This window comes from Phasianus colchicus, chromosome 1, assembly GCF_987193195.1.
Source record: "Phasianus colchicus chromosome 1, bPhaCol1.hap1.1, whole genome shotgun sequence".
Lineage (NCBI taxonomy): Eukaryota > Metazoa > Chordata > Aves > Galliformes > Phasianidae > Phasianus > Phasianus colchicus.
Genome location: NC_143436.1, coordinates 36,959,629 through 37,071,558, shown reverse-complemented (window position 1 = coordinate 37,071,558; position 111,930 = coordinate 36,959,629). Strand labels below are relative to the sequence as shown.

General features: G+C 38.3%; 1 protein-coding gene and 1 long non-coding RNA gene across 3 annotated transcripts; one reads left to right on the top strand and one right to left on the bottom strand.

Moving 5' to 3' along the window:
- Positions 1 to 3,589: 3,589 nt before the first annotated feature.
- Positions 3,590 to 88,435, bottom strand: LGR5 (leucine rich repeat containing G protein-coupled receptor 5). Of its 2 annotated transcripts, none has more exons than XM_031589712.2 (18): positions 88,221 to 88,435; positions 55,439 to 55,510; positions 40,446 to 40,517; positions 38,768 to 38,839; positions 29,063 to 29,278; positions 25,898 to 25,969; positions 23,719 to 23,787; positions 20,822 to 20,893; positions 19,894 to 19,965; positions 19,725 to 19,793; positions 19,530 to 19,601; positions 17,611 to 17,676; positions 17,331 to 17,402; positions 15,839 to 15,910; positions 14,183 to 14,308; positions 8,841 to 8,986; positions 7,757 to 7,840; positions 3,590 to 5,302 (listed from the first exon to the last, which is right to left on the bottom strand). In XM_031589712.2, exons 1-18 carry the CDS (start codon positions 88,433 to 88,435, stop codon positions 4,212 to 4,214), a joined length of 2,730 nt encoding a protein of 909 aa, XP_031445572.1. In that variant the 3' UTR covers positions 3,590 to 4,211. The 2 variants fall into 2 exon arrangements, with proteins under 2 accessions (XP_031445572.1, XP_031445571.1); XM_031589711.2 differs by lacking the exon at positions 88,221 to 88,435 and adding an exon at positions 87,875 to 87,955.
- Positions 88,007 to 99,240, top strand: LOC149919506 (uncharacterized). Its single transcript, XR_016465843.1, has 3 exons — positions 88,007 to 88,222; positions 90,131 to 90,177; positions 98,327 to 99,240. It is a non-coding gene; the product is annotated as an uncharacterized LOC149919506 (long non-coding RNA).
- Positions 99,241 to 111,930: the final 12,690 nt, after the last annotated feature.

Below are 111,930 nucleotides of genomic sequence, written 5' to 3'. Positions count from 1 at the left end.
CTCCCTTGTGCTCTGCCATGTGCCTTTTTTTTCCTCCTATGGGTAATTAATGCCCTCTCATCACCACTCACTGCTGGTTCTGCCCCATCTTAGCACGAGTGTCCCCAAACTCACCCATCAGAAATACTTATTTTTAACTGCCCTTTCTGTCTGGATGACCCCATACACTCTGATTTTCTTATTCATTCTGAGAACTTGTGCACTCCCTGCTGAAATCTACCTGCAACTGAAATAGTTTTAATTTTATTTTTTGTCTTTGTAGTTTGTTACATCCCATGTGGACTGAATTACAGAATCACAGAATTGCCAGGGTTGGAAGGGACCTCACAGATCATGAATCTCCAACCCTCCTGCCACATGCAGGACCACCAACCATCCCACCTAATGCTAGACCAGGCTGCCCAGGGCCCCATCCAACCTGGCCTTGAACACCTCCAGGGACGGGGCATCCACAACCTCTCTGGGCAGCCTGTTCCAGTACCTCACCACTCTCTCTGTAAAGAACTTCCCCCTGACGTCCAATTCCTGTCTGAATGGTTGTTTGCTTTCACAGTACTTCACTGGTACATTATCTCTTTCAGGTTCTTCCCAGAAAGGACCCACACTCACAATCTCTGAAACAATAAGCACATAGCACTGTTCTGCACTGCAATCCCTTCCAACAAGAATGCATCTGCCACCACCTTTTCTTGATACCTAAAGGATGACTTGAGCCTTCAGCTGCACTCTGCCTTTACTCTAGCAGGGCTGCCACCCCTGGTGCAGCTGAGCTGTGTGACTCTTGCTAAGTCCTACATTTTGTCCCCCACCATCCACTTATCCTGAACATCTTCACCCTGTGCTTCCTGTATGTGATGCTGCTACTGCCCTTCTGCTGTGTATCGGATGAGCTTTGCCAGATGAATGACCAGCTCTGCCTGCCACATATGGCATTGGAGAGAAAATGAAGATGTATATAGGAGAACTTGCTGTCCTGCACACACCAGCAGTAAGTGCAGCAGCCCCTCATGTCCCGTGTGGCCCACAGAGGTCTGAAGTCTGCTAGGCAACCCCTTCATTGTGTGACGTGGTGCATGCCTGTGTCACACGGTCTGAGCTGAGATGGCAGCCATGTGTGGTTGTCACTGAGATACAGACAGCAGGGAGCAGAACCTGTTTTTTTGTAGAAGATTCAGTTCGTGCTGAAACGAAACACTGTTTTTCAATATTTTTTGCTCCCCAGGGCACATAATGAGAGCACACAACCTGCAAGTTATACTTGGCCAAGAATTCTGGACATCTGGAGATGTTTGTGGAAATATTAGAGTAACTTGGGAAGGATTAATTGAAGATGCACACAGTTGTGAGGTGTTAAGCCCTGATTAAATGCTCTTTACTGTGTAGTCACATTTTATTACAACTGACATATGTTTGGAACACCAGTAAAAAAGAAAGCACATCATCTATTTACAATCACTACACATTTACATTATATTATTTACAGATAATGAATTTAGTAATATATTTGAGCAGAAAATATAGCAAATATCAATACGAAACTGTACAGGGCTTAATCTCATGTCTTATAGTGGAGTTGCATTTCACTGTAATAATAAATACAGTTCTATATTTACAAATTTTACTTTAAAATCTATTAAATGAATTTTAACAATTTCAAGTTTAAAATATTTGATCAAAATATTTCAAACATGCTTATAAAAATAAGACACGGAGCCTTTAGGACTTTCTCAAGCTAAAAAAGTTTTGATAAAAGAAGCTTTCTTTAACTAGTCTTTAGAATTATAACATTACTTTGATTCTCAAATCACTTTACAAACTTCTTAAATATAGCGAGCTGAAAGGAATTTCACTGACATTAAGCAGTGCAGCACAGACAGACCCCAGTTAAATTAAAGCTAAGTAAACATGATAATAGGCATTGTGCAATGGTTGACTGATCCTCTGTTTAATTCAAAGTGGTTTCAGGCATCATTTCCCAGCTGTATGCTGCACTGCTTCAAAACCCACAAGAGATATAGGATTCAGATAAGTACTCAGCTGACTTTATCATACATAATTTCAGCATTGGTTCATTTTATTTTTTTTTTTCCCTGAAGGATGAACATGTTAGCCAAAGTCAACTGATGCCATCTGTAACTGCAAAACTGCAAATATGCCAGTTTGAGTAGACAAGAAAGCCAAGGCATATCCATTGTTGGCAATAGAGTCTTCACTGTGAAAATCCATCCTGTGAGCCCCAGAAAGTTGCATATACAGTAACAGATGAACAACAGTGACCATCTGTAACTGATTATCTTAATTACTGGGCTAGCCTAACTGTGGTAACGTTCAAAAATTAGTCTCATTCACCTAGAAGTTGAGTGGCCATTAACTGCGAAGTGATTACTGGGCTATTAAAGGTTACTCCTCAGGGAGCTATTTTTAACAAATCTGTGCATTTCCGTGTCATAAATGATCAGCTCACTTGAGCAAAAATACGCCAGCTCTAAGAAAAGATGATTGGAAGGTCCTCTGATGGCTTGGCCAAGGTCAAAGACTGCTTGCCTTCTGGGGAAAGGAAGGGAGCTCTGTACACTTGGAAAAGGTCTGAAGTCTTCTCACCTAATTGCATGATGTGTAAATGTACACATCATGATTCAGCAAAGTATTAACAGATTACAATCAAGAGAGGTACTCTATGTTAATCTAATCTAACCAGCTCCTAAACTAATGCCATCAGGCATCCCTGAATTCCAATAGCTGCTCCAAAATCTTTTTTGGCAATGTATCCAATTTGAACTTACTTGGTGACAGAGTTTTCATTTGAAGCCATGGCAAATTGTTCTACTTGGCAGTGACCATTAATGTCAGCAATTCACACCTTTATTTTTATGCTGTGTATATATACCTAGCATCAACCTCCATGGGATCTTATCAGATTCTTCTCCTCCTGACTCAGTCTTTTCTCTTAAACTTCTGTTTTCCAGAAGTAGCTACTTACAAACTGTGGTCAAGCTGCTTATTTGATAAGCTTTTTTTAAAAAAAAAACATATTTGTGACATTGAAATGTTTTATTTCCCCAATGTTCTTTACAGCATGTGAATACAAAAACTGTCTGAATACTCCCATAGTGCTTGCACCCGTGCTAAGAACACAGATCATAAAACCTTCACTCTCTGTATTCCCATATCTATCATTAGCCAAAAAGACACAGTGACCTCCACATCTTCAACTAATGACCTTGAGAGGCTTTCTAGAAATGCATGGAGCAGGACTATCATTTTCATTGCTAGACAAATGACCTTACATCAGTGTTTTTGTGTGAGTGCCTTTCATGTCACTTGCTTGTACTCAACACACCAGTCTGCCTGTATTCATGACCTTCCATGTAGTATTTCTCACCCTCAAATTCTATGAGTCTCTCATCTGTCACTTTTATCATTAGCAGTTCTATTGGCATGCTGGTAATTCATGACCAGATTGCACAGAAACCTTAGGAAAAAAATATTCATGTAGCAATGGCTTGCTGTGATTCCATTTTAAGTGCTTAGCAGGATTTTGATTAACTACTTCTATACTATATCATAATTCTGTGGATTTTTCTGGCAATTAAAATACTTTGTCATGTCAGACAACTTCTGAAAAACCAAAGCAGGTAAACTATTAAATGAACTTTATCTGTTGCACAAGAAGCTTAATTGAAGTATATTCTGCAGAAACCTTTAGGTTTTCCAACAGGACTACTCTTTCACTTAGCTTGCTGAATGAGGGCCATATGCAGATGTTTATAAAAACAGACTTGGCAATGAATATCTATTATTAAGACCAAATTATATTAAACAGGAAAAAATAACAAAAACCCAACCCATGAAACAAACTGTGCCATGTTTGTGTTGAAGATGTGTTGAAGAAAAAGCTCACCAATTCAGCACAATATTTTTGCTCTCGACCAACTGCCTTTTCCAAGTGGTGCTACTTTGAAAGGGAACTGCCAATACAACTGCAGAAACTGCTGCAGTTTCAGATTTTCTCTTCGTTCCAGCAGCTCTGAAACTGGCTGAGAAGGCTAAACTACTGGATTTTCAGCTTGCTGCAAGTTTTGTTGTCATCTGTTTTGTGATGCATGTAACAGTAATTCAGAGGCAATCTATAGCTTGAAAACACACACCCACACTTACTTTTGGGTTAAAAAAATTTGTAAACATACATATTTTCTGCACTGCCACTGAAACTAGCGACATGGAACAAATGCTACGGATGAAATATTGCAGCTTTCTGTCATTTGATAAGACGATGGCATGAGTGAGTTGCTGGTAGGCATGTCATATGATATGCTAGCACTTGTGAAGGTTACCAGTGCTTGTGTTGAGTCACAAGATTGTTTTTCTATGTCTTCTGAATTCACAGAGATCAGACTAGCATGTTTTGACCTCCTCCATAACAAAGTTTGCTTTCGCAAACTTCCCAAGTCCTCCTTGAAGTGTGGATTGAACAATATATAAAGGAGTGGGTTTAGACACGCAGGCAGTGGGACAATCACCAGCAGTATGGACTTTATCACTTCTGGGCTGATAAAGGTAAGATTTAGTAAGGAGGAAAAAGATAAGAAGGCCACAGGGCAATAAAGAATGCAATTAGTAAAAAGCAGCAAGGCTATATGTTTGACCATAGAGCAATCCCAAATATTGTCTAGTTCTCCCTTTTCTAAACTGCAATAGAGCTTTGTATAAGCAATAGTCATTACCAGGAAACAAAGTGAGTTCAGCAATACGAGTGCTACCATGTAGCCCATAGCAGTGGGTTCTCCAAATGGTAATGGCAAACAAAGTGGAGAAACCCCATACTCACTCCCAGTGAGGAGAGGTATCACTGCAATGACTAGTGCCAGCATAAAGCAAAAGAAAATGGCAATTTTTACACTAGCAACAGAGGATTTTGTTTCAAACTTTGTAGCATGCTTTATAGAGAACGCACGCTCAAGCGCAGCTAAGGTAAGGAGGAAAATGGAAGCTTCTGAAGCAAAAATGGAGAGAAGACCAGTCATTTGGCAACCAATTCCACTTTCCCACTGTGCTCCGTACTGAGCAAAGCTCCCAAAAGTTGATGCATCCACACTAGCCAGTACTCCACTGGAAAGACCCATCAAGGCATTTACAATACCTATTAGGCCAATCAAAAGCTTTATGGAGGACATATACAGCAGAGATCTGAAAACTGTAGCTGTCACCAGTGCATTGCAAACAAAGGTCAAACCGACGATGGTCCATACTCCAATTCTGATAAGCCAGCTACCAAACAGATGATCACATGGTTTGAAGGGACCTGAAAAGACAAGAAAAAAATAAAAGGAGAAAGGAAAATTCATGTAAAGTAAAATTTAATTTTTCACTTTTTTCTTAACATAGCCAAGCAGTGAATTTCACTCCAAAAGGAGATCTGGATATTTCATCTTTCTTCTGGGTAATAAGAGATCTCAATAGTGCACTGCTCATATGCATGTTGCATGTGTCTGTCCCTCCACCTGAACATTCTAGGCTTTTTTCTTTTTATGTTTGTTTTTAATCTATAAGCGCAGTGTAATTGCCATGAAAAATTCTTCAAGAAAGAAAAGGACAGCTGTACTTTCCTCTTGCACCAACTATGGGCTCATATATGTGCAGAGCACCATGTGGGGAAACAGGAAGCTTACCATTAGTTACTGGATACATATTTTACTGTTGTTAAACTAGTAGCTGGAGGTCAAACTTTCATGGGAAACTACTGACTAGATTTCTTACTTACTAAACAGAATGTCCAGTTCATAGTTTCAATGAATGCTGTCATGAGAAGCTGAAAAAGATCCCTTGCTAAACCAGAACAAGTTGCTAATGAGTCCTGGTGAAGTTTGATGTAATGGATATGGACAGATACACTCTGGCTGCCTAACAGCATGTCATTACACAGTTCAAGACCTCTCTGCAGTGTCTTTTCAGAGGAGTGCTTTGCTCTTCATTTTCTCATCCTTACTGATTCTACGAGGTGACTCAAATGGCTTTGACCTTTGAAAAGCTAAAGGCCAGACCTACTTTTCAACTTCCAACACAAGAGGAAGAAAACTTTAATTCATGAAGCATTGGAAAGAATAGGAGATCTCTTTTTGAACAAATAAATTCTGAATAGATTCGGGATGAATTTTTAATCCTTTCTGCCAAGAATCTGGAATGGATCCTAAAAGGCAAGTTATTGAGACAGAAAAATGTAGGTACCATCTTTAAGTCTGTCATCATCTCCAGCATTCCCAGTAAAGTAATGGACACTAAATATCCCATCTTCAAAAGACAAATGCACTGTAATCTACTAGTTTGGATTGAGATCCAGTGAGATCTGAGAGGATTCCATTTAGATTCCGATGATAAATCTGACCTTTTAGAGTTCTTAGAAGAATTAGAGGGTTCTTGAAGAATTTTCATGATGGAAGATTTGACATATTTTATTTTGGCTGTAGAGATTTCCTGAGACCATTCCATTTGAGAAATATCCCCAGAGTGGAATCCTTAAATCTCTGACTTAAAATTCAGATATACTTTTCTGCATAAGTTGACTATCAAGCTAAACTGTAAGTAAGGAAATAACACTGCAGAAAGTGAAAAGTATTATTTAGTAGACTGTTTGAGATAGCAGTTCCAGAATGACACACTGTCGAGATGTGAAGATAAATAATAGAATAGCTTAGGTTGGAAGGGGCATTAAAGATCACCTAGTTTGAATCCCGTTTGCCACCCACTAGATCAGGTTGCCCAGTGTGTGATTGAAGCTGAATGCATAAGAAACATCACTTGTCTTGGTACCAGTCAGCTATGCTTCCTCAAAGCAAGTCATCTACCTTCTCCATGAAGACACAACCCCTGCTGCTAAGCTGTACTCCATACAACTACAACTATTGCCATTGAGTAGGCAGCACCATCCATTGTGTCAGTTTGCAGGTGTCTGGTGACAACTTATCATGAAGACAATGATGTTTTTGTGAACTCAATAACAAAGGAGGCAGTAGAGAAATATGGGGATCTTGGCTTGGAGTGAGTCTTGAAGTACTATCTGATTTTTGTTCATGCTTCACAATGGAAGAACAACTGGGGAGAATCTTTGTTGAACAGGATGCTAAAACTAAAAGTTACATTCCAAATACTTTCCTCATCTTCAGGTAAAATTTAAGTGTAGCAGGTGGCAGGTGTAGCTTTTCAATTTAATCACATTTTATTTTTTAAGCCTTAAAACCTTTCCATCATACTGCAAAGCCAGGGATGTACTACTCTCTGAAAGAAATGACTGTGCTGAGTGTGTTCCTTTTGATGGACTGCATGTATTTCAATATTGTAGTGTTTTGTATGTCCTAGACATTAAACTGTTACTCAAAAAGTTCAAGTGTAGAATAACTCAATGAAGAATTACTTCAGTTTTGCAAAGGAAAGAGCAAGCAAAGATTCTGTTCTATTATTATCAGTTTATTGGCAGAAGAGAACCTTTGCTTCCTTGTCCCCCTGATAAGGGGACCAATTCCTCTGAAAAGGGAAAAGAGCGAGGATCTGCCAGAGGACTGTGTGAAATTTCTGGTACGTTCATAGATGAATTCAGTGTTTGCAGAATTTTCTGGAGGACTGTGCAGAATTTCATATTGTTGTACAACATATTATTGCAAATATATTGTTCCCATCCTAGTTTCAGATTCAGAGCTTGTTATTGCATCTAAAATACCCAGTAACATTGCTCTTAAATTCCCATCTATTGGCAGTTCTATACCTGGAGAAGGTGAACACTGCACTGAATGATGAGCTTTCAAATCTTCTTCAAAGTCGAGAAGAAAATCTTCAAAGTCACGCTCATCTGTGGGGGAGAAAATACTCAGATTTGATACTGCATTTTTCAGGAAAATTTCTTTTTGCACAAGCTGCAAAAAAGTCCTAGGTATCTAAGGCCTATTCTCATCTCTCTGCCTGCCAAACTGTAAGCAGAAGCAGATGTATGCTTTCTTGGTTCTAAGTCACTGTACTCAGGATTATTTAAAAAGTTGGCATTATCACTTCTCTGAAAACAATCACTTTCAGAAAGGTGCTTTCTCCATTACCTCATTTGCAGTGTGAAAACTGTGTAGGAAGGAGTTAAAAATACGAATTCCACTGTTGTGCCCCTCTATTAAGATTTAACCCAGGCTCTTCTGTTTTTTTGTGTGTCATTGATCAAACATGTATTCTTGGCTCTCCTCTTGCTGGAACTAGCCCCGAACTTAGAGACCTACTAGTCTTCAGGACTGGAGACAGTGATGAAAGCAGAAGATTGGTATAACATGTATGTATGCACTTACATGGCAGGTCAAATAACAGAACTTCTGCTGAAGGGGGAGAAAAACAAATTTCTGCTCTGCAGAACAGATGCACTCATGGTGCCCAGGAAGTGCCAGGAAAAAAATCCAGCAGCTACACCTTAGTAACCACACAAGCTCTGTGATATCCTGAAGCACGGGTGCAGCAGGACAGAGAAGGCAGTACTGCTACTTCCAAGGCTGGCAAGATACTAAGTCCTTGCTGCTTGATTATTTTATAGAGTTACATACGAGCACCACTTCCTTGTCTCTCAGATAAAGGGAAGATTTCATTTCCCACATTAATACTTGGACAGAAAAACGAGTGAGTGAGTTTTTTGAAAGGCAAACCTGACAAAATGATTCCCTAAGCATAGGAATGCTTGAATAATATATTGCCAGGCAAGAGAGGGAGAGGCTGTCTCTGTGACTGTGAAAGAGTATTGGATAAGATTAACATCACAGGCTGCTCACTTGAAAAATCACAACCTTCAGGGAGATTTAAAAATGAAAGGTGACAATTACCTTGAATTTGTAACAACCCAATATCCTTTCTGGAAAAATCATCAGTGCTGCTATTGTCATCTTTGTGCCATTGGCTGGAAATTTTGTAGTGGCTCTCGCAAGCTCCAAAGGCACAGCATTGATAAGCATATGGCATTTCCATGACCCTGTAGAAGAACATTGAAATATACCATGATAACGGCGTAGAGCACCAGCTACTTCATTGTACTGCTCTCTAATGTTAGTGCAAATGAACTTGGTTAAATAGCCAGATTTGAAAGTAAAAATATTTATGGGTAAAAAACAATCATGATGGTACAAACTGAAGATTCACAGATAGAATCCTCTACCAGAAATGTGGATGATTTCTAGGGTACTTGTAGTAAAGGCCCAGTGAGATTTTCTTACACGTTTTCATGGGAGATAGGAAGTAGAAGACATGACTTGCTCTTGAGTGAATGTTACTCTGAGAGTTCCATTTCTATTTTGTCTTTTAATAGTTTTTCAGTGTAACTCAGAGGTTTCTCCATGTTACTTTCTTAATGGTTTCTTTTAAAAAACTGAAAGATCGCAACTGTGCCAAACCTGCCTAACAGGCAAAACAAAAATCTTATTTCCCAAAAGGAATTTCTGCAGTTTTAGGAAATAAGATCTATTTTTGGATTCAAATTTCATCTATATCTCTTTCCACATCAAACATTTTTCACAGTAAAATGGCAACAAGGAGATATTGCCTTTTGTATATAGACCAAGAAAGTAGTATTCTAAACTAAAAGGTGAATGAATCACTAATGCAGCATATGTGAAAATATGTCACTGAAGAAAAGGTTTTTAGTTTATTAATTGTCACAGGAATGGGCATTGAAGGACTCTGGATGGTTGTTCCTAACTCCTTTAGTAAAGTTGGAATTCCTAACACAAAATTGAGTACCGATCAGTGATGTTCAAAGATTCTGAGGCTTCTATTGCCAGAAAATTACTGATTTCCAGTATGTTTTCAACTCCATTTCTCTGTGGATGTGCAAATTCTGGGATAGTACAGAAGAATTACATATATACAACTTCTAAGGGCTACTTCTTCTGTTCCTGAAAAATACTTTATGCACTGGAAATAGAGATATTTAGTTTGCACATCCCCAGTAACAACATAGTGAAACCTAACAATTCACCTTAATTTCAACAGACCAATAAACCTTCAGAGGTAAAGATGTGACTACTACCAGGTTACTTTCAACAAATTAGTCATGTAAATTAATATAATAAATGTTCTGAGCAACACTTAATGCCCTGAAAAGTCTACAAGAGAATCAGTTTGTGAATTGCGCCCAATGCCAACAGGACTTAAGCTTGCATGCTAGCAAGTTTAGAGAGGAAACCAAACCCTAAGCTCTAAAGTGAATTTTAAATTAGTGCATTTGGAGCACTTAGACTCCTTACACTTATATTTCTGTTGGGAATTCGCAACAATAATCTGTACTCTTGTAACCAGTACAAAATTGCGTAAGCTACTTTTTCAGTACTCCAGTAAAAGTTCAAGAAATCTAAGTTCTATCATGCAACTTCGTGCCATCTGACTGACTTAAACATTCAACTTCTAACTCACTTCTCTAACATGTGATCTTTTAAAATATGAAGATTATCCTGATTAAACATTTCTGTAAACTTTTCCCAGAAGCTCTTCTTAAATAAACTATTACTGTATCCACACATTACAAAACTGACCAACAGTTAGTTGCCTGGGCTGACAAAAACAAATAAAAACCAATACAAAACACTTTAAAAAAGGAAACACTGAAATTTCTATAAGGTGATCACTGCAACTTGTGATGTTAAACCTTCTGAAGCGTTTAATATTGCTGAGGAAATAGCTAGTGGGTATTTTAGGTTCAAGAAATGAAAGCAAATATGTTTTGGAAAGGAATAATTCAGTTGTAAAAAACTTTCACCTAGTCCAACTGCCTGAGCACTTCAGGGCTGACCAGAACTTAAAGCACATTACTGAGGGCAGTGTCCAAATGCCTCTTGAGCACTAACAGGCATCTACCACCTCACTAGAAATGCTGTCCCAGTGTCTGACCACCCTCACAGCACAGAATTGTTTCCAACTGACCGACCCTCCCCTTGCAGCTCTGTGCTGTTCCCATTCTGCCATTGATTCCCAGGAGCAGAGCCCAGCACCTCCCTCTGCTTCCCCTCCTCAGGAGCTGCAGAGAGCACTGAGGTTGCCTCTCAACTTCCTCTCCTCCAGGCTGGGCAGCACAGTGCCCTCAGCCTCTCCTCACAGGAAATGCCTTCCATCCCCGTTACCTGCTTTGTTACTCTCTTCTGGATATTTCCACTTCTGACCAGTTGGCTGTGCTGTGTTTAATGCATGGCTAACAAGAACAGATTTTCAGATTCTTTTGGGCTTTTACCCACTGGCCTGTCATGGAGTTGAAATGTGGACCTCTCACATGGTGCTGTTCCACAGCTTCCTCAAAGTCGCCAGAAAAATTATTTTTGGTTAAAGACTAAGACTCCAATTTCTTATCCTCTCTTTAAGACTTTTAAGAACCTTTTGATAAACCCAAACAGCTGAATTTGGTTTTTTATTTTTTATTTTTTAGTAACTAGGTCATACATACAGGTCTAAATCCTGCAAATACTTCTGAATTTCTGTGCAAAGCATATTTGAACAGATGGAATGGGACCCAGAACACAATGGATAAAGTATACTTTGCAATGGAAAGAAATTAGTGCCAGTTCTTGGTGACAGAGGAATTCCTTTCTTTTAAAAGCAACTTTTAACATGAAAAAAAAAAGGCAACTCTCAGCCATGCAGTGCCAGAAACAGTCCTTTTTATACCTGGTGCTTATGTGATACTGGTGATTAGATTTGGAGTTTGTCAAATTATAGTCCCATAGAAAGGCTGTCTGAATTTATTTTTATATATTGCTTATCTTACTGATGGTATCTGTACCCCTGACATTCTTTTCCTGCTTCAAGGAATATCTTTTTTCCTGATTTTAGATCAAACATCAGAGAACACAAGATTGTTTTCCACCTCACAAAGGTGCAGGGTTGGTTGATGGTGAATGGAAATGCACAGTTATGACGGATGGAGCTAGTCACTGAGTTCTTTACAGCACTGAATCAAAGCATCAGATAAAGAGGGAAGGAGTGGTTGGCAGCCTGACTTTACTTCCTCATAGCTTGCTATAGCAAGCTGGGCTCGGCTCTTTGAGCATTCTTGTGCCATTGCTGAAGGTGGGGCAGAGGATGCTCAGCTCTTTGATGTGTTTGTGTATTGAACAGCAATGACCCATTTAGATGAGCAGGAAGTTTTTATACAGGAATTTGTCTTTAATGTTGTAACCAATGTCTAGTTCCAACAATTAGAAAGGGTGAAATTTCATTTCGTTTCAGATCTCTGTTCAAGTTGGAGCTTCATGCACTGTCTGCAGTGATCCTGCATGAAATCCTGGCCTCATTTTAATTTATGGTACAAATCCTACAGAATCTAGGATAGGATTTTATCCCAGTCTCTCCTGAATGGATATAATTTGCTTTTACAGATGTTAATCAGCTCTAAATATATCAGTCATAGTTTTTATATCTTTTTAAATAATTAAGCCATTGTTTGGCACATCCTTTTTAATTACTCATTCCAACTAAATACATTATAGTTGCATTTTAGCAATATATATAATTTATCTTGTGAAAAAAACACCACATAAAGTATAATATTGATAAAAGAATTCAAAAAATCTTAGCTGTACGCAATTCAGTTAAACAGTAAATTGTTCTAGGACTACTGGAGGTATACACATGGTATATGTATTACTGTATTTTTTCTATTTTGGAGTGATCAATTTTCTTGTGTTTAGATTCTTTTTAAGAGGCTTTGGGCATTTTAGAATTATCCCCTGCCTCAACATGTTGGCAAAGTCAGTGAGAGAAGAAAAACAGGCAGAAGCTCAGGCTCAGATATTCACAACTTTTTATGATACTTGATTCTTGACCTCTGAGACTCATCTGAAGACTTATCTAAGGCCTCTAGTACTTTGAACATTTATGTTACAAAGTAGTTTTACACGCTGCGATTGAGTCACTACCCAGTCTCCTCTGTGACAAACTACAAATACTGGGTTTATTGAGTCTTTTAAGGCACTGCTTCATGGCCCTCGAATCATTTTTGCAGCTCTTCTCTCCGTTTAATATAACATAGCATCATAGAAGTACTCCAGTATGGTTCTATCCAGCGCTTTATTCAAACATTTTATCATCTCCCTACTTCTACTTATCACACCTTTATTTGTAACTACAAAAACTCCAGTCCTTTCCATCAGTAGCACATCTCCTTGAGTTGTCAGCATATAATGCCTTATGGAACTCTTCCAGTGCAAAATGCAGATTCTAGTGAGGACATAAGTATGGAGTCTTCCTTGCAGACTTTCAAATCTGTATAGACATAGGCCTGGGCAACTGGCTCCAGGTGGCTCTGCTTGAGCAGGAAGTTGGGCTAGATGACCTCCAGAGGTCCCTTCCCCTCTACCACTCTGTAATTCTGTAATTATGTCCATACAGTTTAACTGTTTTGAATTTTATGGTATCAAAAATTTTACATTAAAGTGAGGAAAAAAAATATTTTTCAGTTTGCATCCTCTAATTAAAACATGAAAATCAAGGGAAAGTTAAGGAACACTCCCCAGTATCCTGAAATCAGAGGCAAAATTATTTACTGTGTCATGCAGTGACTGGCAGAGCTGCAAATAATCTCTAGATAACAGTTCCTTCTTCTGTATCACAGAACATACAGCAGAAAATTATTAGCATCAAAATATTATAGTAATAATGGAAAAGTTTTGGGGGGTTCAATGATCTCTTGAGGTCCCTTCTAACCCCTGCAATTTCGTAATTCCATGGCTTTGTGTTATCTGAATCTTAAACCAAATATTACAGAAAAAAAAAAAACAACATTCATTTTTACTCGAAACAAAAATGGCCATATATCTTAAAACTTCAGTAGTATATTTTTGATATTTACTGAGTTCTCTCTAAACATAAGGGAAATTCTGTAAGCACAGACCAGTAGAAAGACATATCATATCATATTGTTTTAACAGCTTTTGAAATATATCACCAGGAAGCAGATGTGGCTCATATTAACCAAGTACTGGGGTTAATATTTCAAAACACTTCACAGTTTCTTCAGTTAAAAGTGAACATAATAAAATAAGTCTATCATTTTTATCATATTTGCTTTGGTTTTAAGAGCACAGATCAAAGACTGACAATATGAAACAACATGCATTACACACTGACACACCTTCCACTGCACATGAACACAAATGTAGCTTATTAGTTTTAATGATATACTCACTTGAGTTCAGGAAAATTGTCAGATGATATCAAACTTTGTAGTGCATGATTTCCTGTTAATTTTAAATGAGTTAGACCATGTAGCCCCGTCACAGGAAAAGAGGACAAAAGGTTGGATGACACATCCCTGCATAACAGCAAATAAAAATCAGCTTACAGGTTCTGTTTTATTTTAATTCAGTAATAGAAATGTCATATTGCAAAAGCAGGCTATAGTTTTCCAAACTGATAAACATTGACTGTGTTATACACACGTCTCAATCAACAGAACGAAACTGCAACAGCACTCAGGAATATACACCTATATTTTCAGCAGAAAGCTAACAGTGATCAAGGGGAAATGGTAAAGTAAGCAAAGGCAGATGTTCAGATGCATTCTGTTTTCTATTACTCCCCCTCCCTTCCATTTATTCAGTAAGCTGTTTCAGTCCTTTTCATGATAATCTACACTTAAGATGGTCAATGCTCAAGAAGAAAAAAGGAGAGTCTGATGCTACTGGAATGTTTTTATGGTGGACTATAAAGTTCTTGTCCCTTGGACATCTAAATCAAAAGGGCTAGTCATAAAATAACAGATTTGTTGATGTACTGCTCTTCTACCTTTTCATGTTTAATGTGCACATACTTGTGCATGTGTATGTCCTACTGCTCACAAGATAGTTAATTACCAAAGGTGAAATTTTGGTCCTACTGAACTGGTGAAGCCTACCATGACTTCATTCAGATGAGGGCTACAGAGTGGCATTTCAGGTAACACTCAGTACAATGGTTTATGTGTGTGTTCAAAGGGTTTTCTACTGATCAAGGGCAGAATTTTTTGCTGGCAGCACAATGTTCCTGTACTCTTTCTTCTGCAAGAAAGCACTAAGGAGGATCCCCCAAAAAGGATGCCATAGGCAATATTCTCCTCATAGACATTTTTCAGTCCACCATTCAGAGGGTGGCTTAGTTCATCAAAAGAAATTAATGCCTCTTTTCAAATTTTTGTTTCCTGTAACTCCCAAATCAAACTACAGGATTATCTGTGATCAGATACCTGTCAGCATGCATTTGTGAACAACTGCAGAGCAAGATAACTCCAGAGGAATTTTCTTTCATGTTGTCCCCAGGGATACACCCCAGGGATTCACCTTATAGAGTTATTGCAATTATAGTGCGAAGAATGAAAAAGAAAAGACAGAAGTGCTTGTAAGTAAGACCTGCAAAATTGGATTTTTGGTGTTTTATCCATTAAATATTCTGACTGAAGTTACTTAAGAAGAAAAACTATTCCATGCAATGAGAAACAATGTTTGTAATTTGATTTTGAATCAATTTCCTTAGTTTTGATACACAACTAACAAGGTATCCACCCCACTGTTAAAAGACAGTAAATGACGAACAAATTGAAAGAAGAATGGCAGATACACTGATATGTTTAATGGAGCCCTAATCACCCTGATTACACTCTGGTATATGCAGCTTTGCCATAATACCTACAGGAGTTCGTGAAGTACGAGAAAGCAGACATTTAGATACAGATCTGACAGACCAGAAGATTAGAACAGAGACAGCCTCTATTTCTGCTGAGTGGGGCAATTAACAAGTTACCAGTGCTTTGTAGGCTCTTGCAAGAAAAATGTTAAAATTTAAATGTAAAAGATATACAAATACTTACAGTTTGATCAGAGATGGTAAAGAGGAGAAGGCATTGGGGTGAATAATTTTAATTTTGTTCCAAGCTAAATCCCTACAAGAAAAGTGAGTGGAAAATTACATACCCACTGAGTGAATATGGAAGTTTTCATACACTTGATTAGGGTGCCTAAATATAAAAAAGGTATTAATTACATGCAAATATTTTCAATAAACTTCTGCAAATCTCATGCTGCAAAATCTTATTGAAATTTTTTAAATTATGTTAGTCAGTTAATGGAGTTAGTTACTAAAGTGGCAACATTCTCTAAAACTTCTTAATGCATTTTGCAGTCTAACTCAGTTGTTTTCAGTCTTCAGTTTCCCAAGGCAGCATACAGAGGAGTGGGATATACAGACTACTTCTAAGAGGCCCTTATGATATGACTAGAAACAGCAAATCCATTGTTAATAAACTTAACTTCTTAGTCACAAACCAGGAAAAACTGAAATAAGTAAAAGTAGCTACATAATACATTATATATAAAGGCTTGATCCTGCAAATACTCATAAGTAATTTATCTACAAAATTATTCTGCTTTGTCTGTATGAAAACTAGAAACATAATATGTTTGAAATTTATGATGGCTGCTCTGAAATTAATGCCTTCTATTTTATTACGTTGGCCCATGACATCAGAAGCAGATGTTGGTAGTATGGCAGTAGAGGGTGAAACTTCCCTCCAGTATTCCATTACATTTTGCTGCTGTGTGACAGATGGCAGCAGAGGAGCGGTCTGATAAAATGGTGGTGCATATGAAGCAAAGGAACATCACCAAATTCCTCCATGCAGAAAAAATGACACACATTGACATTTGCTGAATGTTTATAGAGACCAAAGAGTAGATGTGAGCACAGTCAGGCAGTGGGTAGTGCATTTCAACAGTGGCAACAGTGATGTGAAAGACAAGCCACCTTCCAGATAGCCATGCACAGCTGTCACACCATGAAATGAAGAGCATCTTAACCAGCTCATCCACGTGCAAATCGGCTAAGTTTGACCACGATAAAAAGTTATGCTTTGAAGCTGAGAATTTGTTCTATCAAATAATGTTATTATGCTCCTTGTATCTGTTGTCATTTTCATGGGAAGAATTACTTTTGGAACGACCTACGTATTTCTTATTATTCTTCATAGAGAACACTTACCTCTATAAAGATTTCATGCTCCTCAGAGCTGATTCTGCCAATAGAGACAGTATCTTTCTCCACCTCTATCATAAATATTTAGAAGTAACAGCTTCTATATCTGTAAGTTTACATATCTGAGTTCATTGTTCAGATACTAAACTTAACAATGTTTATTCTGCTTTCAAAATCACAACTTGATGAAAGATCAAAGTTGAGGAGAAATAGAAAGTAGAATTAGACTTGTGGCAGACAGTGGACAGACAGTGAATAGACAGTGAATAAATAGAAAATATACCCCCATGTGTTTGAGCACCAACGTGAACCACCAATAGTGCTGTACTCACAGAGAACGAAGAGAAGCCAGCTGCCGGAATGTGTCTGCTTTGATTTCATCAATTTCATTATGATGCAAGTCACTGAAACAGTAATAAAAATTCTCTCAGTTTCAAAGGTACCCAGAAGACACTAGGCAGTACTATAGACCATTTGTGATCCACTTCAGTACATTGTAAGGATACGTATTTGAGTACGTGAAATTGATCAGTAGTAACTGAATTAATGATGCTCAAGCAAATTCTATCTAGATGTCTCTTTTTAGGCATTCTAGGATAGTTTGAAGCTTACATTTTTTGTAGCTTTTTACATGCAGTAAAACAGGGTAAATCTTCCAGCAGATTATAAGACAGATCTCTGTAATATACAAGAAAAGAAAAGATTAACATTCAATGTAATGCTAAAAGATTTGCTTTCTTGTCTCTCTTCATGCTCAATTAAAAATAACTTATTTTACAGGAGAGTAGAAATGTGCAGACTCAGTTATTATCTTTCATCTGACAGCTTTTAATTTCTAACTGAGGGGAAAAGAAAAGATATATTAACTCCAGATACTGCTTTTGCAAATTCCTTGCATTGTCTGACAATTTCCTGCTGAAGTGCAGACTTCTAAGTGTTTTACAGTAACAATATTGGCAGTCTGCTTATAGAGAGCATTGGCTTTGCATCACAGACTTCATATTCATCACATTAAACTTCTGATAAATATTTAAACCACTTAAAATGCACTAATAAGTATCTATTTACAAATATGTTAAATGTATATGTACATTTTGTCTGAGAATATCCTTTATTTTTCTGGCAACAATCACAATGAACTCTAATTAGCTTTCAGTTTTACACTTCTGATTAAGCAGTATTGCCTCTGATCCTTAGAACTGTTACATCTTATAACTGAGCACTGTGGTTAAAGATATGGGAACTAACTTTGAAATCAATCACTACATGAGGGAAAAAAGCTCTTGAAAAGACTTGAGCCAAAACTCAACAAATTACAGAATAACTGAAACATCTGGACTGATTTATAGTATAATCTAACTAATCAAAAACAAGCCCAGGCAATTTGCAGAAATTGGAGGGGAAAAAAAAAAGAAGGAAAAGAACCAAACACCCCTCTCCTACCCACTCTCAACAGTCTCTATATATGTATACATATATATACATCTTGTTTGGGGAAAACTGAATGTGAATTTTGCTGGTGGAAAGAATACAGAATAAAACTTACACGTATAATTACCAAAAATGTCCTTTTCCCATAGTTATTTAATATTATCAAGTAAAAGAGTTATCTACTTTCATCCCCGCTTCTAGTCCTTTAAAAACTGAATCATATCTACCCACTTGCTTTCCTGGAGAAAATTATCTTTGCCATTACTATTCTGACAGGGTCATTTTGTAGATTCTATGTTTGACTTGTGAAAATAGTGCAAGTAATGACAGTGTAGGATTCAACTGAGTCCATCAACTAAAACTTAATTTTTCTGGAAATGTTAATGACATCCACACTGGTATTCAAATCATGTGCTATAATTAGTCCTATTTCAATGTTGGCCAGAGAAGCAATACAAAATACATTCCAAGTGATGTAATACATAGAGGAAAGCATTGGCTGATTCTCAAAGAAGCAGACACAGTGATTACTTTCGTTAGTGATTAAGCAAACCCCAAGGACATTTCCAAGCCAAAATAATATTGGATATTTAGTGTAAGAACTATGCCCCAACAATGCCAAGTAATAGTCTATCAAAATTTCAGTCAACTACTTAAGTCTGTCTGGAGAAAAATCTAAAAGAGAAGCATGAAAAGCGCTCAAAGCTAAACTCCTTATGCAGATAAATTTTCCATTCACTTCACTGAGTTATCTGCCTCAGAAGAAAAGAAAAGTGCTACAGGAGAGACAGAATAATGTCAGTGAAAGTAGCTCTGATTTTTTTAAACAAAATCACGAACCATTTTAGCATTTCCTAAAAAGATGAAAATTAATGATCTTTTTCAGCAATGCATGGGAAATACTGACAGGTATGTGGAATACAAACTGTTGGAGGATGGTATTTTTCAGTAACATTTGAAACTTGCTCCCTGCTCTGATTTCTATGCAGTAATGTGATACACAAAAATAGCAGCAAGGGGTAATTTTGAAATCATAATGATTTCATTTGCTCATTAATCTTTTTTATTAATGTGAAGTTATTAATCATACTGAAACGTACAGCACTTGGAGATTAGGCAACTGGTCACAAGCTGATCTGGGGAGAGAGGTGATCTGTGCTCCTGTGAGTGTCCTATTGAGAGAATTTATAAATAAATAAATAAATGATTGCAAAACAAACACTTATTTTTGGGACATTCTTTAGAATAAATGTCAAAAAATATAAACCAAAGGAAAATACTCCTGTACTACTTACAAACTCTCCAGACTTGTAGTCCCAGTCAGATCAGGAAACTCTGTTATCTGTGAGGCACCATTTAAAGTCCTAGAATTTAAAACATCGTTTCAATACAATTGCAATGAGGGATTTGAGGCACACCTCTAACATTGCAACTAAAGACAATTTAAAGAAATGAAGCACATACAGAGTTCTGAGTTCTGGTAAGTTTTGAAAAGCAGATTTTCCAACAAGCTGGATGGGGTTATCATAAAAGTGTCTGCAAAAAGAGAGCAAAAAAGGCATTTTATACACAATGTTATACACAATGTTATACAAATAACACATACACAAAATATTATGTGGAATATTTTAAAAGATTCAAAACACATTACATGATTATAATATATACAAATGAGTAATCTCTGTATGCTCACAGACATTTTGTGTACCTGTGGGCCTTTTCTCACCTGCTAGCCTATGTGCATCAAGTACATAGGCTAATTTAATACTGAAATATCCATTTTCCCTGGATTTAAAACCAGAAGCCTTCCATTTCCTCTTTCTCCCAGAAAGATTAAAATTCAAAGATGAAGAACTTTATTATGACATAAGGCAAAGTTGATGGATGAAGAAATCAGAACTTCACATTCTTGGAGGATGTTGTCCATCCATAGCAGTTGAGTACCACTGTACTTGTGAAGGAGTCCTGCTTTTGCTCATAAAAAAAATGCTACTCAAAACTTGTGGCTATTTCTCTTACATTTATTTTACAATTTCTTACGTTGAGGATTTCCAGTTAAATGTATTCTCATGTAAAATAATGAGAATTGAGACTGGAATCTATCATGAGTGATTTTTCTATCTTCTACATTGCCAGCAATACTAAGAGACCTATAAAGAGTAGTTCAACTGAAAGGTCAATGATGAAGTAGTGGTACTCACTCCCTTTAAACAGGGCATGCAAATTGCCACACTTTTCATAAGGCTAGAAAGATATAAGCTTGTTCACTTGCATTACTGTGTGCTACACAGTGCATTCACAAGAAGATATATCAGACAAATAACAACAAACATGGTACTTAATACCATATTCTCTTACACAAAGTGTCACTGAATAAACTGTTATCACTTACATTGTAATAAGTGATGGATTACCTACAAATGCACGCTCAGGTATCGACTTGATGTTGTTGCTATGAAATCCTCTACGAAACAAAAAAATGGTTTACACAGTAAAGAAAAGGAATGAGAAGGCACAGTTTGTATTCACCATACACAACAATTTCTTTGATTGTAGTAAGGAAAATGTCTGTGTGTAAAGATATGTTTTTGCTTTCAGGGGTAAGACAACTGGTAAATGCAAGAGCAAAAGAAAAAGTGAAGAAATGTCTGGAATTCAGCACTCTTCTACACGAGAAATGCTATGCAGGTGAAGTAAACAGCAAAGTAGCATTTTAAAATTCAGATGCTCACAACAGGAAACTGTTTCATAGCTGTATGTCATGTAGGTCATGTATATGTAATGTAAATATAGACATTGAATAGTACATATGTACATGTATATATGTATCCTCCCCGTATTTGTTAATTTGCATTCCATTTATTGTGATAATAATGAGTTACACAAATTTATAAGGTAAATGATTTTATACATTATATTGCTGAGTCTCCCACAACCACATTGTTGTTGACATATTTTACATGTAGAAATGAACAAGCTATCCAATGTGCCTGCTGGATAGGGGGCCAAAACTCCAAAACTTGGTCTCATCATTAATTACTGGATTTTATTCATATGAGTACTTCTCCATTGTAAAATACAAAAGAAACAACTAAGGTTTCAAAAGAACAATGATGATTTGTGTGGGAAACTCCCATTAGTTCAGTCGGGTATGAAAAGGGCTTCCCAGATTAAATTTATACATTTAGAAAGCCTCAAATTGTTCACTGATGCAAGCACACTTGGTCATTACTTCAAGAGGTTCCACATTACTGGTTTCACTTGTTTAGTCACCGTGCTACTGCTGATGAGACAGAACAAGGCTCTAAATCCCTTGTTCTTCTGCACGCCATAAAAACTGCATCCATGCAGACACAGATTCCAAGCAATATGAGGATCCCATTTCATCTAGAACCAGTGAACAGACTGGTTTTGTGGATTCATTGAATGGGATTCCTTGTACAGAGAAAGGCAAAAGAAATGGCATGACTGCTTCCCAGGGCAGTGTCTGGCCCCTCATCACCACTGACACAGTCAGAGTGTGGGAGCAGCCCCATCAGCAGCCAAAAGGAAACTGCAGTGCATTTTGTAAAACAGAGTCTACGGCACTTCTGAGGTGACTGGGAGAGAGTGATCATGGCTGTAGCTCAAACCCTGTGTGCTGCACCTCAGCAATATACCTCATCTGAAACAAAGGTAAATTACTGCTTGTCAGTTCACGTACTGAGCAAAACAGCTTAAATCTATCTGCACTCCTGGATAAGGACACTATAGTAAGGCCACACTGGGAAAAATGTTTCACAGGCATCTTCAAAACCTAACTGCTATACCCACTCTGGAGAGAGAACTGCCCCTACAGCTGAGATCACCAAGGGCAGAGCATCTGGGACTGGTTTAGCTCTGCCTTGATGACTTGCTGTTTCCAAGACAAGAAAAAAAAAAGCCATATTCAGCGTTCTCAGTCCAAGCACAAATTCTGAGACAAAGAAGAGGCCTGACCCAGAAACACCTTAGTAATGTAGCCCTGCAATAAACTGAATCTTTGTGGCCCTGGGTTCCTCTTGGTGAGAACAGAAGGAAGCCTGTGGGAGTCACCTCATGTTTTTAAGATCAGCTTCTAGAGCCCAAGCAAAACACTGATGTACATGGTCAGATTCTGTGCTGGACTTGGGAATTCAGGTTACAATTTCACACTCCAAAGATTTCCTGTGCAGAGAAGCTCAGCTGCCACAAGCAGTTTGATACCTAGATGTGAGATCCTATGGGGTCGAGAAATCTCAAACGCATCAGGCAATTTGCTGGACTGGACAAGGTGCATTTACTGCAAACCTAGGTTATCCATGTTTGGCTACTGACTCCAGAGGTCAGCAGAAAGGCAGTTCTTCGAGTCCATTGGATTTCACACCAATTCTTTTAGGCCTCAGGAGACAGAACAGCAGCTGAGAGTAGCTGGACTGAGAAACTCACAGCCTCACAGAGCCACTCTCTTGGGCAGCACAGGAGGCACTGAGCTGGAGTCAACACTGCTTGGGGGTTCCCTGCTTCCAAAAAAATCCCAGCCACATAAAGTGGCGTTATTACGTGTGGTGCAGTAATACTACAACTGATACCACAACTGTGTCAACTGTGTCCAGCTGATATATGATTACCTAGTTTTTGTAAGATCTATGCTGATGGTACATGTAGAGTGGCAATTACTTCAAACTGAAAGACCTCTGGACATACACACTGTTGTACACATCATGTTTGAAATGTGTGAATATTTCATTCATTCTTTTATAACTCAGCTGTTTCTTACAATAAACTTGGCTGGCTTCATTTCAGTGTTGACATTATTTTAGAGAAACTATGTCTGTGTGTCCACAAGTGTTTTGTTTACAACGTTACAAAGGACTATTTAAGTTGAAAAGAGAATGCTTTAATTTAATGGGGGAGGAGGGATGGAAGAAAACATTTAAACTTGATTAGCCAGTAAGAGGGCCATGTTTTTTCCTTAGTCTAGCAGATTGTGATATTTTGGATTGCTTGGAAAGAACAATTGTTGTGTTTGGGACTCAAAATAAATTAGCTGTGTTCCAAGGATGAAGTTCTTGAAGAAAATTCACTGCACAATGCAGTATAAAAGTTGTCAGAGCTTGAATGCTCTAAACTGCATGTTGAAAATTATCTTTTATGCATGTTGGCACATTTATTAGCTTTTCCTAGGATATCAGTTTTTAGGGATTACTGACAAAATCACCAGCATTAAGAAAATAATCAGTCATACACTAGACAAAACATCCTACATCCTAATACAATTGCTCTACTTACAGTTCTTTTAGGTTTGTTAGTGTCCTGATAGCAGTGGGGAACTCGTCCAGACTGTTGTAATTTAAATCTCTGTGTGAAAATAGATTGTGTTATTTAGGTTTTGTGTTACGTCAGGAATAACAGAATTGTTGGCATTTGTAATGAAATACCATTTTTCATGCATCGAATGAGAAACGTATAGCCCAAATCCAGGAAATCTTTAAAGTGCACGGATGTTCTGTAAAAAATCTGTTTAGGGCACATTCTCATTCCTATTTTTTTTATCAAGTGGGAAAACATACAATAAGCCCAACTTCATCATTAACCATATTGTTCAATTTAAGCTTTGGCAGTACTCACATGGAGAATGTCTCTAACCATACAAATTGTAAAAACAGTAGTTTAGCTGGGGTAGTGACCTTTGCTTTAAGAACTGCTCATGCTGCAGTGGCAATTAGACTTCATTATGGTAAAGTGAAAGAACTATACACATACTTCTGCCTTGAACAAGACATGTGCATCCTTTAGTATTCATGAGACACCTGAAACTAAAATTGAGATGCGCCTGTGTGGTGCTCCCTGAGCACTGCTTTGTGAAGAATATAGTCTGAAAAATTTGAGAAATAGCCTTATGGAATGGGCAAAACAGAAATCACAGTTTACAATAGATGGAAATTGAAACAGTATCAGGCTGAAGTAATTCAGGCAGGAAACTGCTGTCTGAACTCAAGAAGGCTTTCCTTCCTGCTTGTAAATCTCTCTCTCCCGCTTATTGACAGAAAGAGATTACAGGCAAGCACAGTTTTGCTTTGCCCTCCAGTGATATGTGATTTCCAGACCTATGCATCAATGAAAAGAAATGATCTTAAAGCTGACCTCCGTCGTTTACACTGAGACCTCTTTAGATTGTCTTGAAACTACCTTGAAACTGGTCTATATAGTACGCAAGCAGCGAGCTTGAGGCAAGTGCTACACTCTCCTACTGCAGTGAAGAGACTGCACCTATATCCATTCCCAGGTTCATGACTGTCCTCTGAGTTTTCATCTCTTTCATACCAGGTGGCTGGGACTGGGTTTGCAATTACTTATTCCATTGTTCTTTTTTTTTCCCTACTTTTGACCAAGTGCCATGTGAATCTCACTTAAAAAAACACAACAAACTATTACATTTTCCCTCTCTCTTTCCTGTCCCCCTTTCCGGTGCTACATTAAGGGACTTCCTTTCAACTCACAGCAGACTAAAAGTCAAAATTGTAAAACTGCACTTCAGTTTGAAGGGATCAGTGCAACTGAAACGAAGGAATGAAAAGAAAAAGAGGTCAAAATTTCTGGGTTTCTGATGTTACTGAAACATGAAAGTGAGCAGTACGTACTTCTGTGGATGAGAAAGAAAATAGTTACCTTTAGACTAGCATTATTCAGATTTGATATTTTGTCTATTTGCTCCTCAAATCTTCATCCTCTGGCCTGCTTAGGTGAAATCTCTAAAATCTCTGAGAAGGATTTAGCTGATTGTGGCAGGTGGTAAGGAGAAGATATGCAAGCTTTTACTGTTCCTGCAGCATTTTGGATTTCTGTTACCTACTCTAGCAGATAGATATGAACAGAACTTTGACAGAAACTTGAGGCAGTTTGAACCCTTATTAGTGCTATTCTTTAGCAAAGTTCTTTAAAGGCATGATCTTGGACACAACTGAGATATCTCTTTCCTTGTAAAACATACATGATTTGCGTATTTGGCACTTTCTCTTTTTCCAGGGATAAAAAAATAAAATTATGTGATTTCATAACCCTCTTCTATGGCAAGACAGTTTCTTGGTGGTAAATCTTTTCACTGTGACAGTTTCCCAATCTAGCCATTAAATTTATTGTTTAAACAAGACAAATAAATAGTACTAAACTAGGCAAACACAACTGCTTATGAATAGCCACTTCTTTTTCAATGCCCAATACAGTTCTCAAATGTCCTTTAAACAATTTATCAACTGATGATGCTTATTAAAAAGGCAAGCTAATTTTATTGTCAAAAATAGTATCTGCCACATAGAGTCATTGTAAACCATCACTTAGATCCTGTAGCGATTAGGCAAGCCAAAAAACACACTTAGTTCTTAGGCTATTTTTATTCTTTCAGAATATTAATGAAAACACTGAGGAAAAGAAAAAAAAAAAAAAGGAAACAAATAAGAGGTCAACTCACAAAGTCTCTAGGCTGTGGAGCCCATCAAAGCATTTCTTTCCCAGGGAGTAGATTCTATTGTTATGGAGATGTCTGCAGGGGAACATTAAGCACACAGTCAGGAAAGCACATTGCCCACAGTGGACTCAAGCAAAACATTTTGATGCTTAAATCAAAATAAACTTATTTTCAGGCATGCACCAATTAAATGCAAGTTATGCTTTTGCAAGAGCGTGTAGAGGAGGCACTTTCACTGCCCTCCCTGCTTTCTCCTGACATCACTCCACCCATGCGGCATTCAATTTGGTTCCATAGAAGGGATTTGTTTTACAACCATCTACATGGCTTAAAAAGGGCATAACCTGGAATTTTAGAGTGGGTTTTGCACATTAAATGTTGTGAAATTGTATACGTATTCCCACAGATTATTAATTAACATGTTGCCTTTAGAACTGTGGGTGGTGTTCGTTTGGAAAACGTATACTCAGAGGCTGTTAGAGGGGATGGCACAGAATAGCAGGTGAGCAGAAGGATAATAAGGCAGAAACAGCCATTAGCCTTGCAGAATGAAAGAAGACACAAAGCCATAGGATCATGGAGTCATAGCTTCACTGAGATGAATGAACTAATCAATTTTTAGAGCTTTAATTTGCTCTTCTTTGAAACTGTAAACATCCGTAGGTCAACACTTACTTCTCAAATGTTCAGCCCCTGAGAATAACTGCTGCATGTTTCATTCCAGACAAACCCTCCCATGTGAAGGATCAGAATGCTGCCTACTTCTAAGATTTTGATACTGACATGGAAAAAATCAATCTGTGTTAAGCTCATTAATGGGAGCGTGTACAACTTAGTGCTATTTAAGCTGGCTTTTGAAGAGGATGAATTTTTCGCAGCAAACTTCTACTTTATTCTTCACATTTCACTCTCATAGTGGAGGAAAACTATGGGAGTAACACTTCAAAAGAAAAGATGGATTGTGATTGAGGAGCTGCTGGTTACACACCCTTTCATGCTTCATTCTGCTCTGAAAGTAATTTAAAAGATCACAGAACCTAGTGACATTGAGTATCTCTGCCCATAAAAAGCAGGGTTCCCGATGGCAAACTACAAATGTTTTGTAGGTTTCCCCCTTCCTAGGAAAAAAAATTAACCGTTTTTTAAAATGACTACACTGAGCTGTAACGTTTGAGTTAGCATGAAGAACGTCTACAAATTCCACTTCAGTTTGGATTGCTAGTGATGGAGCTTCAAACCTGTGCCAGACAAACATGCATATTCACACACAGCTGGAAATTTGCCAGACTGAGCAGAGTAGCAAACAAAAGAAAACATAACTGCACACGAATATTTTGATGAGCCAAAAATCAGAGAGTCATAGAATCACAGAAACCTTAGAATTGGAAGGGACCTTTAAAGGCCATCATCTAGTCCAACTCCCCATCAATGAATAGGAAACCACAGCTGGATCAGGTTGCATAGAGCCTGATCCAGCCTCTCCTTGAAAGTCTCCAGTGATGGGGCATCAACCACCCCTCTGGATAACCTGTTCCAGTGCCTCACCACTCTCACTGTAAGAGATTTTTTCCTTTTGTCTAACCTAAATCTACCCTATTTGAGCTTGAAACCATTTCCCCTTTTCTCTCACTGCAGACCCTGCTAAAAAGTCTGTGCCCTCCTTTCCTGTAGCTCCCCTTTAAATACTGAAAGGCCACTATCAGGTCACCTCACAGCCTTCTCTTCTCCAGGCTGAAGAGCCCAAGATTAGTATCAGATGTTGCAGATAATGAGGAATAATTTAATTATCAGTCAGTATGAAACCCAGGAGACCAGAAGTAAGCAGGTCAGATCTAAAATATGGGAACCTAAGTGAGAGAAGCAATCAAGGAATGAAGGGAATAAAAATTTTCTCCTGGCTTTCTTATATGTCCTCCTATCTCCGCATTTCTGGTAGGGATCTAGAGAATGACATTCAAGACATTCTCTACCTTCTCAGCAGTACTGAAATGTCTAGGAGCTTGGTTAAATAACAAGCCAATCCACTCCTCTATCCACTTTAAATGGAATGGGACTGATACTCAATGTAAACATAGGGCAAGGATTGTGTATTACAAGGCAGATATTGCACACCTGTATTGGTGCTCTACACATTTAAATGAATATATTAAGCATTAGGCAGAGACAGTGAATACAGTATGCAATAAAGAACCCTGAAATGTGCCAGGTTCAATGATTGCAGTGGGGTTAGAATATGCCAAAATAGGCTAAGTCTCTTACAGACTATAGTTTCAGACATGTTGTAATTCTTGACTATATTATTTTCTCCTTAATAATACTGACATTTTCCAAAGTATTCTGAAATAACTTCTCCTCCTCAGTTTCCTCCTTAGTTTCTCCAGCCTTCTCCAGTCTAGCATTTATTCCACTTGGTGCATTCCCAGAAGATAAAAAAACTGGGTTCCAGAGTATTCCTTCCAGATTTTGGAGATGGTTTTGCATCTGATTCATTTAGCTGTACTGGTATGCAAATATATTAAAATATAAAGCTACATATACTATCTGTGAAGTAGAACTATACATAATTTCTACCGGGCAGCATTCTTTCCAAGTCACCCAGAAAGCTTTCAGTTCATTTCTTTTTTCTAATCTTTCTCCATTCAGTACTGCCTTAGAAAGCATACAATTCATCTATTCCTGTTAATTTTGCTGACCAGATATGGTGATTTTTTAAAAATTCCCTTATACAGTTTTTTACTGGAGACAAAACTTTTAAGTTAGATCAATCAAGTACTTTAGCAAATGTGACTTTAAGATGATGTGGAAGTTCTGTTTCTCTAAGATAATTAAAAAACCATTTACAGTACTTACACAAACAAAAAATTATTTTGTATTTAAAAAATAACATTTTCCATAGCAGAAAGGACTGCACACATAAAGAGTATCATCATTAGGCCTAGTGCAAAAGTAGAAGGGAACTACAGCTTTATAATCAAAGATAATGTAAGTTTAATATTAACACTGAATGAAAAAAAAATAGAGGCTTAGCTAACCCAGGTATACAGCCATTTAGGTTGTCTCAAGAAACACCTAAATTAAGCATTGTATCTTCAAGTAATTAATCACAAGGAGGTCAAAGCCCTTCAAAGAAGCAGAGATTCTGGCCAAAAAGCAATTGATAAAACTTACAGAACTACCAAACTGGAGAGGTTTCCAAAAGCATAGTCCGGTATGTAATGAATTTTATTCAGTGCCAGTGTCATTGCCTGAAGTGCTGGTAAGCTTCTAAAAGCTTGGATGGGTATTTCTGTCAAGGAATTATCGTCTAGCCACAGGTGTCTAAGGGAGACCAAGCCATTGAAGCAGTTGGGGGGCACATAGTTGATGTGGTTGGCATCCAGGCGTCTAGGAGAAAAAGAAATAAAGAAAATTGATTCTGAGAAAAGAACAGTGGACTTTCACAAGAAACTATCATCAAGAACACAACAAGGATAGGCAGCATTTGTCACATCAAATTTTCATTTCCCACAGATTCTGTATTTCTATCTTGTTTGCAACATTATCTCTGGAACCTCACATGGTGTCCACAAATCTCCTAGGCAGCTGGCTCACTTCTCACAGCTTTCCATTGGGGTCATTGGTTCACTGAGAGCATAGACTAACCACTTTTGAACAGAGCCTTTCTATGGACCAGTCACAAAGTTGTTTACTTTACCAATTATTTGAAAATATGGAATAAAAAACTATAAGAAACTCAGCATGACGGTCTCTTTCAGAATCTATAAATCACTGAGTTGTAGTGCTGAAAGCTGTTTTGGGTTTCCAGATGCTCTCTGTCACTTTTAAAAGCTAAAAATAAAAATTATTTCTGGGTTTCTGCTCATGTTTTACTACTTCTTAAAAGTTGTGTAGCTCAATTATTCTAATGAGCAACGAACGTAACATAGTAGAGCAAAATGGTTTCAAACAGAGATCGGCGTTGCTAATGCAGTTGATTCCTTTGAAGTTACTTGATGTACTTCAGCTGCTGCAGAGCCAACAGAGGGAGCTCAACTACGTGTTGCACCTTTCCTGAGCTGCAGGTGATATCTTGCTTTCACGCTTCTGCAAGTAGGGATTAAATTTACTTAACTTTTTGCAGATAAGGCACTAGAAATACTATGTCACAGAAGCCAATCTCTGAAACTTTTCTTGAAGATGTTCAGAAGAGTACAGAGATGAAATAAAAACAAATTTGAATATAAGTTTTGAAAACACTATAAAAAAAAAAACAAAAACAAAACCACACACACCAAGGTACAAATAAGTAATTCTGTACAACCTAAATTTGTTCTGTTTGAGAGAAGTGCTATAGTCTCTGTGATGGGCATGATAATCTCTTTAGTTAAAGCTGCTTCCTCATTTACAGTCATGTAAAATGTCAGGTCCATTCTATCTCCTGCTCTGTGCTCCTTCTACCTTCTGCATGAGAACAAATAATGAATGCGAAGCCTTCGTGCCAGGCTGGCAAATAACTGAGACAAGGTCAGTTGGAACAAATTTATAAAGTTCAGTGTCAAAGCCCCTGTACAATTAAATTTTCAATATAATAACTGACATGGCAGGCAGCAGAGACAGAGCTTTCAAAATAATTCAAGGGTCGGTCAACAAATGGGTGAGGCTGGAAGTGTTTAGAAACAGTCATGCTGTACCTCCCCCATTCCCCAAGCAACAACCGTGCCATGCCTGTGTTTTCAAATAAGGTATAATTTGAATGAGTAGATGAGGTTTCTTTGTGTTTGGTTAGACGTAAATTTCTTCCCTGTGTGATGCTGGTATGTAAACTAAGAACTTACAGTTGCATTAGTTTGACAGTTACACTGATTAAAGAATGGAGGCTTTATTCAGCCTAAATGTGTCACTGTGTGACAGTCAGCTTCTTGCTCAGTGCCAAGGCTGACTGTGCAGCTCCGACCTCCCAGAGGAGGACAGACTCCAGAGGAGTTACTCACAGAAGTCCTGCTCGCGTGGCAAAGCCAGAAGTCAGCTGTTTGTGTGATCCTGTGGCTGCAGAGGCAGTACTTCTGCTGTCCTCAGAGAGGTCAGGGTTTCTACCTTCCCAACATTCAGCAGCAAATTGAGGAACCGATTTTATTACTGAAGTTTCCAAATATAAACCCACTACTACTATGTAAGCAAAACAGACAACATAGGACTGCTGTAATGTAAATGAGATTCTAAATAGCTTATTCCTAAAATAAACTTTGTAAGAAAATTTGAAACTACAATGATATGTATTGCATGTCCTATTGCTGGATTATACACTCTACCAGTGCTCATAAGCACTGCCTCAAGTGCTCTTTTGTTATCTAATCTTTTTAGAATTTCCAAGTACCATTTTTCCCTCTTGCAGATAATAAAACATTTCAGTAGTGATTACGTTTCCTGTCATACTGTAGGTAATGCACACTGATGTATTAAGCATTGATCAAAATCATTGCTTTCAGCCAATTGTTTCACATACGTTGATCAAAGTTTTGGCACTTTCAAAACTAAACCCATTAACTCACAAACATGACCCTATTTATAATTGAAAATATATAGATAACGTGGTGAGTTTGAAAGCTGCTATTATATTCCAGAGAGAGCCAACTTAGGGAAACAGAAAAGCTTGATCTCTTCTGATAGGCGACATGTAAATAAAGCAGACAGTATGAAATTCACCATGAGCTCACTTAAAATGTCCAAACCTTTCAAAGAAAATGCTTGAGCTATGTGGACTGTATCCCACTGGTGTTTCCTGTGGCATGCTGTGAATGCTAGGACCATATGCGTTATAAACGATGAAAAGATATTATTCATATAGAACTGAAAGCATGACTAATTCGCTGTTACTCTGAAAAGGGTGAAGGTAGGTTTTTTAAAAAAAGTTTTGATTCATATTTTTGGATCAATTCAATATGGACACCTAGCTTTATGCCACTGGTACGTCTCCACATGAATACGTATATTTTTCCTTTCTCTAAGTCTTATCCCAAGAGTAAGCACAGGTACAACCTAGTGAAATACCTAGTGCTCAGGAAGATCCTTAAAGCCTTGTTGGTGAGTGTTTCTCCTTCATTCAAGTTTAAGTCAAATGCTAGGTATGGGAACAGGAAGGAAACTTCTCACAGGTCATTTTTCCCTCTGAGATAAACATCTATCACATGGCTTGCCTCTTTTTGCAAGGGATAAGGGACTGAACGTAATGAAGGGACTGGACAAGAGGAAAGTTACAACTGTAGATAAAGAAGTCAAGAATACAATGCCGACAAAACCGAATGTTAAGGTCCTTCATGCAGAAGGCAGGTTAGGCAAGGAACTGAGAGCACATGAGGATTGATAACAGGCACACAGACGGCAGAAGGGCATGCTCCTCCCTCTCCTACCACTTTCTTCCTCCCCACGTTCTACAGGACACAGGCGTTGCTGAAAGCATGGAGCAATTATGAACAAGGACTGGGGAGAGGGCATGTCTGGAGTGGGTATTGCAGGAAGGAGGGTGTCGGATTGTGGTGACGTGGACCCTCTCAAGGGTTTGTTCATAGGAGTTAGGCTAAAGCCACATGTAAGGAATGGCAAGTGACATCAGTACTGGCTTTCAAAAGTGAATGTAAGGAAAATAAAGTTGGCTGCTGTAAGCATGGTTTCTCCAACATGTCCCTTTAAGCAGGATACCCCCTTCAATCCTCAGGGGAAAATGTTAGTAGTATTGTGAAAGCTTAATTACAACATGCCAGCACAGCAGTTCCCACACATTTCAGCCCTTGTATGAGCTTGTACAATACTGATACAAGAAACCCTGCGCAGCAACAGCAAGATTGAAAGAGGAAAAAAAAAGTCACAAGTCATAGTTTAGGAACATTTGTTTCTGCCCTGCTGTTTAGTTAAACTCCATCTGCATGTAATAGATGAGAAGATCTCAACACCTCTGAGAGTTCTGATCCTTAGCATTTCTCTTTATATCCAAATACATTGTTCAGGTGTATCCTGGATGGTGTGCCAGGACACTAGCATGTTGTATAACACACAAATATCCAGTTCCACAGCTATTTTCATACTGAAACTAGCCTCAAAGCCCCAAAAGCGGGAAAAAGTGAGGCCAGCAGGAATTGTTGGGTCATGCTAGGAACCTGGCTGCAGAACACAGGTCCAAGACCAGACATCTTGTGTGTCTGGGAATGTTGCCAGTAACCTCCGCTGGCCTCCCAAAGCAGGTGGCTGCATGCAGGGTGCTGACAGGATGGCCCAGGCCTGTACGAGCTGCCAAGTGGCCCCAGGTAATCACTCAGCCAAACCCCATCTGGCAGCACTCAGAAGTGTGCCAAGGACCCTTCTCACAAGGCAGCAGGGCAGATGGTCATAACCAGTGCTTTGGAGCACTCCTATGCCCTGTTTGCCCTACTAGACTGACTGTGGTAATACTGTTTCATCAGACGATGCTCACGTGGACCTTCTTGCATATCTGATTTGAACCTCACATGGCTGATCATTTCAGCACTTGGCCCTCTTGTCCTCCTCCCACATGCAGCGTATGTCCTGGTGGGATTCAGCCACACAGAAAGATTTCTCATTAGCAGTTCTGAGGTTGAGAAATGTATGTCTTTACAGGTATGATTAAAAAAAAAACAAAAAAGCAATGCTCATTTATGAGATTGCTCAGCAGACAGAAAGGAGTCAGACACTGAGTAGCTTCTACTGGATGCAAGAAAACATCACTCAGCGGCCTGGAACTGCTGACCCAGTTTGGATAATTGTACCCCACTTTGAAAGCAATCTGACCCTACAGCTGGTTGTGTAGGGACTGGACTCAAATATTTAGTGGTAGTACAAACAGATTGGGGATTCTTGCATGTCTGTCCTCCTCCTACCTGTTTATCAAGCTGGAAAAATGTGTGACTGAGAAGGGTGCTCTGACACTGTCTTGGTAATCCACGATTGAGTCCCTTTTCTGCTATCTAGTGTGCCCTACGGCTCTAGAAGCTCACGTAGATAAAACATGAAATAAAATGAGACTGTAGCCATGAGTTTTGAGACATTTTTGTGTATGTGTACAGTTGTACACATGAGAACACACAACCTTGATTCAAACTGTGGGAAATTCCTCCTTAGGGAGCTTGAGGGTAACTGTTGAGGTACTGGGTTTCCTAAGAAGGATAAAGCCTTCTGTGGGCTTCATTATCGTGGGGTGTGACATGAAAAACCACAACTGAAGCTCCTGTCTTTTCATGAAAACAATTCTCCTGGGAGAATGTGATTTCATCAAAGTTGGTTGGTCTTTTAACTAAAAATCAGGATTATTAACATGAAAAAAACCCTGTTTATAATGCTAACGCTTTCGAAAAAAGGCATTTTAGTTTTAAGACTGAACTGGAGGCATCTCAGAACTCTGTGTTATCAAAGTCTTCAACTCCTTTTTCAGATTAAGAATTTCTTTTAAAAAGCCAAGTATTTAGAGAAGCAGAGAGAAGGAGATGAAAAATCCATTTTCTGGCCTGTTCCAGACAAGCAAACAATTAAGAACAGTCGAGATTATTTCTAGCTCAACTTCCATGTAAAAATGCATCATCATAAAGTGCACATAGCAACATATCTTAAAAATAAAACTGAAGTGATATATAAATTCTGTCAGAAAGTTAAACTTACTTATACTATTTTTTTTTATATTTGTAAAGACAAATCCATATGCTACACTAAACTCCAACTTTTCAGTTTTTCAGTGGAGAAAAAATGGTTTATTTTTTCCTCTACAATTGTTCCCAGTGCTTTGGAAGAGGTACTGTCTTGTATTCTGCTCTGCTTTCTACTACTAAAGTAGAAAACTAAACTAACTAAAGTTTTCTACTACTAAAACTTCTAAGTTTTACAGGAATTAAAGCAAGTGGCATGTCTTTTTGTAAATAATGCTTGTTTTTAAATATCCTTGATGACTAGTTTAGCATGGATAGTGACATAATCTATTCTTGATTATCATTTCTCTCTAAAAATGAAATAGGAAAAGCTTCTTACTAACAAACAATGATTTCTAAACAAGAAAGTTACTAAAATTTACGAATGAAGATCTCCAATTTATCAGTTGCTAATAGCATAAAATTTGCTTTAACATGCTCAGGGAAGAGATCTTTAAAAATAATTTGTGCATCACTGCCTGCTTTATCAATCTCTTCTTGTTCAAAAAATACTGAAATGCCAATTCTGGTACACAAGTAATCTCACTAGAATTAAAAATATCTATTTAAATAAATACTTAAATTCAGTGGAAACAGTTGGTCAGAAAGCAAGTTGATGATTAATAGGTATATTTCAAAAATAAATCAGTAAACGTACATAAAAGGCTTTTGGATTAAACAGATATATTCAAAATCATTAAAAGCCTTCTTGATTTAAAAGCAGAGTGGAGATATTTGAGCTTTGGGAAACATAAAATCCAGAGACCATCTGCTTACAGTCAGTTCTACAGAAAAGTGAATAATAAAGGAGACAGCATTCAAGTGACACTTCAAACCCCGCTGCCAAGATCTAAGTTGTGACACCAGTCATTGTGTGTTGGCTGTTTTCAGTCATGGAATTTGAGAACTTACTTTCCTCTTCTTGGCTTAACAGAAGCAAACATCATTTGAATTGTTTGGGCTAGTAAACCAGATTAATCTGTATTCATGACAAATTTCAAAAGGAAATTATAGCCCACATAAAATGCTGAACATGGAGATAAACACAGCTGTGGCCAGCATAATAAAATGGGAGGCATTACTTTCAGAGCAGCCCTTGCATACATCTAATGTGTGTACACACAAAATTACATACATATTTATATAAAAATGGTTTTAACGTAATCCTTTTCACATTCATTAAGGTATCAAGGTGGTTAGTATGGATTGTCTCTTTACATGACCGCCCTTCTTCGGTGAAAATACAAAAGGCAGTTCTAAGCCCTGTCATCAGTTTTCAGTTTTTTGCAGCTATGCTAACCTAAAGAAAAGGGTTAATGAAGCTTTCGAAAACCATGCCACCTGTTTAGTTAAACATAATAAACACAAGAAGTTGTTATCTTATAGAACTTGCCTTTGTGTAGGCTTTTAACCTCTTAATTACACCCTTGAAAAGACTGCTGCTATTTCAAAGGTTTCAAGAAATACTTCCTATTGTAAATCAGAAGCCAATGCAAGAACCACCTTGTGAGCAGAAAATTCCTAGACTGTAAGAAACAAGAAATTGAATCTATGCACACCTTTATCTGACAAGCACAACCCAGTTTAAGCAAACAAAAGAATAATAGTTTTCTTTCCCTCAAAGAGGTCTCTTTTGCCAGTGATCATCTTTCAGCTGATAGTAGCTTTTCTGTACAAACCCATATCGTTCCATCTTAGGACTGCTAAACAGCTGTCTAAAAGTTTCTGCTGATCACCCCTATTCTCTGTCTGTCTCAATTTTGTCACAAAATATCAGCTCTTCACACAGACTACACACTGCAACTACGTTTGGTTCACTTCTTCAGCTTCTTCACCTATGGAAAAGAATATCTGCAGAAAAGACTGAGCGAGACTGTCATTTTGTTTGGAAACTGTACTGGAAATTCAACAGTCTCTTTCAGAGCAACAAAGGAACCCTTGTTTGCTTGGCTTATCATGTTTTGGTCCAGAATGTGTATAGAATGATGTGATCTCAGCAAGATTTTTTTTTTGTTTGTTTAGCAGAAAGAAAATCTAATATAGTCAGTAGACCAGCATTTTCTCATGACTTTTTAAAAAGATCAAAGGAAAGAACTGCAACCTCAAAAGTATACGGCTAAGATATTTCAGTCTGTCTGGTCAATAAAGAAAAAAAGGTAGAGACCAAATAACAATTTATAAGATAATTAATTCTTAAGGCTCTTTCACCTTTACAAACCTTAACGAATGCTTTGTATATTAAGGAGGTAAGTATTGTTTGAGACAGACATAAGAACCTGAGAGCTAAAGTAGTATAATGTGTGCCTGTGTATGGGTAAGTTATACACCGACAACTAGTTTGCTAGAAATTGATTCATTATTTGGATTTCATCTGAATTAAATGTGTGCAAAAGATGCGAACTCTCTGGTAGAACTTCTTTACACACACAAAAATAAGAGAACATGTTTAGCACAGTATGCTTCCCAATCAGTAGATCTGAGCTAATGTTTGTCTATATGTCCAAAGAACATGCCTATTTTCAATCATCTAAAGATTTCATGCTGCTCATTCAAAGTTACTTTAGAAAATTTAGCCATCTTTTCTTCTTGTATCAAGTGACGGCAAAATTCTGTGCATAATTCAGAAACAGAATTTATTCTGCATCCTATAGAGACAGCAACAGTGGCCTCGTAATTGCAAAATGTGAACTCCAGGTGCAGCAGAAGGAACTAATGATAATCAATTGACTGAAAAACAACATGGCAGATGGATTTCAGTACAGGTAGATATAAAGTTAGGCCTATGAGGTGAAGGAAATTCCCACCTGACAAGACAAAATCCTGAATAACTCTTAACATGCTAAGAAAATCATGTCTTAAAGTTGCAGTAACTGTAAAAATTAAAGCTCAGTGTTCAGTAACAGTTAAAACAATTAAACAAAATGATGTTTGGGAGTTAGCAGGAAAACAAGTAAGAAAAAAACCTCCATAATTTCCCTCTGTAAATCCACGCTGTGCAAACACTTTCAGTATTCTATGCAGTCTGATTCCTCCTTGACTCATCTCAAACAAAATATAGAAAAAAGCTGGAAAAAAGTTTAGTAAAGAATAACAAGGATGACTGGATGAAGGGAATAGCTTCCACATGAGAAACAATTCAACAGTTGTAACCATTGGATATAGGACAGAGGTATGCAAAATCTAGGATACCTCAATAAGGAACAGCTGTTTATACCTTCTAGAGTCTGCACCTATTAGCATCTACTACCATCAAATGTGATAGTAAACTCCAAGCAAATAAAAAAAGGTACCTCATCACAGAGTTAGCTGATCAGCAAATATGCTGCTATGGAAAATAATGGGTGTTACATTAGCTCAAACAGCAATTGTACAAGCTCACAGAAGAAAATCCTCTAAGAGCTATCAAGTTCAAAGAAGCCGCTCAGCAAGTCCTTGAGCGCCAAGCTTTGGCAGTTGGGACAGTTTACCAAGGGAGTATTATTTTATTTTTCACCTGACCTTTTAGTTTTCCTTCAGTATCTGCTATTAAAGGTCTAATAGGGCTAGATCAGCTTTTAGCATGATGGGTATAACCATTGTTAAATTATGAGGCAGAAGCACAACTAAATAATGTCATTCATACCATGAAGCACCCAATCCTCACTCCTAGTCTAGGAAATCTGGCAGGAGTTCTGTTAAAACTGGAGCTTGTGGACTGAGTCAGCATGACCCAGTCAAGAACTATAAATATGGAGATCTGCCTGTAGCACAGAATATAATTAAGCGTCCTCCAGTACACTTTGTTTCATGAGCTAATAGTATTTTCCATATTGCTTAAAAAGAAAAAAATTAAATGAAAAAAAAAATCAAGGGTGTTATTTGGGATTCTTTCTTTTCCCTTGTAAAGAAATCATGGGAAAGACCGATGCTCCATTGATCATGTTCTTCTTGACAGACAGAACGTATGCAGAGCAAGGAATGTCTTCTCAGGTGGTGAACCAGTTTATAACACTGCAAGGAAGCTGCCAGTGTCACTAAATTACTGGAATGAAATCAGTCACTTTTGATTTTTAACTGAGAGTACAATTCTCTTGAAAAGCATTTCAAAGAGATTTAAAAGAAGAAATAGGTTCAAGACGTTGCTGAGCGATATAACAGGTAATTAATAGGTAATCTTATATGTTATTGTTAATACAAGCTCACATGTTGATTTACCAAATATACTTACAGAGACTGCAGGCTGCGCAAGTTCTGGAGTGCTTCAGTAGGAACCTGGCGTAGTTGGTTATTCTGCAGCATTCTACATTTTGAGTAGCACAAAAAAACAAAACAAAACAAAAAACAACAGAATCAACACGGTAAAGGTATTTTTTTTTCTACTGCAAATTTTCTTCTAAGCTTACCTCCTTTGTACTGGTTTTAGTTCAAGAATACAAGCACAGAAACAATCTACACAAATGCTCCGTTCCCCTCGCTCCTTTCAAAATGCTCATTCTCTCTCTTCAGAGCAAATGATTACATGCAGTACATTAGCTCTGTTAACACCAGCTTTAAGCAGGATTTTCAAAGTAGGCAAGGAACAGATGAAACCTTACTTGCTTTTGATAGAGCTTGAGCTCCAAATTGCCTCCAGTGATTATGAAATTGTCATCCGCATGTACTGATTTCTTTTTCCTTCTGCAGTACTTCTGTTTCTTATTCTGATAAAGTTCCAACGGACCAACTCTTGAAATTCTCACTTAAGAAAAAACTACTATGGCCAACACCATTCTTAACTTTATGAGCAGTTTATGATTTAGTTTGTATAAACTTGTCTCAGTAAGATCTGCTGAAAATTTCCCAATGGAATCAGTTTTCTCAGAAGGAAGTTTGTTAGCAATGAGCTGATAAATTTATTTTCTGAGGCTGTCACATGATTTAGCTTGCAAAGACAGAAGAATCTTTTTAAATTCCAGGAGAAACTTTTCTTACCTTCGAATACATTTTCACTCAAACTGCCTGACATCCTTGTTTAGACCAACTCCTCCATTTATAAAAGGATTCTATCTGGGTAACACTGGAATAGTACATGTCTTCTAAACAAAGTATACTCAGTGGGACACTGTAAATGAAATCCTTTTTGGCAGGCTTGAAGCTCTGTAGGCCAACAAGAGCTACAGCTGCCCAACTTAAGAGTAGATGGAATGGGTAGTTCTTTGTACTTCCATCTAATATCTTTGAAGTAAAGCTTAGTATGCTTTTATAGTAGCATCTGGCTTGGCTTGACACTGCCTAAGAGGTTGGCGTTTTTGCAAATAAAAGAATTCCTCTGAACTGAAGGAAAAGATCCCCTTTTACAGATATACAGTGACTTTTGGCCTGCTAATAGTTTTAGTAACTGTATATGTCATCTCACTACTTCATTTTAGTCATTTTCTTAATAACTTATCTTAATTAGATTACAAAGAACAAGATACAAAATGAGAACTAGATTGTAAATTGCGGCATGTTCTACAATAATGATTTTCCTCCCATCTCTCAAGAAAAGGAAAAGGCAATATACCCCCACTTCTGTGTGATCATGAAAAGTCCAAAGGTTTTTAGGCCTGAACACAGAATTTTTGAGACAACTAAAGAAACTATGAACTGAACCAATTTTTACCTTTGATATTGTACAGAGACATCTACTTGATGAGCAAGTTGTTTTTAGAATGCGATTAATGCTTTCCAATTTTTGTGTTTAGGATATTTTCTATACGAAAAAACAAAGATTTAATGATGTTCATATGTATCTTCACTTCAACTGAACTGTTCAAAATGAGCTGATCAAAATATATAATTTACTTGATCAAAACTTCACTGGTTAATTAGTTCCCTGGAGCATTTAGGAAATCAGAAATATATCAAACAACACACAGTTTACTTACAGCACTTTAAGACTGAAAAGGCCAGCAAATGCTCCCTTAGGAATGTATGTCAAGCCATTTCCTGCAAGACGTCTGCAAAGTTTGAAAAAGGGAAAGAAAAAAGGAGTGAATAGTTTTTCCCTTCATGTGGAATTAATTTGGTTGCTAAAAAGTGTAACACAGCTATGTTTGAAAGACTGATGCCAGAGGTAGTAGTAAAAGAGCCTTGTTTTGTCATTAATATACTTTTAAAAGCAAAATATCAAGAGGAGCTCTTAACTGTATAGTTGATTTACTGACAGCTGGACTGCAGAGACAAAATGCAAGTTCATTATAAATCAAGATTATGGCTAAAAATGGACAATTAATTCTTTGTAGTCCTCTTTTTAAGCACTAGAACAACCTCAGTAACTAAAATACAGATACACTAACAATAATTAGCATCAGGAGACTTACAGGCATACGCTTTTGGAATTACGTATATAGGATGTCTGTGCACATTTAACTCAGCTGCAATAACTCATTTCCACATAATATCAAAATATATCCACATAGTAAAGAATAAAGTTCATTTTACAATAACAATACCCCAAACTTCTCTGCTGGTGGCATGATAGTGTATTTGCTAAAATATGTAGGGTTTTTTTTCCCTAATTCTGTTGTACTCTTCTTCTCAGAATGCCTCAAAATACTTTACAGACCGAGGAAAGTACAACAAATATCTCTGTAAAGTATGGTACTCTGATAAAAAGAAATTAAAACATAGAAGAAAGTATTATGTAGGATTTGTTCCTGTGGAAGAAAGTCTTCATAGGCTGCACTGAAAGTAATGCGTCCTATTTATTTACACTGACAGTACTACAGAGAGCACAATAGAACTATTTGATAGAGTGAATTCTCAGCTACGAAACATTATTTTTCCACACAGTTACGACCATTAGCCGTGCATTTTTACCAGTGATGAATAAGAGCCTGCATGCCGTACTTGTAACAATCTGCACCAGCAGAGGTGCCCCGCTGTCACTGTTGCCACTGCTGAAATGCAGCACCCGCCATCTCACTCTGCTCACAACAGCTGCTTCATCTCCATAAATGTTCAGCAAGTGGCGACGAATGTCAGTGGGTACCATTCTTTCTGCGTGGAGGGATTCACTGACACCCCTTTGCTTCATATGTACTTCCATATCAGATGCCATTGTGTCAGACTGCTGCTCTGCTGCCATCTGTTGCACGGCAACAAAATGTAATGGAATATTGGTGGGAAGATTCAGCCAGTACTGCCATACCACCAATGTGCACCTCTGATGTCGTGGGCCAATATAATAAAATAGGAGGCACTGCCTTTGGGAGCAGCCCTCATATTTTTGATGTGAAGTGCCATTAGTATGTTCCTCAGCAGTGGAACTGCAGAGCATCTTGCATTTACCCTCCTGACATTGCAGTGAGTGGTTGGGGTGAGAATGAAGTTACTGTGTGACAGTAGAGCCCTGCTCTACATCCATGCTCTTGGATGGCCACAACTGTGGGTTGATATGATTTCATCACCCTATTTACATACCAAGTGAAGCCAAGTAGAATTATTTGAAATTTCTCATCAGTTAAGATATTGTACATCAAAATTGCAGTTAGCACATGTGGTGACAGAGCTGACATTTGATTTGGCATTTGACCCCTTAGGAAAGACCAGAGGATTTATTCCATCAAAAGCCTTGAGCTGCCAGAGGGGAACCTATAGCACTGAAGTAGGCACCAGAGTTGCTAATCCTGTTCGTGGAAAGTGCCAGGTGCTTGGAACTGTAATCCCAAAGACCCAGCACTGATTGTTCTTAAACTTCATCTTCCTTTGAAGCTTATTTGCCCCAAGATAATTACAGAGTCCTGGGCACACTTACTCTTTAGACTTCTCTTCCACACAGAAAAATACTGGTCACAGTGGAAGAAAACTTGACTCTAGATGCCAACTCCAATGACTTTTCATGCATTTTAAATTTGGGGAAAGCATCTTCCCTGTGCGCACAAAATTGCTGACTGGTGTGACCTTGCTCAGAGAGTGAAGTTCTCTTCTGCAGAGCTCACTAAGATAGAGCCACTGAGCTCATTGCTCACATGAGATGCACCAGGCTCTGAGGTTCAGGCATCTGAGACCTGCGTATGTGCACCTGCACTCCAGCAGGAAGATCAGCGAGCAGAACTGCACAAAGACAAAGAGGCACTCAGCAGCCAAGCTGACTTTATTTTAATGCATGAAGGGCTCCTGCAGCTTCATCGTTCATTCTGGATGGAAAGGAATGGCAATGACTGTTGGGTTGCTACTGGATAAATCAGGCGTGTACTAGAGAAGGCACTGGTTCTATGAAAACAAATGCTGTTTGTGAATCACAGACCAGCAGAAGTTAGAGATCTCTCTAATGCTGATCTCAATTTACTATATAGAGTTTTGGAAGGACTACAAAATGTTTAACCCCCTCAGTCTTTTGCACTGTTATTTTACTGATATGACTGAACTCTAGCCTTAGACATGAATCAGAAGAGGCTGCAAAATTTTACTGAAAAAAAGAGTAGGCACAGGTGGGAAGGAAGGGACAAGGGGAAATGGTTTTAAGCTGAGGGAGAGAAGATTTAGTTTGGATGTCAGGGGGAAGTTCTTTACTGTGAGAGTGGTGAGGTGCTGGAACAGGCTGCCCAGAGAGGCTGTGGATGCCCCGTCCCTGGAGGTGTTCAAGGCCAGATTGGATGGGGCCCTGGGCAGCCTGGTCTAGTATTAAATGGGGAGGTTGGTGGCCCTGCATGTATTAAATGGGGGGTTGGAGCTTGATGATCTTTGAGGTCCCTTCCAATCCTGGCCATTCTGTGCTGAGGTTTCCACTTACTATAAGTGTCTCACTGAGTATCATGGAGAGTTCAATAAAAAACAGATAACTCATATCTCCAAAGACTCAAGCTGGCACTGTCAGGGCACCATTGTGTCTTAAAGAGTGGCTGTGTTGCAATAAATTTCATAGCTGTTGCAAAGCAAACTACCAGACACACTACATGTTCATACTGCTTCTCGGATCTGAAATATTCTTTATTTAAAAAAGGTTAGCTAAGAAAATTAGACCTCTTTAAGCACTCTGGTATGGTAAGGATGCTCCTCCCTGCTTTAAATGCAGCACTGTGGTAATGTAATTGGGACACTAACCCAATTTAGCTTTTTTTTTTTTGTTTCAATGTGTAATACTGCCTCTTTCTAGATTAACAAGAAGTCTTTCTGTGGTAAGCCTTAATGCTTGGCCGTTTTTTTTTGAAAATGGACAGTCATAATTTTTAAAATGGTTTTATGGTACCTGTAATATATAACTAACAGTCAGAAAGAAATACCTATGCACAGAGATATTCATATACATATGGCTACTTGGCTCATGGGCATTCAGCACAGTTTTAATGAGACTGTACTGCAGAAAGTTATATTTACTTTTCCATGTATCTTTTTTTCCCTGTTTCCTTCTGCTGTCAGTTTTTGTGAACAAAATTCTGTCTCTAGGAGAAAATTTCCTAAACTGTTTTTATTGTAATGCCCATTTGAATTATCCAGCCACCCACAACCACTGTTAGAGCATTACCCACCTGCATGGCCCCAGTTTCACCGTTCAGAGGAATATCTGAAGTTGACAAACAGCTATAAGCAAAGGATGCTGATCCTGAGCTATTTGAATGATAGTTATCTGCACGATTAAAGTGAGATGTAATTCCTCCCACTTTTTTTTTTTTTTTTGCCTTTTTTTCAGATTCCAAATCTCATTTTGTATTCTGTTTCTTTTCCTGTTAGATCACAACTTCTCAATTAGAAAATATCTTGTCAATTAAATGTCTTTTCATTTATTAAAAGTCCACTTTAGACAGAGGAAACCACATGTTAATCTTCTATTTCGTAAGCAGAGCTTCTGTGTTTACGCCTTATGAGTTTTTCAAGCCCCAGGTCATTCTTTTAGCTCTGCTTTGATTATTTTTCAGTTTGGGAAGAGCTCTAACTGATTTTGTAGACAGTGATTACTATCCTTTTAGATTACACTCCTTTGCTTATGTAGCAGAGAATCATGTTTATCACGTAAGCCCATCATATTTCAGCGGAGGACTAAATTAAATATATCACACATGCCAAAACAGATGTATGTCTGTGCAGCTCTCTTATCAAGCAAACTGACAACATCAGAACAGGTAGACTTTTGGCAACATTTATTTTCTATATAATGATGATGTCTGACCTCCAGTTACCAAAGTAAATTCTTTCTCATGACATCCTTTTCATGATTTTCCATTGGATGCAAGTCAGGCAAACCACCTATCCATTCCCAGGATGCTCCATAAGACCACTTCTGAACACTGGCACAATAGCAGCATCTTCCCAGCCCTTTGGAATTCCCCAGCATTGTGGGATTTGGAAAAAATCAGCAATAATGATTCATTGGGCTCATTGTTTAATTCTTTCAATATTCTTGGATGGAAGTTAGCACACCAGTTATTTAAGACATACTGCAAAGCTCATTAAATTTGGCTTATTTGTTCCCAACCATTTTAATGCCTTCCTTCTGGATTTTTTTCTTGCTATTGCTGTGTTTCTATTCTCAGTCTTGGCATAGGGGAAAATAAATCCCCTTGTTGACTCTACAGGTATCTATCAAGCATCTGTCAGGGTTTACTCATCTCCATATCAGGGATTTTGTTTTCCATTACCCTAAGCTATTTCAGGGAAGCTGCCCAGTACTTTTACTGAACTTTGGATGGACTCTGGGTAGTGATTTCAGTCTGGATAGGTAAATATCGCTTTCCCTGAATAGATGAGGATGGACATCCTATCTGTTTCTACAGTTTAGCATTTAGTTAATGATTTCTGAGAGGAGGAATAAACTAGCTTTTTCATAACACTTACATAACCAAATGGCTGGCTTCTACTGTTAGAAGAACTCTAAATTTCAGTTTTTAAAAGTAAATTCTTTTCTTTTCCAGCATTTCTGAGAATTATTATTTTAGAAATATCACATTAAACTAATTCAGGCTCAAAGTTATCATATCTCTAATGAAAAGATAATCAAAAAAGTCAGTATTGCTGATTCTGGATCGCATATATCTAAAATAGCTATACTATTTTATAACTGGATTTAACTTACGCTGTTTCATTTCTTTTACTAATTAAGACAGAAATTAATGGCAGCTGGAAAATGTATGGGGATGTGTCACTGTATGCTTCCCTTGAAGACAAGATACTGGGCTACTTTTGGCAGTGGCAAAGGCTGAATTTCTATACTACTGCATATCTCTTTCTAAAAGATGTAAAATAAATGAGCTGACAGAAAAGCACATTGCTTCTATCTTTTCAAATGGCAGCAATTTATGAAGTATGTTTCAACGCAGTTCAGCCCAGCTGGCAATCTCTACTTGGTGTTGGAATTGCTACAGTGCTTCAGGTCAGGTTCCTGGCCTTGCTCAGATCTAAGAAAAGGCATATATGGTGTCTCGTGTTAGCTTTGTTCATCTGTGCATCTCTTTTGTATATTCTGACCTCTCTTGCAATGACACAATTCTGAGAAATGGTCATCCCCAACTCAGGAGAACAATCCTAAGACAGCACTACTGATAGAATATCCACAGAAAGTTCTAAAAAAGATCAGAAAACACTTGTTTTCCTTCTACTGTTGCTCATGTCTAAAAAGAATAGATTCATTCCTCAGAAAGAAGCAGATAAACATGAAATTGTGACTGAACACAGTCAAGTATTTCCATTACATTTCTAGAACAAGATTTTTTTTTCACTGACTAAAAATTGCTTTGTGCTTGTATGTTTTCTTCATTGAAAGAAACCTTGTCTGGCACCAAGCCTCTCCTCATTACCTACTGGAAAGGGAGGTGAATTTGAAACACCAAAAAATCTCTATTGTCAATGAACTGTGGCACTTAATAAAGAAAGCATCTTTTCAGTAGCCATTAGAAACTGCTGCAAACCTAACCAAGCTACTTCTCAGAGTTTGCATCAAGTAGTGACAGTGATACAGGGGCAGGGGCTGCTTTTCGTCTTTGTCCAAGGTAAGATCTAGTTCAACAAATGCTGAACAAGCACCTGTAAAGTGCATTTCAAAATCTCGTACTTTCAAAACTGTAGGAAAGAGATGAAAGGAAGATAACAGTCTCATTGGGAAACAGCATACATTTATATTAATTAACACTCATGCTGTATTCTAAGAGGATTAACACAATAGAATTTTCCTGAACAAATTACTGTTCAAGTCTTGCAAGGTGCAGAAATGCAAAAGAGTAAATGTGGTTATGGATCTTGGTATGGCTCAACATACAGCAGGAATAAGCAGTACAAGAGTAAAGCTCTTCTGTTAACGATATCTTCTATCATTTCTATTAATGAGAAATCTGTTCTAATTCTTATCCTGAATGAGCACTGTTATGTAGAACTCCATTACACTCAAACTGATGGTAAATATATTGGAGAATATATAAAAAATATATTGAACAGTATATTAAAGGAGAATGTATGTCCTTTTGTACAGACTGAGTTACATATCATAGATATTAAAGACCCCCTAATCACTCGTGTTGCATTATATTTAATCACTCCACATGCTGTTTGCTTACATGTATTGCAATATTCAATATCTGAGTGCAACTCAAAATCTGTCAACTATGAAAATACACTGAGGTATACCTACAGGAATAATTTCCTGCCATCATGCATTTATCTCCCTTTGACTCTGCATTTTACTTCTGATCATTATTTTGCTGATTGTATTTGAGAAATGAGAACAAGCACTGCATATACTGAGAGAATGCCAATATGAATTTGGTCATATATACATATATATAAATGTACGTTAAACATATTGATTTGCCATCAATAATGTTACAACTCAATGAATTTTATGCTTGCCTTTTTTCCTTGAAAACAGGTTTAATTCCTCATTTGCTACATTACATTCTGCAATTAACAAAATCTCCAGACAGAAAATTGAAAATGAATTATACAGACAAACCTAGAAACTGGTGATAGAAATCTTTGTTCTTGCAAATAAAAATTAGAAGTGTAGAAAACCTGAGAGGGTGAAAAATCCCCACAGTTGGGCCAGTTCTGCTGCTCTGTGGTACCAACCTTGCCAAATTTGGTGCCACATGGAAAATTTCCTTAACATTTTTGAAATTGTGGACTGTCTCTTTTATACCTTGGGTACAGATAAATTTGCTTTTGTAATTTAAAACTTCTTTCTAAAGACCTGATCCTCTTCTCCAACTGCCATAATTGTTCTCAGTAACTGATAAGGATAAGTGGTAAAATCTTAGTCCCATTGATGTCTGTGAAAAAATTTGTGCTGACATAAGCAGAAACTGGATTCATAACTGCAACATGTTTCAGTATCATATCTGACAGCGATTCACTTCTCCTAGGAGTATTTTTTGGAGAAACAATGTAGAAGCATAACATGAAAATATATATTTCCTTTTTTTTTTTTTTCCTAAAAAAGCTTGTTCTGAATTTAAAAAATTGCTTGCTCACCTTAAATTGCTTGCTTCAATTTTGTTTCCTGTCAAACTAACCAAAGATGGAGATGTACTCAACACATACACTGTATACACCTTTAGTTTATATAAACACGCACTCAATATATATTTCTATGATAATAGTTTTCCTGAGTTTATATATGCACCTATGTGTAGATAAAACAAAATGTTCTTGCTTGTTACATTAAAATAGTTCTGACAACGTGGATACTAATCAGGAACCTAATCAAGAAAGTCAATTAAAATTTGAGATATGAGTTTGATATTTTTTAATGATTATTCTTGGGCCAATGCTACAGAAATTTATGAATTCATTGGTGGGTAATTACTGTGTTAATTATTAATTAATTAATGGATGATATCAGCATATATTTTTCAAAATGTTTTTGTGGAATTACTTTGTTAGACTAAGAATTTAAATGTTATTGTGTATTTTAATTATCTTTTTATATTTCAATCTGTCATGTTGATTAAAACTGTAATCACAGTAATATAAAACTGGGTCAAATGATATATTAAAAAAATATGATGATCAGAGAGATCAAAGAAGAAAATATAAAGATGCTCTCCCTTCCTTAAGAAAGCAGGAGGGGAGTGTGCAAATCATAATTGAGCTGTATATTACATTTATTGCTACTTACAGTTTTGTTGGAAATTCAAATATAACACAGTCTGCTCCTGCTTTAGGGCCTAATTGCCTTTTAAAATGCGTGTGCCAAATTCTCAGAGGGTGTAAACTGGAATAACTCCAACTGACCTCAAGCAGTTGGAATGAAATCAGTGTGTGTATTTGATCTTGAGCTGGCTTTCATAAAAGAGATCTTAGATTGCTGTCAGTTAAGGATGTGGTCTAAAATTTACTATTTTGCTTTCCACTTATAAAAGGGGAGGATTCTATCTGCACCTTACACAATTCAGTATTGTGACCCTACATTTTCTAAGGACAACTGATTTCTCCATTCAGCTGGGAACAAGCTGCCTTGCTCCCAGCATGGCAGAGGCCAGTGCCCTACCAGAGGGCTCCAGTGGTGTCCTTTTACCACATGGCCAGGTACCTGCCCTCTGACTTACAGCACAGTGAACTCCTAGGGTGCATGCCAATATTAGGCAGGAAATCCTGTGCTGATTTACAGGATCAGATTCCAAAGTTACTTGCAGTAAGAAAAAGAATTTCACTCCCACTTTTGAAGAGTGCTGTCACCAAATCACGGGTCTCAGAGTAATCTTAAATTTGTTAAGTTTCCTTCCTCTGTGTTTCAGTGTTGCAGCAAGATGAACCAACAAATGGTAAGCTATATACATTACATTTCCTAGTTTTAGCCTTCAAAGTGCTGCTTACACTTCTGATACTGGGATAAATCATCATCACTGATAACAGGAATTGGTTAATACTGTGAAATGAAGCACCACAATCAAACAATCAATAACAAATTGTCCTCACTGTTTTGTCCTTCCTGTGCCATTGGCACACAAATTATGCAGTTCCAAATGTTGATGTTACAGCTTTTCTCTGAGTAGTACAGTGAAGCGATGCTAAAGAACTACAGGATAAATTACTTAATCCTGTTTGGAAATTTAAACAAACAAACAAACAAACCCAAACTTCAGAACTATGCTTAAAGAGACATAAATGTAATGCGGGCTGATTTCAGTGCCTATAGTCCTAAGCAAGTGAAAAATGGAAGTGCATCCTGGAACTGTGCACTGCACTGAAACGAAGCAGTGAAAAAACAGGCTGAACTTCCACTGACAAAAAGTAATTTCTGCATACTTGCTCCTGCAGTACATGCAAAATGTGTAAGACTTAAATTAAAACCCTGCCTCAGGATCTATAGAAATATAACACATTTAATAAAGTATAGCTTCATCTAAGTTAATTAAGTATAATTTTACTATCTGTATTGATCGCAAAACACAAAAAGCTCTTCCTGTGACTGTTTGATAGCATAAACCAGTTCCTACTGAATACTGCTGGTAATAAATTACAGGTTCCAAGCAGTACGTACAAGTTACAAGCTGAAAATTCACTTTATCTCGCATTCAGTAAGAGCAATGCAGCAGCACTGATACACTGATAGTTTCTTGGATATCAGCATAGAACCTTCATTGTTCTTACTTGCACAAGTCTCCCTATTTTCACTTCTCTTTATCTTGATCCCCTAACCTTCTTCCCTACTGCCCCTTCCATCACAGATGCACAGCAGTGTCAAGGCTGCTCCCTGAAATTTGTGTTAATATTTCAAGAACAACCGTCTGTCAGCACAATCCATTCTACAAGCAATGCAAGCTTCTCTAATTTAGTAAGGCATTTGCTCTATTGTTTCTCTTCTTTTTGTTCCTCATCTTGTCATCATTGATAACAGAGCAAGAGGGGCAGTTTGGAGGATGCCAAGATGATCCAGCCACACAGGGAAGTTCTTTGTTGTCCTTCAGCTTGGTGGCATCAAAGGGACAGAGACAAAGGCAGTGACAGCTCCAGAACCACCAGGTCTGTCATCTTGTACATTAGGAATCTTCTGCATTTGGATTTGTTTTTTTTTTTTTTTCCTAGTAAATCAAAGCAACTGTGTAAAAGCTAGGGGTGAAAATGATTACAATTGCTTCCAATTGATTAACTTGATCAATATCTTCTCACTGTTTTTACTGTTGCACAGTCAATTGCCACATGACCAGTGCACTTCCCGCTGTCAGGACTTCCATGCTTCCCTGCAAAGCCATGGAGCCACAGCTCTGAGTTATCAGCAAAGTCTGTCTCACAGTGATGGGATTTATGATGTGCCACAACCTTGTGCCGCTGATAAACACTGTGTACTGAGCACAGGGCATATCCCAAACAGATTGCCTCTGCATGTGTGCACGTATGAAGTGAAGACACTGAATTCACAATTCATGTGAAGAGACTGGATATCCAGGTCATGTGTCAGCTGGCACACAGCACTGGAATTACACACGGGATGGGAAGTCATTTAGCAGGGAAAGTCCTTGAAACGTTTGCTGATGGAGATGGCACAAGCTGATTTCCATCAGGAACAGCAGCTGTAAAACCCGCTGTGCAAAACCCATAAAACTGCTGTTTAGCTGACATTAGAAGGACGTGTGTAGAGAGTTTGAGACATTAGATAATACCTGGTTTTACTTTTGCTGTGCACATCTGTTGTAGGTATTTTACTTTTCTTTCTTTGGAGGTTTCCTAGACTGTGCTGATTCATCTTTGGGAAAGACTTTCAGCATCCTGTCCAAAGTGTGTTCAAGTAAATTAAGAGATTTCCCCACTTTCCCCCAAATGTTTTGGACCGTAGCTGCAGCACTGTAATGTTTACTGCTAGCCTATACAACAGTAAAAAGCGTAGAACCAATTTTCAGTGCTAGCCACAAAGTGCCTGTACCAGCACAAAAAAAAGGATGGCACACAACCCCAGGAGCCAATGCTCTCAGTTTTCAAAGACATAAATGACCGAAGAGCTCAGTCCCACCACTCAGAGCTGGCAGGGAAAATAACACCTGATTCCCACCAACAGCTTTGAAAACCTCTCTGTAGGAAAACAGAGCAAACAGAAAGGGAAGTAAAAGGAAAATAGTAAATAAGAACAGATGATAGTGGGTCATGCCTGGTTATTTAGACCCTCATTTTCATGTATACAGTGGTCTTTTAACCACTTCTGCAGCGCAAAGGGATTTCCACACGCATGATGGTGAGTTTCACATAATACTTTTTTTTTTTGCACTGCATCTATAGTCCTGTCTGCAGTATAGTATTAAAATGCATGATTAAAGTCACTTTTGCCTAAATAATTGATGTAATAATACTGTGGGCAATGTGAAAAAATGTGGACGTTAGTTTCGATAAACTTTCCTGTAGCTGTATGTAGCTTTGAAGGTGTCTTTGTCACTTGATTTTGTGAAACTGCCTTACTCTGTAGGTCAATTAAATGTAATAAAACAGTCCTGTTTTTTTTTTTTTTTTGTTAGGAAAAACAGCACTATAAGTACTATAAGAATCACTTGGAGATTTGCTCTTCTATGGAGTGTTCCTGTGTTTAAAATTGAAATAAAAGCCTCATATACGTGTGTGCATGGGCGAGTGTGCATATATTTATCTGTATGCATATATATATGTATCCATTTATGTGTGGAGATAACTACCTGGAGATGTTTGTAGCTAGATCTCAATCATATCATTTTAAACAATTATTGGCTTTCTTCCTCACTCTTCACAGGTATATAAATTTATAAAATAAAACACTTTCAGGCACTGCTTTGAAGTGTTAGTGATCTCAAAATGATATGCTTATGTTCAGATGTTGTTGTCTTAAGAAGTCCTAACCTATGTAATTCTATATACTTTCTAAAAAGCTTTTTTTTTTTTTTGATGCATTGCTTTAATTCACTGCTCTATTAATACAAGTGTGCTAAATATATCATAGAATGACACAGATATAGAAAGACTCCACACAGGATTGAGTTTTGGGCTCAGTAATACTGATAAATATCTGCAGTTATTTTGAATTTATAATGAAGAACTCTCCTTAATGGTGTTGTACAAGTCCATGCAGAGCAACTTGCTGGTAATCTAGCAGCTGAAGCATAGATTTCTTTCTTGGTGGGAGTTCCATCATGTGCATTTTAAGAAAAAAATGATGATGGGTCTCAAAGGCCTGGAAAAAAATCATTTTGAAAACTAAACTTTTCAGGAGCTAGAACAATTCAAAGTACCACAATATTTTCCAAAATTTTTGGAGGAAAAGTCATCTCAAAAATATGGCATAATTTCAATATGTTACTGCATTTCAATGATCAAAGGCTTTGGTTAAAGATAAATACCAGGCATAATCATCAGAACCTCAAGAATGCTGCTTGCAGAGGTGTTGAACCTTGGCTTGAGGAGTGGATCAGTCAGCTTAGGAGGTCAGAATTAGCAGAGCAGACCTGACCAGTTCTTTGGGGGTAATGAGATGCTAGTATGGCCAAACCACACATCAAGCATGTAGCATTTAATCTAAATCTCAGACGATCTCAGTTAACCTTTATCAGATTCTTGAATCAGGCCTACAATAAAGGGATTACTAATACATTTTTCAATGTTAAAAAGCCCTAGAATTTGCATTTTTAAGCTCCTGCTGTTGTTGTATTTCAAAGAGTGGATAGGCATTTCTAAGATGCATTTCAATCTCATGGAGTCAATGCTTTGATACAAAGATCTTGTAAAACCTTATTTTTACCATGACTGCATTATTGGTCAAGTCATGTTTTACAATAGTCCACCTTAACTGAGCCAGATAAACAAAATGCAGAATTCCCAGGTGAGCCGGGAGTAAAAATAATATAGCAATGCTTGGTTGGGTAAAATAATTTTAATATATGCAATCGATGCTCAGAAATGAGTATAAAAGGAGTGTGGAAACTACAGTGGATGTTGCTGCCTGCTTCAGAACTTAATATCCAGTTCCCCTTCTGTTGTCTACACTTTTTTCTAAGTAATACTAGACTGAATTGTATTATACATGGCTCTGAACACCAAAGACGCTCCCAGCACAATGTGTTTGAATTTGCCTTAAGAAGAGGTAATCAGTTATCTCACATCTTCAAAGGGTTCACTTATCTATACTTACTTGAAAAGTGAATATAAATTGGAATGCTGTTATAAAGCAACATCAGAATGACTGGATGGTGCGAAACAAATGGGGAGCTGACTGTGAGCATGGAAAGCAAGATGTAGCAATGAAATACTTTCCTGGTGCTATCAATGATGAGAAACTGAAATTACATAATTTGGAAGAAAGGGTTACAAGGACAGTGGTTTCATATTTAAGGTGGAACATATGGGTCCAGCACAAGAATAACACTTCTAAATACTTCCAAAGTTCTTGACCGGGGAGATGAAGTAGATTGCTGAATAGTCTCTCAATCAGTGATATGTCTCACTATTTGGGTCATTTAATTCTGAGAGGGAAGGTAACTTGGCTTAATGCATGAAAACTCCATCCCAGGAAAAGCCCAAACTTTTGTTTTTTTCTCCTTGAGAATGACCAAGCAAACCTGAACATAAAAAAATCCACTAAGTCTCTGTGGCATGACTCCCTTCATGTACACCTAATATTGTAACACTTGGTGTTTGACATCTCTCCTTGTTATGTCCCTGCTTTGGTTGAAACCTGCACCAGTAGCAATAAGGACCAAAGCAAGGAAGAAAGCAAAGGAAAAGACAGAATTAAAAGAAATAATGCTCTGCAAATGCAAATGCTACCAGTAATAAAAATAAGACAAAAACACATATGATGAAAAGGAAAGAGAAGAAAAGAAGCACTGTTCGAACTCAGCATCACCAAAATGGTTTTCTTTTTTTTTTCTTCATAGATGTCAGTGGCAAATACAAGATGTCAAAATTCTAATGAGTGTTAGCAAGGACACCAGAAGTCATCAGTGCAATACACACCCAAAGGTGATTTAAATTGCAGAGGACTGTGCACATTTCACAGCTTAAAATAAACTGTGGCTTTGCAAGAAGGGCACAGTCATGACTTTGCATATCTTATGTGGGTTTTATGGTGTGTTAGTAGCTAAACTCGCTATAAAAAAAAAAGGGTTTTCGTTTTAAAAGCTTATAAAGCACGATTCATAGGAGGGGTCGATGCCTACACAATTCTTAATCAACTTTTAGAGGTATTCATGCAGATGCAGATGCAGGTGACAGCTTTTTCCCACAAGAGCTCTGGTACATCATTTACAGAGTCTCCGTCGCTCCTCAGGAACTTAAATTTTCTTTTAAGCTTGGGTCATTGTAGCTAGGGTCACTGCTAAATCCAGGTCTCAAGAATGCACAATACTTTTCACTTTTGGTTAGTCACCATCACTTCAAACCAGCATTCCTCTTTTGATGTAGTGTTTGGTCAGCTGGTTTTTGCAGCGTGCTTTTCCCCCTCAGTGAACGTACTAGACAGCCTAACTAAGCTTTGTGTAGGATTCTGCATTTTACAGTCAGGCTTCAGGGATGCTAAACTTAAGAGTAAGGAAACAGTAATTAAAAGTGATTGGGACAAGAAGCCTCGATACTACGAAATGTGGACTCAACAGTCCTTGACACAGGCAGAACGAAGCAGCAAGATTTGGTTTTGATTATAGCTTTACTTGCGATTTTAATAAACATGAGCCAGTATTCAAACTTTTAATATCCTGCTGCTTAACTATTTCCAAAAAGCAATCCAGTTCTTTTAAACAGCCCTTGTTTGAAAATTTTAATTTGTTTGGCTCTGTCCCTGCCTAGAGAAGTTGTAGCCTCTCGGTAACTCTTTTATAAGTTCACTTCCAGAATCACAAGCAATCTATTTTTTTCAACTAAGTGTTTCCGCATGTGCCAAAAGTGTCAGGCTGACAGCTTTCCTGCACCGTTTTATCTGGTTCCCACAGTAAGTATGAGAGACAAACGCAGGAATGTGTCTAGCGCTGACTATGCCCATCAAGGATACAATGATACTTACAGCTCTTCCAGGAAGCGGAGATTGTGCACGGGGTTCGAGGGCAGCTTAGTAATGTTGTTCATACTGAGATCACTGTAGGGGAAAACAGACAGAGACTTAATATGGCATGTCACAACTGTGGTATCCAGCTGTTCATTCCACACATTTTTAAGTAACACATTAACAAAAATTAGTTCCTCTGCCAGAACTGATGAATCATTATCTAGTTAGCACTTTAAACATTCTACTTTCGTATGAAAATGGCTTTGTCAAAGCAATACAAGCTATTGCATGTTCCTTATTTCCAAAAAAAATTTGGAATGTTTTATCACTCTCCATAAATCAGCTGGAATACTAAACAACCCTTTTAGGCTACATAATTTTAATAAACCGCTGTACTATATTAAAATTTATTTGGAGTAGTAAAGGAAAACTACTCTGATATTCATTGTCGTTGCACTGTAGCATACCGTAGGTTTACTAAAGCAGACAAGCAAAGCTGCACAGGTGCAAACTATTTGCATGATTTCACGAGCATGGAAAAATAATGCTTTTGCTGTACAACTTGCTGAATGAGCCTACTGATGTTCCGTTTGTCACATTAGGTGTCCCCAAAACCCAACTCACTTGTGTTAAATAAGGGACATATTTTCAAAAAATAAACATTGCCTTTCTAGAGTGCTCTTTTTTTGCAGGTTCTCAAATTGCATTAAATAAGTGAAATGAACCATAAAACAAGGGTGTAATGTGATCCTTCTCTGTAGCACACTTCCTGGTGGGGTTCCACAGTAGTTCCTGGCACAGGAAACAACCAGCCATATCAGCTCTGTCAGAGCTCATTCAGGCTATGGTTCAGGCTACAATTCATACAATAACTGCTTATTCTGAAGGTGTTTCTTCATTTTTTCCTATGTCTTGCCCAGTACTATCATTACGATTCACTTGCGTTAGGAGTAAAAACTGTAAACAGACTGCATAATACAATTCTACACGGAAGATAAAACTTATACAACTATGTCAAAATTACTATAGATGCTGTTAAAATACAAATATCAGAGGACGGCATATTTTATGCAATGTTATGTGATCATTTTAATAAAGCAATATGAACATACATACTTGAAAACACACTTGAAGGTTCTAGCGGCTTTGGACAGTATTTGAATAACCTTATTTCTTCCAGCTGTTGAGAGCTCATAAGGTAGATAAGTTATCTGTATTTCAGTGGGTAGGCATCCTATTCCTATTCCTATTCCTATTCCTATTCCTATTCCTATTCCTATTCCTATTCCTATTCCTATTCCTATTCCTATTCCTATTCCTATTCCTATTCCTATTCCTATTCCTATTCCTATTCCTATTCCTATTCCTACTTCTGTTCTGTTCCATTTACTTTCTATTATTCACAGGCTGTTTCATACTACAGAATTATTTTAATCAGCATTGTTAATTTTGATGTTTGGTCTTTTTCTGAATTTAAAAATGTGTAATTTAAAAACACTTCACGTAGAGATTAAGAAATAAAGGGAATTTGTTAATACTTCACAACAATTATCAAATCACTCTTGGGTTAGGTTTCTCTGCATCCACTTCAAAATCAAAGTATAATTTCAGAAATGCATTTACTAAATTCATTCTTTACTGTAATACTTTACCACCTAATTTTTCCATACAGTTTAGCAGGTTATTAGCCTTTCACTTTGATAAATACTCAAAGAATTTATTCTCACAGAGGAACAAATACATGGATTTATTTGGCAAAAGCAAAACTCGCTCAGTGAATCATATAGTACTGAATATGAAGACAACAACGGTATTTTAACATGGTTTCATAGTGGGATTTCAACATTTATCCTAATGGGTTTTTGTAAACATACCAAAACACATTTTAGACCCAAAAAGCCAGAGATAATGGAAGGTGAGAGTGATTCTTCTTCAAACAGGCAAGTATTTAGGGCACTCTACAAACAGCATTAATCAATGCTCTGGGTGACTGACTAGGAAAATCTGAAATCTATTCTTATAGTACATTAGTTTATATTAGTAGTAAGCAGGACTTGTCTGATATCCCCAAGATCCCATATCTCTGAACTACCGATCCCCACTCAATAACATCTTTCACAGGCAGTCTGCAGACCAGACTCACTCTATTATCTGAAGAGGATCAGATCAAAGGACCACTTTGATTACATGCTTTGATGAACAATCAGAAAATCAGCAATATACATTTTATTAAAAGCATCTTTAGATCCTGGAGGTGGATTTACAGAAAGCACCACTCATGCCTACTCTTTGGTCTCCAGAAAAGTTCACTGAGCATCGATGAATATCAACAGGGGCAATTATTTCTGCATAGAGGAATTCAGTGCCACACCTTTGCTTCATACACACTTCCATGTCAGACGGCATTGTGTCAGACTGCCCTTCTGTCTGCCATCTGTCACACAGCAACAACATGGAATGAAATACTGATGGGAAGATTCAACCTGTATTGCCATATCTCTAACATTTACCTCTGATGTCCTGGGCCAACATAATAAAGTAGGAGGGATTACTTTCAGAGCAGCCCTTGTGTGTCAGTATAAGTATGCGCATTTTTAACATTTTTCTCATAAACAAAAATTTTTTCCTGATTTTTTCAATAATGCCTTTCCAAGCTCATTTTTAACACACTGCTAACTCACTAATACACTGATTACTGCAGTCCATGTTGTCAGTATGTTATTCTTGCAGCCTTAATGGTTTCAGAATCTCAGAAAGACTACTGCTGAGAGAGGTAATATCTTCTCATTAGGCAGATAGAGCTGGAAATACTTATAAACTTTCAAACACAAGAATCAAAAACCTCTGCTTTTCCCAACTGTACCAACTGACTGATTAGATGACATTATTTCACTCGTATAAACCTTACATCACTTGCACTGCAGTAATTCATCTGCACTTATGGTTCCTAGATTCAGAGTACTCTTTTGGGTCAGAATCACCATGGATGCATTTCATCCAATTTCATTTGCGGAAGGAATTAAGGGACTTAGAAGTCCCATGATCCAAAGTTACTTCTGGAGTGAAGCTAAGAGAAGTGAGACAATCATGAAGAGTTAATGTAATGCAACCAGTCATATCTCGTGTGAGGATCACACTGTAAAGTTTCTGCTGCTGAGCAGAAATTCTTCATACTGTTCTAAAGACAAAAAATGGAGGTTCTCAGTAAACTTGCCATTCTTTGGACCATACTGCCAAGAATACCTGGTGCTGAAACAGGCTGCCCAGAGAGGTTGTGGATGCCCCGCTGGAGGTGTTCAAGGCTCATCAAGGTTGGATGGGGCACTGAGCCCCAGTATTAAATGTGGAGGTTGGTGGCCCTGCCTGTGGCAGGGGGCTTGGAGCTTCATGATCCTCAAAGTCCTTTCCGACCCAGGCCATTCTGTGATTCTGTGAAGACCTATCTAGGATGTGATTTATGACCACTAGATAGATCAAGCACAGCTAACAACCAGGAAGAGCAAGCTGGTAAATTGGAGGCTTACAGATTATGACTATAAAAGGTGCCCTGCAAATGCAATGATTTCTTTCCAAAAACCACATCAAACAGGTTTTCTGATTTCTCCTTTCAGGGCTAGCCTGTCAAAATCAGTAACTTGCTCTTACTGGAAAACTTAAGGGGATTAAACGTGGCTTGTACATTGGGATTTGCGCTGTAATGTTGAGAAAATATTGAAATCAAGGTACTAAGTCTCTTAACCATCCCCAGAGGAACTATTCTGTTTCTGTATCAAATCCATTTCCCAATTTGCCTTGTGTGCTTGTGCATATATACTCAGCAGAAGCAAAACAGTTGAAACTGCAATCAATTCTTATCCAACTCAGTAGTCTTACAAGCTACTGTGATGAAAAAAATTATTAGTGTATTGAAAAATCCTTAATGAGTTGATAGACACAACCTTTCCTATATTCCACCATCAAATTACCTGAAAACTTCACTGATGTCAGTAAGGAGCTGCATCGTTTAAGGTATGTGCTGAGTTTTAAATTGCTCCTATTGTATAGCAATAGTATCAAATCAACGTATGTGAAAATTAAGCTCAGCATGAGCTTAAGAACTGTGCTAGAAAGGCGGTAGGTTATTTTGGATAATCAAATGAGCATATCGTCTCTTTTTCCATTAGCATTCCGACAGTCTATTTCCAACTGCTGTTTCTAAAAGCAACATACCAGCAAATGATAATTCCATCTTTTCAGAAGATAAAGATTTGCTTCACTGACTGCACTTGCAACATGGCTCATTATAATGATATCTTAATTATACTCTGTGCCAATCAATCACCAGCTGTGTCTCTGGTGACTTGAGAAAGGAATCCTACCTGTCATTTAATTGTCAGGTGCTTCTGCAGCAGATTATTTTTTTGAAGAACAGAAAATACTGCAAATTGCAATCTGTGTCTATTTTTTTTTTTTTTAATTGGTGATGCTATGAACAAACTATGAACATTTGCAAAACAGAGCTCAGAAGGGTAAATACACAGGTCTTTCCCCCCATCCAGTTTTGTTGTCCACACATACATAAGCTGGAAAAAATATGCAGTTATCATCTTAAAGTGAGTAGTTCACAGTAAACTCTCCGAAGCCAGTAAAACAAGTTAAGTGAACTAGTTCTTAACATATGACAGTAGGGTCTGGAGGCCAAGTTACTAACCTGTTATTAGCTATTATTACAAGAGATGTTTCAGGGACTATTCACCTTGGAATCAGTTTTCTACATTGTTCTTATGCCCTTTAAAGGAGAACAAAAATCCATCTTCGGACATATACAAGTTTTCTATTGGCTTCCACCAACCTATTCATCTATTACTTGGTGATGCTTCTATTATACTAAATAGTACAAACTTCTCTACCCATCACAGGGCTAATACAATAATCCAGGATGAAAGACAATGAATTTTGTAGTCTATAATTTTTTAACAGTTATAATTTAATTTTTAAAAAATGGTCAAGCCTTACTATTATGATTGCTTTCTCTAGGCCTGCCTTGCCCCAACAAGATGTATTAATAATTATTTTTATGGCAATCTTTGAAAGAGAAAGCACTCACATAAAAGTACTGACAATAAACTGAATAATTGAGTTCTTACCAGCTGAGAACAGCTTCTAAAGTCAGGCCATTTCCTTAATCCATTTACAGCTAAATTGGACACTATCATATAGGTAGTGATGCAATCTAATGAAAAGGAGTGAGAATTACTGCTTCTTTTCCCTCACTATGCCTATCTTTTTACTGCAGCACACTCGATTTCACTGTTGGCAGAACACTTTACCAGCTCCGCTGTTTGATGGAGGAATATGCTAGCTATTAAGAGCTCGCTGTCTGTCTGTTGCCACAATTGCTTCTCTATGTATATTAAAAATAACTCCATCTGCTATAGTTACTAAAAGCAGATAAATCTTGCGAACACTGCAGTAGTAGTTTCCATTTCTTAAAATATATTCCTATAGCACTTCTTCATTCACATATAAACGGATGAATAATTACCATCACTTCACAGAAGGGAAACTCAGACACTAGACATAAGACATAAGACCATTAGAAATGGTGAAGCGATGTGCTGTCAGTCAAACTCAGTTGCATGCCACTGAGGAACCAAACACCAAGATAATTTGTGCAGTGCCCTTTCCATTAGATCCCCAATGTATCCCAAAGCATTCACATAGTACTCTTCCAAATGGGGATGCATGAGCTGTCAACAGCTTTACAAAATGGCTACACAAAACCATGACCATATTTTCAGTCTAATGGTTCTGGATTATTCTGTCTTCCAAAATCGATTTGCAAACTGGTATGCATGTGTTTCCATGTTTAACACACCCATGGAGAGAAGCACAGGGAGGAGCCATAAATGTTGTAGCAGTTAAAGTATGACTGCACTTCCTAGCAGTTAAAGTATGACATTTCTTCTCAAAACGAGCTGCTAAATGCACCTGTGGTTCTTTGAAGGCCTGCATAGTGAAACTATGATTAAGATGTGAATTTCCACCACATGGTTCACATTTGAAGCAGCAAACATTCTATTCAGAAAAATCTTCCAGATCACATCGGAACAGAGCTTGTGGTGACAGTGTGTGTGTTGGCATCTCTCCATGAGCTTTCTGCTAATGTATGGGGCCAGTTTTCCCTCTGACCCTCGGTACTTTGCTTCCCTTTCTTCTGCACACCAGTGGTATGACTTTCAGCAGTGCATTTTGCCTAAAGATGATGGAACCTCTGCAATTGTGGGAAGGATCCCATAGATGGCTTGAACCTACAGAATCATCAAAGGGAAGGTCAGGAGTGCTCTGTCTGCACATCTTCTCTGTTGCTGGGTGAATGCTGAGTAATAGATCCAGGCAAATCATGCTGATAAGCCGTGGCTGGATTCAACACAAGCTAACAGAACTGATGAAACTCTGTGGTCAAAATCTGAACTTCCTGACACCAGTCACTGGATTCTTCTAATATCATAGAAAGTAAAATGGTTTATCACTGAAGCAGCTCTGTACCAATCTCATTTTAACCACCATGCATTATTCCTGAATGTGGTAGGCTATTCTGTCATATAAACAGCCATCAAAGGCTTACTTAAATCTAGACTGCAGAACATTTGTAAAGCAAACAGTACGTGCATGATTAATCTTTTCAGGAAACAATTTTGCCATTCAGTTTATCCAAGACTCCAGCAGAGGGAGCAGGGCAGTGCAAACAATTAAGGTCAAAAAGAAAGTAAAGATCAAAGATCAGATCAAACAAACACAGCACTGAATTAATCTGACAAGTACCTGACATTTTATTTTAGGTACAACGATTCTGGTGCTGTGCTTTTTTTGTGTATCAAATTCACAATGCTCCCTAGGTGAAATTACCCATGTACTTTCAAAGCTGATTCATGGCTCTTCGCTTGGCATTGAAGGCTCAGTCTGGTAAGTAATAATTAGCAGGATAAGTTACAAGAACATTCCAACATGTCAATCATATACTGTACTTAACTCATATAATTTACAGCTTAAATATCTAAAGGAATATTTTATAGCACAGGAGCCAGCAGGAGCAATTAAAAGCAGCTTGAATAGAATTCCTCTTCCTCCCATGCCCACAGATTGCATTAGCATGATTTTACTTTGTGAGTTATTACTTGTTTCTGCTGCACTAATTCAAATAGATTATATGAGTTCTGCAGACACTATTTATCTTGTTCAAATGCTGAAGACAATGCACAACAGGTTTTATTGCAATTTATGAAGAAGTCTACTACAATGTTTGTTCTGTTTTTTGTCATTTCCTATTTGTTTATCAGGTATTGTTTATCTTGTTTTTGATGAAGGACAGCACAGTTAACTTCAGAAAAGTTATGTGTTAGAAGTGACCAAGTCTAGGAAAAAGTACTGGGGTCTTTCTTAGTTTCATAATATTTTCTGTAATTCTACATTTTGCTTATTTTTACAACTATTTGATACAACAGTGCCAAAATTTAGAAGAATAGTTTTTTTTTCCTAAACTGGCACATTCGTTTATTTCAGAAAAAGTAGGCACAACTTTCTTTTAATTCTAGTTTTGTCATTTCATCCCTCAGAATTCAGTGAAGTTATTCCTAACTTACGACTACTGATATGAGAGGAGACGGTCTTCAAAGCACAGAAATCTTTGCTTACTGTCCCACTACACCCTGTCAACATCAGAAAGGAATTCAAAAGACACCTGAATATAGACAAACTCAAAATACAGGTCTAAAGCCATGAAGGAAGTCATAGGCCACACAGCCAATTGGACTCAATACCGAGATGAGTGTAACGCACACCATAGATCATAATATGCAAATCAATTTTAAAACTTATTTTCATCAAAACATCCAGTACAACTTCAGTGAAGCTGCTGAGAGTAGAACTGAATTAGGATCAGCCTGATTTCACTCATAACAAGATACATTTTAAATAACTTCTGCTGGTGTTAATTTACCCCAACTCTATTCCGTTGCACAGGTCTGAAGATTTAACCATTAAACAGCTCTGACAGCACCTACTGCAAATGCATTCTAGCTGTGGTGGAGCCTGAATATCCAGAAATTTGTGCATGTATTTGTGCTGCATTTGGAACAGGAAATACACATGCTACCTTGCCCAGTGCTGAGAGCCCAAGGTACAGGTGAGTGTGCTAGGTCTGGAGCTAAAAGCTACTTTAATCATGGGAGGTGCACTCAGACGGGCTAATTATCCCTGATAGTGCAGGATGCTGCTATTGTGTATTATTTTCACAAGGCAGGGGCTCTGCACAATGTTATTTTCTGTAAGATACAATAGCAGATGTATTTGATATAAACTTGGTATTCCTTAATTGGTTTTAGCTCGGTAAAGGAAATGGCAAAATCTTCATTCAGCCATGCCAAGGGTAAGCCCTCCTTCATCCTAACTAATTGCACTGTTACTTTTACCATACTTCAGTTGAAATTTGTGTTATTGAAGAGTTATCTAAGAGTTTCCTCAGAGTAAATGATGCTACACTGTGTCACAACTACTAGCCTGAATTATTCACATGACTGTATTTATCCTGTTGTGTAGCTGAAATAATTATTTATAGAAGCTGCTCTTTATTGCATGGACAATCCAATGAGTGCCATATTACCTGCACAGTCTTTCAGTCGACTTTCTTACCAGAATAATCACTCTTGATCTCCTCCCATCCCACTGCTGCCCCTTCCTTTTAAGGATGTTTTTGAATCAAAGTTGCATCTGATCTAGATTAAAATAGATCCAGCAGGAAACAAAAAACACTTTTAATGCAAATCAATTTTCTGATCTCGTTCATTGCATTGTTGCTCATGCCACCACAAGAAAAAGTGCAGAGGAGAAACAAATGAGGGAGGTGAAGCAGAACATTTTTTCACTTGGCCATGTTGGCTTAGGGGTGGTTTTATGCCTCAGATGCAAATACTCTCAATATTCTTCCAATATACAAAGCTGTGCATTTTTTTATGCACACATTTTCCCTTTCTGTCTAACAGAACCATCTCATCACTGTCTGACAGCCTCTTACAACACCTTCCACAGAGCTCTGCGCAATGACAGAGCTGTCAGATTTGTCGCTGGCAGACTGAACACCAAAACTTCTGCAACAATAAGTGGCAGGAAATATTTATAGCTTTTTTTCTTACAAAGATAACACACTTAAAAATACTGCATTTCTCCATCAAGTTATGTGTTTTTTCCCTGAAATGCTCAAAATTCTCTCATCGTCAGATACTTTCACAGGGGCTGGTATAAAATACTCTGAACATAAATAGACATTAAATCCTTAATATTATACAGACATCATCTATACCTGGTCCACACATGTTGTTTGCTTGTAACTGAACAGTTGTACTTCATGTCAGCAAATACCTGAGGTAGCTGTAAGGAGTTCAGTTCATGGAACAGGGCTGAGCACACATTAACTCACTGTGCCAAGGGGAAACCATCAGTAGAGACCTCACTTGTGCAGGACAGAGCTGGTATGTATTTTCATATGTTGTCATATCAGCACAATCATCAGAGAAAAGGGCTTTTTTTTATGAACGTGTCTCCTCTTTAAATAGTTTCCTTACCCTTCCCATAACTTAAATAACTGGAATCAGAGCTGTACATGCAAAATGGATGCAGGCAAAATACTTCACAACTATTTCTACTGAGATCAGCTGGACTGACACTTAGTTTGAGTGGAGCTAGCAGACTGTGATTCAAACTAAATGATTCCTGTTTCCTTCCTTTTATTCACAGTGTTTATACAATCTACTGTTTGGCAACCTCATTTCAAGGCCAGTGACCCACCACTTCTTGTGATTGTTACAAAGATCTGCAGAAAATCTCTTCAGGATAAACAGCTAATGGGCACCATTCAGCCACAGCTCCTGCTATGTCTTAGTTTCAGGTATCAAATACCAGTTTGGGGTCTTCCTGGAGATAACACAGAGCAATATTATAAGACATCAGTAGGCAAAACAAATCTTTAACAAATGTAAACCAGCAAGAGTTTACTAGCAACAGCTGGCAGCAGAGCCATATATATGCACACAGGTGTGTATATGACGTAAGTGTGTTCCCTATACTGCACCTGTCCTGCTTTTTTTTGAACACGAAATGAACTTTCCAAGATCTCGGTTCTTTTCTCTAGCAATTCCAAATGCCGTAAAAATGCTGGAAAGAATCAGCCGTCCTATTATTTACATGCCTTACAACTCACAACACAGCAAATCAATGTCAGCACTGCAGCAGAGCCTGGGGGCAAACACCTGGCTCCACTGATGCTGGGAGCAGAGCTCCCACTGACATTCATAGGAGCAGGACATCTTCCTGCGGTGCCTTGTGCCAGCTTCTCAACAGGCAGTACTGCATGGCCATGGAAATCGTGCAACAGCACATCTCTGCCTGGAGTAGTGATAGTACTGCTGGGTTCACTGGGAAGATTGCTACCTTTTTTTTTTTTTTTCTAGCCCTTTTATTTTATCATTTCTAAAATCTGTTGAATTAGAGATGGAATAGTAAGGAGAGAGAGGCACAATGTTAGCTGCTGAAAATCAATATTATTGTTTTTTCCAGGTAAGAGGGTTCAGAAAATGTAAGGGTGTGGTTTATCTCAATTTATTTTACTTCCATATTGTTCATCACTAAAGCCTTTATTTCTTTTATTTCTTTTCCTTGTAATGGCTGCTTCTGTTACTTGGGTACTTACGCTTTAATTCCTCATCTATTTCCAAAACAATTTGTTGGTTCTGCTCGTTTTTCCTTTCCTTCTCCTCTCAAGCCTTTGCTCAACTTTTGTCTCATGTAAGGTTCAGGTTTCCAGTCAGTCAGCTCTACTAGGAGCACAGAAAGGCCATTCACAATGATTTACACTGTGATAGTTCTTTATAGGTGAAGAAGAATTAACATATTAGAACTAAAGTCTCAGCCTCTATGACGCTCTTGGAGATCTTCTCAAGGCTTAATTTACCTTGTGATGGTCAAGTTGCACAAGTGATCACAACACTGCCTACCTGTAGCAACTCCTCCATAAGAGAGAAAAAGGATGTCAGCTTGAGAATGACTCAGGTGGTAATGAAATATAGGACAGCAATAAAGTCAAAGCATTTGCGAAGCAGAAGCAGATCTTGAAACACAGGTGCTATCCTATTGCCTGCATTTTCCTGAGCCCAATCAGCCTGGCCTTCTCTCCAAGGGGTATTTAGGGTTGGTGGGACTCAGACTGGTGCAGACAGGTCTGTGCCCTACAGACCTGATACACGAAGAAACTACCCAACCCACAGGCTGGTGTGAAGACTTGCTAGGTGAGGGATTCCCCTCTCAGTCATGGTTTCGGCATTTGGATGGCAGCACTTTCACACACTTGCAGTAGACTGAAGATGATGGCACTGCATGGCTCTACATGCATTAACACCATTGCTATTAAGAGGACCACAGGCTCTGGCAAGTTCTTTTTTCTTTTGTAGCTTTATTAATTTCTTCAGAATTTTCATCATGGTTCCTGAGTATCCAGCACAGTACATAAAAAAAACCCAACCAAACAACCCAAGACTTCAGGCTATCCTGATCTTAAATTAAAGCCCCTTTAACAAAAAACATGGTAGTCAAAGGTCCTTTTTTTTTTTTTTTTTACTAACCTGGTCCCATAATGACCATTTTTTAATAAAGACGTGTGGTTTGTAAATGAGCTTTTACATAACTGAAGAAAAGAAAGGACATAGAAGCATGTTTTAAAATGTCTGCGGAAAAAAAGACAAGGCATTATTTTAAGTAATTAAAATCAAAACTCCGATGATTTGTCTTGTCATATGTATAATGTATGAGGTTACTTTTATTTAAAAGTTAGAGTTAGAGAAGGAAATGGTGAAATGGTAGCATCATTAACTAATGCTATAGGGCAGAGAGTCTTTTCTGGGCAATTTTTCAATTAAATAAAATTTTCAAACTTGTATTTCACCATTTGCAACTCACATATTAAAAATCTATTAGCAGAAAGCCTATTGAAAAGCTGACCATGAGCACAAGAGACTTTTTCTAGAAACACTCCTATTCAGTTCTCATGGCTGAACAAAAGCAGATTGGCACATTTGGTTATATACAAACGCCCTTGAAAGGGACCTTCCCCCCCTTTCCCATAGCCACGCGTTTCAGGCTCTATATGCTGAAGGAAGGCAGTGAAAGGTTTGGAGGGGTGGGGAGACCAAGGGCTTCCACCAAGATCCTTCAAAGTCCTCGTCTTCTATAGTGGGAAGATTTCCCTCTAAATCCCTTTCAATAGCATATTGATGGCTTTGAAAGCTTAAATGGCATTTGTCAACCATCAGTAAATCTTGAAAACTGTTTCTGCAAATAGCCCAACTCTGAGTCTCAGCTTTTCCCATTAATCTGTACATAAGGCCACTGAAGACTTTTTCAGACCCTAGATAATGCCTGGATTAAAAGGTCCATTCAGAAGGGAAAACTTTAGCATTCACCTTGTGTACATAGCCATTTCACCAGTGGTATTCATGGGTTGTTATTTCAACTCTTCATTTGTCCTGCAAACAAGACATTTTGCCACAAAGCCTTGGTAGAGACATTCTTTAGTGAATTACTGAAACCTAGCCCCTCTATTTGTCATGGCTTGTTATTTTTATCGAGTGTAATCAGTTCAAATAGTAACCCCAGACTGACAACTTTACAATTACATTACTATTTTAAGAGTGGAAGGTATGTTTCTTCTTATTCAACAACGAAAGAGATTAAAGCACAACCTGATTGCTTCATCTAATGAAACACTAACATTTCTCTTAATCAGAAGATTGTTTTTGTTTAAAGTAAAAGCAAAGATAGAACTCTGTAATAATTGTAGCTCAACATTTTTACTTTCTATTATATAATAAAAACTTTATGCATTTTCCAAGTTTAATAACACGCACACTTTTAGTTAAGTTGTTGTATGATCTATTAATGTTGGTGCTTTTTTTTTTTTCATTTTACAACCAGTCAGTGGTACCATTTTGAAGGGTACAAAGCATCTAATTATTGCTGTTATTAAAATAATCAAGATAAAATGTTTTTGCATCACAGAAAATAAGAAAAACAGAAACAAAATTGGAAGAGATTCCAATGACACAATGTTAGGCAGATTGTTTAATATTAAATAATTAAAAAAAAAAAACAAAAACAAAAGACAAAACACATCCCTGCCAGATTTCTCCTGGTCCAGATAGATCTCATTGTCTGAACAAATAGACCTTTTTACCATACTCAAAGTAGGGATCAGTGAAATTCACTGGCAGCCCTCACAAACATACCCAAAGATCACCATTCTCAGACAGAAGGGAAAATTGTAATCAAATACTTATACATGCAAATTTACATGAACTATACCTGAAGGCTAGTTCTTGCATCTTCTTTTATCTACCTTACAATCAACCTATGTGAACAAGGGCCCCCCACTTTTTTTGCTATCAGCTGAAGAGACTTCATACTTTCAAGTATGAGCTGCAGCATGGATGTGGCCTAACAGATCAGCCAGGCTCAGCCCAACTCACTGCAAAACTAATCTGAAGTTGTGTCACAGTGCCTAAGCAGCAGGGCTTTTCCAGATCAAAACTGCTCCCTCTCCATACCCCAAGTTACTGTGTTAATAATATCACAGTTATGCATTGTGAAGATTTCTGGAGGAACTATGCCACTGGTCTCTTGGCTGATTAAATGTAAACTGGGTCAGATTTTTATCTCTGGGCCACTCTGTGAGGTGCCTTAGAGTATCCTGTCAGTCTTCCAAATACTTTCCACACTGCAGTGGATGTGCTTCCTACACAGATCAGCCCTTTTTTACCCCATGGGGATATGTCAAACAACCTGAAGTACCTTTACTCGCATGAGTTAAGTATGTGTGAGCAGCTAAATGCTGCATTAAAGTACAGAGAATCAACCTAGTTGACTAAACATAAAGCCATCTGAAATAGTCTAAGTTATGTGAGATATCCATGCAAGCCTGGCAAACATAACATTATGATCTACAACAAGACCAGCTGCCTTTTGAAGACACAGCTGAAGATCAGGCAGGATACCCTAAGGCAAATCAAGTGCAATAGTTACTTATGCTTTGGCAATTACACTGAATTCTGAAATTGGGATTCACACTGTCCTGCCAGGTAAGGTTAGACTCAGTGTTTTGCTGATGGTTTCCAGATGGTCAGAACACAGGCAGAGTTCACACCTCTTTCTAAAAAAATCTGTGTAGATGTTACTCCAAATGCGTGTTGAATCCTTTGGGACTAGAAATGAGTGGTATCGCAGAAGAGTGAAGTGTTGCTTGTAAAACTTTATCTGTACCACTACGAGAGTTGGATTTCCAGATTGCCATGTAATTTAAAAAAAAAAACTTGGCCTTTTATTGGAAGAAGGATAACTTTCAGAACAAGGGCCAGTGTTTTCCATAGGAGTCATAGATCCTTTTATTTCCTCACAGTTTTTATTCTAAATACCCCAAGGACTTAAGAAGCTAATTTCTGTGCAGCTCAGAAAAAGGGAAAAAACAACCTCATTCTTCCTCTGATTTGTGGATAAAGAGCTGTAGGCATCTGTAGTCTAGCTTGCATTGTACAGAAAATGTGATATAATTTAAAGTTCTGAGACACAGTTGCTATCTCTTCTCCTGGAAGAGACAGAGGAGCATCTTCTGTCCAGCAGAGGAACTGATCTTGCTGTGGCAAGCAGGATTGTGAAACTGAGAAGAAAATCTAGGTCTGATTGTCAGATCACCTGTGGGGTGAAACTGCCTCCTCAAGCATAAACAATAAATATTCCCTGGCTAACCGCAACTCTCAGTAGTGCCTCAATGAAGGTATCTACATTTTGTTGCAATTCTTCCATCAGTTTTTATTTTTGTAACCATGTTCTCACGTTCAAACTAACATAGCTTTTGCAGCTGACATAACATGGGTTGGGATACAAGTACTGCAGATCTTTACAATGCCAATATTTTGTAGAAGATAAAAAGTCAACCAACAACTTTGTTATCTACTTCAGTTTAAGAGTGACATTATACAGAAATATACTTTTTTTTCCCTCTCACAAACACTATTCAGTGCATCTTGCTGGCAGGGGAAATTAATTTTCCAAACTCAGTCTTTAAAGGATATTATTTTTTTTAATAGGAGCGTCTTTGAGACAGAACATATGCCCCATTTTTTCTATCCACACCATAAAATGGTTTTCCCATTCATCATAAATAGCTGTTTTTGGTTTTTTTTCTTTTCCTACTAAAGCTTTTATAGGGCCTACCTCTGTATTTTAACTGTACCTGACATAGTGGATCCACAATCCTGATTATGGCTGTGGACTGCAATATAGCTGAAACACAAATGATAAATAGAATCCTTATGCTTATCTGACTTTTAGATATAACTTTCAGTATATAAAGATGTAGGTGGATGGAATTATTATGCAGGCTGGCTGTAGCTGCCTGCTGAACTACTCGATTCTGAAAAATGGGGAAGCCTGAGGGAAGATGTGATCCTTAACCTTCCTTTAGTACAGCCTAAGGTTACATGATTTTTCTCTGCATTATTATTGCATAGCACAAAAATATATGTGCAAATGCGAGGCCCTAAGGTTCGTCTTGACCCTGCAAGGAAAGGGTGTTTTAAACTCCAATGCCCTCCACAAAATACCTTCTATATCCTTGTAAGACACGTTTGTCAAAGTGAGATAGCTAAACACTGAAGAAAGCAGTTCAGCAATTTCTTCTAAGTCTTGTGTGATGGACAATTTAGAGATCTGCTTACAATAGTAGGCATATTACAGACAAAATGTCAGACTCTTGGATTGGCAGCAAGCTTCCAAAATGACAGGTGCATATATTCTTTGAAGGCTTCTTAGTATAATACTAGTTAGGCTGGTTAGTAGGTATTTCCAGAACAGTCTTCATTTTAAAGACAGGGATTAAAAGTGGAAGATTCTGTAACCCATGGACTTCATTCAGTAAGATTGCATGAGTGACAACTGTCTGGGTTAAGATTGCAGGACCATGCCCTGGCATTTCATGCTGATTGCATGTTAATGGTTTTACAGTGAAACTTAATCTCTTTCAGGGCATCCTGATTTATACTTAAATACAATAGTTGAAGCCAAGGAGAAATAGAATAACACCTCCCCAAAAACCTATCTGAGTTCTGCCATACCACATGCACGTGCTGGGCTGACAGGCACAGCTAGGCCTGCAGAGCTACTACCTACCTGAATCAGGAATCAAGATGTTCAGAAATTTGGCTTAGGCTATCGCTTTTTTGCTTTCAATTTGTGGGATTAAAAACCCTCATCTGTAAGTCTTATGTCAGCAGCAGATCCAACCTTTAATTAATTACTGAATTATTCTACGATGACTATGGAGAAAGACACCAGAATGCCTTGGGAAATCAAACAGCATCCTTAGAGAATGACAGATGCGCTATTTATGAGGGATAATTCTTTCCCATAAGGGAGAACAGAATCTAAATATTCCAAAACTCAAGTTAAACTGATCTTCAGAAACTATTAGCTGCACAGCATTACAGATCACAGCGTACAATGATACCCTGGCCCACAAAACCAACTTAATCAGGGCCTCTCTCTTATGGCACCATCCTATTTTCAAGTAACAATGCTTTCAAATGAGCCGAAAAGATGTACTTTGCTCCCACCATTACAATTTCTGCTCTTCCTTTCTTCACCCCTTTCAAAAACATGAAAGCATTGGATTGCTAATTACTTTTATCCAGCCCATAGGAAAATTAGTTTATCTTCCCGATCAAAGCAAATTAGGCAGATCATGGCTGATTAGAATGCAACAGTAAAATCTCCATACTTTCTATTCCACCCCCTTTTCTCTCAAAAACAGGGCCTGTGTCAAATATGTAGGTATTTCCCACGGCCAGTCTGGACTCTGTTTCCAACAGGCTCTGAGGCTGGGACAATGGTTCTTACACAGACACTGAAGTTCTTTAGTTCAGTCATTGTGCACGGAAAGAACTGGTAACCCCTCAGCTAGCATTTGATGAAACATCTAGATTTACATATTTCCCTAATTGCATTTTTTGAATGTGAGTGAGATTTATCTGACCAGAGTTAAATGCTTCCTTTATTCTACTACCCAAAATACAAATCTATACACTGCAGGCAGAGTTGCATTTGGTTCTGACCCCATCACTACAATTTTGGTTTTCACTATAGTGGGACAAAGCATTGTCTACCTTAACTTGTCATAGCACAACCTAAAGAATGGCTTGGCTAGATGCTTTCAAGGTCCCTGCTACATTACATTGCAAAACTGGATGTTACTCCTTCTAAGTAATTGCTTTAAGCAGCACTTTCTACCATTCAAGTATCTTACGATTCACTTTTTGCCTTTCATAACTAATTTCCCTTCAACTTGTGTTCTGCGGCTTTAACAGATGAAAGCCAAGCTATACTGCTACTTTATTTATAACCAATTACTATAAATTAACAGTAAATCTCACATTTAGCTCCATTTAAACATCACTATGCAGCTGCCCATTTGAAAATAAAATGGTTGCCTTCTTTCACTTCAGTGGGCACAATACAAAACATCCATTGAGCTATTCCTTTATTGCAGCTGCCACTGCCCAGCCGACTTTTAACAAACCAACCAAGCGTAATAACAATGCAGCTGCAACATTTTATGGTATTTCTGTTAGTTCTCTTTTGAGACTGAAGGTGTTAATTAGGAATCAAAGAATACAACCCTGCCAGCTTTCTTTCACAAACTATGCACTGGCCACTGCAGTTTTCAGAAGAAAAATAAATCTAATAAAGGGACAAAAATGTTGTTTGTCACACCAGTAACGTGTATTTAAGACCCTTTGATCATGAGCTTTTTATGTAGTCTTGTCAGACAGGCTGAAAATATTTTTTCCTCTCTTTTCTCCTTTCTTTAGGCTTTCCTGAATACTGATTCTAGGGTTGTCTGGCAAGGTGAAAAACCCGATAGGCACTGGAATGCTCTCCAGGTTAAAATGGCTTTGCTAAGCAAGCCAGCCTAAAATCAGATCAAATCAAAACTGTTCACTTTTTTGATTCAAATGTAAATTATTTTGGAACACAGATGATCTGTTCCTATTATACAGCTTACTAGTTCTGTCTATCATTCAGTATTTCAAACATTTTAATGGCTGTGTGTGTTTAATATTAATGTGTCAATTATTTTGTGGAATCCCATTTTAAATTCTCAAAAATGAGAGTTTGCCAGAAGTTGTAAAATATCCATTACATACATTTTTTTCATGTGTACCGTAAGATATATGTATGCTATATTTTATTTACACTTACTAACTGTAATCGTATTAGAGTATCATATATTCAAAGGCAGCAGCATGAAGTCATTACCTTTAATCTTTAGTCAAAGTTAAAACCTTAAAATAGGTTTATGAAGTTAGCACAACTGAGAATTAGTCAAGCTTGCTAGCTTACGCAGCAAGAGCTTTCACTCTTGCCAAAACTGTGCCAAAATCCATTAATCCTGCCAGAGAATGGCAGAAAGAAGTTCTGCTTGTTTAATAATAATGAAATGTACATGCTCTTAAGGCTACCTGCAGAGTCTTCTGAACTGCAAAACAAATAAAGTGTCAATTTTAAGAAATACTTTTTACAAAGGGATATATAACAGTTTTCTTCGCCTTAAACACTATGTAGGAGGCTTCAAAATACAGCTTTGTTCATCTTGTTAGACTTCTAATGCAAATCCTTATCATGTTATATATATGAAATATATATAAAATGTGATTACAAAATATATTTGGTACAAGCTTGATTTATATGCTTTGTTACCTGATATAGCTATGCACGTTTTCTTCTTTCAGCACAGAATCTCCTCATACAAAAGCAGAAGAAACCAAAACAGACTTTTTTTGTAAGCTGTGAAGAGTAACAGATTTAGGATTTCCTAGAAAGACAAGTTTCCTATGAAGAAAAACAATCTAGGTGGAGAGGTGCTCCAAGAAAAAGGGCCTTCCATGGTGCCAGCATGTGTCTACATTAGCAGGTCTCCTTCAAAGAGACTGCCAGCCACATTTAAACAATATAAAATATAAAAATGAATGTAAAAATAAATATTCTAAGTCCCAAATATTTGTATGAAATTCTTTCCCAAACTGCATACAAGGACACAGATATATTTGTGTTCTACCAAATGCAACTTGCAAAGGCAATCTTCTGATATCCATTCTTTGTCTTATCTGATAAAATCATATAAAGTGAGATGAAATTCAGACAGAATAGCTAGAAACTTCTTATAAACAGTCCCTTCCTAGATCTGGAATAGTAAGCTGAGAAGCTTGAGTAAGCTATTAGCTTCCCATTGTAAGGCATCTCCTTCCTATTTTAAGAGTTGAAAGATTGAAGGGACAAAGATTTTAAAAGCAGTACTGGCATTTACAGATGCAGATAGCAAACACAGACTTACTGGGAACGGATCTGACATTGAGTAGATAATATGGAGGTAGTAGTCCCCACATTTGGATTACTCGATGTCACGCCAGTTACACCATGATCTGTCTTTCCTTCCAAACACAATAAAGGTAGGTTTGTATCTGTGTCCAAAACTACATCGTTGCCTAACATACTAGAATACATGATATACTGGTATCTAGTTAATCTAATAGAATTAATCTATCTAATAGAACAACAGAAGTATTTTTCCTTTGACAAAATGAAATATTTAGATACTAATAAAAATTACAATAATTCCTGTATCATAGAATCATAGAACGGCCTGGGTTGAAAAGGACCACAGTGATCATCTAGTTTGAGCCCCCCTGCTATGTGGAGGGTCACCAGCCACCAGACCAGGCTGCCCAGAGCCACATCCAGCCTGGCCTTGAATGCCTCCAGGGATGAGGCATCCACAACCTCCTTGGGCAACCTGATCCAGTGTGTCACTACCTCCTCTGTGAAAAATTTCCTCCTAATATCTAACCTAAACCTCCCCTTGTCTCAGTTTAAAACCATTCCCCCTTGTCCTATCACCATCCATCCTCGTAAACAGTCATTTCCCCTCCTGTTTATATGCTCCCTTCAAGAATTGGAAGGCCACAGTGAGGTCTCCCCGCAGCCTTCTATTCTCCAAGCTAAATATATCTTTATATATTTTGCATTTCATGTTGAGGAGAAGAATTTATAAGCTTGTGTATAGAGCTTCTGCACCACATGGAAGCATTGCAACTGAAGTAATTAACCAGAAGATGCAAGTATTTCCAATGGCTTGCATGTGTTTGTCTCCAGAAAACAGACAATACTATGTGTAATAAATCCAATCATTTTAACAGAGACTTCTGTCTAGAACTAGCAAACCTTGTTGTTGTTGGGTCTTCTATACATGATGGTTTATGAGCACAGATTCAAGTCCATTAAGATTCAAAGAAAGCCAATAATTTCAACTACAGAACTAAATCGATAGATCTGGCAGATATTGTTCATTTCTAACAGAACTTGGGAACAGTGCTTCACTGACTTCTCCCAGCTGTGGATCAGTGTGAACACAGCTGACATGCCTTTCAGGACCAGACTGGCAGTGGTACATGACGAACGTCTTCAGAAGCTGATGAAACAAATTCATGTTCCTGCTTGACAATTCTGAAGAGTGGAGCTGCTCCTAGGATAGCTATGGGATAAGCTGCCTTTAAGCATTTTCTGTTTTCTCTGTGAATTTTATTGCTGTCCTAAGTAACCTACATTGGGTAGGAAATATTAGCTGTAAAAAAATGCAGAAGAAACCTCTAGCTTTCCCTGCCAGACCTGGCTTTTTGAAGCAGCGTAAGCTCTTCTCCAGTATCCCTTATAGGACTGTTCTTAATCGGTATTCTTAATCAGCATCTTTCAAAATCAACTGCATGTTGTATTTTGTGAAATATTGAAAGATCAGCATGAGGTACAGAATTGGTATTAAAATCAATCTTGTATTCATTTCAGAATATAACTCAGCCTTGTGTATATGCTCACATGCTGACATCTCAAATGTTTTTATACACAGTGTGAAGTTTACTTGTTTTATGGAGGTTTTTTTGGCCATTGTTTATGAACAGTATTTCATGGTCAATCTTGTACTTTTGTTTCTTTAGTTAAAATTTTTATCCACCAATTATGTGTCATATGTTAATATTCCAATGTATTATATCAATGCAATTTGTGCTCTGAGTGTTTTTCAGCAATTTTAAATTAGTGTATGATCCCATGCCAGCAGAAAACAGCAATAAAGCTAACCATCACCTTGCCTACTACAACATATAACTAAGTAATTTTACTAAATCCAGTGGTCAGAGACAACCTTGTCAACAAGACTGTAATGAATATTAAATAAATAAAAGTGTTATCAGAAAACAGCATTCATGTTTTTACATGAACTGCATTATCTATTCAGATACATCTTGATGTAGAAGTAAAGATTGAGTTTGAATTTATAAACGCTGATGGGATTCCTTTCTCCACACTTAGATCCTCATGCACTGAAATCACAGAATCTTTTGAATTGGAAGGGACCTTTAATGGTCATCTAGTCCAACTCCCCTGCAGTGAACAGGGACACTCACAGCTAGATCAGGTTGCTCAGAGCCCTGTCCAGCCTGACCTTGAATGTCACCAGAGGCAGGCCATCCACCACCTCTCTGAGCAAACCATTTCAGGCTTCACCACCTGTATAATAAAAAACTCAGCCTCAACTATTTTTTTGTACTTGCCCTGATGTTTTAGAAACTATTCAAAGCTCTTTTAACTAGAAGTGAAATATATATATATTACATCATTAAAATACTGAAGAATGATACACTCTGAAACAGCATTGTAGAATCATCATAGTACACAACTTCAAAGCCTATTTTTTTTTTTACTGTAACTACTGAGAAATTCCACCTCCATCAATTTCAACTACATTAATAATTCTGCTGTAGTACATAAGGAAAAATTTTGAGTTCCCTTTGTTCTGTGTCATCCTCCCCACCTGGAGCAGCCCTGGGCTGTTTCTTTCAGGTCAGCTTACACAGTGGTGAGCCATGTGTTCCCAAAGTGCACCCGAGGTCACTGCAGTAGCAACAGGCCTGCTCTAATTGCACCCAAGGGGACCAATGCAGGAGTTTGCCTGTCACACTGCTGAACACCTCAGCCTGTCTAATAAGCCAGGAGCTGCTCCATCAGTCAAAAAGCCTACAAACATACCAGGTGTTTGTCAGACACAGTCACACTGGAGAGTAATGGTCTGAGGCATTTTGTTGTGATGGACTTGGTGGCATGGAGGAGCGCTCAGATTAGTGTCTAAATGTGGCAGTAAATGTTAGATTACCAAATGTTATATATTCTCAAATTGCTTCTGATGACGGCTCTATGTTGCCGTCAGCAAACAACAAATAGAAGGCATAGAGCACCTCTGATTTTGTTTCACACTGTTACAACTTGATATGCATTTCATTTATCGTTAATTTTAGTAATGGTATTACTGACTGAAGGAACAGAGGCATAGTGCTGTGTTGCTACAAAGTATTTTTTTCTTTTATGTCTTCCTGTTATTGTTCTCCCGTGGCTGGGACAGCCAGCCATTACTGAATTCATACTATTACACGATGATACACTTATTTCCTTATGGTCTAATCTTGATCAGAACAACCACCTTAATGCTATCTTATAAAAGCTGGGAACATTTCTAATGGAAGCCCTCAATACTGTGATAAACAAAACCACTAATGAATATAATTTACAATTAATTACTCTCATTGTGTTCTCAGGCAGTTATTCATTCACCAAATATGAAAAACAAATCCGTTTGCATACTTAACACACGGTGATATTTGGATAAAGATTAAACTCACTGCAACCCAATAGAATGTTCTACAATAGAGCTAACTGACATTCCGGGAGCTCAATCCATATAATCATAAGGAGATGCTATTTTAGCTTCATTGGGAACTGAACTGCTTCATAATTAGTTTTCACAAGCCCTTATCAGAACAGATTAAACTAGTGGCACGTTGACAGCATGCAGCATTTCCCTACATGCTTCCCACACAGAGATATAACAGTGAAAATAATACTATCCAGCAAATTTGGATATTGCAAATTCTTTATGAAATATGATGCTTTTACAGCAGTGCCCTATGGTCAGACAGGCAGGAACACAGAGCTACATGCCTGCAAGATGCTATAGTCATGATTGATGATAAATGTAGAAAACAGACCACATCTGGCTTCAAGTTTACAGGATTCGTCACAGATGACTAGAGATAGCCATTAAAGACTGAGGCACCACTTTGTGGACAAATGTGATTTGATAATTCTATCTGGCGGGATGATATCTGTCCATAATAAATAAAACAAAAGCATCAAGGTGCTATATAAGCATCCTCTTAAAAAAAAAATAATAATCTGTTGCATTTTCCACTGAATGCTATCATCAGCAACAGAAAAGACTGAAAAATAAAAGAAAAATCTCACCTTCGTCAAACTGCTGGAAAATCTGTACAGTTGATCACAACTCTATGACACAATGAAACCTGGCAGAGTACAGATTCTGACATAAGCAAGACAGAAATGATTACTTGGTTGCACGTTTACTTTTTTTTTTTCCTTAAAATAATTTTGACTTCTATTTGTTTCATAGACAGATACCCTGCACAGTAATGACTTTTCCCTCAAGAGCTACCACATTGTGATGAAATGAATGTTTTAATTTTATTATAATAATACTTTTCTAAAATCTATGAATTCTTCAAACTGAATTTGTATTAGCAGTCCTAATTGTAGAGAATCAAGTTAGCTCCATCAGCATAAGCAAAGAAAAACTTTCCTGAGGTCTTCCTTGGCATAAGCATTAAATTACATACATGGATGGAGTAACATGCAGAGATAAATCTGGCACTGGGTTTTTTTTCCCCATTCCCTCGAATGATTTTTTTTTTAATGTTCCACCCAGAAAACCCTAGAAATACTGTTAGTATGATATTCTCCTACATGTATCTGTTTCTACACAACGTTGGTGGGTTTTTTTCTATACCAGATTATTTTTTCCCTTCATCAGTATTCAGCAAGTATTTAGAATTTAAAAATAAAAATGCATCTACTTCAAGATTTCCAGAATCTGCTCTGCTACCCTCCTTACCATCTCTGGTCTTCAGGCAGACAGGATGTTCCACGACGCTTGCCTTGCCCTTTATTTTCACATCTTCTGTCTTAGCCAGAAATGTTCTGGCACTCAGCAGTTCACACTACTCTACGTATGTTCAGGCAACAGGTCAGGTGAATAGACTATATGCTGTGAAACAGCTTTTCCATATGCTATTCTCAGCATCATGAACTTTCACACCGTCCTTTGTCAGTGCTGACCTAAATAACACCATGTGAACACCTCATCTTGTTCCCAATTGCACTTTCACAGCGCCCCATACTCAAAACAAACAGCAGCAGCACTGCAAACTCATACTTTTCACCCCACCACAACCATACTTCTGTGTTACTTCCAGTAGGTCCAGTTAGTCACACACTTTTCAGGTAATAACTATGCCAAGGTAACTGTACCCTATGAAATCTTATTGCTGATACCTGGCACAAATGAAAACTATGATTCCTGTCCCAGGGGTTTAAAGTTGGTTGAGCTGCCTGATGAGAGCCACGTTTCACTGCTCCACAGCTCCAATACAGACAGATTTCTGGGCTACCTGTTGCTTCTCTCTTCACAGCGCACTCTTAATGCCTCTGTTAATCCCTTTGAAATAGTGTGTGCCTGTTGCAGGTTAAATTCAATACACTGAGACTTTATACAGGGAACCCCAGGACTGCAATTTACTCCCTGAGACCTTTGTCAGGTCACAAGGTTGAACCTGCACTTCTTTTGGCCTTTTTCCAAATCCTTGTCTTTGTACAACTGCAGCATGAGTGCAGGCAATACTCCCAAACATATGGATCCTGTATTTTTTTTGTCAGCAGGTCAAATATTGCTTTCAGATGCCTGCATAGATTTTACTTGCTGCAATAAGAATCATATATATCACTGATTTGAGACCACGTAAGCAACCACGAGCAAAACTGAAAGGGAGATGTACATACACATACACACACACACACACAAATCCTCTGGGATTTCACCTAATTTTACCATGTCATACTCACAATTAGCACTTCATTATGTGTTTTTAATCTATTGATCTCCAGCATTTATCAGTCACTACCAAATTAGTTAAACTCAGATGTAGATAGCTGTCTAATCCATACAGTAAGATCACAGAATTGCTGCATGACTTGCTTGAAGTTGTAAATTACTTATGACTGTATTCAGCGGCAGAACCCAAAGTTCTCACTATCTGGATCCTGGCTATTGATCACATTCTCTGTCTGCAGGAGCAGTTCCTTCTCTTTCCTCATGCCTCCAAAATGGCAACCTTTGCGAAGCAGGACATTTAAGAAATGCTAAACTTATTGGGCTAAGAGACCCAAAGGCAAGTTACTCATCAAGGTGGTTTACAACAGGTAAATTTCAGAGATGGGTGAGAGAGAGCTTTGTCTTATCTTGTTTCCTTTGCCAGCTATGACCTACTTCTCCCCACAGGGTACACAGAGACTCATTTACAAACTCGGTGAATGCCAAATCAGTGCAGTTACACTTCTCTTAGTGCTGACATCATCTCACATCTGCTCTCTCATTCACGAAGACTAGCATTTATATTATCGCAGGATCCAGAAGACATGGTGTAACTGGCATCATAAGATGCTTACTGCTACAGAAACAAGAGCTAGGGAAGTTTTATTTCTGTCTAACACTGGTGCTATAACTGTTTAATCTTCAAGCAAAATGGATCAAAGTGTTTGGTAAATGAACTAACAGCAAAAAACATAAACAAAATAGAAAAGTATTTGCACTAAATAAGCAGTACTGAACACCATCTTTACACTCTCTTCATTAAAAGCCTCAAGAAATTATTTAACAGGTTTTATTGGCATAGTTATGTATCTATAAGCACAACAAAAATTCTTAAGACAAAAAGGGTTAAATTTACATACAATCATTATACAGATTAAGTCTAAATTCCACAAATACTTCTGCCTTACCCAAACACTTAAGTGACATTAGTAAGCATGGTTACAATCAATTAAAAAAGAAACATTTATTCAAGCGTCTGCAAGAGACTTTGTGAGATGGAAGAAGCATTTGTTTCTACTGCAAGGTGCTGATAAGCTTTGGGCACACTGTTAAAAAAGTATCTACCCACCTGCCTACCTACCTGCACACATCTCTACATGCAAGAGTGTCCTATCCCCAGCCAAAGTGATTCCTGCCTCTCTTGAAATACTGCCATATAAAATATTTCAGCAATAGTTATAAAAAATATATCCATAAAATTGCTTACTTGCAATTACATAATTATTGAAAGATAGTGCTTTTCACATTAAATTATGCACACATTTTATATAAAACTTAAACAAAAAAGAAAATACAGGCTTTTAGGTTCCTTATGATATACCTAATGCTTTAGGCTGTGCAGTGAGACAGCGTGGAAGAACACTGCAATAAAACTATGTCACGCAAATGAATTCATATTTGGGGAAGGTGAAAATTGCTTTAAAATTACACAAGGCCTTGCTCCTACAATCATTTGCACATGTGATTTCAGTGGAACCACTCCTGACACTACAGTTAAGTATCCGAATAAGTGTTTGCAGGACTGAAGCCAAATTATACAATCGGGCCCAAACTAAGAGTCCATTTGTTACCAATAAAGTCTTAATTTGAGCGTGGTTAATTATTACAATTATCACTGCTGGATAACAATATGCTTCAGAATAATTACTTTTGCAGTAGTGTCAAGACAGAACACTGCTCTTTCCTAAAGGTGGACATTAGTGCTGAGGCCACGGACTCCAAAAGCTAAAGTTCATAGCTAAAAAATATAATAAAACATAGCAAAATCACAAATCTTAAGATAATACAGAATGCACTGTCTCTGCAAAGGCCTTATCAAGCTGGGGACATCCTGTACAAGTTCCTGGGGATCTGCACTGCTATCCCATTCCTTTCCTGTTCAGAGTAGCAGGTGGTGGTTGTACCTAATTGTGGTGGTTGTAACTTGTACCGCTGGGCTTGTGCTCTCCCCGCTTGAACAATTGTTTCTCTCCAAACAGCAGCTGATAGGTCTTTCTCATCTCAATAGAAAAGAGGCTCCAGGATGGAATTTAGAGTAGGTGCTGCTGCTGCTTTAATACTCATTCTGAGGCCTCTAGTTCAAAAATTCGAAGCTGTTGCCCATAAGCTTTTAGAAGATAAAACACAAAACCATGCTTCTTGGGTGAAAAAGAGGGGGTACCATGAGTTACTCAAACATAGTATAAGGTGCTCATTCTCTTTGCTTTGTGCAGTTTTCATTTAAATCTCCATTCCAAAAGAGAGAAGAGGATTGTACTCCTTCAGTGAGCAACAGCAATACCACTTCAGACCCTGCCCCTCCCCAGCTACATTTATTTCTTCTACAGTTCTCCAGGCATTAACTTTCCCACACCTGATCAGCAGAAGAGCACAGACATTACTCAGGCCTCCTCAGCAAACAGCACAGAGCGTGTAGCATAAGGATTTGCCACTTGAATTGCTAAATCTCTGAGGAGTAAGCACGCTTTGATCACATCTCATTCTTTTTTAAAGACGTTAGGGTATTTTCTTTGAGCTGAAGTCTAAAGCTGTTTTGGTATGTCAAAAACACCACATCATGTTCTGCCCTCAGTCGGTTTACTCAGAGCCAAAGGAACCACACCTTATTTACCATGATTTTTACTGGGAAAAGAATCAGATCTGCTGGACAGTTCAAGGAAGTAAGTGAAGGAAAATACCATAAATTGCATTAATCGAGACCACTTAAATGACCAACAGAGAATTAGGAAAGTGGTGCATGTGGATGAAATATTATCTTTGGCCAGCAAACACAGAAGAAAAGAAAGGTCTAGACAGCAAAACTAGTAGCAATTTTATACATTTGGAAGACAAATCATGTCAGAGCAAAGACTGGGTTAACAAGGGAGCACTTGAGGGAAGTCTAATCTCCGCTGGCATGCTGGCTGGGAAGGTCAGCCTGGAGCACGCGTTCCCAGCTGGAGTCGGGCCCCCTCTGCCCGGCCAATTGTCCCATGCACTTCAGACACCAAACCAAACTGAAGGTGCCTCCACCCTGCCAGCTCCTTGTATTTTACCAGCCTAAAGATAGCTTCCTTTTCCCTGTCAATTTATGCAGCATTTCCACACAGTAAAGGCTACAAAGGAGAGAGGTAGTGCGAGCGCCTTTTTCTCCCTCTGAGCAGCACAAGGCTGCCCAGCCTTTATACTGAAAGCAGTATAAGGAGTTAATTTGAGCACCGTATTCTCAAGTGTGAAGAGTGACACTGTCAAACTCAATCTAAATTTTTTCACAAAGAAACTAGCTGAGAGTTGACACATTATGTTTTGAAATTTAAAGCAAGTCCCTTGGAAGCTGATGAACAGGAACATTAAATAGGTTGTTACTTCCCCGGTTTTCATGCATCTCTGATTTACCTGTGCATACATTTTACCTCTCTACACCGACCATTGCCACGAGCAGAGAGGAAATGGCCTGTTTTGTTTCAAAAAGGGAATGTAACACTAGATTCTAAACCCAGAATCTGGATTTACCTTCATCTCTCACTAGGACGAGACTAAGATTATGACCTGAAACCATGTGCTGAACATTTAACTAGTATTTCAACTAGAAAGGAAAAAAATGGTTTGTAAAGTTTGTAGGTATGTAAAGAAATCCTCTCTAAGGAAAGGCAGGCATTTTACTAGCAACCTAACACCTCAGACTTGTCAAGGGATCTGCAAGTTGCAAGAGACTTTAAAGAGCTTGCTCCTGCTTAAGACGATACCTCGCTGTCTGATCTCCCTGAAACACTGCAGTCATTCCCATGGTACAATAGATGAAGAGGTATACAGATCTTTGCACTGTGATATTAGAATGTGATAATAAAATAGGTCAAACTTACCCCAAAGAGTCTGGCTTCATGTTTTCGTATATTCCCAACACAGAAGCAACCGTCTCATTTCAGAAGTACAGATAATTTATGCAAATGTACTTTTTAACCTTCCAAGATAAATAATTTTTCTCCTAGAATTGTCTTTTTTGTTTGTTTGTTTTGTTTTGTTTGTTTGTTTGTTTGTTTTTAATGTTGAGTTCTCTTAAACACTTTCAAAGATCCTCAAAAGCTTCGAGTGTGCTTTACAGGAATAATTACTATTTAATACAACATTATGGGAATGTATGAAACAGAAGGCCAAAGTTTATCCGAGGAATATATTATAAAACTTATGATATTCATAGGCTTTACTGTAATACTATCAGTGTTAACATAGTTTTAAAAAAGAATATCTTTTTAACAAGTAATTCCTATAAAGGATTAACAATGACGCGAACCAGATTTTTCTAAATGTTACTATGCAGATTTACAATGTACTTAAAAGTAGCATTTTTAAAATGTGATTAACACTTATCCTAAAATAACGTATTAAGTAAACCATGATGGAAAAGGTAATACACCATACCCTGTGATAGTTACACATGTATGCAAACACATCTATATCAATCCAAGATTGTAACATTATGAAAATATTCCACTGAAGAGTTTCTTGTTAAGGGCCCCATGGAAAGTTTCTGATCATGAAGAACACAGCAGCTGAACTGTCAGACTGTACTGGCATTTATGATTCATTTTCTTTTCTGTGCTACCCAACCACATAACAAAGACCCTCAGAATCTTTAAATACTATATTCTGGACTGTCATCACAAGAGATATGAAACAGGTTTTTTTTAATATACTTGTCATATTAAATATTCTTGAACAGGAGTAGGCAAATCTTACGCTATTTTTAATGAGCAGTTATGTAGGAGAAATAGGCTGAGCCTCTAGTTAAAGAATGGAGTTAGGATAAGGCATTCTGGCTTTAATTACTGACTTTGTCATAAACTTTAACTTTGAGCAACCCCTTCTTTGTCTCAGTTTGCCACATCACAATAAACGGTAATAATACTTCACTAACTCACAGGCTTGGTTTGAGAATTAATGAGGTCCCATGTGCCACAGACTTGTAGATCCTGGCTTCTTCTTTTCACTGCGTACTGATAGGAAAGTGACATGTTCTTAATTTGAAACAGAGACTCAGTGCTGCCCTTCACCAGCACATGGAATTCACATTAATGTCAATGGGAATTGCGTTACATATACTGAGTACATTATTTAGCCTAGAAGCAAATGAAGAAGAAACGGCAAGAAACTCCTGGATTCTCCTTGTCTGTTCTTAAAAAGTCTAACAGTTCATGGCAGCAGATAGAAAACCATCAATGAAATTATTTTTGATGGGGAAACAAGGATTGAAACTTTATACGAGAATGCGGAAACATACAACAGGTCCAGCTGTAGACTACATTTGGCTTTACTGCAAGAGCACCTTCATGCAAAAAAGCGCAATCTAGGCACCATGACGTATCATCATCTGTACAATGTTTGTCCCAGCGTAAGACAAATGTGGCCTTGGCATTTGAAATTTTCACACAATATCCAGCACACAAGAAGATATCGTTATCTTTTTTTCTTTTCCCCTATGCAAGTGAATGAGACATGAATGATAGAAATAAATAAATTAAAAAAAAAAAACCAAAACCCTACAAAAACACAATTTTAGCATAAGGTAATACCACAGGCAGTTTTTGGCCAGATGTATACACTGTACTATGGGGGAATCTGCCAGAGAAGATGTTCTTTGCTGGAAAGAGAGTTAATTTGAGCATAAAGCTTTAACCTCCTGCTTTATTCTAAAGCAAAAATCATCACAACACAAAAAAAACATTTCTGTTTTGTTCGGAAAACAAAACCAAAGGCAAAAGAATAAATCAAGAAGCAATTGGTTGGGCACCACAAAGCTTAAGGAAGGAAACATCTCTATAACGAGCAGGCGTGTTTTAAAATTTACCATTGCTAAGCCATCTAAAGAAAATGAGTCTTGGCAGTTCTGTACAGAAGGCAGTCAGGAGCTACAGCTCTGCATAATTAGGCAATAATTAATCAATCCAAGAATAACAGCTTTGTAAGTGTGGATGCACCAGTGTATGCACCAGTCTTTTACCCACTTGACTACCGCACTGCATGCAAACAGCCTAGGTCACTTAGAAGTCTGCCTGCCCCGCAGTGGAGGTTTTACACTTTAGGCTGCATGCTACTGAGCAGAGCAAAATTATTGACTGAAGAAGGACATTCTCCCACTAAAGGACAAGAGGATTGAGAAAACAAAAGTGTGGAGCAGGTCATAAGTCTGCTTAGAAGCATGTTGCTGGAGACACACAGCTTTTGAACAGCAGACGTCCACAGCAGTGGTGTTTTGACATCATCACGCGTATTTATGTTCTCTTTCTCTTCATAAAACAGGCTCTCAGAAGTTTGGTTTGTTTTGTGGGTTTTTTTTTTTTTTTTTTTGGTTTGTTTTTCAGTTTTAGCATTCCTACAAGCAGTACTGAGTTTAGGGGATCTTCTTCTTGACACAGGACATGTACAGTTTGAATACGTATGCCATTATACGTTCATTACCTATCTCTCTGGTAATGACTTTCCGAAGCACAAGAAAGTACTGAGTCATGTGCATGCCCCAAATCCTCATCTGCTGCTTGAGAAACCACTGAAAAATTCTGTGCGCATCTTAAAGACTGCATTTCAGTTGTGTGTAGCCAAGTTCTGCTCTGCTGTAAGCAGCCATTAAATATCATGGGCTTCCGCCTTTTAACGTTACCAATAGCTTTGACTTTGAAATGTTTAGGATAAAATAAGCTAAAATTGATCTTACGAAGATAAATTCCAGAACAGTATTGATGTGCGGAAAGAAAAGGCTTTCAGCTGCACACCCTCTTCCAAAGCCACTATTTGCTCTCAACTAAGGTCTCTCCTAAAACACGTTTTATTGGTTGAATTTCATTTCTTCCTTGCCTATGTTGTCACGTCTGTCGTTTCTAGCTGAGTTCCATCCACTTCCCCAGATGCAACGTGTGTTCTATGCCCTCTGAAGCACAGCAGTGACAAGTTAGCTCAGAATTACCACGTCAGGACCACACAGGCACGCAGCCCTGGGAATGCATCTTCACAGCAACCATAGTAGCGCGGATGTCAGCAGTCACACACAGGTGGACAAGGCAGACACAAGAAGCGCTGGATACAGAGAAGCATCCCACTAACAAGCTACTGGACACACAGCCGCGAAGAAATCAGCACGAAGGGCACTAGGACACCAGCACAAAACCAAGAGAGGCTTAACGACGAGCCCACTCAAAAGCGAGCAAAGAAAGAAAGTTTCCCTGGGATTATTATTGTTATTACAAGAAATGCAGCGGTTTTCTGTCCCGGCCGCCCCGCACGGCGCGGCGCAGCGCGGAGCTCACCTGGCGCCGGCGCGGGGCTCCCTGCGGCAGTGCCCGGGGCACAGCGGCGGCTGCGGGACGGGCGCGGCCACCTGCCCGCTGCTCTCAGCCGCTAACCGCTCTTACACCGGCGGCAGCCGCGGCTCACGGCGCCGTCCCGGGAAGAGAAGGTAGAGATAACGTCCCAACGGATCGAATCGACTTTCTGCTGTTGCAACTGCTGTTACCCTCCGAACGGCACATCGCACGGCGATCCTCTACAGACACCGGGCGCGGAGACGGCGAGACGCCCATAAACAGCCCGCCCGCCGCTCAAAAAAAGCCGCTCGGCGCTTATGGAAGTCGCCCCCTCCCGTCCCGCACTTACAGGTAGGAGGTGAAGGCGCTGAGGTTGGCGGGCACGGCCGTCAGCCCCAGGTCGGAGCAGTCGGCGCGGAGCAGCATGCCCTCCTGCTCGCAGCGGCACGGCGCGGGACAGCCCCGCGGCCGCTGCCCGCCGCCCCGCGCCCCCCGCCGCAGCGCGGGCAGGCAGAGCAGGAGAAGGAGGAGGAGGAGGGCGCGGGCAGCGCGGGACGTCGCCATGGGTCCCGGCTCGCGCGCCCCGCGGCCGGCTGGGCTCGTGGAGCTGCTGCGGCCGCCGCCGCCGCGCCGCTGTCTGTGGTAGCATCTCAGCTTACACGCTGCTTTAAAGCCCTGCGGCCGGCACCGCGCGCCCGCTGACGCCGCCCCAGCCTTGCCCGCCGTAGCGCGGCGGCCCTGCCCGCGTCGCCGTGCGAGCGAGCGGGCGGGCGGGGAGAGGCGGGAGGCGGGGGTACCCGGGGCGGGGCGGCCGCGGCGCCTCAGGGCTCGCCTGAGGGCGGGAGCTCCCTCGGGGCAGCTGCTCCCCTCAGGGCAGCGGCGGGAGGGGAGCGGTCGTGAAATGGCGGTTGGCCCCCTCTTTGCCTCCTTTTTTTTCTCTCAAAACCGAGGGAGCGGTGAGGATGGCAAATTTTTGAGCCTTTTTGTTGTGCCGCATCGGTGTTGTGGTTGTTCTTTTTTTGTCCCCCTCTAAATCGCACCACGGGCTCCAGGCTTAGGACTCGCAACCGGATTAATAGCCACGTTCCAGCCTAAATCTTGTTTAAACTGGTGGCTGGATGGTTGGTCAAGCTGCTTGCTGTGCACCGCAGAGAATTAGTTAAAGCTTTTCAGCTACGCCGTCTCTGAATCTACAATTAAGTCTGAAACGAGAGCCTAATGAAAAGGCTGGCAAAATACTGTTTTTTACATACCACCCAGGTTCTAATCCCTATTCCCACCTCTGGACATCACTGGATGTAACCTGAGCTGCAGAAGGACCTTGCACTGGAGCTCAAGTGCTCTACTTAAATTAATAAAGAAGGAATCTGCTCTCTTGCTCATTTAGGCTGAATGCTTTGTCAATCTAGGCCTATGGGCTGGTGGGAAGCTTTCCCCAAGCGTCACCTTATTCTAAGCTAATGAGAGCAGTCGTTGAAAGCACAGATTTACAGGAAGAAATGGCCAAGTAGAAAAATTCTGCAAGAATCAGTGTGCAGTAGGGTGACCTTTTCCAACCCAAATCTCAGACTTCCCATGTCTAATGTCTCTGCAAAGTAGCAGTAGTTCTGTTTCTGCGTGGCAACTCTGCCCGTGACAACGGGTTAGAAATGGATGGCCTTGAAGGTCCCTTCCAACCCAAACCACCCCATGATTCTGTTGTGCTGAATGGATACATGCTAATGGTTTGATAAACTCTGAATATTTTACTTTATTCTGGGGCAAAATAGTGGTTTTTAGGCATCCGTACTTCATGACTTTAGAGTCACGAACATTCTCTGCCAAGGGTATCAGAATAGTTTTAGTCAACAAAGAAGTAAATATTTCTCATAAGCATAGGGAAATAGTATTTATATAACCTGAGGCCATTACACACATATTTTGTTTGTTCTAGAAAGCAAGGCAAATGCTGTTTGTTCCTTTTCTGTTGAGGATTTTATCCAGTTGCACAAGATATCTGAAAGTGGACAGATAAATTTGTAATGAGAGTTTAACTTTAAAAATCCTCCTTTGAATTTTGTTTATTTTCATGAATACATTTGTTCTGCTAGTGACTTTCTTTGAAACATTAAATGTGCTTCTCTTTAATTTAAAGAATTTTTGGAAGAAGAGTAGCTGGAGGACTAAAAGAAGGATGTGATAGGATTGGATAGTTCTTACTTTTGTGCTTTTAAAGTAGACTTTATGGTTATTTTCTTTTCATATTTTATTTTCTTATAGGTCCCTGATTCTCTACAAAGAGAAAAGGAAAAACACCTGCCAGTTTGGTAATGTATTAGGGAGGTGCTGTTGTTGCAAAAGGCTGTTTGGACCCTAAGATTTCTTGCAGGTTTTCACATCTTGGCACGCAGTCTTAGTCACTTATTCTGAACCCATCTTTGGATTTTATCAGGGTAGTTAACAAAACCCAAAGGGTTTTCAGCAAAACGATGTTCTGAATCTTTTCCTGTCTTCCTGATACTCAAGCAAGGAAGCTGTCTTCTGATTGTGATAATGTGATGACCCTCCAGCTTTAAGGCCTATCAATAAAAAAGGCATTTTCCTGGATTGCTTGTGTACAAAAAACCAAAAACCATTATGTATTATACAGACACTAAAAACACACCAATTCATACAATAGATAGATATATTTAACGTGTCTTTTGGGCAGATCATTAATTACAGCAGGACAAGCTTTAGATTTCATGTGAAAGTTGATTTTAAAGTACAGAACTATAAAAAGAAACTTTAACTGCTGTTTCTGCTTTGGAAGCTTAAACTGGATGAACTGATTAAAAAAAAAGTAGTGTGCCTAAAGCATTTAACAATGGAAAGTCATACCTCATTCTGCAATGATTGGTTGTCTCAGCCAAGATGGAGTTTAAAGCAGAAACGGTAACAGATCCTGCACTAGCAAAGGTAGCAGCCAGTGCTTGCCAGTATTAAGGCAACTCCAGTACAGAGCCAATGCAAAAAAAAAAACCAAAAAAAAACAAAAAAAAAAAACAGTTGGGAAGGTCAAGGTAGTTTACAGATGAACATACCATCCTTTCTTCCTTTCTTGTCCATAGTAAGTACGCAGAAGGCAGTTCAAGCATGTAGTTAGGCCATGGAAAGAACAAAGCTGTTGTACAGAGTGGGATTTCTTTTTCTGACTACTGGGGGAGCAAATTCGTCATTGGACATGTTGTAGTCCTTAGACTGAAACGGTTCATTAAGCAAGTGTGAAGCTCCATTAACCCTTAGGCTGTGCTACTGCAGAGCAGTGCTGGAGCTGCATAGTTATCTGTGCAGAAGGATTCTTTTCACTTTGCAGGACACCTGACTTATCCTTTTGTTCTGGCCAGCCTCAAGGGACTGTGTATGCCATTTCACAGAACCACAGAATCACAGAATCACCAAGGTTGGAAAAGACCTACAAGATCATCCAGTCCAACCATCCACCTATCACCAACAGTTCTCACTAAGTAACTAAGTAACTATAGTTCTCAGTTAGTAACTATCTCTCTCTCTCTATATATATATTTATACATATAGGAGAAGGCTGTATACTATGTTCAATTTCATATTTACCTGTCAGTAAACATTCACACTTGCGTCATGTACCTTTCTTGTTTCAGTGAGAATCTTAAGTTAAAACTTGTATTTACAATGTTCTTCAGACCAAGGCAGATGGCACCATTTCTGTTTTACAAAATAAATGGAGAATGGTTAGGGCAGAGTTGCTCCTAGAACCTAGAAGAAATACAAAACTATAATTACCCTGGCTCTATTTACCACATGGCCACAACATGTCAATTGCAATGATATTATGGATTATGTGCCATTAACTTGTTTTTGTTCAGATTTTCATGCTATTTAAGGCATGCTCTGTCACGAATCTTTAGAAATCATCTTTTTATGTTGGTTCTTTTGTTTGGCACACTGCCACCTAGCTGCAGTCTTCCCTCAACAGTTCTGAGGTTATGCTAAAAGCAAGATGGCACATTTGACAAGTGAAGCGTACTTGGATTCACCTGAAATATTCTTCAGTAGAGAAATTGCTGATGGGAAGAAGGGACAAAAATCGAAAAACAGACTTATTATTACAATTTGTACTGTGACGGTTGACTTAGTATAATTTTGAAGCACATTGTGATGTCTGACATTACTTTCACTCTGAAAAAAAAATTGATTGCAAAGCACACACAAAAAGTGAAAAAGAAATGTTTTTCCAGGCACATTTTAATAGGTAGTGATTTAGGAAAATAGATGAGGAAGAAATGTAAATACATAGGAGGCAGATTTACTGAATATTTGTTTGGAGAGAATGAAAGCTGATCATTATAGTAATACTCTGTATAGGAAATAAAATCCATGTGTTAGAGTGAAGACGTGGAAATAAGCTATATAAAGAAAAACTATTACTTTGAGTTGAGGTGGATGTGACATCATTTAGGGAATTAAAGCCAGGCTGCAAAAGCATTAAATGGATATTTCACCAAAATTGGAAAGATGTGTTTTAAATAACACTTGCAATGATGCTTTTAAACTCTAGCAGTAATTGGTCTGCTACTGTATCTTTATATATCTGTATATCATATAAGACCACAAGAGGAAAACATGTATGCTGTATGTAAATGAAGAATGGTAAGATGATACAGGAGAAGAAATATCTCTCATTAGTACAACTAATATTTGAAAACATCAGCTCTCTGTTTGGCTCATCAGTCTTTTTGTCTCAAGCTGTATCTAACTGTCCATTCAAAGTTTGCCTTACCAAAACCCTAGAAAATCATCATCAGACATGATGCAGTTTTTTAAGAACCATGAGGCATGAGCAGTAAGCACTGAAGCAAGTCAATTTGCCTGTGTCCTTCCACTAACCAAATTTATATGGTTTTCTGAACCACACCTTCTGATAGTAAATAAGTCATTGCAACAGGTCTGTGAGTGAGACAGTCTGTCATGTTTTCACATGCATTTGTCTGCTTTTACATGCGCAGGAAAGCATATGACAGATTTGAACCCCAAATAACAAACAGTATCAAATCTTGCTCAAAAAAGACTGAAAAAATGTGAAAAAACATGACATTGAAAAGATACATTGTGATGGATGAATCACTGTGACTGTTTTCTCAGTTGCACAGTTTCTGGATTCTTTATCACTGCAGCAGAGTAACCAGTAGCCAGTTGTTCAGTTTAACAGCAAACACTGAAGCCAAACACTAAAATAATTTGCATTATAGCACAATAGTGAGTCCAGAAAGTGCCAAATCTAATGGTGTTTGTCAGTGCGACTTGGAGGAAGCTCTGCAAATTATTGCTCACTTAATGCAACAAAAGTTCCATATTTCAATGGAAAGTCAATACATCCACATCTGTGAGGAAGTTAACTCCAGTTCATAGAGAGTTGCAGAGTTTTTTCCCTAACATTTTTAAAACATAAAACCCTTGAATATGTGGGTGTGTGGAGATGTATGATGTATTTCTATGTCCTGTACGTGCTGTGGAGATCTGCATTCTTCTTTGGGTAAAGATGAGAGTTGATATATACCATGTGCATGCATAGAGTCATTTCTTTATTTAGCAACTCATACAGAAATTCTGTCCAATTCTTTTCATCCTTCCTTCTTCCACTGTGTCTGTGTGGCAAACACCCTGGGGTTCCTGTGGTTTTTAAAGTGTATTTGCATGATACTGTATAAAGAGTGAATACATTGTTTTGCAGAAATTTGAAGAAGGTCACAATAATGGATTTTTTTTCTTCTTCCCCCCCCCCCCCCCCCCCCCTTTTTTCCCCCTTTTCATTGGTAGTTGTAAGAGTTTTAGTCATTTGAGGATTAGCAGTTTTACATCTAAGAAATCTAAGAAGCACCTAATGGTGACAAATTAACAAGAGGCTTTAGATGTGGTCTAGTACCTTGCGTTCCTGTAAATCCCTCTCCAAAAGGAAGAGTTACATTATTTTTTATTTTTGCCTGAGTCTGTGGCTCCTGAGCTGTAAGCACAGAAAAAGAGGATTTCTTTGCAGAAAGGGAGACCAAGCATTTTTTGGTCACAAATAAGACCAAAACTTTTCAGACATTCTATATCACTGTGATAATAGTGCTTTTCCTATTCTTGAACTGGTCTTTAGAACAGTCAAACAGGAAATACTCTATTTTTTAAGAAGTTTTGGAAAACTGTTGGTATGTTGTCTAGTGCAAAAGTAAGCAACAAAGGTTTATAGTACATAGTTAATCAGAGCAGGTGTTGAAGAGTCCATCTTTCTGTGGTCCCTATGCCTCATTTTCACTTTGACAAGTTTAACATCATTATGACAAACTGACAGGGTACATTATCCACCTCTTGACTCTTCTGTGTTGATGTAGTACTATCTACAGTAACTCAGAATGACACCAAGAGTGGAAAAGGTTAAAGCATAGGTCTGTTCCTCTAACAGATACACAAAGACTCCACTAGAGCTTGCCAGTGAGGCAGGAAAAATGGAGTGCTCACATAGATGTGCAAGAAGTGTTGTTTCTTCTTTATGGCTGACACCTGTGCAGTGCCCCTGCTGCAGCTGGAGGAAGGGGATTAGCCCTGAACTGCAGCAATGCAGTCAGCCGGAAAGAAAAATGGAGCTATGTGCTTGCAGCTGCTTCAGAGCTGAAGATTTAAGGAGCCTTATGGAAAGAAACATGGAGTAAAGGGAAGAAGAGTGATCACAGCCCAGGTATTTATAGGAAGACGAGAGTGGATGAGTTAGAGGAGCTTTGAGTTTGAAAGAAGAACACTGGGACATTCAGAACTAAGATGAAATTTGGAAAGGGAATCACAGGAGGTCATTACAAAGAAGAGCTCGGAAGGTGACTCACAAAGGACTTGCAAGGGAAAGAGGTAAAAAGGCTTGGAACCGGCAGTCGTTATGAAGTACACAACTATCAATTTTCTGTGGCCTTTCTTCTACAAACTGTGCCCCTGATAGTGTTAATAGTCTGTTAATTGCTATATATTTGCATTAAATGTTTTTGAAAGATGGAGATATATTTCTGGATTGAATGTTAGAATCAGAGCCTTATATAACATTAATATGTTTTTAACATGCCTTAGGTTGCTTCTCTTCTGCTCCTTGGCAAGGCTAATGAGCTGACTGTAGGGTAGGCATGGCTGTTATGAGTTGTGTTTCCCTCTGAGGCAATCAGCTTACTTGAACTACCTTTCTATTTATAAACCCTGCTTAATGGAGTGTCAGCATGGACCCATGGCATGCAATGTCTCTACAAAAGCACGGAACAGGACGCTATATCACTGAACTTCCTCTGTCACTTTTAAAACCAAAGGGGTTCCTGAGTGGCACTTGCCAACTCTGGCTTTAAGCTGAGAAAACTTCATCAACGTCCACTGATTGTGCAGGGAACCTTAGAGCCTCTTACAAGGCTAACAAGGCTTCCAGTGCTGGATATTACCCAGACTACTGTCATTAGCTCTGAAATGTCCAAATGCATGGCTGTTGCAGGACTTTTAAAAAAAGAAGTATTTGAAAGAAGTTCAAATTTATAGTCTATGGATCTGGTTCAGACCTCGGTTAAGTTCTTGTAAATCCTGAGTAAAGTTCATTTTGTAGTAGTAGCTGAAAGGGCAAGATTCAGAGCAATACAGTGTTAGGATGGTTTCACGGAAGCCAATGCATTTATTTCTGTTAATAAATCAGGCCTCTAAGCATTTGGCTACTTTTCTTTAGTAATTAATGGAGATAGTAGATGAGGAGAGAGTGTTCATACCACCCAAATTTAATCTCCTAGGCATCTCTCTGAAGCTGATTAAGAGCAATAGATTCTTCCAGAAGCTAGTTCAAAGCACTTATATTAATTATTTTATGTATTTGTGGATAGTTAAACCAAGGTTGCCAAGAAAAAGCAAGCTTGCATTGATTGTGATTAGAGTTAATGTTACAGTAGAGCAGAGCTCTGAGATGTTATACTCAGGAGAGAGGAAACTTTGAGAAATAAGGGCTAATATAAAAAAAACTCAGGCTTAGTATTCTGATTACGTACATTTTTTTGTCTGCATTTGGCTCAAAGCATGGGCCCCTGAGATAGGTGAAATTGAAGGTTGAAAGAAAATCAGTACTATAATTTTGGTCTAATGCAACTTGGAATCTGTCAGAAGGAGCAGTGGAATAGGAAGCAGCCTTTGGTCAAGTTTAATTTTTCTCTGAAATATTTCTGTGAACTATGGTAAAAACAGATGGAATCTAAAATATACTAAGTGGAAGAAAATGACAAAAGGAGAAAGCAATGCATTGTACTGAAAAATAATTACTTTAAGTTTGACCACTTGGAATGTGTTTCAAAAGCACCAAATCAAAAGCATTTTATTTCTACTTTTTCATTTCCATGATACATTTTCCTTTTCAGGGAACACATCTTCATCTGTAGAACAAATATGCACTTAATGCATTTTATATTAAGAACAATAATGTTTAATGTTGAATTTTAGCAAATGTTATTATGGAAAGAAGTCATAAGTACCAGGTCTGTTGGCTGATTCTTTTAGGGAGTGTTTCTTTGAACATGGAAATTTAACACAATTGAAATGACTGGGGAAGAGAGGAAGGCTTCATGAAGGGTGCTGTGTTGTTTGTGGGTGGCCATACTGAATTTAGACATCCACTTTTGCTTCAGATTTTATATTTTCTCAACAACTTGCAGCCTGACCCATTCTGTTGTAGCAGAGAGCAAAATCTACATCTTCCGTGCACTGTTAGAGGTTTGGGATAAATTGTCAGATTATACATTATGTTATGAATATGCCTGTATACTTCAACATTATATTCAATTTGTTTTAGATCATGAGCATATCATTACAGATTAATTTGAGTCAAATCAGATACTGCTACTCTTTACAAATGTTCCTTTGTACCCCAAAATCTTTGGAACAATGTATTTCTGTGTATTTATATTATCAAAATGCAACTGTTCATTTTTGAGGCACTAGTATTTTTTGCTGTCTTCACCTTGCAGGACTGAGGTATTAATTCAGAACAACTTAAAAACAATTTGAGACATTAGATTAACTGTGGTAATCAAAAAGAGATAATCAGTGCTATATTTTGATTCAGAGTTCTAGTAGTTAGAATTTTCTCCAGTTTTACTGGTGCCCAGCAGTCTATCGGCAATGTTTTTCCCAATGCATTTTTAAGAGATTTTTTTTTTTCCAAACAGTAAGAATTGCTCCTGTTACTTGGGAATTTTAGATCTGAAAAAAAGCATTCTGTTAATTTCAACACTACTTTATTCTGAGGTGCAAAAATTTGAAATAATCTGGTAATAAGCTATTTTGGATCTTACTATTTATGTGAGTTGATAGACACAAGAGAATGTCTTATCGAGTGCATAGATATTTCTCAAATGCAGCTTCTTATTTAGTAGGGGCTGTCCAAATAATAGATGCTTTTGCGGCAATTCCCTTGCATTTATTATGCAAGACTATTCCATTTCTATCTCAGCACATCACCAGAGTAAAATCTGAAGCTTAGAATTACCTTCAGGTGAGTGGCAGAGAAAATCCTGCAAAAAATTTACCTAATATGGAAAATATAGCACCTTTTATTAACACTTCCACACGGAGAGTAATTAACATAACTTATGATAGAGCTATTAAGAAAAGCATCTTACAGAAAGACACTGTAGTGACAAACAACTCTCTGGAAGAATTACACACATATATATATTATAAATACACTTTTTGTATGCTACAAAACTTCTTTGGGACTGCTTGTGTGAGCAAACACACTGCTTGTGTTTGCAAGGCTGGAGCCGAAAGTGGTAAGTGAAGTGAAGAAGATGAAGATGTTATTTTGACTTTTGAAAAAGTAGTGACAGACAAAAAGGCATATGAGGCCAAGGGTTAATTAAAAGATTCCAACCATATCTATACGTTGATCTGTGAAGAAGTTGAATAGATTCCCATACAATTGTATATTCATAGCAAATAATTTCTTACCACTGATTACAGGAAGGCGGGAATTTTATTTGTTGTTCTGCCAAAAGCACACACACACACACATAAGAGAGAGATTTTTGCTCAAATTAGAAGTAATTTGGCTACTATCTCTAACCAACGCTCCTGTTTTCATGCAGAAGCTGTACGCTCCTTATTCTAGGGATTTCAATGAGACCAGACCAAGTTAAAAACGTGGGCCCCCTCTGCTGGCTGCTGATGGTGTTCTGAGCCTTTCTCCAGAATACAACTACAAACAATGCAATTGAGAACAAACGAGTTGTAGTTATTTAAACAATTAAATTCTGAGGTACTAAGGGAGATGGAAGAGTGGAGAAGAGAGGATGAAGTATAACAACCCTATCTTGTGTAAAACTCAGCAGAAAATGAATATCCCATCTGTAACTTATTTTTAGCCATTCCCACACTCTCAAGCATAATTTACGTCAGGATCCTTTGATTTCTTTTCAGATCTCAACTGGATAAGCTCGTAAGCAACCTGAGCTGAAATTGAGCCTGCTATGAGCTGAAGATTGAATCAGATCTCTTGCGTGAGCCTTTCCTCTATCCAACATACAGTGTTGTATTTCAATACTAAACACATGTAGTATATGAAAGGAACATTAAAGTTATGAAAAAGAGTTTGTATAATACAGCCTTTAGCACAATGTTCATCTTGAATGGTCTTTTATATTCCAAGGTAGAAAATGTCATTCTGTCTGTGTAAAGAGAGGGTCCTGGATCCACTTCCTGCACTTCAACTCTTTGCTTAACAGCAGGCCTTAGCAAAGAGAGAGAAGTATGATACAGGCACAGAGTACAAGCCTGCAGATTGGTGAATTCCTCAGTCATTAGTGAAAATGCTTTCCTGTTCCCTGCACCAACTGATTAATAAAGCTGAGGAAAATCACATACAGCTTGTTTGGAAAAGAATCCTAGACTCTGGGTTTTAGACTGAGGGTTCATCTGATAGTCTCCAACGTGCCTGTACAGTGAGGAAAAGATACACATAGTGTATGAAAGTAAAGGAATACTTTTAACACCCTGTGTTGTGACCAACCATTACCACAGAGCTGCTTTCCACAACCATTCGCTGCACAGGAGTGAGAATACATGAATGTGGGCTCACCATCCTTCTTCAAAGTACTGAACAACAGTATACAGGTTATATGAAAGTTTACATTGCCATAAGGAAGCAGGGAAACACATACAATATTCACAAGAGAGAGAAGCTTCTTTAGAAGATGATTCGGAGCAAAAGCCATGCGCTAGGTGTTCTTGATTTCTTTCCCTTAGTACAGTTTTTCTTCTATCAACAGTGAAGGTACTCTAGCAAGTTTGTTCTTTGAAGACTAGACTTAGCTTTTGTGAATACTTCTTTCCCTTTTTTTACTCAGGAGTCCAATGTGATTTTCTTGGTTCTTCAGGCCATGGATGAAAACGGATTCCGGTTCTTATCTGATGAGTTTGAATTAGATGTGAAAAAGTAGTGAGATGAGCTTACTACAACAGATTCCATTTCATCCTGCCATGAATGTATCAGATGAAAAGTTTGTTTGAGCCTGTGTTGTGATTTCATTTAAAGCTCAGCCTCAATTGAATGACCGAATGACCATGCTTTTTCTATTAATCTTCAGGAAAGCTGTCTTCATAAATATGCTATCAGAATTATTACGAAATGTATTTCAAAGTTCTTGGTTTTTGTGTTTTGTTTTAATGACTAAAGCCTACCCCACAAAGGTCAATTCTAAAGGAACGGTTTGAAATCTTTAAGAGACAGGGTGACAAATTCAATCCCCTGTTAGCAGTGATGTACCCAGCTATAATGTAAGTAACAGGATGCTGAAGGGGACACATCCTGGCAGTTTTATGGCAATAGTGCTCATGATTAGTTAGTTTTCACTGGTCGAAGTGCTCAATTCACTAGACAAATTTTAAGGAAATAGAAAAATATCATAATTGGAAGATACAAGATAAGCTGAAAAAGTTTCATGTGATCCTTAATATGTTGCTGGTCTGTTTTACCAGAAGGAATTGGCATTGAATATGTCATGGACAAAACTGGCTTTGAAGTTGCTTTATGTTTTACAGGTTGTTTTTTATCAGTGATACTTGCTGAAATGTTGAACCTACAATGCAGTCCAAGGGATTAATGATAGTACTGGCATGTGCCCCTAATTGAGTCTATTCTGTTGTAACACCTACCAGATGTTATCTATAGAGAAGACTCAATCCTTCTTCAATCTACTTTGTAGCATAATGTACATATATTTAAAATGATTTTAGCTATATTAACACATCTGTAACTTTTTTAATCCTTTCGATACATACATAGGCATGATGAAAGTACGTAGAAACAGTGATATTCCTTCAGGTATGTGAAAGGCAACTGAATGCATCTATAGTTAAGGCTTTGTATGATGTATGGACTAGTAAACTGGTTAGTTTTAGAACTCACTGTGATAAAGGGCACTTCTGAAGTAGTCACGTTATCAACAACACATATTAGAGAGTTCTGCACAACTCACTTGCATTCAGCCCATGAAGACACTGTCAGTAGACACCATTTACCACTCTAAATTATGAAGATTGCTCTGAAAGTAATTCATTCTATTTCATTCTCTTGGTCCATGACATCAGAGGCAGATGTTGGTAGCATGGCAGTAGAGGTTGAACCTTCCCCACCAATATCCTGTTATATTTTGTTGCTGTGTAACAGCTGGCAGCAAAGGGGCAGTCCGACAAAAGAGTGTCTTATGGGGAAATGCATATGAAGAAAAGATGTGTCACTGAATTCCTTTGTGTGGAAAAAATGGTATCACTGACATTCATTAATGCTTACTGAATGTGGAGACCAAACAGTGGATGGGAGCACAATGAGATGGTGGGTGGTGTATTTCAGCGGTGGTGACAGTGACGTGAAAGACAAGCCATGTTCCAGATGGTCATGCACAGCTGTCACATCAAGAAATGAAGAGAGTTTTGATCAGCTCATCCACATGAATCAGTAGACTGCAATCAGGAAACTGTGTAAGGAGCTGAAAATTGGCTTAAATATGTTGGAAATAGTGGTGGCAACATTTGAATATCTCTGAGTTTGTGCCAGGTGAGCCCCATGAATGTTCACACAGGAACAGAATGTCATATGCAAGTTTGTTAGAACCTGTTGAACAAATACAAGGCTGAAGGTGACAGCTTTCCGAATTACACCATTATTGGTGCAGAGATGTAGTGTCACCACTAAGAGCTGATGTCAAAATGGCAGTCTGGGGAGTGGTGACGTGAATTCCCCATTGAGGAAAAAGTTCAAGACACAGCCCTCAGAGGGTAAAGTGATGTGCACTGTGCTTTGGCATAGCAAAGAAGTGATCCTTCTGGAACTTGGACAAACCATCAACTCTGACGGCTACATCATGATGCTATGTTGAAGGCTTGAACTTTCAGAGTCAGATCAGAGAATAAGACATCCTTTCTGTTGCAACACAATAACTCTTGGACCCACGCCAATTTTAAAACTGTGGAGCACATTGCCAGTCTTGGTTGGACTGTCCTACCGCACCCACCACTGAGTCTGGATTTGGCGCCTTCTGATTTTCATCTGTTCAGACTGATAAAAGGCGGACTGCATGGGCAACATTTTCCTAGCAATGACTCAGTCATAGCAGCTGTGAAACTGTGGCTCCCCTTCTCTGGTGTAGATTTTGATGAGTGTGGCATGCCAGCTGTTGTTCATTGCTGGCAAAAATACGTAGCTAATGGTACTAGCTGTGTTGAAAAATAGTGTTTTGTGGCTGAGAATTTGTTCTATCAAACTGTGTTACTGTACTCTTTGTATCTGTTGTGGTTTCCATGGAAATAGAAACCCTTCTGGACTCCTGCCTGTGAAGCCTGCTGTAGGAGGCCTGCTTTGCAGAAGGTTGGACTAGACAATCTCAAAAGGTGTCTTCCAACCTCTACAATTCTGTGATTCTGTGAAATAAACAGGAGGTATTACTTTTGGAGCTTTAGGAAAACAACTTGCTTTGAAAGCATCCTCAAACTGGAAACTTGTCTCTGCTTTATACCTGGCTTTGAGACACATGGTACTTGTGTGTGAATATAAGAAAGACTATTCAGAGCAGCAGCTGTGAAGCAAGATGAACAGCATCAGAAAGCAAGGCAGAGAACCGAGGACATCTCTAGAAGAAGAGAAAAGCAAAAGAAATGGCCCATGGCTCTGATTAGATAAGCACCTGTATGCACAGTTAAGGAATGTTCGTGGGATACTTTGTTGACATGTAAAGGTGGATGGGAAAGCTAAAGAAGGAAAACTTGTGAAGGTGAGTAAGTGATGTGAGAACCTGTAATAAATGATTTGTATCGTTCATGTCTGAGTCCGTGCCAGGTTGTCACATACTAGGATTTGACTGATGATGTTTCAAGGCTCGTTTTTTCTGTGACAAAAATATTTCAGTTAACTGAGCTAGGATGTAGTTAGGAAAAGTAGGGGGATCAGCTCACACTGAGCACAGTGTAGTTTCAGGGACCCATTCCCTTCCACAATTATCTCGACTCCTCAGCTGCAGGGACTAATCTTTCAGCTCACACATTGTTTTGCTAATTTTTATTGAATTTAGTGGAAATATTTAGTCAGAGGGATAAATTATGCCACAGTGCATGGCTGTTTACCTGCCTGTGTATTTGTATATCAATATACCTGGATTTGCTTTGACAGTACTGACAAGTCCTTCTGGCCAAATGCCTCAGGCAGCAGTGCTAGCTCAATTCACATGAATGACTGAGGGGCTGCATTAGATGATACTGTACAGCACAGCTATGCTTGAAGAATTGAGGCCACTGCTGAACAGTAACTGCTTTCTAAAAAAAAATAAGGAGCATGGCTTTAGGTGTTAGATTTATGCATGCTTTTTGATTTTCTAGCACATTTCCAAAGTTCTGGAGAACCAATTATGTAATTAGTATAAATGCTATTTAATTTAAAAATATGAACATGCTACTCTCATTGACATCTGGGTTTTAGCCACTTTGATTCTATTATAAAAGGCAAAAAGAAAAAAAAAAATCTTCCATATGCTGCCTAAAAAATCCTAGGAGAAACATGCACTGTTCATTAAAATGCAGTCTATATTCTGTGAAATCTGTTTTATTTTTCCTAACCTCTTTTTATATTCAATATATCTGCTTTTATACAAGAATAAATTCTTTTTAAATCATTTATTCCATTTTATGTTTTTCTACTGAAATAACAAGGGCTAATGTTTGCTGAAATATGCTGTATCAAAGCCCATAGCTTGGTCCTATACAGTCAAGTAGGTGTTCCAATATATGAATAATATGTTTTCTGGAAGCAGGAGGGTGAACCAGCCTCACTGGCTTGCCTCAGCACTTCAAAGAGAAGCTTTCTTTTCAGAAGAGCCTGAAAGATCACATTTGGAGGTTGAAAGGGTACGCTGCACCCTTTAGCCAAGACAAGGAGAATCAGCCAGGATCTGAGAGATCTCTTCGCCAAATTATTTAAATAGAAATACAAAGAAAATGCTCTGTAAATTGTAAGTGGAATGGATAAAGTTACTTATAGGCAAAGTGGCTTTATTATTGTTTCCAGATGTAAATTTTCAAACACACAAAGGGCAGTTAGTATTTGGGTCCATTAAAAGGATTATAATTCAGGACTCATTCAGCCTCATAGACTCCCTCTTGGATGAGAAAGAGGAGGTAGGAGTGGGAACCCAGAGCAGTTGAAGGCTCTAGATGTGGGTGGAGCCATTATGTGGAGTTTGGGTAGGATGTGTTACTTGAAAAGCAGCATCTGGACACGTAGACACACCAGCGCAAATAACTGAAGTTGCATTCCTTAGCCAAAAAGAAACTGGAAAAATATTCTCTCAATATGACTTGCTTTTTTTTTTTATTCTTGTGGCAGCCTAAGTAACATACAGATAGCCATATTCGAAAGAGGGGAAGGGAGATACTGAAATTCAGAGGCCGTGCCTCAGCATGCAACTCTGAAGGCAACTACTGTATATAAAGTGAAGGTGCGCAATAAAGATGGTACAGTTTTTTCTTCTCTTGCATGTTCTCATTGTGTGTTGAGTCTTGCCAGCTCACTGTGCTGACTCTAAGGATGAGTATAGTCCAATGACAAAGCTCTCGTAATTCAGAGAACCACAGAACTCATGGCCTACAGAGCTGTCAGCTCCTTCAGGACTGACGAAGTCTCGCAAGTACAGGCTAAGGAAATCTGAAGCATAAAATAAAGCAAAGGGAAGGCAGTGCAGGCTTACATCCAAAGTGATGCACCACCAGGCAGCCTGCAGCCTGTCCTTCAGCAATTATGTGTGGGCAGCAGGCAGACAAAAACTGGAACACGTGGTGCTCACAGCTCTTCCAAAGGTGGTGTTGCTCTTGCCAGTATGTTTTAACTGCTTTACCCTTTCTCTAGAGCCAGAAAATACAGTGAGAATGATTTGGTTTATTATCAGTCTTGCACAATAGCATTGCTAATGGAGGTCCAGCTGCAGAGCTTCTTTTACTGGTGATGCTGATGAATATAAACTTAAGAAAAACTACTTTGACTTGTACATTTCAGGCACAGTGTGGAAGGCTGATGTTCACAAAAGGAACCTTGCACATACCTTAACTTTGAAGTTAAGATAGAAATTATATGGGATTACAGAGAAATAAATATACTGAAAAGACCACAATTGTACAAATATGTGTTTTAGTACGCAACTAAATAGTGAAATAGGTTATATTCTGTGGATTCCCTGAGGATGCTGACTACTTATATCTTTCTCACTTAGGGATATATATCTATAGCGCCTGATTCTTTTGCGACTGTACACTCAAAATTAGGGTGGGCTTCCAGGAGATGCCATGAGTGGAACTGATGAACTCAAATTTTAGGACCCTTGTAAAAAGATCTCCACTAAAGTGCTCTGACTTTTAAAGTTTGTCTCTAGTTTTCGCACATTAATTTCTATGAAGGCAGATTTTGTCTGCAAGTGGATGCTGCCAAATGTGCAGTCGATGCACATGCATTACTTAACCAAACTAAAATTTTCATGAGTAGAATCTATTATGGCTTTTCCTTTTCTTTATCTTGATAGCTTTATGGCTTTAAAAATACTTAACCAAAAAACCCAGAAACAACATTTCACATCAAACTCAGGAACTACAATAATATACCACAGGAGGAGAAAATAAATGCCATCAATAAATAATGCACGGTATTTCAGTATCTGTAGCTGATATCTTACTAAAGTCATAGAACAAGCAACTTCATAGAATGTGTAACAAAAAACGATTGTTTCAGCACTGGCTTTGCTGAAATCATTCTTCATTGGACAACCTTCAGTGCGGGATTCTCACACACCAAACCAGAGGTCACGATGTTTCTGACTCCATGCTTTTACTGCTTGTTTTATGTACCTGTCTACAGAAATCTTTAATTTCGTAATAAAAATATAGTCCTGCTGTGAACATAAATACCAATTAAATTGGTGGAAATGTTCACACTGGATTCAATTAGTCTTCACTGGGCTTTCAATCATCCAAATATCCATCTGTTTTCTCAAGCTAAGTCTATGTTTGTAGATGTGATTGTGGCACTTGCCGGTGTAAAATTTAGGCTCATAAAACATACAGATATCAGGCTTCACCTTGTAAGATGCTGGCCCATAGTGCAAAGGAATAGGGAAACTCCAAGACACTTAATAGTTTCCTTATTTAAAGATAACTCATTTGCAGCTTTACTGTACTTTTGAAAATAAATTCATCCAAGAGTCGCAACTAGGAGGAGCGTATTCTAAGGGGGTCACAAATTTGTCACCCCTTTAAAATGAAATAATAAACATAAATTACAACTGAGAAAATCTGCCAAACCTGTTGCAAAAGCCGCTACAGTGCCACATTCCATTAAGTACCTTCAAATGGAAACAGGCTTTTCTGGAATTAAATCTTACTAATCTCATCTATTTTGTATTATTAATGTTTAGCTGCTCTTTCCTTCCCCAGAATATCTAAAAAGTTGATGACTGGTGAGTCTGCAATGAAATAAGGTCCTTAACTCCTAAAGAAGATTCCATAAAAGCTAATTCCCAACATCACTTTCTTCTGGTACTGCCTAAAGGTCCTCAGGCATGACCCTGGCAACCCATGAAGATGATACCCCCAGCTATCTTCAGACACTGCCTTTCTTTTCTCCTGGTGTTGAGTTAGCTCCCAGTGCAGAGCATGATGAGAAGAGCGCTAAACCCTGATCACAAGGGTCTGCAGTCAGAAGGAAAGCAGAAAGTTTGGCTTTGCCACTCACAGAATAAAGAAGTCTTGGGCTCCTGGATCAGTAAAACACATACTTATGCCTATTAATGCTGGCTACAAATCTTGCCTTGAAAGAACTTCTTTCTCTCATGAAGGCAGAAGAATATCAGATTATATGAGGGTTGCTCTTCTGTTGCTCAGGAAAGGGAAGCCACTCTACAAAAAAGAAATGTTTGCGAGAAAAATAAAATACTTCAGTAATGTATACATAAAAATATCCAGTTAGTTCTAATATTGTTTGGATTTAAGTGAATGAGTAGACTATAATGCTGCTTTTATATAGAAAGGGTTTCCTTCTAAAGAATTATATTATATTGCATTTAAATTAGCTGCATTATTTCATACAATTTATTTTCCGTTCCAGGGAAAACTTACGAGATTCTGATGATTCTCTTCATTCTTTGTCAATGCAGTATGTTGAAATTTGAGATGACTGTGAGCTTACCTACCGTTTTGACATGAATGGTTCTTTTTTGATCATTTCTAAATATATCATTCCATTTTAATGTGTATTATTTCAACTATAACTGCCTTACATTTTGAGATTAAAGCTTTGAAAGTAAAATGCATCAAACAGAAAATAACCTGGAAAGTCATCTAAATAACTCTTGTCAATACTTTTTTTCTAAGGGAGAAATTTGGTTAAACTAGCTCATCGTCCTCCAGACAATTTCAATTTAAATCATTGTATATATTGTGGAAAAAGTAGATTTTTAAATTTTTTTCATTCTGCTGCATTCCTAATCCTGGAGGATTAGGGACCTATTATTTCTTTCGATGTGATGATGGATAGGTAGTCTGCTTTTTTACTTTTAAAATATTATCTGATTGTTAAAACATAAATACAGTAATGTGTATTATGCCTCAGTTATCTAATAGAATAATGGAACAAAAAATACCATGATGTGTTGTTTTTTCTTTGTTATTGTTTTTTTGTTTAGTTTTGTTTTGTTTTTTCTTTTTTTTTTTTTTTTTTGAGACCGTGCAATCATGTTATTAAGATTACATAGGAGTTACACTGGTGACTTCATACAAGAATTTTATCATATGTATCAATATTAGTTTCCAAAGAGGTTGATTTGGAGGTTTCTTTTCTGTTTAGGGGCTGTCTATTATACCATCAGTCTTCAAACAGAAAATTTAAAGGAATTCACTAGGTGAAAAAAAGGCTTATAATGAGATGGAACGTTTTTGGGTTTAGGTTTCCAGAGAACGCTTCAAGCATTTTATGTTTTTACAAGCATTGTTAAAATCCCATCTGGTGTTTGTGAAGTATTTTACTATCTCCTACTGGGCCAGACATTGGTTTTCATGTCATGTATATTTCCAAAACATTAGGAAAAAAATCAAATGAACCTGGACCAAGTACAGCAAAATGACAGAATACCATATTTCCATTCTTCTGCATTCAAGATCAGAGACAAACCTCTTCAGTTCCAGAAAAGATCCATCAGTTCATATAGTGGAACGTCTTGTGAAAAATGGAAAGGAGTAAATTTCTCTAAGCAGTTCAACATTCAACATCTTGCCCATGACATATTTTTACAAGCAATAAATATATTATTTGTGTTTCAATACTTCATTTTAAAGGGAATTAATTCAGAAAATGTAAAAAACAGATGAAAATGTGTTCTATTTTGATATATACATTTTTTCCTTTATATGACTGATTTCATGTATTAATTAGGTGCGAGGAAATAAATAAATACCAAAAAGAAATGCAAAATCCTTCTACTTATGTACTCCTGGAGCCAGAATCTCATGAGCCATTTTCTCTGAAGTCAATGTGAACAGACTTATTTCCGGCCTCATACTGAGTCTAAAGCCAGTATAATTTTTAATTATTTTAATTCAGTTACTGCTACAGTAGGAGAGGAAAAAAGAGAGACAATTTGGAAGAATGGATAGTTAGTATCTGCATTAATGGCTGTCTGCAGAAGGGAGATACTTATCTAAAATGACATGGAAGTGCTAGCAAAACTACTGCATACAACCATGTTTTAATGGCTTTAAAATATATCTATTTTTTTCAATCAAATCTGTTATGCTGACGATCCTAGAAAGCCTTTCCTACGTTCACTGATAATTCATAGAAAATGTAAATAAATTGCCAAAATAGAAATTCATAGCAGATCAGAAGCATAACAATAGATGGTTTACTTTTTCAGATGCAATAGTCATATTATTTTGATTATTAAATGGAATTTTCCTTAGGTAATTTTGTGCATTTTACCTGATAAAGGGCTTTTATTCGCATGTTTTTCAGTGTCTAATTGGTTATTTTCTTAAAAGATGGACTTATAATGTGAGTATAATTAGACTGCATTTTTCTTGTCTTTTCCTATTCCCCATCCTTTGTCCCTCCCAACATGGTCTGCACACACAGGTTCTAGTTCTTTCCAGTGAATACATAGAATCATAGAATCATAGAATGGCCTGGGCTGAAAAGAACCACAGTGATCATCTAGTTTCAACCCCCTGCTATGTGCAGGGTCACCAAACACTAGACCAGGCTGCCCCGAGCCACATCCAGCCTGGCCTTGAATGCCTCCAGGGATGGGGCACCCACAACCTCCTTAGGCAACCTGTTCCAGTGTGTCACCACCCTCTGAGTGAAAAACTTCCTCCTAATATCTAACTTAAATCTCCTCTGTCTTGGTTTGAAACCATTCCCCCTTGTCCTATCACTATCCACCCTCGTAAACAGCCGTTCCTCCTGTTTATACGGTCCCTTCAAGTATTGGAAGGCCACCATGAGATCTCACAGAATCACAGAATGGCCAGGATTGGAAGGGACCTCACAGATCATGAATTTCCAACCCTCCTGCCACATGCAGAGCCATCAGCATCCCCATTTAATACTAGATCAGGCTGCCCAAGGCCCCATCCAATCTGGTCTTGAACACCTCCAGGGACGGGGCATCCACAACCTCTCTGGGCAGCCTGTTCCAGCACCTCACCATCTCTCGGTAAAGAACTTCCCCCTGACATCCAACCTAAATCTTCCCTCCCTCAACTTAAAACCATTTGCCCTTGTCCTGATGTTATCCTTTCAAAGACTTGATTCCCCTCCTGTTTGTAGGCTCCCTTTAGGTACTGAAAGGCTGCAATGAGGTCACCCTGCAGCCTTCTTTTCTCCAGGCTGAACAAGCCCAGCTCCCTCAGCCTGTCTTCGTAGGGAAGGTGCTCCAGTCCCCTGATCATCTTCGTGGCTCTCCTCTGGACCCTCTCCAACAGCTCTCTGTCTTTCTTGTACTGGGGGCTCCAGACCTGGATACACAGTCTTCCCAGAGTCTTCTCTTCTCCAAGCCAAAGAAGCCCAGTTCCCTCAACCTTTCTTCATGAGAGAGGTGCTCCAGCCTTCTGATCATCTTAGTGGCCCTTCTCTGGACCCGCTCCAGGTGTTCCACATCTTTCTTGAGCTGGAGGACCCAGGCCTGGATGCAGTACTCCAGATGGGGCCTCACAAGAGCTGAGTAGAGGGGGACAATCACCTCCCTCTCCCTGCTGGCCACTCCTTTTTTAATGCAGCCCAGAACACACTTGGCCTTCTTGGCTGCAAGTGCACACTGCTGGCTCATGTCCAGCTTCTTGTCTACCAGGACCCCCAAGTCCTTCTCTGCAGGGCTGTTTTCAAGGATTGCACACATATACTCATGTATCACACATGCACACATGTACGCATGCAACTCATATAAACATTATGTTTAAGTAATCCAAGGGGCTGCCTTGCATGCAGAGAGTAGGTGCGTCTGATTCTCATATGTGTAATACAATCATAGAATCATAGAATCACCAAGGTTGGAAAAGACTCCAAGATCATCTAGTCCAACCACCCACCTTGCACAATTATTTCCCCAATAAACCATGTCCCTCAGTGCAACATCTAAACGTCAGGGATGGTGATTCAACCACCTCTCTGGGTAGCCTGTTCCAGCTCCTGACTGCTCTTTTGGAGAAGATTTTTTTTCCTGATATCCAGCCTGAACTTCTCCTGGAACAACTTGAGGCCATTCCTTCTAGACCTATAGCTAGTTATGCAGGAGAACAGGCAGACCTGCACATTGCCACAACCTCCTTTCAGGATCTTGTGAAACACAATATTCCTCTTATTCCAAGCTCTTGGTTCTCTCTTCCTGCTGGTACCATACTCATTCCTAGAGCTGCTAAAGAACAAAGTCAAGAATGTGAGGTCAACAGATCATCTTATGTATATATAACAACTATGGGAGTTGGAATGCTCTTTGCTTCTTACTTTCTCTGACTAATATAAAGAAACACTTCCTTTACTATTTTAAAATAGTAATTTCAAATATTGATCTAAGTAAAAGTTACAGCAATCTTAAATGTCATGATAATCAGCATTTTGGCTAAATGACATTTATTTCTAGTTCAGGCACTTTACTGAGTCTGTACACACAAAGTTTTATGCATAACTGTAAATGTGAATTAACTCTGGGGAACAGAGAGGAGGATGGAGAAGCTCAACCAAGCTAATTGCTGTCTTTTCCAAGTGGCAGATGCACAGCACAAGTATTTCTTCCCTGAATACCTAAATGTCTGATAAACTGGAACTGCAGGAGGACTTAGAGAAAGGTATAGCAGAGAGGGAAACTGAGAGGGAGTTGGAACTGCTGTAACAGCAAGGAGATAACTCTCTCTTCCAGCCCTGTTACCCTTTTTGATGGGGTCTGGTGGTCAGTAGCAGGCTGGTGACCAGCTGTGGAGGTGTGTGTGGGGAGGGAAGGAGTGATGGGAGAAAGGAGGCCAACTGCAGCTCTCCAGCAGGTGGGAATAATTATGGAAAGAATGACGACCTGCACTGTACAAGTTATTGATAGTAGTTCCCAGGGGAGTTGAGTTAATAAAGCTGCAGCTAAAATAAACCACATCCCTTGCATCTTATCTTTCTTCCTGCCTGTCCGGAACAACACAATGAGTCTGTTGCCTCCCCTTCTCCCTGTGCCTCCCCCGGCACACTGAAGTTTTCTCCCTCTTTGTTCTACATGGTAGAGTCATTTAACTTTAGAGTTTGTTTGTTTTGTTTTTGGGTTTTGGTTTTTTTTTTTTGGTAGTAATTAAAAAATATGAATACTGAGTAGATTCTGATTCTACTTTCCTAAAAGGAAGTGCACACTCAAGGTGAGAAAAAGAGTGGAAAGCAAATGAGCAGAAATACTATCTGCTTTGCATAACAAGACATTGCCTTCAGTGTTTATTCCTAGATCTGTGCTAAGCTGCACTAGGCTCCAAATAAATTCCTGTGCTTGCACTAGAGGATCCTTGTGAGAAACTCATACACAGCAATCAGGTAATGGTCTTTATAAGTGATTGCTTTTTTTAATAGTGTGGACTTGGAGAAAGGGGGTCATATTGAACAAAAGCAATTGTAGAACTAAAATCATCTAAGATCTGAATTCCTTGAATCCAAATTTCAGACTTCTTGGTGGTTATTGCTGATCTAAAGCTCTTTTATTCTGTGATGTCTTTTTGGTAAAAGTATGCATATTGTCCACTTTATAGACAGACTGACCCTATTGGTTATTTCCCACAAAAAGATAACACATATCAATCCTGATCCTACATCACATTCTTCCACTTGCCCTTACAACTCTAGTCTAAATTTTCATGATTTTCACCACTAGTGCTAAATGGCATTCTTCGGTATGACTTGGGTGAGTTCCAAGCCCTGTCAGTATGGCAGAACTTTTGAACCAATGGAGATCGAATGACTGGCTTCAACACCATGTCTA

What these genes read in the sequence shown, in the direction of transcription:
- LGR5 (XM_031589712.2), bottom strand. Translation starts at nt 88,435, where the DNA reads ATGGCGACGTCCCGCGCTGCCCGCGCCCTCCTCCTCCTCCTTCTCCTG. An exon ending in AATCCATCACTTATTACAAT is followed by an intron (nt 19,966 to 20,821) that starts GTAAGTGATAAC and finishes CTCTTTTTGCAG; the next exon opens with ACACTTTTATGATAACCCCA. An exon ending in TGTAAAAAGCTACAAAAAAT is followed by an intron (nt 17,403 to 17,610) that starts GTAAGCTTCAAA and finishes TTACTGTTTCAG; the next exon opens with TGACTTGCATCATAATGAAA.